The sequence below is a fragment of the Grampus griseus genome, assembly GCF_964374135.1.
Source record: "Grampus griseus genome assembly, chromosome: 13".
Classification (NCBI taxonomy): domain Eukaryota; kingdom Metazoa; phylum Chordata; class Mammalia; order Artiodactyla; family Delphinidae; genus Grampus; species Grampus griseus.
This window is the reverse complement of record NC_139007.1, coordinates 88,390,482-88,506,255: the sequence shown is the minus strand read 5'-3', so window position 1 is coordinate 88,506,255 and position 115,774 is coordinate 88,390,482. Positions and strand designations below refer to the sequence as shown.

Here is a 115,774-nt window from a genome sequence, read left to right as displayed (position 1 = left end):
GATCATTTGGCCAGATCCCCAGAGACCCTCATCTCAGGGGCCTCTGATGTGCGGCCTCCTCCCATCTTGTGGTTACAGCAGCTGGGTGGCAGCCCCTCTGTCTGACAAAGTCACGCAAACTTCGTGGATTAGACTGTGCGGCAACACTGCCAGCTTCTCATCATCGCCATTTGATGGGAGGGATTTGTAGTAGTTAACAGTTTTACATATTTAATAGCTATTTGTCTAAGAAGCTTAACACAATAAACACTGCCAGCCACACGGGCCCCGTGTGCTCGGCGTGAGCAGAGGCTGCCGTTCCCCTTGGATTTCCAAGTCCAGGCACCACCCGGGACCACCGTCCTCCTCTGGCCTCCGGGTGCCCTCAGGAAGGGGTCGGGAGCCTGGGTCGGGAGCAGCTGGGACTCCTCGGTGCTTCCATGCTAACTTGCTCATTTTTGCGAAAGCAGGAAGACAAAGAAACTAGCCTCAGCAGTAGACAGCACCAATTTGGATCCGGGCAAAGTGAACGCTTCTCTGGGGCCCTACATCCCGTACACAGCAGGGACTGTACAATGCGACCTTCCCGGGCTCCGGGCATGCCAAGTCCTTGCCACTCAGCTCAGGAAACAGGAGGGTCTGTGGGAGAGCTTCTCTGTCTGTCTCAGCCTCCAGAGAACCTCACACTCAGGGCTGCTCTCCCTGTCTTCCCCCATCCTACCGTGGGCCAGCAGCCTGGAAAGCCCACCGCTGACGTGGGGACGGCGCCCAGCGCTGAGGCTCCCCCACCCACCGTGGTCCCAAGCGCAGCAGAGGCTTGGCTCTGGTGGCCCCATGGCTCCCAGCACATGGCAGCCACGAGGGGCAGGCCCAGAAGAGGAGGGAAGGCACGGGACCCCCCCACTGACGGACAGCCCTCCTCAACACACTGGAAACATGGCACCGTGGCCAATCCCCAAGCCTCCAGGAAGGCGGCACGGAGCGGCGTCCTGAGCAGCCTACACAGGACCATCGTGTCTCACCTGGGTTTCCCAGACGCCTGTGGCACTGTCTCCCTTCTCTTTGGACCGCCGCTCACAGCAGCTGCTCTGTCCTGCAGGGTCTGTCTGAGAAAGCATGAGGCCCAGGCGCTAGCGACACCCATGGAGGGAGGCTGCCTCTGTCTCGCAGTGCTGCCCGGTGCACGGGCGTCACCAACCACAGGCAGCTCCACAGAGGGAGCGCCGTGTGCAGGGCACTGTCCCGAGTGCACAGCCCAAAGACCCCGCACTCAGAGGACCAGGGCGTGTTCCTGGCATTGGATGTGTTTCTGGGAGCCATTCTGGCCTCGCTGATCTTGACTGGGCTGGTGATACTCTACAGAGGACACGGGACGAGACGGGCTGGGCTCTGAGACAGCAGACGGCATGGCCGGACTGTCACTTAGGTGGTCTTCAGATTGGCCAGGAACAGGGAGTGGCCGGTCGGACAGGCCTCATGGAGTGACCCCCCCACTCCCCGTCTGGTTCTGAAGAGTTCAGCTACTCATGTGATGGGTCAAGGTCCATGTTCCACTTTTCTTACTTCAGGCAGAGTTCCGAAGTTCACCTCTTTCAGTCTCCGCTTTGCTGCCCGTGAAGCTGGCCTGGTGCGTCCGTCCCGCTGTTTCCTTCTCCTTGGATGGGTCCACATGCTTCTGCAGCTCTGCTGGTCACACACAGAGACTCTGGGTTCTCAGTGGCTGGGAAAAGCTGTCACTTTCCTGCCAAGATTCTTTCATGCTAACTCCCACTAGCTGGACGTTTTCTTTTTTCTTTCCTTTTGTTTTTAATAAAAGCGAAAAGTACGATTTTGCTGCCCCTGTTATGGGACACCTTGCACACATCATGTTATTTGTTTATTAATTAGGTGGACGTTTTCTCACCCACTCCTTTCCCTCTGGCTTTGTGTAAGCATATCACACTTACGGCTGTGCAGCCACGTTGTGGCCATGAGGAGGCGCTCACCCAGCGGCCTGGTATCAGTGAGCACTGAAATAGCCCTGAGCTCCCCACCTCAAGACTCCCTGTTCTGTGAGAAAAACAGCTTGTTTGCTGAAGACACTGTTATTCCAGGAGTCTGCTACTTGTAGCTGAAAGCATTCCTTTTGACGCGGGGAGGATTTGGACAGACCACTGGGTAGAAAGGGGGCTCCAGGGATGTGCTGGGGGGTTGGCCAGTTGCTGGCCTGCTTCTGAGGACACAGAGGGTGGGCTTTTCTAGAACACTGCTCAGCCAGCCCTCGCAGGGCCAGAGTCACCAGGCAGCGTCAGGGCAGCGGGCGTGGACGTGAGGCCGGGAGCCCTGGCACTCACGGCTAGCGTGGCCCGGCCCATCCGAGGCGCCACGAGTGTGTCCCAGAGGGGTCGGCCCAGGCACGTCAGCCCAGGCTTTCTGACGGTGTGGCCTGGCCTGAGCCTGCCCCAACGCCTGCTCCCTCTGGCTTTACCCCAGGCTGGATGGAGGCTCAGACATGCGGCCCCGTTTGCCTGTCCAGCAGAAGCCACCTCCCTCCCTCTTGTGCCCCTGCCGCTTTCCCCAGGATTTACTGTGTGTCTGCTCCACACCTGTCCCACCGGCTCTCCCCACCCTCATCGAGACAAGGTTTGCTGCCCTGATTGGGGGACCCCGTTTCCCAGAAGTCTGACCGAAGCCTTGGCGCAGGCCTGAGCGTGGCCCGAATCCCACCCACTGCAGCGCTGGCTGCCCCTGGCCCCTCGGGCCCCCGTGTGTCCTCACTTCCGCTTCCTTCGACATGCACGTCTGCTGTTCTCAGTAGGTCATCGGGTGTGCAGGCACCCAGGGGTTGTGGCCGCGCCTGTCTCCTGAGGAGTCGGAGCCCTGGGGGCCTGTGGCTAGGTGCTGGCACAGGGCTTTCCTGGCTCGGATGTGGCCTCCGTCGCCCCTGACAGGGAGGGGCTGCGGCGCCGTGGGACAGGAGCAGAGTGCTGGGCCCCCTGGGAGCCAGCAGAACCGGGTTGCGGTGACCTGGGTGGGTGACTTGTCTCCCAGAGCCTCGATTCCCTGATCTGTCAAGTGGGTTAGAGGCACGCAGCTCCCCGGCCAGCGCCGGGGCCCACCAACCTCCCTCCTGGGCCCCGTGCCGCTGCCTCCGGCCTCCAGGCCGCGGGCTCCGGGTCCTGGGCCCTCCACTGTGGGAACGGAGCGTTTGGGGCCCCGCCTCAGAATCTTCTCAAAAGCAATATTCTGAGCACCCCTGGCGGCGAGGCAGGCCTGAGTGGAAAGCTTCCCGAAGTGACTTTTCTTCCACACCCAGCCTCACCCTGCAGCCAGGACCCTGGAGGGCTGCCCAGGGCCCGGGGCCATGACGGGCAGCGGGAAGCCTGGGGGACGTCGGTCCCCCTGCCAGCAGGTTCGGGCTGCACCCCTCCCTCAGCCTTAACCCCGTCAAGTCCTCGGGGGCCACACGGCTTCATTGCCTTAACTGGCTCAGTAAGCCCGTTGGCTTGTGATCCAAGGGCAAAGGCCGACGTAATCCTGGCTTTGGGGGTTCAGACCCCTCTGTGGAGTTGGAGACCCCGGAACTTGCTCCCCACCAGCTTCCCAGCAGCGGAAGTGTCTTTGCAGCAATTCCCACAGAGAACAGCCCAAGCCCGCCCAGGTGGCACCTGGAACCCCAAGCCATTGCTGGGGTTAGGTCTGCGGCCTGGGGGGGCCCACCTTTCTCATCTGCCAGCTGCCCTGTGCTGCCACCCCGCCCCTCCTCTGGGTTATGCAGATCTGTGACTCCCTCGGAGGAGGCCCCGGGCAACCCTGCAACCGGCGGGAAGGTGTGATGCCCGCCAGGCTCCCACCCTCTGCTGGCCGAGGTGCAGGCGTGGCCACTTCAAAGCCCAGGGAGGGCGGTGTCCTGAGCGCCCCCTGCCGGCCCCTCGCAGGTGGGAAGTCCAAGTGTGAAGCGGTTCACGGCGGCACGTTCCTCTGCGGCCGAGGCCGCGGTCAGCGGCGTCGCAGCTTGCAGCCCCGACTTCCGATCGCTTCGCTCAGATGGAGGCCCAGGCACGCTCCCCCTGCGCCCATGCCGTCGGCTGGAGGGGCGGGCGTGGTCGTCCAGCTCGTCCTGGAGTCTCCTCAGCTCAGAAACGCTGTGATTTGTGACACTGGTGTGGGGCCAGCACGAGGGCAGGAGGACACCGTCCGCCGGAGAGAGGGGCCTGGCGTGTCCGTGGCGGGTCGGTCGGTGGAAGGGTCGCCTGCCCCATATCCCCAGATAAGAGCCGGAGGTCGGCTCATTTTTCTTTATCACGTGTCACGTCTGCATGGGGGGCTGGGAGGGAAAACTTCAGAGGAGGAAGCCTGGGCCGGGAGAGCAGCGCGGGGGCAGCAGAGGCAACTCTTCTGCCCGAGGCTCTGCGGCGTGAGGGGCGTCGCCCTCGGGCGATTCAGCGGCTGGTCCGGGGCCGGGTGTTGGGTCCCGGCACCCAGGTGGGTAAGCCTGGAGCCTGGGTGGGACACGACCCGCCGGCCCTCTAACCAGGTCCTCGTCAGCAGGTGAGAGCCAGCAGGACAGACAGAGATTTTAAGCCGTTTGGGGTTCCGGCCACCGGGTCGGGCAGGAGTTCCGAGTCCCCCGGAGCAGGCTCCCGTGGGTCAGGCAGAGGCCTCCGGTCGAGAAGGGGGACATATGGACCACAGAGCAGCCGCGGATGTCGGGGCCTGGTCCCCAGCACCGAGAAGCAAGGTGGCCCCTGCGATGTTCTGTGCTGTCAACACTGATCACAAGGGGGACCAGGCCTCCTGAACCAGGATCCCCAGGAAATTTACACACAAAGTCAGGTTTCAGCAGCATGATGTACCTCTTAACTGGGCCTTCCTGCCTCCTAGGGGCCCTGGGCGCCTCCCGCGAGCCCTGGAGTTGAAGCTGAATGTCAGCAGTGAGGCTGGGTCCCCAAGTCTGCTCCCCGGGCCAGGGGCACCAGCAGCTCCTCAGCAATGTTAGAAACGCAGGTTCCTGTGCCCGCCTGGTCCTGAACTCTGGGCGGTTCTGGCCACAAAGTCTGAGATCCACTCAGTCCGCTACAGGAGCCTGAGGAAATGTGGCCGAAGGGGCTGGGTCAGCGGTCGGCGAGCACCTGACCCAACGTCCGGGTCACACCTAACAGCCACTCCAAGCGCAGGTGCATGCCCGCTCTTGTTTAAAGAAAGCAGATTCCTGTGTCTGCGGGTCAGGGCCAGAGCCCCGCCCCCTCGGGGCTGAGGCAGACCTCCGTTCTGTTCCTCATTTACAAGAGAAGTGGAGGACCCACCCTGGTCCCCAGAGGACCCACGGATGGCCGTGCCGACACTGTCCCAGAGGACACCAGGGCTGGTGGGACGCGCCCCCGGTCGGAGGTGAGGAAGGTGTGCCTGGTCCTCCTCTGTCCTCTCGCACGAGCAGAGCTGGGTGGTGACGAACCAGCCCCACTGCCCTCTCTGCCTGACCCCCACCCAGGGTCGTACGGCTCCCTCTCAGAAGAGGGCAGGGACGCTGCCTCCCCCAAAGTCACGGGGACTCCTTCGGCGGGGGGGTCACAGTGGCCCAGAGAGCTCCAACTCCGCCTGAGTTGAGCCGGGGAGGGGCGAGATGGTGGCCAGCTGAGCAGTGACCCCCCCCCCCCCGCCTGGCAAGCTGCAAGTGGACACTCCACAAACCCCTGCTGCGTCAGGTAAGGCCCCTTCCCCTGGGGGGAAGAGGAGAAAGAAGAGCTGGCTGGCCTTGCGTGGGCGGCAGCTGCCGAGAGATGTAACTCACGCGCGCGCGCGCGCACACACACACACACACACACACGCACACACACACACACACACACACACACACACACACACACACACACTGTAGACCCAGGTGAGGCAACACGGCGCCATTCTCGCCAGGAGGGCGAGGCCACTGCGGATCTGCCGGGACAGAGGATTTAGAGGTGCCTGTTGTCAAGGCGATCACCCAAGTATCCCATCCACATACTGTCAGGTTCTGCGATGAAACATGGGCTTTGGACACAAACACAGCAACGGCACTGCCGCCTGGGTCCCAGGCAGATGGGGCTGCACGTCTGTGGCCCCCTGGCCCCACCTCCTCCTGCCCTGCCCCCATCCCCACTGCTGAGGATCCCACGGGGCGGGCGCGGCACATCCGCTGAGAAGCAAGAACCATGGCTCAAGGGTGACTCCCAGTGACATCGAGCTTTGGGCCCAGCCCTCGGGGGTCCCACCGGGGGGGTGGGGGGGAAGGGAGGAAAGCGGCGACTGTTCAGACCTCCCGTGTGCTGGGCACTGCATGCTGGTCCTTACGTGATACCCAGTGTTGTCCTGCTTTCCGAGCTGAGGGAACTGAGGCTCAGAGAGGGTAACTTGCTGAAAAGTCACACAGCCAGTCTCCCAACCACCTTGGCCACATGGCCCCGGCCCCTCATGCCGGCCACAGTTTCTTATGAAAGTCAGGGTCAGCTTGTGCCTTGCTGGGGCCCTGGGAGAAAACAGGACTGGCTCAGAGAACCATGTGTGGGGCCGGGGAGTGGGGTCCACCCCCCGTGAGCTGGACGTGCTGCAGGGAGTGTTTGTGATGGGAACCCCAGCCCCTCCCATCTTCTCCACCTCCTCTGCAGTCCACCCGACATGGGGCTGAGGGGGTCTCCTGGCCCCCGGCACAAAAAGCAGCCGACAGGATCACTGGGCGAGTGGCTAAGGCCACTTACAGTCACAGTGCAAGGTCTCTGTGTGCTCAGCAAAGGTGCTTACAGAGAAGCACCTGTCTCATTTAGCCCCGTCATCACTATCACACAGCCAAAACACAACAGCTACCTCTGTGGGCAAAACTAAAACTGAACTGGGCAATCAGACCTGGCTTTGCGGCCCGACTACATGTAGAGGCCGCGGCTGTAGCTTCTATAAGCCAGATGCTGTTCTCCCCACAAGAAACAGGGACAGAGGGGTGTCAACGAGGCTCATTTGGGAGATCGGTTTCCCACCTGTTACAGATACTCCAGAATGAAAAAGCCCCTTCGGCTGCTGTGCAAATTGTAGTTTCTTCTCAGATCCGTGGGAACAGCTGGAAGAAACTGGAGCTGGGCTCCGGGGGGAGATGGTCAGCTCGGCGAGGAGGACAGCATCTGGACAGTGGGCAGGTGCCGCAGAGCTACAGACCCCGGACAAGGGGACAGCCTCCTGCCAGCCCGGTCGAGCCCCCGCGGGGGGCCCACCTGGTGCCAGCCTGCATCTGGCACAGGACTCGCGTCCCCGGGAGGGGGGCAGGCTCACAGACTCGGAGACCCCAACCTTAAACCCAGGTCCCAGTTCCACGGCTCTTCAATTCTTGAGTTCATTCCACAACATACATGTGTCCAGCTTCCGCATCTCTTCCCGGTGAGTTCATGCCCTGCGATCACTGCTTCGTCCGTGTGACATGGGTTGTGTTGGCAGAAGGGGTCCGTCCTCGGGGTGGAAAGGCAGGGCTCCCGCCCTCCGTGGGGTCAAAGTCGCTTGGCTCCACTGGCCTCCAGGAGCAAGGATCCTGCTCAGACAGCCCTATGAATTTGAGTAAGTGGTCAGAAAAGGCAGTTCCAGCGTTCCTGTGCCTTTTCAATTTGTACATGTTTCTGAATTGCAGTATTTTCTCTGCAAATTAACCCACAGGGAGAAAAGCCTCGCCCAGACACATGCTGAGATGTACGTGAGGAGATTTGAACACACCTCGTGGTTTCAGTGAACACCCAGCTGGTGGCTCCTCGGCCCCTGTGGATGGGCCCCCCCAAGCCCAGGCTGCTCCGGGCCCTGGTGAGGTCTCCCACAACAGTGCGGGTACGGGCGTGAGGGGCAGGGTCTCTGGAGGGACGAGGGTCCTCAGGATGGCCTGTGACCTGCAGGGACTTGGGCCCCATGACTCGGGGCTCACAAAGCCACCGAGGGCTCTGGGGGTCACACCTGTCCCAAGCCAGCCCTTCACATCGGGGTCCTAACGGGGAACAACGGTGTCCACGGGTCCGAGTCTCAGGTGAGGATTTTGGTGGCCACAACGCTGGGCTCCGAGCTCCGCTCTGCAGGGCCAGCGCTCAGCGGGCAGGTGACACGCAACAGCATCTGTGGATGAGGGTGGACCCACGGGCAACACGGCCACGAATAACCACACACGTGTCACTGCACACACGTGTGACTGTACCTGTGGAACACATTCATGGAAATAGAGTTCTGATGGACATGCCAAACCTTCTTCGTCCCTTGAGAAGGGAGGGATTTCGTATTGCCTGCTCAGCCTGACCCAAGTGGAACACGGTCGCTCGGGGAGTTTTATGAGAAAAGCTGGGCATCTTTTCGTTTAAGGGCGACTTCTCCTTCCTTCTCGTGAGCTGTGTGTCACGTCCTTTGCCTCCTTTTCCTCATTGACCTATTGGTCTCTTTATTATTGACTTAAATAACAAAGAAACTCCTCTCGGTTTTTGTTACAAACATCTTTTACAGCTTATCTTCATCTTCTGACTGGCTTACGGTGACGGTTTAGTTCCACGCAGAGTATTTTTATTCTTATGTCATCTTTTTGTTCATATCATTATGGCTTCTGGGTTTTGTGCTATATTTAGGCCTTCCATACAACATAAAAACCCTCCTGTGGTTTCTTTCAGTCAGCACACGTCTGTTTCTCTTCTTTAGCATTCAGATCATTGATCTGTCTGGAATTAACTTTGATGAAGTACAGGGCCAGCTTTATAGTTTTCCAAGATGTTTGTCTATGTAGCACCACTACATTCCCCCAACGATTTAAACACTTTTATCATAAATGACTTGTATTTTGGGTCTGTTTCTGGACTCCCTAATTATCCATTTGCCAGTAAAAGAGAGTTTAAAATATAACTTCAAAACGTGTTTTAATATCTGATAGAGCTAATTCCTCTATGATTTTTCTCTTAGATTTGCCCTATTTTTATTTTTTCACACAAATTTAGGTTTAACCTGTCTAGTTAAAAAGAGTTAACATTTTAGTTGGGGTTGCACTATGTGTGCAGATTAACTGTGCAGAAACTGGCATCTTCAACCCAAGCGCATGCGTGCTGGTCCCTGTCCCGGTGTGCACGTTCCCCAGAGCTGCTATACAGTTTTCTTGCTGTAGGACTTTCATATTTCTTCCTAACCGCATTGTTATACAGCTTATCTTTCTTTTGTTGCTGTGATAAACGAAGCCTTTTCTTCTGTCATATCTCCTACTGGTTCTTGTTTCCAGACAGGAAGCCTGCTGATTACTTTGCCAAATTCTCTTATATTTTTGTACATATTTTTCAGCTTCTTCTCTAGGGTTTTCCAGATATACAATGAAATAACCTGTAAGTAATCATCACTTTATCTCATCCTTTCCCAGTTTTGTACTTTCTTTCTCCTGACTCAACTGCATGGGCCAGAACCACCAAAGCTGTGTGAAGGGGCTGTGGGATCGTGAGGGTCTGTCTTCTTCCCAGCGTCTCCAGGGTTCCCCAGGATGTGAGCTTTCAGGCTGAGACAGCACTGATAATATTAAAGACGTATTCATCAACTGCTGTTTTATTAGGAGCATTTTAAAAGCTGAGAGTGGATGTTGAATTTCATCCAATGTTTGTCAGCATCTATAGAGACATTTTAATCTTTTGCTCTACTAGATGGTGGTTTATATCAAAAGGCCTAGTATTGACCCATTCTTACTTCACTGGAAAAAAACTACTTAGTCCCTTATTAGTGTATAATCTTTTTAACACACTGCTGGATTCTGTTTGCTAATTACTTACTTAGGATTTTCACACTTGCTTATACATTAGATTAGTCGATAGCTTTCGTTTTTGCTGATCTCTTTGGTGTCAATGTTATGTTCGCTTTCTTTCTACATTTGCGATGGCTTAAATAATGTTGGAACAGGCAGGGTAAATGGCACAGAGGGAAATCAGCACTTGCCACCCTTTACCCAAGTAACCTGGAAATGGGCCTTTTATGTGCATCTGTTGGAAATTAAAAGATACTTGAGATATTATGAAGAAATTCCTATTTTAAAAAGCCATCGAGGTAAGAAGTCTAACGGGAGTTTTGCTTTCGGTAAAATTCCAAGTTTGACTTGCTCTTAAGGCCATTTGGTGCCCAGCAATGTGTGCTAATTTTATTGAAATATCACTATCTTATGCTCACAAGTGCAGTGGTGAAAGGCCAGGGAAGTGGAACTTAATGAGCAGCCAGGCACCTGCTTTCTCGTTTCCGGGAAGCGAGGACCTGCCTGCGGTCGAGCACCGGGCGGGTGACTGGAGATTGGAGGGAGCCTGGCAGGAGGTGGCCAGGGGCCCGGCTAGGGTGCGGACGCTTAACTAACTCCAGCGGGCAGTGCGGTGCGGAAGGCTGAGGGCCACTGCTGAGCTTGGGGGGCCGTGCTGATGAAGTGACCGCGGGGCACCAAGACCCTCGTGGCGACACCCAGCCCCTGGGTCTGAGGGAAGTCGCGTCCTAGAGCCACAAATGAACCTTTACAGCAGATTTTGTGAAATTCTGGGGGCGCTGCCACCACGGCAGCCGGGGGCTCTGTGCGGGGCGGGCATCTCAGGAGAGGCTTGGGTGGGTGAGTCTGGCCACGAGAGGCTGACTCCTCCCCAGAGGTGGCTTCCTATACCGCACGGAGTCGCTCGGGTCCCTGGCTTCCCACTGACTCCCTGGAGACCATAAGATGCCTCAGGTCTCGCCTGGGCATCCGCTCCTGCCCACGCCCAGGGTCTGGCTGAAAAAGCGCCGAGGGGGCCCCAGAAACCCTGGAGTAGGTCCCGTGCTGCCCTCCTGCCTGGTCCCAGCTCTGGGTGGTCCCATCAACTTGGAGAACACGGAGGGCGGCCTGGCGCCCTTGTTTCTGGGAGGAACTGCCATGCTCTGCCCTCTCCTGATAAACCTGGGCGTGGGCCCTGCATGTGCAGCTCAGCAGCCTGTGAGGCCTCCTCGTGCAGGTCTGTGTGGTGCCCGGTGGAAGTGCCCCGGACACACGCCGTCCTGATGGAGAGAAGCAGCCCAAGGTCACAGCCAGACCTGGGAGCTGGTCTCCCCAAGAACCAGCAGGAGAAACAGAATCTCTGTATCCCTAGGTTCTCAAAAAAGGAAGTAACTGTAAGCAAACAGGGTAGGGGGTCCCTGGAGAAAGAACCAGGCACGGCCTTCCTGACATAAGAAGCCATTTGGGGCCTAAGCCTTTTGTGATCTGAACGTGGACACAGCGCTTGCCCTTGAACAGGTCTCAGCAGTTAATGATCTTAATGGAGGCGGGAAACGCAGGAACAAAGGAAGACCAGTCAAGAAGCAACGGAACAGCGATGCAACAGAGTCCCAGCTCCTCCCCAAGGGGCGCACACCACAGTCTGAGTTACTCTGCAGGAACTAAGTCCTCCCCAGGAGGCGAAGAGGGATGCTGACCGTCCCAACTTCAGTCAGCTAAAGCCTGGGCTGTGTCCACCTCTGCCCAATTCTATGTTGAATTCTCTTCTGCTCAAGCCCCCTCATGAAGATGCAGGTACCCTTGGCTTAAAACATCCCCTATTTTGCTGCTCTGGGAAATATCCCCGGTGCTCTCCTTACTTGCTGCAAGTAATCAATCCTTCCTTCTCCCGCACTGGGCTTGGTTGTGTCTTCTGGCTCGACGCTCACCAAGAGGGGAACTCAGTTTGGGGGTAACGTAGCAAAGGTCTGGCTTTGCCCTAGACCCCTCCTAGCCTCCCGCTGAGGGGCTCCAGCCTCACCACCTGACACCTCGGTGGAGAGGAGGCTGCAACCGGCCTGCTCCCTTCAGCAGCTCTCAACCCCAGCTGAAAACACGGACTCTCCAGGAGGCTCCGCAGCTGCGCCCCCTGCAAGGAGCCCCCTGGTGCTGCCGGGAGGGACGTGGATCCCACAACAGGGCCCACGAAACGGTCCTGCTAACAGCTGACGAAAGCCCACCCATCTGTCCCATTAAACCAGCTCCCCAAACTGCGTGGGTGGACAGATGTTCCCTGGCCAAGGGGCCGTGTCCCAGCCAGTTGGAGCTCTCCCGTGCGGGCAGACTCAGCCCGCAGACACCAGCCTGCAATTTGGGGAAGGGTCCATTCCGGAGTCAGGCGCCAGGCGAACAGAAATACACGGCCACCCAGCTCTCAGACTGGCCAGCTCTCCTTCCAACGGTACGTGCTCCGAACTGGGGGGAGAGGGCCAGGCCAGAGGCGGACGGAGCGCTGAGGGAGGGGCAGCAGGGCCGGGAGGAAGGAAGACCGACCCCTCCCCAGCCCCATTCCAGAGCACAGATAAAAGCGAAACCTGACCGGGGAGTGTTTGTGTTGCCACGGTAACGGGGACACTTCAGCAACTCGGAGCAGATGGTCAGTGAGCAACAGGCAGCATATGCTCCCGTAAGCCCTGCCGTGGGCACAGATGGAGGGTGGGCAGGGCGCTCGCCCTGGCACCCTGACATTTCCTTCCCTGCCCTCCCCTTGGTGCTGCGTCACGGACATTAGCGCCTGTGTGTGCAGCTGGGCTTCAGTTAGCCGAGCGGGACGCTGACGACCAGGGGCCCAGAGCCCAGCGAGCAGCCCTGCCCGCCCTGGGCTGTGCCTGCGGCTTTCACAGAAGCAGCGCACTTCCCTGTGGGAAGGAGGAGGGTTAAACGTCTCCTTCGGCGTCTTCAGGGACAGGGTGGGGCAGAGACAGGTCCTCGTGGGGACTTCGGGGACTCAAGGGCGGGAAGCACGTGGTCACGCTGCCTGGCCACCAGCCCGGGTGTGACCCTGCGGTTCTGCGTCTTGTGCTGTTTGCAAGTCTTCGCCGCATCTGGTCTGACCCCCTTCGTGGGAGGTTTAAGTATCAGCCCCCAGCCCGGCCGGCGGGAGCAGACCCCTGCACACGCCACACCTTCCTCTGTCCCAGCTGCATCTGAACGTGTCCTGTGGCCCGTTAGGTCGGACACTCCCTCTTCCGCGGGCTGCCTGTCTCAGAATGAGCCTTGTATGGACAGGACGAGAGTAAATTCCTATCTGGACCCTGGGGACAGAGTCTCCCACACAAATGTCCCGTCAGTACGCCTGCCCACAGAACGGCTGCGTCAACCTACGTGGCTTCTCCGCTGTCCCCAGGCTCCCACACCTCCATCCACGCCTCCTCCAGGCTGTCCTGCGTTAGCTTTTGGCCATTTTGTTTCTGATGTTTTTTTAATGCATTAAATTCTAACCCGTATCTCTTCCCACTTTCCCTTTCCAGAGGTGCTGAAGTTGTCATTTCAGGGAAAACAACACAAAAAGTTTTGTTGCCAATGAGGAAATCTGAAATTTCAAGCAAAAATTAGAGTTGGGAGCCCTTGTGTGAGCCACAGCCGCTGGAGGGTGTCCTCAGGGAAGAGCTCTCAGACGGAGCTGCGGGCGACAGCAGCGAGTGTGACTCTCGTATAAGGAAACATGCCAGCGTTTGGAAGACTGCAGAACTCAGAGAGCCAGTATTTTCCACATGACCAAGCAGGGTACACAACTGTGCGCCCAGAGTGCAGGGCAGACCAGTGCCTGTCACACACGCTGGGCCGGAGTTACTGAAGCGGTTTCAGATTCCACTGCAGTTGCCTTCAGAGAACTCCTGCCTGTGGAGTGTGGGATGGTTTCCAGGAAGCCTGTCCATCTCTGAAAAGGCACCAGAGGCCTCCTGCTCTCGAGCCACAGGCCTGGGGCCGGTCCTCCTTTTCTCTCAGACGAATGGCGCACTGCTGCAGACGGTCTGCTGTCTTTCCTAAAACCGGACACTAAATGGATTTGCAAAAGTGCAAAAGAATGCTGCTCTTCTCACTCATTTTTTTGGAGGAAATATGTGATTTTTAAATGAATTAATAAATACACATTTAAGGTTTTTTACCCTTTTTAATTTTCAATGCAGTAACCTAGAGTCCTCAATAGTTTCTAGGTATAAAAGGGGTCTAAGACCAGTAAGAACGAGAACTGTTCCCAAGAGGATGAAAAGCACATTTTCTACGACTCTGTGTACTTGCTAGGGGCCACCAAAGCCTGGGAGTCTACTGTAGTGATCTGCTGCTCCTCCATGAAAGAGAAATCCTTCATATCCAACATAACAAGGCGATTTTCCTGACGTCTGTCCACACAAGCTCAGAAACATTCAGTTTGACAATCAGCTCATTATAATGTGCTGTGAACGTTTCTACGAGGGCCAGGGACTGAACCTCGCTGCATGCCATCCGGGATTAAAACGATTTTAATCCAGCTTTAAGACCTGGAAAGGTCCAACTGTTAGAAGGGAATATGCTGAAACCCAGAATATCAGCAAAGAGCAAAGGAAGAGGAGGATTTCTGGGGGCAGAAAAACAGCATGACTCTTTGGGAAAACCTTTTCAGAAAGAAAGTTCTGTAGCCTTAAACTGGCGACTCATGCTGAGTCATAGGATCCCTTCAGCCACTGCGGTACTGTCTTCTCAGAAGTGCATTGCTCCGAGACCAACGCCAAAGGGATTAGACAATTTCCTCCTTTCGAGCTGACTGCATCCCCCTCGCCCGGCACACGGTGACCTGTCACTGCCCTGCTGCCTGGGACAGGAAGGCTGGGGTGACACCAGATGTGTATCAGTGGCTCAGACTATTTCAGTATCTCTTCACACGTGACAGGCTTTTATCTTGGTCTGGATCCGAAGTTAAGGGCTGTGGCTTGAACATTTGATTCAATAGACAGGCTGGTGGCTTAATTTAATCGAATCATCTGCTTTTCCTGAATTTTAACAGCTACATGGATCAAGAAAAGGGAGAGTATATCTCACGCCATTTTACACAGACTTATGAGCTAGCTGCTAATGCAAAGGACTGACAGGCTGGAGAGGCCGAATCAAACCACAAGACAGATCTTGGAGTGCTTTACTCTTGGTGCCGGATCTGCCTCCAAGAAAATGGGGTTAGGAGACGACGAAACTGTAGAACAGCCGGCGAGAAACCTGCAGCCCGTGGAACCTTCCGGAAGAGGCTTCCCCCGGCTGCTCAGCTTTACTAACATTCAGTGGCCCTAGTGCAGACAAGTGTCCAGGCGCGAAGCCGTGACCAGTGGGCCTCGCTCCCTCCTGCCCTCAAGTCACTGCCTGCCGGACCCCCTGCCCTCCGGCTCTGACCTCCGGGCAGAGGTGGGCGCTGACCTGGGTGCCCGCGGGGACCTAGTCGTCGGCACCGGCACACGTTTCCCCCGCAACTCCCTGCGTGTCCTGTGGGCGCTGACCTGGCTCCCCAGGAGAGAGGCTTTCTGGGAAAACCACAGAGACGCGAAGACCAGTCTGGTTTGGAGAGGCTGCTGCTTCCCCTTCTTTTTAGTCCAGACAACTTGCCGAACAGAGAAGGTTGAAGTCAACTTCAGTTTTTACCCAACCTCTAATAAAGCCGGCGTTCGCCATCCACCTCCTCATTCAGAACTATAACCGCCCCGCAGACCCGCGCTGCTTCTGCAGAAGGCGGGTTCGGTTGGGCCGGGAACAGTGGGGGAGGCACGAGCCATGGCCTTGGGTGCCACCTGAGACCGTGAGGGAGCAGGTTTTCTAACCACACAGGACCTCGACGTGAGGGGACGTTTGCCAACTGTTGGTTGGCTCACCTCCGTGGATGGGCTCTCACGGTCAGCCTGCAGAGCCAGCTCCAGCCCTTCTTAACGCTTCACAAGGAGCTCCCAGAACATCTGGGAGACGGGAGCCACGGAAGAAGCCACGAGTCAGCTTCTGCTACACTAACAGGGAGGCAGCCGGCTCGGCCGTGGGTCACGTTGGCATCAAACAGGAGGAAGTTATGGGCATCAGGCCCTGCGGGGCCCCCCGAACGCAGCACCTGCAAGCAGCCCGGGTCCCCTCTCCCCACACGGAACTGCGGCTTCCCCAGAGCATGGCGTTCAGCGTCCCTCTTTCCACCAAGGGACGCAGTTCACGGTCCGACAACATCATGGTCCGCAAGCCTGCTCTTCCCCAAAGCCGGCAGGACAGTGGGGTGAGGAATTCACTGGGCACTAAGCCAGGCTGACACTGAAGACCGGTGAAGATGTCCAGTCACCTGTGTGTCACCAGCCGAAGCTTCAATACCACGTATAAAACACAGACCTGCCTCACACATGTGCTTCGTTTCCCTTTAGCAAATTTTTTTTTTCTTTTTTGTGAGTCAGGAAATAGTGGTGCCTGCTTATTTATTTTTCTTCCTAAATTGTGGCAGGTGCCTGAAAGAACTTGAAATTTTAAACAAGAAGCTCAAAGGATGGAAAAAAATGAACATAACCAAATTCTGGGTGTTGAAACCTGAAAAAAAATCAGATTTATAAAATCCAACTAATTAGTACTTTAAAAAAGGACACTTTATCTCAGACGAAAACAGCGTCCCTGCCGTGCTGTGTTCCTCCACGGGATCACACACACATTGCTGCTGCAGAAATTCCCACAGCACAGTTCAGGCAGGAGCCTTCCTGAAACCCAGTCCCCCAGAAGCTCTACCAGTTCAAGGGAGCAGCGAAGTGGGCGACTCCCGGCCTGGTACCAAGGGGCGCGAGGCACAAGAAGGACCCACCGCACCACAGCTGCAGGGGTGGGTGGGCGCCCGGGGCAGGGTGCCCCAAGCCTCGTTCCCCCCAAGGCTCTGCTCCCCCTTGTGCCGCCACCGCAGGCCCTGCAAGAGGCTCAGCCGCCACTGTCCCGGCACAGCCCTCCTCCAGCACAGGCTACGGCAGCCCACGGAGAGCTACTGGGGTTGTGATGCTGACACTATTTGCTTCATAATTTAGCTTCCTTTCATCTACATAATGTCTTAGATTGAAAGCTGTATCAAGGAAGAGCTGTGAGCATAAGGAATCTAAGGTGTGTCTGCACGAATTTAAATCACATTAGAAGAACAACAAATCAGCACAGAAATCACTTTTTTCCTTTTAGGGAGTACGTGTGACTCGCATTTGAAGATGAGGACACCGGGGCCACAAAGTAGGAGGAGGCCAGGCAGAGTCAGGACCAGACCCTGCTGTCGCCACGGTAACCTCGTGGGAGTCGTCTGCTACCTAAGAGGCCTGGGTTAGAGCCCCAAGGCCTTTCCAGCTCTAGAACTTTAACTACAGGTCCAAATGAAAAACAGAAGCAAAGAAGTCAGTCATGTTTTCTCATTAGTAACAGACTAATCATTTATATCTGGCATAAACCACACACGTGCATCACAGATCACCGTTACGACACGAAGAGAGATGGCAAACCCGACCAGACCATCTGTACAGCTGCAGGCTTCCCTGTGGACCTTGTGGAGAGTGCCGAGGAACAGAGCGCGTGGAATGCGGCCCCGGGGCCCGGCCCCTGGACGGGTCGTAGCTTTTCCCTGGCTCTTGCATGTGTCTCCTTTAACGACGAGGTCTGGCTAGCTCCTAGGAGCAAAATGCTCACCACAGGCCAGTCATTTCCACTCACCCGCAGAAACCTCTAACTCCTGACAAAATGGCCTTTCTGACAAATTTAAACAAGGAATCAAAACCTAAAAGCTGTACCATGGACACATCAATGCATTTTACAAAGATCCTTGTATGTCAGAGGCCTGGGCCCACCACTGTGAGAAAGTAACTTTCTGTGAAATCGTGTTTTTAACTCAAGGACAGCTGTATGAAGACACGAGTGTGCACTGGGCTGTGTGAAAATGAAGCAGGAGCTGTAACCACGCGCTCTGGACAGACAGCGAGGCCTCTGCTGTGCGGCCGACCAGAGGCCTCCTGCAGTGTGGCTGAGTTCTCCACTCCCTATTCTCTCCCACGAGCGTCTCTGCATTTACATTCACTGTTAGGACGATACTTGTATTCGGGGTGAAGCTGCAGTGATGCTTCTGGGCGACACGTCGCAGGTGGTTTTCCGTGAGTGTCTTCAGTTCTGCCTTGTCTTCCTGGCTCCCTTCTCTACCCGCTGCCTGTGAAATGCACAAGGGGAACGGAGTTTAAAACACACGCCACGTCCCATGTACGTCTTGGACTGGGTGCCAGTAACGTGTGAAACACAGTGTATTTTATGATGTGTCTTGACTGTAGGTAAGCCAGAGGCACTATGTTCAATGTCCAAGTTTTAAAACAATTCTCTCTCCAATGGTGACACGGTTCTGTCCCACCCAGCAGGCAGGCGTTGGCTGGACTGCCTGGAACACAAGTGGCTGCGTGAGTCTCCGTGGCAACCGCATCTTCTGAGCCAGCCCGCTCTTCCTGCCAGGACAGGACAGCTTCCTAAGCTGGAGGGCCTGGGGTGAGCAGGAAAGGAGGGGTGTGTCAGCTGCAGTTCCCTCCACAGGAAGCATCACACCTGAGGCCGTGTGTGTCTGCATGGGTGCTGTGCTGCCTGGATGTGGAGGAGGGTCTAGGAGAAGCTGAGGGACCCCCTGCCCCTGCGGTGCCCCCTCACTGAGTGTGGCCTTGGAGGCCCACAACGGGTCTCCTGATCTGACGCCACCAACCATGTGCTTCTTCCATGTGACCCCTGCTGTCCTCAGGGCTCAACATCATCCTTTCTTTGTGGGTCGCTCCTGCCTCGGAGATGCTGGAAGGTGCCAGCCCCTCTCCTCTGAGACGCTCCTCCCCGCGACCCAGGGCACCTGCACCCAACCCCTCCTGCACCCTCAGGCAGCTCTCCCTCAACCTCCCCTTTCTCCGTGGTCTGTGGGTGCTGGTGCCCCAGGGGCTATTCCTAGTTCTCTACAGATGTGCTCGCCGTGTGCGCCTGCATCCGTGTGCGTGTGCGGCGTCGGCGTCTCAAGGGCTACACACCCACAGGTTACTGCTGTTCTCCCCATGCTTCCAAGTCAACGCTACTGAGATCTGAACCCAACACAAGGCAGAAACCTGGAGGTTACTCCAAGGCCCCTCACCCTGTTTCCAAAGGTCACGCAGAGCTTCAGATGTTCTCAACTACGTCATCCCTTCTGTGCCTCCAGAAGAAACTAGAGGTCTCTGCTCTAAGGAAACTGACCAACCCGAGGTAACAGAGCGAAGGATTCCAGTGTCAGGGCTTCCACAGGGGTCCCATGACTGAGAAGATGGCGGGTAGAAGGCCCGCCAGGCACAGACTCCCAATCCCCTTTCTAATGTCTGACTCTTCAACAAGAGCGGACTCAAGAATCACCTGGCATCTGAGGGAAAAAAAACTAAAGTAAAAACAGAGACCAAAACAAACATACAGAAAAAGAAACTTGGAAGGACAGTCTATGAAGGAAGAGAAACAAAATAAAACGAACTTACAGGTGTAATTAATCTCAGATGTGAGAGAAAACGTGCAGTCTTGACACAAAGAAGAAAATGTGATAAAAATTAAGTATGTTGAGCTCTCAGAATTTAAAAACAGCACAATTAAAAAATTAACAGAAAGGATGGAAAATAAAGTTTAGGAAATTTCCCACAAAGTAGAGTAAAAAGACAAAAAGATATTAGGAGGAAAATGTAAGATAATTATAGGACTCAGAATACAGTGTCTAACCTCTGAGACAAATAATTGAGAGCAGAGAAAATGAAAGGAGGAAATCATCACAGAATTACTTGAGAAAAGTTTCCGAACCTGGAAGATGTGAATTGGCTTCATGTCACCGTCCATTCGGCAGGTGGGCCACGCTGGAGATGGACTGGCTTCCCCCACCGCCCTGAGCAGGGGCTCCTTGGAAGCTCTTGCTGGTGGTCAGGTGTGTGCCAAGAAGCTGGACTGGGTGCTGGACCTCCCTGACTTGGGGCCCATCAGGATGGCCAGGCCTAAGGCCTTTCCTTAGAAGCTCACCCACACCGACCTCCTTAGAGAGTGAAGGACACACCTTCCTCACCACAGGCCAGAGACAGACCCAGTGTGCAGAGGTTGTAAATTAAACAAAGAGGCCGTCAGACTGACTTGGCTCAAGGCCTTAGCAGCCTAAGTAAGCAAACCCTCAAATGCCTTGAAATCAAGGAACCCAAACCTAAGGACAACCCACCACAAGCAGCCAGAGAGGATACGAGCTTCAGCCGGCCAGCAGCCTCGGGCCTTGCTTCGCCTCCTCCCGGCTCTTACTGGTGACGCCTCCGAACAGATTCTGCTTTGGTGCGGCCCAATTTGAATTGACTTTTTTCCTCAAATAAACTCTTAAAAATTTAATATGCTTTAGTTTGTCTTTTAACAAAGTGAACGAGAGTTAAGTCAGCAAAAAAAAGACATGGAAAGTTGAAGCAAATGCGGCAAAATCTTGATAATGAAGAATCTGGAACGTCCATTCTGAAGCTGAAGCTTCCATTACTGCAGGACAATGGAAAGAACGGCACGCGCTAATCAGAGCATAAAGGTGGATTAGAAGAGGGAGGTGCAGAGGTGAGGGCAGGCTGCGGGCACGGAGGGAAAGGAGGAGGACGCAACCGAGTCACTCACGAAGCAGGCAAACGCCTTCAGACCCAGCTTCCTTCCTCTGCAAACCTCGGAGATGGAAACAAAACCTCAACGATGCGTGAGTGGTACTTTAGAAGCACTAGGTCAGCTAAAGGTCAGAGATGAACGGATGCCGTCACACTGCTGTCTGCTGAGGCCAGTTTTAGCTGCCAGACACGTCTCCCTATTTCTTTGTATGCCTTGTGATTTTCTGCTGAAAACTGGACATTTAAAGCGTATACTGTGGTAATCCTGGAGATCTGATCCTCCTCGTCTCCTGGCGTTTGCTGTTTGTTGTTGCCGCCTCTGTGCTGGGGACCAGCCTGAGGGGGACACGTGAGGCCTGCTCATGTCTTTTCTGAGCCTGCACCCTTCCCTGGCCATGTGTCGTGGCTTTCTAAATTCCCCTGTATATATGCTTGCTTTCGAATGTCCTAACCCTTTAATGTCTGGCTTCCAGAAGAGCACAAAGGGAAAAAAGGAAACAAAAGCTCCACAGGGGTTGCTCCTCTAAATACTGTGGGGTTGAGACAGTGGCGGCCAGCGCCTGTCCCTCAGCAATCAAGAAGCCTGATGTGTGGCCCAGGACCTCACTGCCCATCCTGGCTCCAGCAAGCTGCACTAGGAACGAGGACACGGCTGTCTGCCGAGGGCTGGAGGATGGGCAGCCAAAGGGGATGGATGGAAATGAATCACAACTAACCAGCCATGCCTTCCCCTGGAAGCTGCAGGCCTTCAGACTCCAGAGTTCCACAACAGCTCCTTCACACAGTTTCTGCCAGTACAACTGCTGTCCAGGCAGATGGGTCCTGGAGCCTCCTACTGCAGCATCGTCCCTGACATCACTCTCCCGCCATGAATTTTTGAATGTAGTATTTTTATTATTATTTCTAAAAGTAATTTTGATTTTGATTTCCTCAGTAAAAGTTCAGAATAGTAGATTAATTTCCAAGTGGGAAGATTTCTGCTTTTTGTCCTTCTGTTGTTGATTTCTTAAGTTATTTTCTTGTGGACAGAAAATATGTCTTATGTGATTTCTGCTTTTCACTAAATTGGTTGAGATTTACTTTGGAACCTGTAATACCCAGTTAGACTTTTTAACTGTCCATTTATTTTTGAAAATAATATAAATAAAGAGGGCATATACTGTTCTGTATATTTCTATTACAGTAAACTTGTTAATGAAGTTATTCAAATGTATATCATACTTTTGTCTACCTGATCTGTATCTCTGAGACAGAGATGTATTAAATATACTCTTATTGGGTCTGTTTCTCCTTGTATGTTGCTTATAATTTTGATTTATGTCAGGTGCATAAAGGGTATGACAGATTTTCCTCTATCATCTTTCTTCCCCCCTTTCTTTCTTTCCTCTAGAGTGTACCCCTACATTTTACAAACATACGCAAACTTACATTTTTCTAAAAACTGCTAGATTTATTCAAAACCTATTCTCTCTCTAAGCAAGATAAAAAATTTAGTCTGCCTTTACTTTTCACCTTTTTTGTAAAAAAATAGATAAATTTATTTACTTGTTTATTTATTTATTTTTGGCTGTGTTGGGTCTTCGTTGCTGGGCGTGGGCTTTCTCTAGCTGTGGCGAGCAGAGGCTACTCTTCATTGTGGAGCAGGGGCTACTCTTTGTTGCGGAGCGTGGGCTTCTCATCGTAGTGGCTTCTCTTGTTGCGGAGCACAGGCTCTAGGTGCATGGGCTTCAGTAGTTGTGACACACAGGCTCAGTAGTCGTGGCTCCCGGGCTCTAGCGTGTAGGCTCAGTAGTTGTGGCGCACGGGCTCAGCTGTTCCGCGGCATGTGGGAATCTTCCCAGACCAGGGCTTGAACCCATGTCCCCTGTGTTGGCAGGCTGATTCTTAACCACTGCACCACCAGGGAAGTCACTGCTTTTCATCTTATGCCCCAGAAGCACTCATAACTTTCCTTATAATACTCTGATATTTTAGTCTCCAATTGTTTTTGCTTATTCATTTTTTGCAGTTAATAATTATACAGCAATAACTATACATTTCACTGATTTCTTTGTTCAACACTTTCCTATATCCCACGCATTCCTGTTAGCTGAAGTGCTCATTTTGCTAGAGCATACCCACTTTCTTTTGGAAAAGATCCGTTGGTCAAAATTTTACAATTCCTAAAAGTGTATTAATGTTTTGCTCCGATGTTACAATGCTTATTTGGCTGACTATAGGAGTCTGGGCTCAAAATTATTTTTCTCCAAAGGAAAGCAAAGAAATGATGTGATTGCTGGAGAGAAAGCAGATTACAAAGGGTTTTTGCAAAATGGGAGGAATAACCAGGGGATGTAGCTGATGCCTCAGGAGCCGGGCGGTGGGGGGAGGCTGTGGTGGAGCAATGCCACTGACCAGGTGATGGGGACTTGAGAGCACAGCTGAAGAGACTCATGGGTAGTTCATCCACAGGAGGAGACGAAAAAGTAGATATTCCCTCTGTTATTCTGGATTTGTCTATTTCTCCTGGCATTTGCTTATACAATTTAGATTTGATAATGCGTTGATGCTTGAAAGAGGGCAAATGTGGCTGTAGGAATGTACAGAAAGCAGCGCTGTCAGCTGTGACTGAGGTTGGAGAGTGCTGGAAAACTAAGCGGGGAGGAGAGGTGAAACGTGTGGCCGGTGGGACAGAGTGGAGGCTGGCTTCCCTGAGGCCGGCGAGCTGAGTGTTAAGGTGGGGCTGGTAAGGGTGACTGGGGGTTGTTCTCTAGCCACAACACAAATGCAAAGGATTGGATTTAACCGAAGTTTGCAGCTTTACCACGAAACATAGTAAAATGAGAGAGGCAAAGCGGTCAAGAATAGATACAAGAAAGTCACTTTCATTACTGATCATGGAAGGTAAACAGGGAGGGGATACAGCAGCGAAGGAATGTGAGGACCAATGAAGGGGGCTGGACAAGTGGACTGGGGTCCTGATCTGACCAAAGGATCACCCAGATCTAGAGGCAGGAAGCTGTGTGGCTGGACAGTAGGTGTTTAAAACTGAAGTTATTTTTTTAGTGACCACAGAGGGGACCCAGAGCAGACTTCTCTCCTTCCCTTGAACTCTACGAGGCACTGGAACTTTGTACCACCAGAGGCCTCTTGTGCCTGTCTGCCTCCCCAGAGAGTCCAGATAAATTGGGGAGACTGGTTCAAGATGGCGGAATAGAAGGACGTGCCCTCACTCCCTCTTGCGAGAGCACCGAATCACAACTAACTGCTGAACAATCATCGACAGGAAGACACTGGAATTCACCAAAAAAGATACCCCACATCCAAAGACAAAGGAGAAGCCGCAATGAGACAATAGGAGGGGCGCAATCACAATAAAATCAAATCCCATAACTGCTGGGTGGGTGACAGACACTGGAGAACAATTATACCACAGAAGTCCACCCACTGGAGTGAAGGTTCTGAGCCCCACATCAGGCTCCCCAACCTGGGGGTCCGGCAACGGGAGGAGGAATTCCTAGAAAATCAGACTTTGAAGGCTAGTGGGATTTGACTGCAGGACTTCGACAGGAATGGGGGAAACAGAGACCCCACTCATGGAGGGCACACACAAAGTAGTGTGCACATCGGGACCCAGGGGAAGGAGCAGTGATCCTATAGGAGACTGAACCAGACCTACCTGCTGGTGTTGGAGGGTCTCCTGCAGAGGCGGGGGGTGGCTGTGGCTCACCACGGGAACAAGGACACTGGCAGCAGAAGTTCTGGGAAGTACTCCTTGGCGTGAGCCCTCCCAGAGTTGCCATTAGCCCCACCAAAGAGCCAGGTAGGCTCCAGTGTTGGGTCAGCTCAGGCCAAACAACCAACAGGGAGGGAACCCAGCCCCACCCATCAGCAGACAAGCGGATTAAAGTTTTACTGAGCTCTGCCCACCAGAGCTACACCAAGCTCTACCCACGACCGGTCCCTCCCATCAGGAAACATGGAAAAAAAGATCTATTTCCAAAGCTGGGAAATAAGGTTGTAGGTCCTACAAGACTGAATGAAAAGTGACTAGACATGCAGATGTCCTTAAGAAGGACCAGCAGGAAGTGGTGAGGATATTTCAAACGTAAGAGACATACATGTATTAAAATAGCGGGAGACTATATCCCTTTTTGGTAAATACCAGATGGGATTCAAACACAAGACAAAGTCAGGAGCTATGCACACAGAGCTGTCGGTCAGGGTGAAGCATCAGGTGCAAAGTTACAAACTGAACTGTGATTCGTTTAGGGTTTATTTTGTTTTTAATGACGTCAACTGAAGGACACGTCTCATGAGCGCTGGTGAGCATGTCTGAGAGTGCTGGGGTTCTCCCGAGTCGTGGTTGTGGCCCAGAAGGGGACTTGGGAGTCACAGCAGCTCCAGGCCAAAGGGAGACAGCTGCTAATGAAGGGCCTGTCTTCTAACCCCTAATCTAGATTTTCTTCTATTATCAAAACCTCAGGGGTTGAGTTCAGAACAATCTGGGGCTTACTATTTCAATTTTTGGATTATCTGAAAATTCCTCCATGAAAAGAATTTCTCTGAACTTGGATTCATTTAAGATATTTTTTAACAACAAGAGCCCTGCAGGGCTCACAGACAAAGAGCAACAAATGTACCACTCATTAGTGGCATCATAAATTAGGCTTCCTGTCTGATGCCTGATGTCTGCTGAGAACCCGGGTGTGTCTTCACATGCACAGGCTCTGGGCTTGAGCCTAACAAGTGCAAAATGAAAAGGATGACACAACAGAAGCAGAACCACGAGTCTCACGCTGTGTCAAGACTACGCAGTTACCTCTCCCACCAGGAAGGTGAGAAGGAAGCTGGTGCCTCTTTCGCTATACAAACACTTCTGAGGACCAACAGAAGATATGGTTGGAAACTTTACTTTAGGTTAGAATTTATAATTAGAAAACAATTCCTGGAAAATGACATAGCTAGTAGACATCATGTCTTCAAAGACAAGATCATTTGGGAAACATCCTCACTATCTAGTGTTAAAGTTAGAAAAAGTGGGATATAATGAGATTCCCACTCATTAAAAGAAACCAACCATACCCACATCACAGATGAAGACACTGGAATGAAAATGTTAACAATGACCGTTTGGGGCCATGGAATCAGGTACAATGTCTAAAAATAAGCCAACAAAGGTGTTTCTTATATGATACGAGGGAGAAGACTGACAAGGATGTTTGTCCTCTTTACGTGATGCTGGGTCTAGAAGCCACAGGTCAGCCCCTCCTCAGAGAAGACAGGCACTGTCTGATTACTTCACTCTGAAGGAGGGTGCTGGGTTTCATGGCCAGACTCTGCATCTTTTTCTGTGCACACTTTTTCTGAAGGAGGCAAACTCATCTTGAAACCAAGTTAACTTAGCTCCTTGTTGGGAGGTTTTAACATCTGAATTCTTTTAAAGTTTGGCACTTGACATGAAAGATGTATGTTATAAAGACAGATATTGTACTTCAACCTTTGATAAAACTGATTTGTTCTGAAGATATAAGTGGTGGACTTACCCAGAAGATGATTAATATCTTCTCCATTGGTCAGGGTCATACTGTCTACTTCCTGCACCAAATAAATATGAAACAAAAATTCAGAATCAAATTTCTCTAAAATTCAAACAGAAAAAATGGCACATTTCTAAGTATGTATAAAAACAACACCTGAGTTATACTTGGGGCCAGAACTTTATTCTCTTTTCCGTTTTGGCCACCATAATTATTCCATTAAAGTAGGAAGCAATTAATTAAGAGGCAGCCCTGTGAGTGCAAGGAAGCAGCGTCAAACCTGCTCCCCTCAACTCCAGTTCCAACCGTCTGCGCTGCGCCTGCGCAGCCGCTGCTGTCAGTGAAGTCTGGAAATGGCCCTTCACGTGGAGACAGCTCACGGCACACTCCGCTGATGCGGAAAAGCGCGAGTGTGGTTCCCTCCGCAGCAGAGCCCAGGGCTTCCTTGCCCCTGCCCATGGGGCTGCTGCCCACCTTCCGCCGTGCTCACGGATGATGGGCAGTCTCGTCACCCACACCCCCAGGAGGGTAGCAGGAGGTCACAGCAGTGGCCAGAATGAGGTTTCCAGGCCCCACCCTTGTTATCACAGATGATCGGAGGCAGCTTTACAACAGCCCAGGCCTCCTACAGAATTACCACAGAGAAGTGAAAATCTGAAGAAATCACAGGCAAATTTGTGGCTACTGACTGTGGAATTTAACACATCATTTCTCACCAACAGCATGCAAGAGGTTAAACCATTCTCACTTTAGCTGCCGGCTAGCATTTTAAAAGTTCCGAAAGCTTTGATGTTCACCCCCTTAGTGAGGGGAGGTTCACACCTCTGCTGGTCCAGGGTCCCCACCCCTAGTTCACTGGATCTCAGCCCAGAAAGGTCTCACAGGCTTGTGATTCTCACCTCTCTCGGCCGGCCAGGCCCAAATGGAACGGCTCGCCTCTCATCAGGCCAGGGGGCGGCCGTGGGAAATCTCCCAACTTCTGGGCAGTAACTGAATACTCTCATTTTGAGGCATTCTTAGTTTTTCACCAATAGGAAGAATTTTGCCTGTTAACTCTGCCCTGGAAATAGTGACAACCTTCTGCTTGGACTACCTTAGTATCTCCAAAAAATACTAAAACAGGAGTTCAAAAGTAGACAATACCCAGCAAAAAATGTGCTGGCCAAGTGAAGATGACATAATTCAATCATAGCATAAAACTGAAAAAGTGGATTACCTAACCTGAAAAAACATATTCCTGTCCCAATAAAAGACTTTATGTACACAAATGTGTGTGTTTGTGTGTGTGTGTACGAAACACATACTATATGAAAACATCTGCAACTAGGAAACATGCGTGCACTGCAGTAACATTTTCTGAGCACTCTCCACGTCAGGCAACACGCAAGTGCTCACACTCCGGCTGTTCATGTGTGTCCTGTCGGAACTTCCACCACCTACTCCTCAATTCCGAAGCCTGACACCAACTCAGCGCTCACCACCTCAACTTGCCTCTGATCTGCGGCCCCCCCAGAGGAAGTTTTTCAGCCCCAGCCCTCTGGCACTAGCACCCCTTGACTTTGGTGTGGCTACTGCGGCCCCGACAGAGCAGGGGTTTCCTTCAAAGACCCCTTATCAGACGTACGTGCTGGGTCTACAGGGAAAACACCCCGGAGGCACCGGCACCAGCTCGGGAACCACCGACACCTGAAAGAGGAGTCGCAGCTGCACCTCTGGCCTCATTCCCTGAGTCAACGGTTCCGTAAGTCCACGTACCGACCTGGGTCCTGTGACCTGCACTTGAGGTTTGGTAGTGAGACCTGTGGGGCCCAGAGCTCAGGTCTCTGGCAGAGGAGGAAGAAGGGAAGAGACAGCACATTTCCCCGGGGGCCTCTGCTCTGCCAACGTGCCCGAAGCCCGAGACCAGGTGGGAAGACTCAGCAGACACGCACAGGCCTTGCTGGCATGCGTCCTCGACCCCTCTCATCAGCCCAAGGTGGTGGCAACACCTGGCCTTGTGCTCCTGCAGGTGACAACCTTTCACCCTCCTTCCCCCAGACCCAACCACTTCCTTGAATCATTCCTCCCAGCACCTTAAAGCCCGCCAGACCAACGAGGAGCCCCTCGTTCTCCAGTCACCAGCTGCCTGCCAGTGCTCTGGTCCAGTCCCACTGGGACGCTGCCGCCCCCAGCCTCCCAGAGGCCCTCAGCGTCCGGGTGTCCCCGTCCTTCTGCACTGACCTGCTTACTCTCAGGCTTGCGTCCGTCCACTGCTCTCTTCACCAACACCACTCAGCCTGACCTCAACCTCCACAGGGCCCAGTCCACACATGTAGGATACGTGAACGCGGGCAGCACCTGGGCCTCTGCACGGCCAGCAGGGCTCCTGTCACTCCCCAGGGGGCCAGCTGTCAAGTCACGTGGGGTCTCAAGAGGAAGATTCCTCCCCAGCAGGGAACCAGGGCTGATGGTGAGCGTCTACGCTTCCGCCCTAAGGGAAGTCACTCTGTTTTTCTAATTTGCACGAGGAGAAATTGCCAGACACTACTCCTGTCTGCCAACAGAATTTGAAGAAACTTCTTTGTTTACTGTAGATCCAAGGAAAACTGTTTCTCCTTCAATGTTAACATGCTCCTGATGCCATCCCAAGGAAGTAAGGACGAAGCCAACATTCACGACCTTTTCTCCTTGGCCCTTGGCCGGCAACCAGAGGAAACTTTGACCAGGTTGAGGGCAATGTCCTGGAGAGGACTTGGTGTTTAAGCAATGGCTTCTGGTCCTGTGGTCAAGTGATGGCTGAATTCATACAGGCCAAGCCTGCACAGTCAAGCCTTGCTTTGTTTCCTTCCTTTATTTTATTTTTAAAAAACAGCTTTAACTGAGGTATAGTTGACTTTGTTTGCTTTTTAATAGAAAAACAACTCTAATAAACTAATAACTCTAATAAAACAGGTCAACGTGAAAATATTAAGGGAAACACTAGAGCTAACAGCAGGAGAGGAACAAGGTCTCAGAAAGGACAGCGTAGGGGCCACCAGAGGCCAGGTCCACGGGTGCCTTCCCTCCAGCCCTCAGCACAGCCTGCAGGAAGAGCCCGGCCCCAGGTCAGACGTCAGGAAACAGCCCCAGAGGATCTGTGATTTGCTCAGGCCAGGCCTCTGGCAGGTGGTGGACCCAGGTTTCGAGACAGCTTCTGCCTGTCTGGACCCAAGTGAAGTAAGAAAAGAAAGTCTGTAGCGTGTACTATTCTACAGGCTTCAAATTCAAGGGCGCACCAGGCCCAACGCCACCCGGCGTGGGGCAACACGAGGCCCGCACCCGATGGTGCGTCCCAAGGACACAGGTCTGCCTCTTACGCACTCTGCAGGGCCACTGTCCCAGCGTGAAAAAGCAGCAGCAAAGGACCTCGGGGCTCAGAGCCAGAAGGACACTAGGGGTACCTGGGCCGGACACCCAGTGATGAGGCCCAGGGGTGGTGCAGGAGCTGTTCGAGGTGACACGCCCTCTAGAGGATGGCCTGGTGCTGGCCAAGTGCTCCCCCGCAGGCGCCCGAGGTCACAGCCTCTCCCACCCGGTGCCCGTCTCAACCTGCAGCCTCCCACCCTGGCTCTCCTGACCCGAGGCCCAGCAGGAAGGAGAGGGCACAGGCCTGAGCCAAAGGGGCGAGGGAAGGTGGCCGTTCACAGAACATCAGGCCCCGATGGGGAGCGCAGGGTGGTGGGGGGAAGGGAGACGGCTGGAGAGACACTGGCAGGGGCCTGTCTCCTGGCTTTGGGAGCGGACTCTGGAGGGAGGGCTGACCCTGGCCATGCCGGGCCAGGCAGCTAAAGATGGCCCTCAGCTCCCCCGCCCTCCGCGCTCTGCTGCGGGCCTGACTCCAGGGGGACCAGCATCGCACTCGTATCTGGAGTGGGGGATCCGGGCCCCCACCCGGCTCCAAGCCCACCACACAAGGCCTCGAGGCCCCAGGGCCAGCACCGAGACCCAAACCCAGTCAGAACCGCACGACGTTTCCTCCCGGCTCCGCACTGAAGGCCGCGGGCTCTGGGCATGTGGATGACAGTCTGCTGCCTGACGGCCGCCCCTCCTGGCATCGCCCTGCTCAGGACACCAAGGGCGTCTTGTGTGGCCCTCGCGAGGGGAGAGCACGGCCGGGTAAGGGCCGCCCCTGCTCCTCCGCGGCTGTGGCCCCCTGTGCACGGCTTTGCCCCTCTCCTCGGACCCCTCGTGTAACCCAGTGGGGGCGGGGGGAGGGGAGCCCCGCCTTTTTCCCTCCAGGCCTCCGCATATCTGTCCAGGGTCCTCCTTCTCTCAGAAATACCTTCCCCCTGGTTCCCCTGAGGAAGGCCCATCGTTCTCAAGAGTCAGAAGCTGAAATTCTGCCTGTTTCCAAGCAGTCCCACTGCCCAGCTAGAGGGGGATGGGGCTGACGGATGAGTGCCATCGGCAGCATGTCCCTGTGCACGACGCAGGTGTGACGGATGGACAGCCCCCCAGCCCAGTGTCTGAGGGGCTGCGCCCTCGGCCATGAGTCCACAGCACTGCTATCACCTTCGGATTCCAGAGCGTACACAGACCTGCCTATGGTTTTCCGGGTGCCCTGTCTGCAACTGAGTCAACCTCAGCACCTTCTCGCTGTGAAGTCATGGAAAGGAGGTATTTTCCCTGCTCAGTGACACGGCACTACGTGATCGTTCAGATGACTTAGCTGGCACTGGGCGGAAGTAACCCCGTCCCAACAATGGACCAGGGACTCTAAGAAGGTGGAACTTTACTCACTTTGTTCAACCAGCCCACCTGGAAGCTTCAAGTGACAGAGGGTGGCGTCATTTGTGAGGGCAGAGACTGCAGGTGAAGTAAGCTCAAAGGAACAGCTGCAGCAACTGTGAGTCTAACTCTGGGAAGCTTTCCTCTCCCCACAGGGATGGGCATTTCCGGAACAGTCATAATAAACTCTGGCCTCACGGAACCGACCAACAGACTCCTAACATTAGGTAAGTGCAGATTCTACCAAGAACCAGTGGGAAGAACTCAGCCCCCCACAGGCCACCGCGGGACGAGCAGTCCACACACAGCCTGGCTCGGAGTCCACGTGGCCACAACGTACTAAATTCATCTTTATGCGTTCAAACCAGGTATCTGTATTACACACATAAGAAGCAAAGGATTCATCTTACTTCCCAGATCACACTGTTAAGGCTCTTACGTATAAAACCAAGTCATAGGGCTTCCCTGGTGGCGCAGTGGTTGAGAGTCCGCCTGCCGATGCAGGGGACGCAGGTTCGTGCCCCGGTCCGGGAAGATCCCACATGCCGCGGAGCAGCTGGGCCCGTGAGCCATGGCCGCTGAGCCTGTGCGTCCAGAGCCTGTGCTCCGCAACGGGAGAGGCCACAACAGTGAGAGGCCCGCAAAAAAAAAAAAAAAAAAAAAAAGTCATAGAACATAAGAAAATGTGTTTGTGTTCTTATTAGAAGGGTGTATGTATATGTAGCCTTTACAAGAGCCTTCCTTTGAGTAAATTACAAAAAACTGGGTCTTGAACAGATGAATAAATTGACAGAAAATGAATAAAGCGGTGAGCAGAGGCAGGCTAGCACCGAGCATGGCAATTACGTCTCCACTTCACTAGGCAAAGCAATCAGATCTATCAGTACATTTATCTGTTTATTTACCTGTAAACATACAACATATTTCCAAAACAGCTGCGAGGCAGTCTCCGGAACACTGCCGCCACCCCGCCTGCCTCTTACCTGGCCCCTGGTCCCTCCAGTGCTGTCCTTGGCCAGACCGGCTGTACCCAGAGCTCATCCTGTGGTCGCTGGATCCCTGTCGGCCCCTCTGCCCTGTGGGGACACGTGATCAGCACGTCAGCAGCTACCAGACGCAGAACTCCAAATGGCAGTCGTGTTTAAGAGTAGAGCAAGACGACCCTGGGCTGGCAGCTCCCAAACTTCTAACGTCCTTACCATCACAGGGAAAGCCCCTGAAAAATGCAGATGCTGGGGCCACGGCACCGCGGCCGGGTTGGCTCAGGGCTGCACTTAAACCTGTTCCCAGGAGAGTCTGTGGGGGGGACGAGCAGGCTATCCTGTCAGGTCCCTCAAAGCCGGGCAGTAAGTTCTCCTTTCTGCCTCCTCGGGCAGCTGCCCTGGGCAGCGGCCACAGGCCCAGGCCCACACTGCTGGCCACCAGCACGCGGGGCTCTGGGACATGGTGGGCCTGACCAGGCCACCCTCTCCTCCCAATTCCCCACAAACTTCATCGGCACGCAATCGGCTCACTCTAAATTCTTCTAAATTCCTAAACCCTGACGCTTTCTTCTGTCTGTCTCTACTAGAATTCAGTACTAGCAAGTCTAAGTACATATTTAAATGTGATTCTAAACACTACCTTGGTACCTCACACTATTCCATAAAGAAAGGAGGCCAAGCCTGCCCGGCACCAGCCACAGGGGCGAACCAGCGCTCTGAGGACACGGGCAGGCGGCTCCGCACTGGCTCAGCCCCAGGCCCCTGCCCTCCACGCACACTGTTGCCAGCTGAGGGCGGGGAGCGGCCTGAAAGGCACCGGCAAGTGTCAACGGCACCAGCTCGTCCCGGGAGGAGGAGACAGCGGCTGCGTGCAGGTGACCGAAGGACGCTGGGCTGGGGCCAAGGGGCTGGGCTCTGCCACCGAGAACCTGTGCGGTGTTGGCGAGCCACCGGGGCCCAGGGGAGTGAACCACAGAATATCAGGCTGTATTTGTGAAGAAAATGATGACATCGAGGAGAGAAAAAAGGAGCAGTTTCCAAATCACGTAAATTGACTCATGATTATCTGCTGAAACCGTTTCTTCCATAATCTGGAGTAACTCGACAGGATCACCCAGGTCTGCCATCTTACGGACACTTCACCAGAAAGAGATCACAGAGTTTCCTGTCTGTATTAGGAGTGACCGTACTGCAGCATTAACCTCTGTGAAACCACAGGCTGTCTTAGGGCTCTCAAGAAAACTTGTCACATGTACAGCCCTCTTAAGCCTGAGTGTCAGACTCTGAAATGCAGAAAGAGGTTCAGGCATCCAAATCCCAGTGACTGCTGCAGCTGACAAAGCCTGCACCCTGCCATCTGCACGTCTGCAGCCAGCCTGTCACTGCTCTGCTAACCATCTCACTAGTGACAGGAATCCTGGTGCGGTGCTCACAGGGCAGACGGCCTGAGTGACATGCTGCCAACAGATGTGGGGAACAGGGGCCACAGAGAGAACGCTGCCTCTTTCTTCTGCAAGGAATAAACTTTTGCTCTGGGGTCTCAAACGCCGCCTATCTCCAGGCAGCTGGAGAAAGGTAAAGGATGGAGAGGGGGCGAGGCCAGGAGGGACTCTGTCACCATTAGGAGTGGGGAGGGGCCGGAAGCCCCTTTACACAGCACTGACCGGCAGCAGCTGGACGCGACCTGAGGCCTCACCGACCTCATGGCACAAAGTCTCTCGGAGCGAAACGTGCAGGGCTGGTGTGAGCAGAAGTCAAGACGGTCTGGGGGAGTAGGAATTTGGGGTAATTCTCTATTCCATCAAGAAAAAATGGGGCTGCTACAGTTACAGGTATAGATCCTACCCAAACGAGGACATGAGAACGTGATTAAAAATGAACTCAACACAATGAGCTACTGAACAAGATGTCCGACTTCACTGATAAACAAAGCAGCACCCAATCAAGGAGACAGGCTTTTTCATCTATCAAATTAGTCAGAAAAACAAACTTTTAAGTGGTGTCAAGAATGCATGAAACAGGAACTCTTAACCCCTCTGGTGAAGGTGTGAAGTGACCGTGTGTTTTTAGAAAACAAGTTGGCAACACTTATCTAAAATCCAATTATGTTTGGATCTATAATTCTGTGAACAACGGAACTCTATCCTAAGGAAACAACACACAGAAAAGCATCAAGTATAACGAGAAAAAACGGAAGCTTGAGGCGGGGGGCTACGACGCAAAGGCAGTGCGTGTGGTGGTGGGGCTTCTGTTTAAGGGGAGCCTGACCACCGTGACCACGATCACGCTGGAAGTCAAGTGCCGAGGAGAACAGAGCACACAAGCATGCAGAGTATAATCATAATGAGACGAAAACACAGGAAAACATCTGTCATCATCTGTTACCTTCAGGAGACAGAATTAAAGGTTATTTGGGTTTCATTTTTAATTATTTTCTTTATATTCTAAGTGTTTTCTCATGTACTTTTATCATGAGAAAAAATAAGTCCAAACCTCTGTCAAATAAAGGCCCACCAGCCCAGCGGCGTGTGTACTTCAGGGCCTCCTGGAAAGGAGGCTGAGCCCCAGAGGAGGGTCCTTAACTCTCAGCACATGAACCCTTTGAAAACTCCCTCCTACGGGGACCAGAACTTAAACCGCTCAGCAGCACACTATCATCTTAATTTTGTTTCTTCTTCCAATTTTATCAGCCTCTCCTTGCAGCTGCACGTGGCAGTGGGGCCCCTCCCGGGACCGAGAGGCTGGGACCCACCTGAGTGGTGTGAACGCCAGTGCCGCCTGCTGACGATGGGTCTGTTCTCCTTCATGCAGGCCTTGCACACGACTGACTTCAGGGCATGGAATCTGGTGAGCCAGGACCTCTGCAAACACACCAGATGGGGCGGAGCAGTGTCAGACACAGGCAGGCACTCGGGAGACGCAACTACGTGAGTGAAACTACACAGTATACTGTGCCCAAGGACACTGCAGCGGTGTGGGCGAGCACGGCTGCAGCTTCCCTTCCACACTGCAACTCAGCAAGATGTTCTTAGAAACTGATCTTCTCCTGCATGCCCTGGAATGGCGACAGTGGCAGCTACACCTTCTCTGTCCCCTGTAGGTTATACAAGCATTTCCAAAAGGGCCTTCAAGTTCTACTGTGACATCTATGGCCCTAACACACAATCATACCTAAAACATCCATGCCGGTAGTGTGTTATCACCTCAGTTCCTCTTGGTTGTAAGACAGTAAGTGGAAAGAGCAAGGCCACAGACAACAAATTAACATGTGACCTTCCCTTCCAGCCTCATCTGTACTATTGAATATTCGATCCTATCTGCCCTAACTTGTTTTAAAGCAGTGAGTGTGAACCTGTAATCATTTTGTACTTGGTCAAGACATTAGGAAGGAAAGGAGGGAGGGGTCCGTGATGGGTGATGTGCAGGCCATGAGCCCGGCCTACTGTTACCTTTCACTGATTCGGTACTAAGGCCACACTTACAGGACATTTTTGTCAGTACTCTGCTTTTGTTGACTACATAACTGTGGCTGCTTCTAAATTCTGAACACTTACATTCCTATGACGCCCTGGACTGTGTCTGTGTGTGAAGCAGCACTACCGGCACATCAGTCAGTAATGTTTTCCATCTGATGTGAAGGCGTGGAGCGCTGACCTGTCATAGACAGTCAGCTCTCGCTGATCACAGGGTCCTGTGGGTATTAACACACGTTCCAAATGAGCTTGGCCGGGGCCCGGCTTGGAAATCTTCCAGGAACCGTGTAGCAGTTGTACTTACAAAGCCAGAACAGCAGCCAATGACCCCAACTAAACTGTCAGCCTTCAGGGAATATTTTCAAGTAACAAATCATCACCGCTCCTATTGAATTAGTCTGATGTCTGCAGAGGCAGCTCTGCAGGGAACGTGCATTCTTAACTCAAAAAGGGGAAAAGCAGCGAAAGCACTCGAAAATTCAAAATGTGTGAGACCGGGCAGGACGCTGCTCGCCCGCCTCCTCACAGGTTCTGGCAGAAGCTTCAGCAACGCTGACCCTGAGGCCTGAGGCACAACCACAGCGGAGGAGACCACCGGCACCAGCAGCCTCACGGACTTCTGGGTCAATTTCAAAGCCTGGGATCTGCGGCTCCTCAGAGCAGACTTCTGGGGTCTGTTCCGAAAGTAAAATGACCGTGAGGACAGAAAGTGCTGCGGACCCTTTTGACCTCCAGCCGAGGACTCTGAGTTTTCGTGATGCATTTGAGCAACTGATTTCAAACCTACTTTTTCTAAGCGTAAAGAAAACTGTGAACTCACGTGTTGTTCCACAAGCGCCTCTGCTGTGTACCCTTTCTCAGACTGCAGGTACTTCTGATGAAACAGCTTCCCGTCGAACAAATTCCAGGGCATGAAGTCCGACGTTTTCCAAGGGAAGCCGCAGGCACTGTTGACCAGCACCAGGGTGGTGAGGCCGCGGACCAGGAGGGTACCCAGCTGCACAGCCCTGGGGTCGACGTGGTCGAGCTGTGGAGACAAGACGCACAGAGAAGGTGAGGAGGCAGCCGCCACTCGGGCAGAGAACCAGAGGCGCTGCGCCCTCGGGGTGCGACGTGCTCCGCACACAGAGACACCCTTGGAGCTGCAAAGGCCAAAGCTCTGACCTGCCAGGAAAGTGACAGGATTGCAGCCTCGGGCCTACTGGGAAACTTTCTTTAAAAGCAAAGGCAAAGAAAGAGAAGCCAAGACAGGGTCATTTTAGACACTGATGAGTCATCGCATTTTTAAAGATCACACTGAGTTCTGTGAACATTACTAGATATGTTTTACACGAATGTCTATCATTTAAGAATAAAATGGCTTATTACTGCATAGGGTTGATAGTCTGTTACTTCTTACAAATTAAGGTCACACCCATACAAAATATTTATTCTGCTGTCAAACCTCCTTCCTGTTCTTGGACACAGCAGGGGCTCCGTTTGGTGAGAACCTGCAGAGACGCCCTTCGCCTTCAATCGCTCGTGTTTCTGGAATTTGTGGCCTGTGCTGACCACACACAGTGAACTGACAGGCAGCAACTGTCCACGGGGTTTTGTTAACAAGGCAAGTTCAACTCAGTCTGTCGGCATCGGGTGGATCTGTGTTGCTCAAAGTAAACAGCAGCGATTTTAAATGTCATTATGTATCTCACATAGTTTACAAAATTGAAGTAAACCAGGAAAAGGGACAGATGTTCATGCCCTTTTTAAGTCAGGTCTCACCTCCCTTATTGAGAGAAGCGTGGTCGTGACCCTCAGGTCTCTCTGCCCGCGCCCTCACCAGGCTATCTGCCCCTCGCTGTCATCAGCACCTTCCACCGTCTCCCTGATTTCAGTCGTCGAGCCCTCACCCTGTGCACCCACGCACACGGGGTACTGTCTGTCTAGAGCCGCACTGTCCACACCAGCAGCTGGGGCCCTGGGTGAGGTTTGAATTTAAGTGCAGTAAGATCAAATGCTCCATTTCTCAGAGGCACCACCCCACTCGGGGGCCTGAGTGGCAGTGTCAGTCAGCACCTTCCCGCCTGCCCACCGCTGGACCTTCTCCACCTCCCGCATTCCCCTTTGCAAAGTGCCCAGCCCCGAGGCTGCACTGCAGGCCGCACGGGTCGGGGCAGGTCTCAGCCCCAGGTCAGGGCACCCACCATGGCTGCTCAAGGTCAGGTGAACTGACGCAGAGGCTGCGTATTTTCTGAGTATTGGGGGCAGTTCTCTCATGAAGCACATTTTCCAGTAATGGAGTCAGTTTCTGCTCATCTCTTTGACACCTGTCTGTCTGTCTTAAAGTAAAGTTTAAATGAAGTATACCACTCTGCAAAGCACAGATCCTATGTGCGCCACTTGAATTCTCAAACAAACCAGGCAACCAACACCTGGGCCACAAAGCAAATGTCACCAGGACCACAGAAGCCCCCCTGCCCCTCCCTGTCACACCCACTGTCCCCAGAGGTAGCGCCAACCGACTCCTCAAAGCAGGAACGGGCTTGCTCGCCAGTGAGCTGACGGAACCGGCTCCGGAAGTGAAGTGCACACACGGGCTCCGGCTTCCCTGGGCTGACGTTGCTGGGTCTCCCCAGGCCATTCACCCCTCCGGGCTGTCACACGCCACTGCCTGCAGGGCTGACTGGGGATGCTGCGCCTATGAACCACGCTGCGGACAACGGGCATCTTTAAACAGTGAGCCTGTCTCCAGCCCCGGAGCGCATCCCGTCAGCAACGCTTTGTGGCTGCCGGCGTGGAGACCGGGCCCAGCCGTTGGCTTTTCCTAAGTACTTCACGTTTTGCCTTTGACGTTCGTGTAAACACAGAAAATGCGGGGGCTATTTTTACTCGTTACTGTTTCTGTAGAGTACACCTGGATTGTGTATGTTGGCTCTGCACCAGCCCCTGTTAAATTTGCTTAGTAATTCTAATGGTTGCCCTGTAGATCTGGATTTTCCATATACACAATCACGCCACCTGTCAATAATGACAGTTTTATTCTTTTCTTCCAGTGTAAGGGAAGTGGTGGAAGAAGGCACCCCTGACTCACTCCCACCAGAGTGGAAAAACGTCCACTGTTTTACCATCAGGTCTGATTTCTGTTGTAGATACTCTTTGTTGGATTAAGGGAATTCCCTTCCAGTCCTGGTCTGCCGAGACTTTTTACGACAAACAGGTACTGAATTCAACCGAATACTTTCTCTGCATCGTGCGTGGTACTAACGAAGTGAATCACACCGGTTTTCAAATGTTAAACCAAGTCTGTATTCCAAAAATAAACAGTTGGTTGTGTTGAAAGAGCAGAAGATTTTCACAGGTTGCAGAATCAAAATCTGCGGGTATCTTCCAGCAACAGAGAAAGTCACATAGCAACTCTTCTTCCTCCCCAAAGAACTGGAATTTAGGGAACAAGTCAGTGTGGCAGAAGGCTGACCCTGAATCCAGACTCGGAGTCGCTGGTGAGCACGGACTAATTCCATGTGGCTAAGGTATGGCCTTACCAATAAAAGTCATAAATAAAAGCGGCCGTATTTTGGAAACAGGATTCAAGGTGCTTTGGAATGAAGACAAGGAGGAGCCGAGCCCTGAGCACTTCCTGCTGAGGTGATGGAGCACCTAATGCGGACACAGAAACCAGAAAGACCAGTTCTAACGCTGCAAAGCCTCACCGTCAGTATTTTAACCGTAAACAGCTCAACTGTGTGGCGTTTATACGCTAAGGCATTAGCAGTTATGTATACACGGAGGCCAAACCCCAGTCAGCCGATGCTCCCTTTCAGGCATTGCTTCACCAGAGCGACTGTCCTAAAACCAGGTGGACGGGGAGAGACGCGAGCCAATAGGCAGGAGACAGGGAGTCAAGCACGTGACTCGTGATGACTGTGTCGGGGGAGAAGACGGGAACCACAGGAGCAGGGCTCTGCGTCTGTACGGAGGATGCCGACACTACCTGGTAGGCCCTGGAGAGCCACTCATCTGTAAGTGGAGGATAACACGAGTGCATCTGTCTGACACACAGATAAGCCTGTGAGAACACAGCAGGGGTAAGCGTGTCAGGTGGGTCACTGCAGGAGGGCTGTCCACACAGTGGGTACTTTCAAAACAGCTGCTGGATTTACATGTAAATAAGTGACGTGTGAAGGCTGTGTGGGGAAGCCTACCACCTTCTGATCCTACCTTAGAGGGAAAAAGAAATCAGAGGCAGGGCACCGTTTAACGAGGCACCAGCAGTAGTGCACCCAGAAAGCTCTTCTTTCTCGCGAACACAGGGTCACCACGAGACGACAGGTGCTGCCCCGAGGGTAACACTGAGGCCTGCGTGGGCAGTCGTTACACGGCTCCTGCCCTCAGCAAGCGAGATGAAAATTCCATTTCTCCTGTACACGTTCTTATCCAATGTCGTTTTTACGCCACATCTTTAATCCAGGCAAAAGTAAACTGTGTTGAGATGCACTCCTAGAATTTAAATGGACACTTGCAAGGAACAAAAGCGGAAGAGAGTAAAATGAAATAAGTGAGAAACTGTCAAGGGCCGCCTGTCATAGGATTGGGCCAGCTGCAGCACCCTGTAACATCACTAAAATACCCACAATACCCTGTGGAACAACTGCAGGTTTTCTGAACTCACCACACATAGAAACAAAATCTCCACCTGGCTAAAGTCAGTGGCTTTCTCGGGCGTGCTGGGTCCGGCAGGACTGACAGGCCTGCCAACCATAACCTTCTGATCTGCAGCCCCCGCACGTGCAGGGCATGAGGAGACAGCCTCTGAACACACTCCTAACTTCCAACTCCATCCTGACCTACACCTAAGGTTCAGAATGGATGACCACAGGTAACAAACAGGAAAAACAATTCCTACTAGAGTGCTTTGTGGCTCACAGAAAGGACCCAAGAACAGAGGAAAGAAGAGAACATGCAGCTTGGTCTGAAGTCAAGTTTTCCTTCACGAAAAACTATGTGACAGAGGAAATACCTATGGGAGCAGCACAGCCCACATACGGCTGGCAGGATGAAGCCTGCTATTCCCACAGTGTTACCACCCGCAATGTCCACTCCAGACCGCCTCCTTGGTCCTGACCCCTCTCCAGACTCAGAGCCACCTGAACACATGCAGACGTCCTATGGCTTCGAAGCTGCACTCATCTCCCCCGCCCCGTCACCTCATCTCAGGCAGCTCTTGCAGCCTCGAGTGATCCAGTCAGAAGGAAGGTGGCTCCAGGGTCCACGACCACCATGAGGTCTGCCATTATGTTTACAAGTACAAAACTGCAGAAAGGGACTGAAAGAATGGTAAAAGGCTAATCTTTACCAAAAAATATAGTAAGGTAATTGTAACCGTAACTCCACCCTTCTTCCCGTTCTTCCTTAAGGCCTTCAGTCACCTAAGCCTCTGTGCCATCAGTACATGGTGACAGGAAAGGGCAAAACTGCCAAGTTCCGACCTCTCACTTTCAAAAGCCTCACCCCCGGAGAACCTGAAAGACCTCCAATGTGCCCCACGTGTGGAGAGTGAGCAAGAGGAAGGGGCAGGCGTGGGGCAGGAAGGGGAGGCGCCTCGGGCGAGTGGAGCTCAGAGCCCGCAGGGGGACTGCCAGGCAGCCAGCGAGCTCCGCCTCTGGCAGGTGGGGTCTGGGGAAGAAACTCTGTGCAAGGTGTCAGAGCTTTGCTGCCCGGCTGATGTGGGAGGTGAGCAGGCACGGGGGCAGCGGGGCGGGGGAGCCCGGCCCCCACTGGTAGAGCGAGTTGGCACAGTGTCTCGGGGGGTGCCCACCCGCTCAACCCCGGCATATATACCGCAACCAATGGGATGGGGTTTGTAAAAGAAATCACATTGCTGTAGAAAAAGAAAGGTGAAACTGAAATTACGTCTGAGGTCCGTTTCTGCTGTAGAAAAACACATTTTATGTGAAAGGCTCTTATTCATGAAGATAAAAAGGACATCTACCAACATCACAGCGGTTTATACAAACATTAAGCAAACTGACAATTATTTGAGTACATACGACACACAAGGGGGCTCCATGGAAGTTATAAACACTCGGCCCGCCCCCTACTCTGCCCCAGGAAGGATGTATCTCAATTCATTTGAACAAATACTAGCTGAGTACCTGCTAAGTTACTCAGAAGCATAGGTACCAGAGAATACACAAAGATGAATAAAGCGGAGTCCCCACTCTTGAAGAAGCCACAAGCCAAGGAGTTTAAGAACAGTCTGAACGACATGAGAAAGGGGACACGTATCCAAGAGCAGCGTTACAGTAAGAGACCCACGCTGAGAAAAGGAAGAACATGGTTCTGAAGCAGATCCTGCAACACTGGAAGAGGGATCACACAGCACCTGTGTAATTGCCAAAAACAGGTAACCAGGAGTAACTACAGGTATTTATGTGTTATCAGCAAGTACAGGTAACCAGGAGTAACTACAGGTATTTGCAGAAGGAAAGAAGTCACCTTGGTGGTGAGCGCTGGGTCTTGGTGGGCATGGAAAGCTGGGGTCTGTGGAGGGCCTGCTTCACGGGGGCTGGACTGCAAGACAGACACCAGGGCAGACAGAATCAGAGGGCCTGGAAGGCCAGCCTACTTGGAAAAGTGCAGATTCTGAGCATCAAAATCTTTAATCTACCCTGGGGTGTGAGTGGCCTGGAAAGGGGAGAACAGAGGCTAGAGACAGTTTCAAAGCCAGAGTGCTGAAGTCTTAATACCTGAATGTTTGTAGTAAGAAGCAGTAAGAAGCTGTAACATCTGCTTATGATTCAAGACAAAAACAGGAGAGGGACGAAAACCCAAATGTGAATAGCTCAGATTCTAAAGCTGGGCCGCTGTGAACTATGCCAGGCATGTACACACGGACCCCTCCTCTGACCCTGAGCGTCCGTGCCCACCAACCAGCTCTCAGGTTCACGCCCAGGGCTGCTGGCCAGCTGTCTGGGAAGGGCAGAGAGCATCTATCGCAACCACCCGGTTTTGCGGCTGGGATGTGAACGCGTCCACAGACAATGTGTGAGCGACTGAGCGTGGCTGTGTCGGGGGCGGGTGCGGGCTGGGTTTGGCCCTCCCTCGCTCTCTCCTGTCCGAGCGCACACCCCGGGTGTCTGGTGGGGGAGAGATCGACCCTTCTGAACCGTTACGGGCCCGGGAGGGCGGGCCGAGATCTCTCCCGACTCTCAAGGAGGCGTCCCGCCAGCTCCGTCGCTGCCCTCACACCCACACGCCTTCACTTAACAAGGGCCCCCAGCCCCCTCCCAGGGGCACAGCCATTCTCCCCGGGCTCCTCTCGCCCGGAGAACCTGTCTGAGCACTGCAGATGGACTCAGGGAGGAGGCGTGACCAGCCCTCACGGCCAGTTCCCTCAAGGGCTCGTCAGCCGTGTTCCCCACTGTGCACCTTACGGTCTCTTCACAACGCTCGTGCTCACCCGGAGAGACCGCATCTTCTGGACCGAGTACCAGGACCTGTACTGTGATACAAACCACGCGAAACTGGGACTGCTGCCACCGCTGGGCACCAGGCCTTCTGGACTCTGGGCTCCAGGCACCCTGAGCCCTCTCACTACCTCTCTTCCCTCCCGAAGTCACTCAATGATATCCTGCCTGGGACAAGCATTTGAAAGTCGTAAGCATGCCAGAGAGAATAAAAATGAGGAAAATATGGAAACCAGGTTTCCTACCCATTCATCTCATTTAATCTGTCTGGAGCACTCATCTCCTATGTTTACAAAACAACTTTAAAAAGTCTACTAAAACTTTCAATAGATTCTATTTCTACTATTCACTCATTCATCCAATTTTGAGCTGCCTAATAATGAAAGCATTTTTCTAAATCTGAGTGTACTTTTACACAATCCTGTGTTTCTGTGGCTGTTCCAGTGAGTTAATCAGCAGAGCATACTATTTTGATGTGCTCTAAGAATGTGATCTCAATACGTCCTCAAAGCATTTTGATTTTTGCCTATGGGACTTAGAGTGATTTAGAAAGTGAGGATTTACCAGCCAAGGCAGTATTACGTAGAGATCTCTCGATGAAGACGTCTACACCTGCTTTTCACACACGCTGCGTTTGCTCCCCACCTGAGAGGTGCATGGCTGCTGGGGGGATGACACGACACTGGGGAACCCACGTGGAAAAGGAGCTGTGGCTTCTTAATGTGGCTCCAACACACTCTGGAGTCGAAGCCCAAGACACAGGGCTCTGCCTGAACTGCCTGCGGTCCCGTGCACTCAGCGCCAAGGCACAGCACTGCCTTCAATACGAAATGTGCTGAGCACTGGGCCTTCGACCGGCACCCAATAGGAGGCAGAGAGGGTCCAGCCGTGGAGCGGCCCCAATCGTCACGTGTCCAGTAAATCTTGAAACATCCTCACCGGGGCGATGAGATGCTATGCTCACAGCAGACCCCTTGCTAATGTGGTATAGCTCGAATTTCAGAGCAGAATTTTCCTTTCCATTAACTCCTATTTCTTTTCCTTTTAATTTCCCAATCAAAAATGACCAAGAGGGCTTCCCTGGTGGCGCAGTGGTTGGGAGTCCGCCTGCCGATGCAGGGGATGCGGGTTCGTGCCCCGGTCCGGGAGGATCCCATGTGCCGCGGGGCGGCTGGGCCCGTGAGCCGTGGTTGCTGGGCCTGCGCGTCCGGAGCCTGTGCTCCACAACGGAAGAGGCCACAACAGTGAGAGGCCCGCGTACCGCAAGGGAAAAAAAAAAAAAAAGACCAAGAACTTTCCAAGGAGCCCTGGTAGTGCCAGGAAAGATGCCAGCCACCTCCTGTAAGCTAGGCTTCGGGGTGGCTCAGATAGGTCTCCCCGAGCGCCGGGGGTGGGAGAAGTGAGCCTGGAATGTTCCAGCAGTTGGGGGCCTCCCCCTGAAAGCAGATGGTTTATCGTTTTGTTGGTTTCAGGGACCCAATGCAGCAGAGAGGAACTGACAGGCAAACAAAGCCCCAGTGTCTCTTTGGCTCATTCCAAAAGGAAAGAGTGAAAGCAAATTTAAACCACGGAGCACCCTGGGGCGGAGCAAAGAGGCTCTGAGAGCACGCAGTCTGGCTGGGACGCCAGGCCTGGGCTCCGCTAGGCTCAGTGACAGTAAGCTTCATAGAGGACTTTACACAACACTCTGGGCACGTGCCCAAGTCTGACGAAACCCTGGGGGTGAGCAAGGCAGCTACGTGCACCCCTTTTACATTCCTGGACAGGCACACAGGGCACCCAAGTTAGAGGTACTGCTCACAGGACACAGCAGGAGCCAGGGTTCCTGAGGCCCAGGGCTCCTCCCACCACCGCCCAATGGGCAGGAACCAGGAAAGGACAGGGGCAAGTGACCACAGGAACTCACACATCATGACATGTGATACCTTACCCGTGATTATTCTCTGGCTGAGGTATCCCTGTCTTAAATGATACAGATAGAAGAATCTAAGAATCCACCCTCCCCTTTCAAGTCGCTTAAGACGGGGGGCTTATTTGCTATACAATTCAGAATACTACTTAACTGACTTTCCCTGCTAGCCATGCACCTGCATCTCTATCTATATGCATGCACGTGTGTTCCTATGGGCTGTACAAACCAAGTATGAAAGGACCACGTGAGCAGACCCTGTCCTCTAGAGCTGTAGGCGGAACGCACACATGGACAGTTACGACGCTGACAGGAAAACTAGCAAGTACATACCCAGCATTCAGAGAGGACAGAGTAGCGACTGGAGACTGACTGACAGATGGACGGCCTGGCCCCACTGTGCTCTCAGCACCCAGGAGACCAGTGTCCTTGGTCACTGCCTTCCCTGCTTTATAAAAAAGCCTGTCTTTTTTTTTTTAGTGCCAAGTAATACTGTTTTTCTTCTTTCTTTTTTTATATTCCTGCAGATTAAGAGTTCCTGTATTCTTTGATTTCATATATAGCAGACTTCTACGTCTGTAAATGAATGTGTGTACAGTATATATATATAGAATGTGCTATAATCTTTACAAATATAATCTAATCACCTGGATTTTTTTTTTTTTTTGCGGTACGCGGGCCTCTCACTGTTGTGGCCTCTCCCGTTGCGGAGAACAGGCTCCGGACATGCAGGCTCAGCGGCCATGGCTCAAGGGCCCAGCCGCTCTGTGGTATGTGAGATCTTCCCGGACCGGGGCACGAACCCGTGGTCCCCTGCATCGGCAGGCGGACTCTCAACCACTGCGCCACCAGGGAAGCCCCATCACCTGGATTTTTAATAAACGTGTAAATACACATATCATTTAAAAGGACCTTTCCACAAATGGAAAGATATACCATGCTCATGGATTGGAAGAATGAATATTGTTAAAATGACCATACTACCCAAGGCAATCTACAGATTCCATGCAAGCCAATCAAAATACCAATGGCATTTTTCACAGAAATAGGACACTCCTAAAATTTGTATGGAACAAAAGACCCCAAATAGCCAAAGCCATCTTGAGAAAAAAGAACAAAGCTGGAGGCATAACACTCCCTGACTTCCGACTGTATCTCAAATCTACAGTAAACAAAACAGTTAGTACTGTCACAAAAACAGACACAAAGGTCAACAGAACAGAATAGACAGCCCAGAAAAAAATCCATGCATAAGTGGTCAACAAAGGAGCCAAGGATATACCATGGGGAAAGGACAGTCTCTACAAGTGATATTGGGAAAACTGGACAGTCATATACAAAACAATGAAACTGTATCTACACCATACACAAAGATCAACTCAAAATGGATTAAAGACTTGAACATAAGAGCAGAAAAAATAAAATTACTAGAAAAAACCACAGGCAGTAAGCTCCTTGACATCAGTCTTGGCAATGACTTTTTTGGATTTGACACCCAAAGCACAGGCAGCAAAGGCAAAAATAAACAAGTGAGAATACAGCAAACTAAAATGCTTCTGCAGATTAAAAGATATAAACTACTATGTATAAAAAAAATAAGCTACACAGATATATTGTACAACACAGGGAATAAAGCCAATATTTTATAACTATAAAAACTATAAATGGAATATAACCTTTAAAACTGTGAATCATTGTGCTGTATACCTGTAACATATACTATTGTACATCAACTATACCGAAAAAAAAGGAAAAAAATCTTCTGCACGGAAAAGGAAACCATCAACAAAATGAAAAGGTAACCTACTGAATGGGAGAAATCATTTGCAAATCATGTATCTGACAAGGGGTTAATATTCAAAATATATAAATAACTCATAAAACTCAATAGCAAAAAAACAAAACAATCTGCTTAAAAAATGGGCAGAAGATCTGAATAGACATTTTTCCAAAGAACACATACAGATGGCCAACAGGGACGTGAAAAGGTACTCAACATCACTAATCATCAGGGAAATGCAAATCAAAACCACAATGAGATATCACCTCATAACTGTTAGAATGGCCATCATCAAAAAGCAAGAAATAACAAATGTTGGAGAGGGTGTGGAGAAAAGGGAACCTTTATGCACCATTGGTGGGAACGTAAATTGGTGCAGCCACTCTGAAAAACAGCATGGAGGCTCTTAAAAGTTAAAAACAGAACTACTATATGATCCAGCAATTCCACTTCTGGGTATTTATCAGAAAAAAATAAAAATACTATCTCGAGGAGATCTGCACTCCTATGTTCACGGCAGCACTATTTACAACAGCCAAGACACGCAAACAACCTAAGTGTAAGTGTCCACCGATGAGTGCAATGGATAAAGAAACTGTTACACACACACACATACATACACACACACAATGGAATATTATTCAGCCGTAAAAAAAGAATGAAATCTCGTCATTTGTGACAACATGGATTGAGGGCATGACGCTAAGTGAAATAAATCAGAGGAAGACAAATGACATACGATTTCACTTCTATGTGGAATCTTAAAACAAAACAAAACAAAACAAAAACAAAAACAAACTGATAGACACAGAGAACAGATTAGTGGTTGCCAGAGGCGGGGTAGGAGGTGGGCCAAATGGGTCAAGGGGTTCAGAAGGTAAAAATTTCCAGTTACAAAATAAATAAGTCATGGGGAATGTTCCTGTAAAACAACCAAATGTAAAGAAGGCTGGCAAGTGTGCCACCCCTTTGGTCAGGCGGGCCATCCTTAGAGGTGTGACAGTCAGTACCTGCAAGTCTGCAAGCTCCATGGTGGTCTTTCCTTCGAGGCACAGAGCCTGTGCAATGAAGGCATGTAGATCCTCCAGACAGAGGGTGTCCACCTGCGTGGGAGAGAGAGCCAGCGTCAGCCCCAGGAAAACCAGCTCGGACCAAATATAGGCAGGAGACACATGCATGTGCACATACACACACACACACACACACACACACACACACAGAGGCAGCAGAAGAGACGCCAGTGGAGGTGAGCAGGGTCTTTTCTCCCACCACCCACAGTCCCTGGTGTGAAAATCTCCACGACACCTAGGGCCAAGCTGGACTGGGGAGCCTGTTACTCATTAGCAAGGCAGAACGCTCCAGAGCGCCTGGGGAAAGCCTGAGCTATGACCAAGTCTAAGTCTTGGAGCAACACAGGTCATCAAGTTTTGACACATATTTCCAGAACTGACAATTCAGGGGTTTGCAGACGGAGAGCACCCACAGCTGGCCTGAGCCAGAGTGATCAGAGCTGGGATAAACACCCACCCTTGCCAGCCCCAGACATCAACTGTGTCCTCAGATCCCAGTTTAAAGGAAACCAGGATTCCCCAGATATGAGTCCCCTCCCATCCTTTGTGGAATCAAAGAGTCTAACCAAAGTGTGAGTGAGAAACAAGGAGAGACAGAGATATGGAGAAAGAGATGGACCCTGGAAAGGAGGAGGGGATGGAGATCAAAGACGGCGCCAGGCCCGGCCATCGGCAACACCTCTGCACCCTCCTCACAGGGTCACAAGGCTCAGCCACCAAATGCCACCCTGGTCCCGTCACTGTCCATTTCCATGTTTACTCCAAAATAGTTGCTGCCTTTGTATAAATGACAGCTGTAATTATTTCAGGGAAAAACCAAGAAATCTACAAACGTGCAGCACTCGTGACCAAGAAAAAAGATCCCCATCCACAGAAGCAAGGCCAAGCAGGAAGTATTTTTTTTAAACCCATAAACCCTCACCTCTCTCTGCTTAGACAGGTTTGTCAGCAGTTAGTTCTACTTCTTGCCATTAGCAACTTCTGCAGAAGGCTGATTTTAAAAGACACTACCTATGAGAAAGGAATAACTCTTTCATGTCCTATTTTTTTCAGTTAACCTATTTCATACTCTGCCACCACCTTTGTAATTAACAAATCTATAACATATCAGAGGAGGCAAGTCTTAGTAATACCAATTTTTTAGAATTTTGTATAATGGATATTATTATTATAAAGTATTTGCTCCAGTATAGATTATAAAAAATATGTAAACTTTCTATGATGCAAACTTACACTCCCAGGAAAGCTTCTCAGATAAGCCTCTGATAAAAAATGCTGCTGACTTGGAGGTACGAATCCAAGTGAACAAAAGAGAGGGTTTTGTTTCTCTACAGGTTCTGTGCACTGAACAGTATGTAGTTAACCCGTATAGCACATCAAAACATCTAATATAAGCTTAACTATATAAAAGTACAGTATTTTTAAAAAATTACCTTTTTAGTCTTATTAATCCTGAGAGAAGTTATCCCCGTGAATAATAGCACAGTACAGTACCTCTTGATCTGAGGGACAACGCTGATGTGTCGATTTGTTTTCTAGTTTTAAAAAGTTCCAATTTGAATGTGTCCCTGCAAGTCAAGCCAACACTGAGTCTATCTCATGCTGACTTACTTACACTAAAGAGATGTTCACTGAAAAGGCAGTTACTAGTGTAAAGAAGGTAAAAGTAGAAGTTTTCCTGATGCTTGTCTTGCTTCAGGGTTATATAAATATGAGATGTAAAGTGACTGTTCTGTGATTTGGCATTTTTTTCCTGTTGGAAGTGGATTTTCATAACTAACGATCACTTGCACAGCTGACAAGAAAGCAGAGCTGTATCGGGTGACTGTGAATGGGTTCAAGGACCATCTCTACTGCTGGAAAAAAATAATGCAAAACGTAGTCCTAGGAGCGCTAACACATGGCATCACTATCCGTATGTTCACAAGGAGTGCTGAGAAGAAAACCACTGATCCTTCTGGAGGAGAAAACTCAGCTATTGGTCATCTACCACTTCCCAATTCCCTCTATGGGTCCACCTCAGCCACCTGTAGATTCATAAACAATTGACAGAAAATATTAACTGACAATACATGCATGTACATTTAGTAAAAATATAAAAAGAAATATATTTTTACATTTAAATACTAAATAACCCTGCCATCATTTATTGATTTACACTTTGCTGAGTCTGGTGCAAATAAAGGAAAATTCTACTCAAAACTAAAGTTGATACAGGTGCATGTGAAACCAATAAAGAAGCAATAAAATCTCTAAGGGTGATTTAACTATATATACCACGTTTGTACAAAATGCAAAATACAGGACTAGCTATAAAATGACAGAGGACTTTTAGAAAGGAAAAATCAGTATATGATTCCCCTGAAATGTAATTCTACCATAAGTTTCTTAAAGACAATGAATTCAGGTTTGAAAAACAGAAACATAATCTTCTATTCCAGACAAATGAAAACTTGGTAGTTACGGCAAAGCAGACGCAGACCTATCACCTACGGAGACCAGAGGAGGGGACAGCTACTGGGGATCAGGAAAGCTGGTGAGAAGGTCTACATGGCTAAAGAAACAGACACTTGATGGCAAAGGACTTGTACAAACAGTTCAGCTGGGGAAGGGAAGCAGGAGATGGAAGGTATTTAAGCCCTTCTTTTGTTGAGGCGTCCCAACGTTATCATGCACGTGGAAGCTAATAAGAGGCGAATGTTTTCAGTGACCCTTGTAAGCTCCCTGCATAAACTAACAAACAGCACGAACGAGGAGCTGGCGGCACCTCCCCACGCGTGGCTGTGGCCTTCTCCACCCCGTGCGTGGCCCAGCTCCGCGCGTGGGGGTGGCTGACAGCGGCAACCACCCTGGTGGGCTTTTCTCTGGGCACCTGTGCAGGACACTTCTCGCCTTCTACAGAATGCCTGGCCAGTAGCCTCAGAAGAAGGTGTGATCCCGTTCGCAGGTGGAAAAGCGAACGTTTGTTAGATGACTTAGGAAAGTTGAAGTAGTCTCCCTTGGTAGCTCTGTGCTTCTGAGAAGAGCTGTGACTCTAGCCAGGTCAGCCGGACTGCAGCGCTGGACCTTCTCACCATTACATGAAACCCCACCAACAGGAACCACCACCCACATAGGGACACAGGAACAGTCCAGAGCCCAAAAAGCTCAGCAAGCGCGAGCAAAGTGCAACAGGGCTCCTGCACGGGTCAGACGCCTCAAGTCTCCATCACACTTAGGTGCAGCGCCCACCTCTAAGTCCGGCAGCAGACGGGGCTTCTCAAATGTACGCGCACACGGAACCCTCACTTGAGTCCGAGCATTTCGAAGGACTGGAGTTTATAGAACAGACACTGGGCAGAGATGGTGCAGGGGACCAACCCACGGCTACATCCCAGAGCACCACACCCCACCAAAGGCGAGGGCCAGGAGTGAGGGGTGACAGCAGCAGCTTCGACAGGAAAGGAGGTTACCTGCACAAAGAGGTAGATCAGGAGGCAGCACAACGCTTGAAAGGGGCTCTCGACCACCTGCAGCTCTTCTCGCGAGGAGGAAAGGTCAAAACAGGCCAGGAGTGTGTCCAAGCGCTGGGCCTGTAGTCCTGCCTCTTGGCTCAGCCACAGCAGCTTCAAACTAGGCGTTCCCCCTAGTTAGAGGAAAGTCCATTTACCGTTATTCTTTGCACTAGCAGGTTATAACACGCGTCTGCAGAAATACAGTAAAGGAATAAAGGGTACTAACCTCTTCCCTTCCCGATATCCGTGGGCTTTAAAGTGTAAAGCAACTGGAAATAAACATGAACAGAACTTCCTGGTTTAAACAAGCAGAAACCCTAAAAGGTCAGCATATATGTATTTCACTGAAACCAGTCTTCGTTTTTTAAATGGCTACATTGTGGGGGAAGAGGGCTTTTTCCTACCCGTGTTGCTCGCTGTACTGTCTTAGGGCGTGAGACACAGCACAGCTGCGATGGGGTGCTTGGTGGAAACACCACCTATTTGCTGTTAGTTTGCTGTTATTTCCCCAGACTAGTGGTTTTCAAACTTCATTGTGCAGAAGAACCAGCTGCCAAAATTGTAAAAAATACATTTCGTGGGGTCTGTATGCAGAAATTCTGCTTTGCTAGGTAAAGTACCTAGGAGTCTGCACTGAACAAACTAGAGACTGGGATAAGCAGGGCACCTGTGAGCCCCATGCTTTGGAAAGCACATCCCTAGAACTATTAAACAGAAATTCCTAAAATATTAAAATTCTACTAAATTTGTGTTTTATTCCTACATTTCATATATATGTTTAAATTATTAAAATCAAAGAAAAGAAAAACTTCTCACTCATTTACCCAAGTCACCATCAATGGCAGCACGAGTCTGGAGGAAGACACAGCAGCCCTGCTCCTTCTGCCCAGAGGGGCCAGGCCTGGGCTGGGCCAGGTCCTGCCAAGAGCAGCAGCTGTGACTTTCTGTAGGTCCTGTGGCTGTAAGGCATCCTCAAGTGCAAGGACGTCTGGACCTAACCATCCCACAGCTTCACTAAGAAAACAAAACTCACTAACCAAATGGTATCAGAATTAAGTGACTCAAAAAAGGAAGTTCTTCCCCTTTTCTGTTTATGCTTCTCACAATGTCATTCAATATTCTCAGGTGTGTATTTCCCACCATCAGAAGTGAAACAGCCCAGCAAGTCACTTGCATTTCTGATATGGCTGAAGTGTTCCTTCCTCCCCAAAATACTTTTTCATTATTTATTAAATCATCTTTTCCCTTGGAAGAAAGAAAATGAAGGTAATTTTGTTTTGGCAAAAACAAAAAAAACCAACGGCACTAGTCTTTAAGATAGAAATATTATTCCAAGAGAATCACAGGGTCAGCTATTCCTTCTTAGAAACACGCTTTTCCGGAAAACAATCATCTTGCAGGGGTCTGCAAATAGCAGCCTGTGGGCAAAATCCAGCTCATTGTCTGTTTTTGTACAGCCCATAAACTATTAATGACTTTCACATTTTTTAAATAGTTGAAAATAGCAAAGTAAAAAGATTTCACAATATGAGAAAATTGTGTAACTCTGCCAGAAAAGATCAAGGGTAGCCCTTACACTTTACCCAGAGTTCCATGGGCAGCTGGGATGTTCCAAAGAACAGTCCAGAGATCTCAGCAGGTGACCTGGTCTGTAGGTCACCAACTACGATACACTGCCTCTGAAACACATCAGCTTCAAAAACCAAATTCTGTCACTTGGCAAAGGTTTTTGCCTGAATCCGTGGACAGACAGGAAAGTCTCAAGGCTTTTCGGAGCAACCGAGCCCTGGAGGGGCACGCAGACGGACAAGGGAAGTGGTCATTTCTGTGAATGACAACTTGGAAGACCATCTGAGATGCCTGGGAGGACCCACCCCAGGGTGGAGGCTGCTGGATGCCTCACTAGTAACAAAGCGATGGTCCGGAGTGTGCTTTTACAGCTATAAGTGCACGAGTGAATGAACACACTCCTCCACTCTAAGCCACGGCATTTCTGTGTGCTTTCTATACGGAAATAATGTAATCGCTGGGTTTTAGAGTTATCCTATGATTATTTTCCTTGCATGTTCCTAGGGTAAGAAACCATAAAACTGGTCTGTGTGCACTCTGAGAACGAGAGAGGTGACACTTCCAGAAATTAACCTGCATACACTGTGTGTCTCAAGTTTACTTATGAAGGTTTTAATTCGTAAGTCTGATTTAAATGAATATTTATTTAGCATTCTGTTTGAAAGAGCACCGCTGGCCAAAAAGAGACAAAATGAACAACGCTGACTACTCACATGCAAACTGAGTCTTTATTCTGGTTGGATAAACTACAGTAGCTTATTTACAATAAGTAAACAAATTCATTCAGATATAAACGGACTAGAATGAGTTGACATCTCAATATATTAAACTCTAAACTTCCATGGATGAGCTAATTTCATGCTTGCAAAATGACAGTTATACTGCTTCTACCTAATACATTCAAAATATAGTGAATTAGGTATAAAAAGCAGTCAGTGCAAAATTCAACCACTGGCTTGTGACTCATACGTGTATTTGTAACATTTAGTTGACAAAGCTTCCAATTATCTTTACAAATGGAAGAAAAACACGACTGAGGTTTTAAATCCATTTATTCTAATCCACAACATCAGGGAGGTGACTTCAGAGGCTGGGGCCCTGACAGCATCTCCTCACGAGGAGCACATGCTCTCACCCACAGAGCAGGTTGGTGACCTCCAGTTACCACCCACAGAAACCTCCAAGATGTGACAACACTTTTTTCACCTGTATTAACAAGTGTCAAGATGGAAATCTTCAACAGTACATGTTAAGAGGAGCTGAAACAAGAAAACTTCACTATAGTTCTTTACCAAATGATGGAAGGAGTCAAATATAGCCCCTTCTTGTCATAAAATATACCACTCCACCTCATTTCATTTTATAAAATAGTCTTCTAAGATGATCTGCAAGATGCTAGCGAGTCAAACATCTTTACATAGCCAAGAAATACTAAGTTTACTCACTGATTCTTGAACAACACTTTAAAAAAATCATTCTATTGGGTTGGCCAAAAAGTGCCCTCAGTTTTTAAGTAAAAATGAAAGACACATTATTCATTTTCACCAAGAACTTTATTGAACAATGTATTCACCCTTTTGTTCCACTACCTTCTGCCATCTTTCAGGCAACTTCATAATTCCATCTTCCCCAAACTTTTTATCTTTTTGAGCAAAGAACTGTTCCAGGTGACTTTTACAGTCTTCCAGGGAATGGAAATTTTTTCCATTAAGAGAATTTTGTAAAGACCAAAATAAATGGAAATCCAAAGGTGCCATGTCTGGTGAATACAGAGGATGAATCAGAACTTCGCAGCCAGGCGGTAACAGTCTTTGCCTGGTCATCAAAGAAACACGCGGCCTTGCGTTATCCTGATGAAAGATTATGCATTTTCTGTTGACTAATTCTGGATGCTTTTCGTCGAGTGCTGCTTTCAGTTGGTTTAATTGGGAACAGTACCGGTTGGAATTAATCGTTTGGTTTTCCAGAAGGAGCTCATAATAAAGGACTTCCTTCCAATCCCACCATATACACAACATCACCTTCTTTGGCTGAAGACTGGCATTTGGTATGGTTGGTGGTGGTTCATTTTGCTTGCCCCACGATCTCTTCCGTTCCACATTATTGTACAGTAACCACTTTTCATCACCTGTCACAATTTGTTCTAAAAACGAATGTTTTCATTACATTTCAGTAGAGAATTACATGTGGAAATACGGTCAAGAAGGTTTTTTTCGCTTAACTTATGTGGAACCCAAACATCCACATAACCAGCTGGTGCAAATCATTTTCAGCTCTTGACTTGGATATTTTGAGCATGTCGGCTGTCTCCTGCATGGAATAACGTTGATTGTTCTCAGTTAATGTCTCGATTTTATCGCTACCAACTTCAACTGGTTTACCCGACCGTGGAGCATCATCCAGTGAGAAATCTCCAGCATGGAACTTCGCAAACCACTTTTGACACATTCGATCAGTCACAGCACCTTTTCCATACACTGCACAAATCTTTTTTTGCATTTCGGTTACATTTTTACCTATCTTGAAATAATAAAGCAAAATATGCCAAAAATGTTGCTTTTTTTCTTCCATCTTCAATGTTAAAATGGCTACACAAAAATTCACCAATTTTGGTAAGTCTTTTATTAAACGCATGCTGATATGACAGCTGTCACATACAATCTAACAGAACTGTTTTGAATGAAGTTAAAGATAACTAAGTGCTACTAGAGCCACCTTACGGAAAAAACGAATGAACTTTTGGCCACCCCAACAGACACACAAATTACCAATTAGATACGTGCAATCAGCTTTCCTAGGTTTGTAAAAGAAGGACATGCTTATTATGACTAAAAAATGGCTCTGTGAAGAAAAAAGAAATCATCTACACTTTGTCTAAAGAAGAATCTCCAGTTCTGAGCTAGAAAGCTATTTCAAATGCTTCCCTGTTATGTGGTCCAAGACACCACAAAATGCAGAACATCCGTAAGCGAAGTGTGATGAATGAACAAACACACATGGACGCAAGGATCCTGTAAGGGTCGTCTGGGGAAAGGAAGCGAAATTTCAAGGTACACCCTTCTTGTGTTACCAGGAACATCATCTTTCATGACATGTTGTAATATCTATACAATTATAAACGTAATATAGCTAGTACATCTGGATGTGTGTATATGTACACACACATTAAGATGGGGATGTGGATGGAATACATGCATGTAAATGAGCTCCATGAATAAAATATACTAGTAATGAAATTAATTTTTCTGCTCCCTGGCTGGTCATTTATAATTCTTTCCCCCTTTTAACTCTTACCTAATTTTTAGGTAATCTTTATAATTTTTCTGCTCCCCTTCTGTCTCCTTTCCACTTTGTTAAAAAACATCTGATTTATTTTTTATTTCCACCATTTAAGAAAGCAAGTGTTAAATCACGTGTGCTGTTAGAGGAAAAAGTCTTTTTTTCTACATTGGCCACTACATGGGGAGACTCACTGAAAATGTAACATCCATGATACCAACCTAATGGCACCATCTCAGGAGAACAGGAAGGATCAGACGCGGTCTCCCCTAGAGCAACAGCTCTAGCAGCGCCGCTGGCCTGGCTGGAAAGGATGGCTTTAATCAGGCAGCAAGGACACCTTGCACCTGTGCACAAGGGGCCTGCCAAGGTGAGGATCAAGCAGCAGGAGTCCACTGGTTTTACTCCCACATGTCAGGGTGAGGTTGGAAAACACCTGAGACAGGAATTAGCTAGTCCATTTTCCAATTTAGTCTAAAACCACTTGGCATTTTTCCTCATGGATATAGAAAGCTATTTACATAAAAATCTTGTCATCTTGTATCACTACTAACATAAGCATGAACAGAGTAATTCATCTAAACCACCTGCAGCAAAAGTTCAAGATCCCATTTCCAGTTTCCTAGTGATGGCAGACGTGCCGTCCCCAGCTCCTTCTGGAAGCAGAGTTCCAACTGCAGTCTGGGTGTGCCACACGCACAAACCTGTGGTTCACAAGACCCAGAAGCAGCCTCTCTGATAAATGAATGACTTCTAGAGCTTATTAAAGCCTTATATGGAGTGGTTTCTAAAATTAACTCATAATAATGAATAACCAAATATTCTCCATAATTCAAATGAGGAAAAGAACTATCACAATCACTTTCCACATTATTTTTGGAAAGATCCTATAAAATGAAAATTACATATATAGCAGAACATTTCTGGGAAACGGTTTTGGCTATCCTTTAAAAATACTTCTTGCTGTAAAACCAAATGTCAATTCATCTTAATTTGTTTTTGTGATAAGCACCTTTTTAGGTCTGAGTATATCACTCACCAACTGAGAGAGTAAGGAAATATTCCTTCAACTTCTCTCCCTATACAATTCCACTTATAAGAAAAATGTTTTGCAGTGTTCAATCCTTATTTGGTAAATTATAGGCTTGAGTGATAGAAAATAATAGTGACTTAAGAGAATTTAATACATACAAAAACGGAATATAAAAGTTTTGAAAAGTATTTGTTTTCCAAAACAATAACGAGGGCCACTAAAATAAACCCTAAAGCCCTCTTCTTCAGTTGTCTGTATGTAAAACACTATCTGCTACAAGCATGCTTGACCTTTTTCAGATACTAAGAACTCACAGGAAGGAAGGATTTACTTCAACTAATTTTTAGGAGAACTTTGTTTTTTCCTCCCCTCCCATTATGTGTTTTAAGATACCTCCCTTGAAAAAACTTTTTTTCCAGTTAAAATAACTTTTCTTCGCCTCCCCTCCACAGTTCCTCAAGCCCACTTTCAGTGGTGGGAACAAGACGAGAACTGACTCAAACAGAGTAGCAAGAACCCAGCCTTGTTAGTTGGGTGGGTTTCACTGAGTGACGGCCAGGCGTCAGGTCCTGGGGCCCCACCCATGACGACCTTTCTTCCCCCCCCACCCCCCGCCCCGCATGCACCTTGAGCAGTGGGAGGGGAACGAGGCAGGACGATTCGGCAGACTGGCCCCGGGGAAATCGGTATAACGCCCTTTCCTCAGGTGTTTTAGAACTTTATTAGATACATTGCTCTGGGACCCAAGGTAGAAATGAAAATTAGTATGTGTACAGTTCTGGAAAAGTATGTTTCCACAGAGATCAGTACTGGACTTGCATCACATCAACAAATCAATGATTTATTTCAATCAGGGCTGTCTGTACCTGGAATGCTCATCTGCAGAGGCCTGACGAGGTCCGGCTGCCTCAGTGGGTTCCCAGAGTACACAAACCACTCCTTGACAGTGGGGCAGGTGCTGGTACCACCTGAGTAAAGACAGCTGCATCAGTGGACATGCGTGAGTGCCAATTCATCACCAGGCTAACACTGCACCAGACCCACATTGGCCAGGACCAACTCCACGCTGGTGAGCACAGTGAGTTCTCACATCCAAGGTCACTGAGAGGCCTTGGGCTTCCAGCAGTGGGCCCCCTACCCTCTGATCTGACGGCCATCCGTTCATTCCAACAGGAATGATAACCTTGTCGGGGAGGATGGCAGGATCACCCGGGTAAGTGATTACCAGGCAGAGAGGCAGCCACGGAGATGACTCCTGCAGCATTCTGCCTTCCTTCCTTCCCACCCTCCCACCATTCCAGAAAACATTTACAGAGAACTGGAGAAATAGGACAGTCCTTTCTGTTCTTAAATTCACTACTTTACACAACTATCAAGACTACTGTTATGTCAGACAATTCAGAAAGCTGATAGAAATAATCTAGAATTAAAGGCCTTTCTGTCTGTTGCTGGATTATTAATTGCTACAGAAGTTCAGCTGGCTTCCATTCTTGTACCAGCCTCAGCAAAGCGGAGGTGGCGGAAGCCTGTCCTACTCAGCGTTCTCACTCAGCCTCTCCAAGCCATCAGCGTCTGGCTCCCCTGCGGCCTCCAGACCCTGTCCCCCCCAGGGCCCTCACCACACCAGCCCTGGCCTGGGGCCCACAAGGGGAACTCTTAGCCTTCCCCCTTCACGCTGGCACTGCCCTGGTGAAAGCAGGCTCCTCTTCAGTCTCATCCCCTTTCAAGCCATTCTCCATGTCAATGGGGCTTTTGGGGTTTTGCTTTTTTAAAAATGAAAATCTGACCAGGTCGGTCACTCTTTCTAATTAAGATTCCCCAACAGCTGCCCAGGGACCAGAAGCAAGTGCGGATCTCGGAGCCCAGCAACTGCCCAGGGCCCCTGAGTTGCTCTGGGGGTGGTGACCGGTTCCCGGGCGGCTGACACTGCTGGTCTGGGGACCCTGGAGAACCACAGCTCCGGCTCACGTGCCGTGCTCCACTCAGAGGCAGCCCCCCAGATCCCCAGGCTCACCTTGTCTTTTCTTACCTCTGCATTTGGTCTGCACTCTCTTCTCTGCCCGCCCCCCCACTCCCCGCAGAGGCCCACTTCCCTTGATGGGCACTTGGTGAACTCCCCCTTTCCCTTTCCCTCACTCTCAGTTAGGCATCAGTTCCTCTAGTGTGGGGCCAGCACCTCCCCCTGCACCCCCCAGCACCCCATGCCTCCCTCCCCTAGTTCTCTGGCCAGAGTCCCGCATATGCCTGCAATTTTCCCGCGGCTGCCCACCCTAACTGTGAGTTCCCCAGAGCAAGAACTGTGTCTTCTTCATATAAAACAAAGCCCGGAGCAAATATTCATTAACTGTTAAGTTTAATGAGCAAATTCATCTCAGTCTAAATTTCACGCATACCAAAAAATTTTTAAAAAGAAAGAAAATATGAGAAGTATTCTTGATGTTGTTAAAAACAAAACAATCCACTTTCTATATAATCCTCTTGGCCTAGGTTTCCATTACATTAAAAAACAGCCGGGGGCTTCCCTGGTGGCGCAGTGGTTGAGAGTCCGCCTGCTGATGCAGGCGACACGGGTTCGTACCCCGGTCCGGGAGGATCCCACATGCCGCGGAGCGGCTGGGCCCGTGAGCCATGGCCGCTGAGCCTGCGCGTCCGGAGCCTGCGCTCCGCAACGGGAGAGGCCACAACAGTGAGGGGCCTGCGTACCGGAAAAAAAAAAAAACAGCCAGGGCTTCCCTGGTGGTGTAGTGGTTGAGAGCCCGCCCGCCGATGCAGGGGACACGAGTTTGTGCCCCGGTCTGGGAGGATCCCACATGCCGCAGAGCGGCTGGGCCCGTGAGCCATGGCCGCTGAGCCTGCGCGTCCGGAGCCTGTGCTCCGCAACGGGAGAGGCCACAGCAGTGAGAGGCCCGCGTACCGCAAAAAAAAAAACAAAAAACAGCCAACTGAGTGAATACTGTCCTACTCATGCCAAGAGACAAACTTTAGGAGGTTTGGTAACTCACACTCAACCGCTGCCATTGATGAACCTAGCCTGCCAATTGACTCCTTGGGAATCACTAAAACATTCACAAAACCGCACTTCACACCGCGTGCAAGTGACCATCTTTCATCTAAAACTGTTCACAGCACAGAGGTTCAGAGTTGACACCTCAAAGTTTTAATTCTAAATAACACACAAAGAAAGTAAAGATAGGTTCACATTGGGCACTGGTATCCTTTATTTAAAAACACCTGATAGGGGCTTCCCTGTGGTGCAGTGGTTAAGACTCCGCCTGCCAATGCTAGGGGACACGGGTTGGAGCCCTGGTCCAGGAAGATCCCACATGTCGCGGAGCAACTAAGCCCGTGCGCCACAACTACTGAGCCCGCGTGCCACAACTACTGAAGCCCGTGCGCCTAGAGCCCATGTTCTGCAACAAGAGAAGCCACCACAATGAGAAGCCTGCGCACTGCAATGAAGAGCAGGCCCCCGCTCGCCGCAACTAGAGAAAGCCCGTGCGCAGCAACGAAGGCCCAATGCAGCCAAAAAATAAATAAATGAATAAAAATTAAAGAAATAAAAAAAAATAAAAACACCTGACAGACCTTCTGTTATTTCCTTTCTTGTTAAGACCCAGGGAAGTCATCTTTTGGACAAATATTCCAAGAGAAATGCCACACAGCATCAGTCGTTCAGCTGCAATCCAGGAGGAAACAGCTGCCCATCGAGAGAGCCCAATAGGAGCTGTGAGCTCACCTCTGCGTCAGGCCTGGCAGAGAAACAGGCCCAAGGCCAGCACCAACAGCAAGATCTCTCTTCCCTCAAAATTTAGACCACCACTGATGCCCAATCCCCTCTTTCCTCATTATTTAGACCAGCACTGACACCAAATTCCCTCTTTTCTCCATAATTTAGACCATTGAGGGTTAAGTGAATATTAATTACAAAGTATTTCTTAATTAACAAAAGAAGGGAAGCTTTTGCTTTTACAATAAAATGGTTAACTGACATCTGATGAGTTTAACTGACTAGGTCTCAGCACAACAAACTATGTTGCTTAAAATGCAGTACTTACAGCTATCTACTTACAGAGCCTTGAATAGGAAACTCTTAATTTTCAAATAAAATTAACTAGCCAGAGGATAAAAGTTCAATCAGAACTGCTGATCTGAAGTTTCATTCCCTAAACAACATTTTATAAATTGTGGGGAAGGATACAGGAAAAGAGGGATAAAAACAAGCATCTTCTCTGAAGTGGAGGGCAGGTGTCTGCAGGTTCTTCTGCGTCCTGCCCTCACCTGGTGAGCCGCCCGGTGACAGAGACCCTCGATATGCCTTTGTTTCCTCCTTCTGCCAGAAGAGGGTGAAAAGGCAGTGCAGAGCAGCTAGAAAATGCTATCAACATGGCAGAGTAAGTCTGTAGTCTGGATAAGGTCTCTGTCCAGACCTAAACATTCATTTGGAAGCATTTTCACTGTTAATTCAGACTATGCCTACCACAGACACAGTTACAGCTCCCCACTCCTAAAAGCCACAGCCGGATGCAAAGTGTTACCTGAAATCTTCTTAAAATAAAAATAAATGCATTTTGCTTGAAAATGCTATAGTTTAGCACATTCTCTGGGGTACCACATAATTTCAGAGGTTTTAATCTGGTATGCACTTTGAAACAACAGCAGAAATGTTTGCAATAATTTGGTTTGTCTGAATTAAAATAATCTTCTTAAATACCTACACATCAAGAAAAAGAGAAGAGAAAATTGAGTTTGGTAATTCCTAAAAGAAAAGGTTGATTTTCTCATTTGAACTTTCAATTTGCTAGGCTCTGAGTTCAAACGAGCAAAGTAAAAACTCAAGTAAAATTTCTTTGCTAGTTTTACTCTCTATTCACGCTAGAACATTTTATACGGAAAACAGAAAAGTAGCATAATCAAACTTGTTCTTCTGCTATTCCCAAAGGACAGACACATTATACTGCTTTATAAAAGCTTCTAGTATAACTAAGACATTTTCCCCTGGGAGCAAAACTGTGGAACTGTCTACATGCCCAACCGCTCTCCCATAAAAACTCTTGATTATGCCAACACACACTCCCAGCAGTGCCCACTCCTCTCACACAACCTGGAGGGTCTGTGAGCACTGGGAGGGGAAAGAGAACGAGCAGAAGCAACGTCAACTTTAACCGCTCAAGTACTGTACTTTCAAGTTTGATAACAATCCTCCAGGCTTTAAAAAGTATACATATGTCCTTATGATCCTGTAATATTTTTTATATTGCTGGTTTAATCTGTAATTATGTGTGGCTTTAGTCCTTAAAAATACAGAAAAACTCCCCATTCTTTTTTGTATACATTTGAAAAAAAAAGTCACCTTTTAGGTCAACCTCTAGGACTTGGATGAGCTGATGGCCTGTAGGCGCTTTGTAAAGGTGCCACACGGATGACATGACTCCCTAACCGCCCATCACAAGACTATCATTCTCCTGCAACTCCCATGGATTCCCAGAATGTCTGCTAAGTGAAAACGAGGAGAGAATGACAAGGAAAAAGGACAGTTAACCTTAATTGTTAAAGACTGCCACAGGCGTGGGCTCTTCTCCAGAGCTGCAAACCAGTGAGACAAGAGGAGGAGGGCAGAACAGAATCTGCCTTCTTGCATCTTTCTGAGTTCCTTCTATTTCCTAAAATATATCAAGTTTTATGGTGATTTAACCTAATCTTATCATTAGGGAGACTAAAAAACGGAGACAGAGTTAAAATCAGCGGTAAGAATGGGTATGAAGCCAAGGATGGGCTGAGGTCTGAGTTGATTTCAGGGTTTCTCCCTACTTTTGGCCATGATGCCATTGAGCTGTCTAAATACCATATATTCAACTATATAAAATACATGTAAGAGTGACAGCGACCAACCACTCCCTGAAGAGGCACCCTGCAACATTCCAGATGAACTGGAGTATCCAACAGATCCATTACCCAAATCTTGCCCATAATTAGGAGCTCTGAAGTATGAAGCCATCAATTCGGTGCTGTGCTTTGGCTCAGACCTCCAGCGTCCACAGCTGTGCACCTGCAGGAGCCCTAGTGCTGAGAGTCGATGACCGTGGAGTTAAAGGCAACTTTGATTCTAAACTCCAAACGAGTAGGCTCCTGCCTGCCAGTCAGACAGGGCTTAGAGACAGCTGCTTACCTAGTGGGATTTGAGAGACCATCGCTCTCCCTCCCATGTCTGAAATTCAACCATTAGGGTAATCCTTTTCTAAGGAATGCCTTGCTAAATGCAAGTACTCCTGAAAAGGTAACTTTTTTTTTTTTTTTTTTTTGCGGTACGCGGGCCTCTCACTGCTGTGGCCTCTCCCATTGCGGAGCACAGGCTCCGGACGCGCAGGTTCAGCGGCCATAGCTCACGGGCCCAGCCGCTCCACGGCATGTGGGATCCTCCCGGACTGGGGCACAAACCCGCGTCCCCTGCATCAGCCAGCGGACTCTCAACCACTGCACCACCAGGGAAGCCCAAAGGTAACATTTTAAACACACACTCAACACACATAATATCGGTCACCTAACTCACCTGAGAAATCTGCCAGGTGTGGCAAAATGCCCCCTGAACAGTCCCTGCTCCCTCAGCCTAGTGGGGAGGAGGGCCACCAGACAATACCCATGTGAACAGGGTGCAAGTACGAACTGTAATAAGCTTAAGAATGAAAAGCACAAAGCTTCTTCAGAGGAAATCAATTTTGATGATGGCATAAGGGAGGAATCTGGGGGAGTTGGTTTTCAAGGGCATGAGGGACAAAGAGAACTGGTCAGAAGGATGGGTCATTTGTAAACATGTGGATGGACCTAGATTCTGTCATACAGAGTGAGGTAAGTCAGAAAGAGAAAAATACCGTAGATTAACGCATATATGTGGAATCTAGAAAAATGGTACAGATGAACGTATTTCCAGGGCAGGAATAGAGACGGAGACGTAGAGAATGGACATGTGCACACAGGGGTGGAAGGGGAGGGTGGGACGAATTGGGAGATTAGGACTGACATATATGCACTACCATGTGTAAAAGAGACAGCTAGTGGGAACCTGCTGTATAGCACAGGGAGCTCAGCTCAGTGTTCTGTGATGACCTAGATGGGTGGGATGGGGGGTGGGAGGGAGGTCCAAGAGGGAGGGGATACATGTATATGTATAGCTCATTCACTTCGTTGTACAGCAGAAACCAACACAACACTGTAAAGCAATTACACTCCAATAAAAAATTAAAAAAAAAGGATGGTCTGAGCCAGAAAAATAAATTTTGTATTTTTCAACATGGATTTGGTTTTTAAAGCAATGCAAGTGAATGAAATCACCTGTGGATAAAGGGGGCAAACCCAGCTTTGATGGCCTCCCACCAACAGAGCCACTGAGAACAGGAGCCAGGCCAGCAACCTGAGGCTTCCAGCAGGAATTCGACGGTCCAGGAGGAGCTTCAGGACGGAGAAGAGAAAGGCCCTGATGGAGAGAGGAAGGAGAGAGGGACACTTCTCCAAAAAAGCTGAGGTTGGAGTGGTGAAATGTTACCCAAATGCAGCAAAAACAAACCAGGAAGTAGAAGATGAAGAAACAGAACATCAGACCAGGAAGTGCAACATCTCTTAGCAGTTCCAATAAAGGAAAACGGACATATGGATGGGAGAAAAATGTATAAACATGCAGGATAAAACTCTCCAAGGGGAAAACAGTCACAAAAAAGGAACAAGAACCACACTAGCACTCAACGCCGTCAGCACCCGGAACACTAGAGGAGGGTGGGGTTGGCTGAGACGGGGCGGTCGTGCTGACGACTCTTCCCTCTCCAACAACTCTAGAAGCCACCGCCTTCTCGAGTGGACACTTTTTACCCTGAGGCACCGTGCAGACAGCAACCTAGGGCGGAAGAGCCTGGCAGAACAAGCCACTCTCTGAGAGGACGAGGCTGTCGTGACAGCAGGGGCTGCAGGCAGAACCAGGAGCTGGTGCCGTGCAGAGACGGCTCCAGAAGTCTGCAGAGGAGCGTGCTCGAGGTCCTGGTGGGTCCAGGGCAAAGCTCAGTGAGGCCAGATAAGACAACCATGGGGAACCCTGCTGACCGACCCGGGGGCCCCTGCGGCCAGTGTGCAGAGACGTTGTCAAACACCGGCACTAGGGTGACAGCCCAGGAAGGCCCAGCCTCAGGAGCAGGGCCACTCTACCTCCTGAAATTCCCTATAAGGCAAGCCCTGAAAGGATTAGGTAAATGAACTGCCCGACAGGACAGAAATCAAGACCCTTCACAGATCCAAAATCTTCTAGAATACAATAAAAAATACTGGACATCAGAATAAGCAGAAATATGTGGACCCATTATAAGGAGGAAAAGTCAATAAACAGACACGGGCCCAGCAATGACAGGGATGACGGAATTAGTAGACAAGGACTTGAAAACAGCTACTGTGAACAAGTTTAAGGATTTAAAGGAAAACATGAAGACAGGGAAGAAAGAAATGGAAGATTGTTTTAAAAAACTGAAAAACACAATATCTGAAATGACAATTTCACCGGATGGGTTACCAGCAGATTAGACACTGCAGAGGAAAGACACTAGAAATGTGAAAATGACAACAAGAGTGACCCGAATTGAATCACAGAGAGAAGAGGCATAAAAACAAGCCTCGGTGCCTGAGGGACACTGTGAGGTGTGAACCAGGCACGTAACTGAAGGCCCAGAGTGATAGGTGAGAGAGATAGAAAAAGTTGAGCACCGTTTCATGAAATGTTGTTTTCTAAGTCAATAGGGAATAGAAATGGACCCAAAGAGCTCAAGAGTTGCAAGCAGAATAAACAGAGAGGAAACGACTCCAAAGCTCAGCTTGAACAGTGGCTGAAAACCAGCAATCAAGAAGAAACCCTAAGGACAGCCAGAGAAACACACACTTGCAATCCGTGGACACAACAGTCAGAAGGACAATCGTCAACTCATGAGAAACACAAGCCAGAGACAACAGAATGACACTCTGAAAGTGCCCAACAAAAACACCTAAAATTCTACATCCAGCAGAATTATATTTCTGAAATAAAGAGCAGCAGAGGGCTTCCCTGGTGGCGCAGTGGTTGAGAGTCCGCCTGCCGATGCAGGGGACACGGGTTCGTGCCCCGGTCCGGGAGGATCCCACATGCCGCCGAGCAGCTGGGCCCGTGAGCCATGGCCGCTGAGCCTGCGCGTCCAGAGCCTGTGCTCCGCAACGGGAGAGGCCACAACAGTGAGAAGCCTGCGTACCAAAAAAAAAAAAGAGCAGCAGAAATGGTGCACACAGAAGACCTCATCTCACCTATTAACTCCTTTAAAAGACAAATGACTGGGACTTCCCTGGTGGCACAGCGGATAAGAATCTGCCTGCCAATGCAGGGGACACAGGTTCAATCCCTGGTCTGGGAAGATCCCACATGCCGAGGAGCAACTAAGCCTGTGCACCACGACTACTGAGCCTGAGCTCTAGAGCCTGCGAGCCACAACTACTGAGCTTGTAAGCCACAACTACTGAGCCCATGTGCCACAACTGCTGAAACCCGCAAGGCCTAGAGCCCGTGCTCCACAACAAAAGAAGCCACCGCGATGCAAGAAGAAGCCCGCACACTGCAACAAAGAGTAGCCCCAGCTCGCCACAACTACAGAAAGCCTGCATGCAGCAACAAAGACGAACGCAGCCAAAAAAATAAATTATTCTTAAAAAAAAAAAACAAAAAAACAACTGACTGTTCAAAGGAAGGGTTGGAAAACTTGGCTCATAGGCCAAATCTGGCTTGCTTGCTTTTATACAGTCTGAAAGCTAATAATGCTTTTCATATTGTTTTAAATGCCTGGAAAATTATCAAAAGAAGAATTTTCTGTGACACAAACCGATGACATAAAATTCAAATTTTGTGACATGGGAAAACTAGACAAAGCTTCACTGGCACAGCCACACCCTTCTGGATGTAGGTCCATGGCACTTGGCTCAGCAGGGCTCAGCAGTTGTTACAGACTGTGGGGCCCTCAAAGCCTAAAATATTTATTATCATCTGGTCCTTCACAAAAAAGTTTGCCAACCCATGGTTTAAAATAAAAATAAGAATTGTGTGTTATGGGATTTAAAACATATACATAATCTCAAAAGGTTACCTACTATGTTTCCACTTATGTGACATTCTCAAAATGACCAAAATGTTGAGTTGGAGGACAGACTAGTGGTCACCAGGGGACAGGGACAGAGGGCAGGGTACAAAGGGGCAGCATGAGAGAGTTCCCCTGTGGTGATGGACCATTCCTGTACCTTGACATGGGATAAAACTGCATAGAACTATACACATACCAAATGAATGGGTGGACAAAATGCTGAAAAGTGAATAATGTCTATGATCTAGTTAATAGTACTGTACCAATGTCAAATTCCTGGCTTTGATATTGTACTTTATTTTATAAGATGTCATCTTTGGGGAAGCTGGGTGAAGGGTACATGAAACCCTATGAGCTATTTTTTGCAACTCCCTTGAGTATATAATCATTTTAGAAGTTTTAAAAATATACAGAATAGCAGGGAGAATGCAAGTACACTGTTGTAAGGTTTTTACAATACACATTACGTGATATGATACGGAAGTCAAATTGTGACACGTTAAAGACATATATTATAAACCTTATAAAAACTGCTAAAAAAACAAGCAAACAAAAACAGGTAAATCTAATAATCCAAGCCCAATAATAAGCCAATACAAAACAAAATACTAAAAATTACTCAATTGATCCAAAAGAAGTCAGAAAAGGAGAAAATAAGGGAAAAAAGAACAGAGCAAAGAGCAAAATGAAGACTTAAACCCATGAAGACATTACATGTACTGTCAATAAGTACATTAAGTGTAAATGGCCTAAACAGTCCAATTAAAAGACAGAGATTGAAAGACTGTATATGCTGCTTAAAAGAGACATACTTTCAATATAAAGAAATAGTTTAAAAGTAAAAGGACAGAAAGAAGATACAACATAATCATAAGAAAAGTGGGGTGTGTATACTAGTATCAGACAAAGCCAGCTTCAACATAGGGAATATGATCAGATTTTCTAAAAAAGGGAAATCTCATAATGTTAAAGGAGCCAATTCATTAAGAAACATACAATCCTCTATGTACATTCACTAATAACAGAACCTCAAAAACATCTGAAGTAAAAACTAACAGAATGAAGGGAATAAATAAAAACATCCACAACAGTATCTGGAGATTTCAACACTCTTTTCTTAAAAACTATGAACAAGCTGACAGAAAGTCGGTGGAAGACTCTCATAGCCCTCTTCGCAATACTGGCATTTTATAGAACACCACGCTCCACTGCAGAAAAGACATCTCTTTTAGGTGCATGTGCAATAGTAAGCCAAGCCAAGCAAACAGCATAGAATACGCTTTATTATATTCATCATAAATAAACCTGCAACAGCAGCTTTTTATGTTACATCCTAACAATGTAGACTTCATGTAGAAAGCCAAAAAGTTGAGAAAGAAAAAAGGAGCGTGAAGGTCAGTTGTGAAGATAAGTTCAATCTGAGTAATTTTCCTGTTATTGTGGTTATCTAATAAAGTGATCTCTATGGCTGTCAATAAATTGCATTAACAAAGTAGGAAATTTAAGTTATGAAGTTTATATATTTTAACCTCATTTAACAAAATACTCTAAAAATAATTCTAGGCAAATATTATTCTATAACATGAAATTTTTTCATGATGAAGATATCTTTTCTTTAATCATTGGAGTCAATGTGCCATCATTCATGTTAAGAAAGAGTATATGGGCAGAGAACCACATAAGAAAAATAGAAAAATTATTTCAATAATATTTGGTTTCAAAGTTTACATAGGTTCTTCTGTTTCTGTCTTCAAATCAGCTTAAACATCTTTCTCATGTCCTCCTTAGGCCACATCAGTGTCTGAACTCTCACAGCACCTATGGGAGAAGGCAGCACATGATGGGTGGTGCTGGGAATCTAATAAAATCTGGGTACAAAGGACCTGCCACTCCCTCTGCCCAAAAGAAGAATAATCACAACACTTCAATCTGATGATTCTATCACCACCGTTAGATTATGTAAATGTTTCCTTTCTGGAATAATATTAATAGTAATGTTGGTAGGTTTGGAGATAATGGAGTTTAGGCAAATGGGCCACAGACATCCTTTCACCAGGACTTTTCTGCTTCAGTCCTTGCCCTGACAGTAGTGTGCCAGACTCTGTTTCTCATCCCAGCACCATCCGATCAGACCATGATGTTCCAGCAGCCTGCCTCAGGTCAGCAAGGCCTTGCACGGAGGTAACTGCATGCATTAAGCATCACTAGTCTGTGCTACAGAGCGCTCTCCGACACTCCCAATTTCCCCAGACTGTTCCTAACAGAGGGTTACAGGGTCTGATTAATTTTATTCCTGGTGTTAAAGGTCCTCTCAATTTTACTGGCCTAGCCAGGGACAGTCCTCTCCTTATCCTCTTGTTCCTACTGTGAAATTGAAATACAGATGGAAAAACATAAACTTAATTACAAAAACTCCAAAGGAAAATTTTGTTTATATTTTAAAATATGATGATTATATACAATCATTTTACGAAACTCACATTTTGAGGGAGAGTAACTAGACGCTGTCTTCTAATAATAAACACACCCTACACTCCTACAGGAGGAAAGGGTTTTCACATTTTTTAAAAAGGACGAATCCTTTTAAGGCATAAAAATACAACATTTTAGAGACTTCCCTGGTGGTCCAGTGGCTAAGACTCTGTACTTCCAATGCAGGGGGCGTGGGTTCGATCGCTGGTTGGGGAAATAAGATCCCATATGCTGTGCGGCGGAAAAAAAAAAAAAACCTCGACATTTTACAGAAACAATGCACTTCTCTTTTAATGAATACTGGTCAAATGTTTGCTAATTAGATACAGACGTCCCAAGGCACTTACCCTTTATTCTGCACAGATGCGAGTGGCATTCTACATTACAGATTTCACAGAGAAATAAACCCCAAGTCCTGAAAGAATGCACTCTACTTTGTCTGGCCAGTTCTCAGAATTCAGGTTCACGAGCACAGTCACTGCGAGACCATGACTCACCTTCGCCATCCCCCAGCAAGAGGGAGTACACCCGCTGCCGCACTGGGCGGTAGACGAAGGCCTGGCTGGGCAGAGCTTGGTCCATCGCATCCTCCAGACTGTTGCTGCATTCGACCTCCCCGCTGCTCATGACGTTGTACACCAGGTAGCTCTCTGCCTGGACGTGATGTGCTCTGGCGACCTGCCGGAAATTTAAATGCAACTGGTTTCTCGCTGAAAACAAAACAGTGACCTTTAATAGGAAATCCAACGTCTCTGAGGGCTCAGAAATAGAGTAACTGTCACTCGAACTCATGACGTCAAGCTGGCCTCTGTGCCTCCTTTCCTTTGGGCTTCTGGCTCAAAGCTTTCTATTACTCCTCTTGCTCCTCCTCCAATTTCCAATCACCTACCAGACTTGTCGTACTTCCTCCTGCCGTCATTCATCATCCTGTCCACCTGACGGAGAGATGCTACCCAGGGCTCCAGCCGCCCCCACCAGTCTCTCCTCTCTCCAAGCCACCCTTCATCCCAGCGATACTCTGCCTTCCTGGAAACAGAGGCCCAGTCAATGCCTCCTCAAAGCATCTGGCCGGCTACCACAGATTCTTCAGCCTGAGACTCAAGGGAGGCCCCGCGGAGGCCTCCATCTCCTTTCCCACGTACACCATTGCCCTTCGTGGACTCTTTGGGGCCCAAGCTCCAAAGTTCTGCAAGAACCCTCCCTGTGCTCTGGAAAACTGACCTCTTTCAGCCCTTCCCAACCAGCCACTTCCCAGTCTCTGCTCCTTTAAGGGTCCCCTACAGCGTCATCTCTCCATAACCCTGTCATCCTCTTTGAGCAGGAACTCACCTACCCCTGGCCTGACGGGCTCAAACTCACGTTTACCCTACACTGGTTACCTGGCCTTACCTCTCCTATTAAACCATAAACTCCCTGGGATTAGAAACTGCATCACGTTCATTCAACTGTTCAGGGATTTTTTATTGAGCAGAAACTATGCACTGGGCACTCATTTCTTTCTACTTCGAATGCAGCACAGTGGCAGCACATGGTAGGTGATGAGATGGATGATTTAAATGGATACCACTTTCTCATTCAATGAGTAGTTAAGATCAGACGGCCTATAATATCCTCCATACAGGTTTCATGTTCCTGCAAAAACATTCTTATTACTGCAGGAATAAATTCATCTAGATTACTCTTCAGAATTTAAATCCAGCCTACCACTAATGGCCCTTAAAATGTGTTGCCAATAACCTGGAACATCAAAACCTCTGTGTGTCAGTGTCCCGTTGTTACTCATACACGTGAAGCAGCTCAGTCACGCCCATTCATTATTGTAGACTTGAGTCCTAATCGCTTTAACTCCTCACTTCCTTCATATGTAAAACAGGTTTAACAAAGGTGCTGACCTCACAGAACTATCGTGAGGATTAAATGTGTTAATATACGAGGCTGGCACATAGTGCATGGCCAGTAGGTGGTAAGTACTGGTCTCAGGCTGGACATACTCGAGTGTCTATCTCATGGCTAAAATTTCTTTAAATCAGGATGGCAGACAAGCTAGCAACTTTAAGGTCAGCAAGGATTCCAAAAGAGTTATTACTTGATGCTCTAACCAATCAAAGATCATTAGAAGTAACCTATTTCTCTATAACACCCCCTTTGATACAGAATCTATCAGAAACAATATGGTTAGATATTTCATGATCCTTTTAAGGCAGAATACCTTCTAATTTATTCTCCTATTCCCTCTTCCATTTCTCACTCTTTTTTTATTTCAGAAGAGTTAGTATTTTGACAAATTTATGTATATAGCTATAATAAATTATATTCACTCTACTAAGAAATCTTCAATTTCGGCAACTCTACAGAATTTGAGATGTAACATTCTTTTCTGGGTATACACAGGGTTTTCAGAGAAGTTCTCTACAAGCATAATATTAATTCATTAATTAGCTCATCACCTCAGTATCTTTTTATCTCTGCCCTTAACTGTAGATATTATATAGCATTCCACACTTGGAAAAACTTTAACGTATGCACCTAACCTGAATATTCTAAAGCAAGAATTCAGTTTATCCAACAGTGTGTAACTCTGGAGGAAACAGCAGTGGTTGTGGGTATGTACTCAGGTAATTGCTGCATTCAGCAACTTTGCACCTAAGGATTTCCAGGGTGACTATGTGTGGTCAAAATGCACACATTTGAATTCTGGTTACCTATTGACAGGGCTGGAAGACTCCATTGCAAAAAAATTTTTAAGAAAAAATTAAGGGAAACTTAAGAAACTTCAAAATTGTTTTCAAAGGTATCACTAAGCTCAGTAAATGCGAGTGTCACGGGAACAGCACACTATCTGCCCTTACCCTCCCCCCCCCCCCCCCCCCCCGCCCCGCAACCAGCAGACAGGCCTACCAGATTCTGCCGGCCTCTTCCCATCCCAGGCTCTTTCTGCCAAACTTCCTGAAAGAGCAACCCCATCCCCAGCTCCTGCCTTTTTTGCCTCCAAATTGCTCCCCAAATCCCTGTAATCTGAACTCCCCCAGGCCCCTGGGAGACCGCAGCTCTCTGAGGCCACCCAACCCTCCTATGTGCCAATAGCCATTCTCTGCAGTATACCCAATGTTTCAAAAAACAAAGATCTGATCTCACCACACCTCTGCTTGATAGCCAATGCCTCCTTAAAGAGTGTAAGAACTAAGTCCTGAACTCTTTCAGCACACACGTGCTACCCTTGGCAGTCAGACCCAACCTGTCCGCACTCCCCTTGCAGGAGACTGGGTGAGACGGCCAGGACGCCCATGAGCACAGCGGAAGCCCAGGTGGGTATGGGGTGGGTGTGGCGGATGAGCCAGGGGGCGTGACAAGGAGCCCAGACGGGAGACCAGAGCGGAAGTCGGGGACTGGCAGGGGCCAGAGCAAAGGAGAGTGAGCAGAGAGGGCCTGGAATGGCACTGTGGATGTGGCAGGTGATCGCTCAGTCAGAGTCCTGGGCTGGCTGAGACGCAGACACCGCCGCCTCTCGAATGAAGACTCAGAGCAGGGGGGTTCCCTTACACACTCCTCCACTCTCCTGCTTCTACACTACCGACCACGACTGTGTCACCTCTCTAAGCGCCAATGAACTTCTAGACCAGCAGGGAAGGCAGCGGTGATCTTGGAAAGCGTCAAAGGCTTGGGTTCAACGCCAGGGTCTGCCAAGCGCTAGTCGTGTGACTACTGCAGACCATGTCACTTTCACACCTATGTCCTCACCCACGCGTCTAGCGACAGAGCTGTGCGATGACCGAAGGAGACTCAGTGAGGAACGCCTTCTGGGAACCATGAACAACTACAAAGAGATGTGTCATTGGAGAGCCACCTGCGCGACCAAACTGAACACATGCAAGTCGAGCCCAGGTTTAGTTCTCTGTCCTTCCTCCATGCTCTTCTCCTTCTTCCTCATCAGACCACTCCTCATTCTCTGCTGAGGCCCACCTGTCCCCGTGCTGTCATGTTCTACTCATGTCCCACTGCCTGGCAGCACCTCCACGTGGAGGTCCACTTCTAACCTTCCTCCAACGTCCACCCCACATTCTTTTTCCTCTAAAAAGCAGTTAAGAGTGCTTCCCAGTAGAATAAATTTCTTAACTTCTTAATACTTTTTCACCTGCAACTCTCTTAAAACATGTATCATCTTCTACCTCTTAGCTCCTCTGCTACAATATATGTAAGAGAAAGAGGGGAAAGACCTTTCGGACAGGAGAACCCCTGCAGTTGTACAGGAGGGAGGGAAGAAGTCACCAGAGAAAACCTAAAGATACAAGAGACAGAGAACATCCCCTCTGAGACTGAACTAGCAGCCCCTACCAGACAGACAGCAGGACAGGACAAGGGGCTTGGCAATGACAAGAACAAACAAGGTCCTGCCCTCACAGAACCGCCCCATCTAGCAGGAAAGACAGGAACCAAACACGACATTCCAGGGGCATGCGCTGCAAACGTCAGGCACACACACACAGGGTGGGCAGCCAGGGGGCTTCTCTGCGTGTGTGGTGGAAAAGCCGAGCAGGCATCGACTAGCAGAAGGGGGCAGGAGAGCCGTCCCGGAGGGCGAAGAGCACATGAGAGGCTGCAAGCAGCCGAGGGGCAGACAAAGGTGGAGCTGCAGGCAGCGCCTGGGTCATGGCTGCCAGCCTTGTTCCGGTTACTGTTTCCCTCCTAAGAGCTACGGAATGCAAATAAGGGTTTTATTTCTGTGTGCAGCATGACAAATGGACTGGAAGGGGCAGAAGTCTGTTTAGGAAGAGCGCTCAGAGATGACTGCAGTCATTCACACAAGCGATATTTTGGCCTAGGGTGGTAGGATCCACCGAGCAGATCAAAGTACCAAGACTTGGGAGAGACTGGTTACGAAAAATGGGAGAGATGGTTCCCAGGTTTTTAACTTGTGCAAGATGGTGACAGTCAATGCCAGAACAATGAAAGGTTGTGGTCATGTTTGGTTCTGCACTTGCTGAGATGCCTCAGGGCATTCATGTGGACATGCACCTTCTCTGTAACCCAAGGAGAACGAGAGGATTCAATGAGCTAAAATACACGCGCTGCACGTAGACAGATCCTCCATGCAGCAAGCAGTTAAAAAACAGTGGCTCTCCTTCAAAAACCATCAAGGCTCTATATTACCTTCAGGACTACGTCCAAATTCCCAGCATGGCATGTACCAAAATCCACAATCTGGCCGCAGTCTATCTTTTGCAACTGTTTTCTCCTTACTTAGCCCTTCAAACCGCATGCCTCTGCTACCTGTCCCAGAACTGTGCCTGAGGGGAGAGTCTACAGGCCACCCCTCCAGCGCTCCCGCAGACCCCATCTTCACCTGTTCACAACAAATCTCAGCCCCATGAAGGCCTGGCTTCAGTTATCCCTCCTCTGGGAGCTTCTCTCTGTACTTAACCCACAGTGATTACTCTCTTTCAAATTTCGAGCACTCTCTCTGTAACAGTGATGTAACAACGTGAGACAGAGTTTATAATGTGGGTTTTCACATGTATTGTATCTTACTTCCTAGCTAAACTCCAAGGGTTCTGTCCTGTGCCTGCCACCCCCACCCCCCGCCCCAGTGTCTTAACCACTGCAGGCAGTCAATAAATACTCACTGTCAAATCTATCAATGGGTACACTTTCCATCATGACGTTAGATCTGGGTGGACACATCTACATACCTTCAAGATCTCAGGATCCGAAACCATAGTTATTTGTGGCTTGACTTCAGGCCCCATATTTACAAGATCTTCTTGTTTAATTTCAGGGTTTGTACACAGGGGTGCTTCTAGGTTAAATTCAGGGTCCGTATCTACAGGTAATTTCCGCTTGGATTCAGGATGTGTGCATAAGAGAACTTCTTGCCTGGATTCAGGGTGTGTACATAAGGGAAATTCTTGCTTGGGTTCAGGGTCTGTACACATGGGGACTTCTTGTTTGGATTCAGGGTCTGTGTACACGGGAACCTCTTGTTTGGATTCAGGGTGTGTATACAAAAGGACTTCTTGCTTGGATTCAGGGTCTGTACACACGGGAACTTCTTGCTTGGATTCAGGATCTGAACTCATGGACAGTACCTGCTTGTCCAAAGTTACTACGCCTTTAGGTTTTTGGAAAAACCATGGAGACTTCTGTCCTGGCAAAAGATATGATGCCACTCCTTTATAAAAAAGAGCTTTGTTTGGCCCCAAAGGTAACATCTCTTCCAGCTTCTTCTCACCTTGATGCAACCGAAGAACTTTAGATATGTGGTCCGCTACAGCTAAGATAATGTTACCTTTTTTGTCAAAGTTCTCTTTCACAGAGGTATAAGAAGACAAGCACTTGTAACGAAAGCTTTCGAACATGCCTTCTGGGATGATGTCGTTGCCAAGCAGGCAGGCCAGAAGAGGAAGGTCAAACAGGCTGAGACCCAGGCTCTGACAGAGCTTCTCTCGGCACAGCATGATGGTGTCCAGACTGTCCAGGGAGAGCTCACTGATGGAAAAGTAGGGACAGGTGTCATAAATTAAATAGTCAGTGTCTTCTCCAAGAATCCCAAGACAGTTGTTCTGGAGGCCATAGGAAGCCACCTCATAGTCGGCCTCCTGTAACGAACACAGAGTTTCCTGACCCAGGGCCTTCAAAGCAAACTGAGTAAATATGGCCAGCCCTGAGGGGATGAAGAACATGTTTCTGCCAGGCTGCTCCCTGTGGGACTTGATATAATGGAAGATCTTGGCTATCTCCCTGTTGTTCTTGAGTCTTCGTTTCACCCACTCGTCTCTCTTGGACTGCTCCACCATGCCATCAAAGAAGAATACCAACTTGATGCCAACAGCTGTAAAAGTTTTCACAAATTCTCGCAAAGAAGAAAAGTATTCCCGCCACTGGCCACCACAGATCCAAGAGTCCGGCGTGTACCAGTATCTGAGGCAACACATGGCATCGACCACAATGGTAGGAGTCCCTCCAGGATGCCTGCTTCGGTGGTGCTCTGCCAGCTCTTTGAAATTTACTACCATACATATATGTGGGCAGCTACTTCTCACAAATCCCTGTAAGCCTCTCACACCCATAACTGACCTCCTGGAAAGGATCTGGAAAGGAAAAGAAATGAGTACTTATGGCGTTATCACCAGACATATGGCGCCTTTCAGAGCAAACACAGACGATATTTAACATTCACTCTCTGTCTCCAGCACGACACAGAGCACGTCACGCTGGTCAGGAGCCTGAAGAGGCTTCCCCGGACACACCCGTGGGGCTGCGCCTGCGAGTAAGGTGCTGAGTCGGACTTCCACCAGGACAGCACAGGGCAGCACTCTTTTAAGATTGTCACTAAGACTATTACTCAAGAGATTTCTCAACAAAGTTCGAAAACAGGTTAACAATTTCAAAGAAGTAATACTGCCCATCTAGGAGCTCAAACAGAAGTTAATTTTGAAAACATAAAATGTAAAATTGATACGTGCAACACTGATGTTTCTCAAAGTAATTCTGCTGAGTGAAAGCTGGACCAAGGAGCGCACACTGCACGGTCCCACTTATGTAAAAGCCCAGCCCACTGAGAGCTGAGCTGCCCGCAGTGGCAAGAGCCCTGTGGTCGTCTGCAGTGGGGCAGGAGACAGGGTGATGGACACATTCACCACCTTGGCTGTGGGGATGGTGTCACGGGTGAACGCATGCTCAACCTCTCGAATCATACGCTGTACATATGTGCAGTTTCCTGTGCATCAAGTGCATCTCAATAAAGGTGTTAAAAAGGAAACTACATGAATATTCACTAGGCCAAATGCAGCAACATTTGAGGTGGTGACTGACTGACTTTGGATGGAAAACTGCCCATTCTAAAATGTAAAAACACACAAAATAATTCAAAGGATCAGAATTCACAATCTGGAAAAAATCTAAGCAGAGTCCTTTATGTAATAAGTATGATGTCCTTACGCATAACAAAAGATGTAATATAGCCAGTAACATACATCAGTGGTCAGACATCTTTTATCTTAACGGCCTATTCTTTTCATCAGGGCTTCCGGTCCTCTGATAAAACAAAACAAAAATATCCTTACTATGCAAACAGCAGCACAAGAGCGAATGGTGCCTCTCCCAGGCTGGGGACTGAGGGCAGCAGCCCCAAGCTGCCCACGCACGGCAGTAACAGCTCCTGTCTGTGCCCACTTCCTGCCAGACAGCGCTGGGCACTCAAAGCACACGTCTCCACTCTTCAAAACAACCCTGGCGGGTAAAAATCTGTAAGCCCTATTTCAGTAAATAAATTACTAGGCTGGGAAAAGGCCCCCTCGTGGATTATCTTTTAAGAATTTGCTGCCTGTTAATGGACCCTTGCCCCTAAGAGAATTTGGAGTTATCTGTTTAATAGCCATTAATAATAAAGAATATCTAAAAACTGAGTGGACACAAATAGCACACATTTAAGTTGAAATTGAGTGAGGCCTTGCTCATTAAGTTGTTACACATAATGGATCCATATACCCCAAACCACTGGAGACCTATTACTAGCAGTGGGTTCATCTTGGAAGGTGTGTTTCTGAAGCAGGAGATGGACTTCATAACATGATTATCTCAGCCATAATGCAGTTCTCCAGTCGGGCCCTCCGGGCCTGGTGTGGAAAGGGGATATGTTTCAGAACACAATGTCGGACTGTACAAAATACCGAAATGGATTTAAAAAAAAAAAAGGCAAGGTCTGTGGACGACGAGTGGATCCAAGGTAGATCTTACCCAGCGGGAGGCGGACTCTTTCTATACTGCGAGAGGAGACCTGCTTCTTTCCCCGAGCTCTCGTGCGGGTGCTGAGGACCCTCCCACCAAGCCCACGTGGAGATGGAGCCAGGAGGGCAAAGCACCGGCACCGCCTTCACTCCCACCCCTCACAGACGTGGGCCCATTTGTGCAGCAGCTCTGCCACATTTGCGTTGGCTGCCTTCCCTCACCGATAAAAAGACATTTTTGTTTCAAGCATTTTTCTACTAAAACTGCAAGTGACAACACTGAGTTTCTTGAAACACTCTCCTCTTTATTTTGCAAGAAGTCGGGCTCAGCCTCTGCTTTGATTTTATTCAAATGTTTTTCCTCCTTGCTTACCCCAGTAGTGAAAAGCTCACTATTTTTTAAACATGTACTGGTTTTTCCTGTCTTTCACACTGCCAATTTCTCACAGTTTGAATCACAAATTACCTCAGGAATGTTATGTTACAATGTGCTCTTCTATGGCATTCACAAAGACAATTTTGGATAGGCAAAGGTTTGGGGACTTGGGCATTAGAGGATGCCTTCCGGCACTTCGGCTCTTCAAAGCATTAATGCAGTGTTAGCCCACCATCAATGCAGTCAGTGTGGTGTGAAAGGAGATGCTTAAAAAGAGAAATCTGGATATTACCTTTTTAAACAACTTTCTTCTGTTTTTTTACGCCTTTTATTGCTAACAACATATACTCTAAAGGTAGTTTTTAAGATGACTGCAAATACATATAATATGATTATACAATATATATATTGTAAAATTATACGTATATATACACACACGTATATAAAATTTCATTTATTCTACCTGCAAATTATACAGGAAATTGTCATTATCTAGATAACTGTTGCCTGGAAAACAAAAGTTATGTCTCACTAGGTAGGAGTCCCACTGCTCAAAATACAGTCTGGGAGTCACGTGCATTAACGTGGGCCTCAGGGCAGAAGATGTCACCCTGTCAGATCCCTAACACCCAGCACAGTATCAGGCACATGAGGGCCTGGCAAGCACTTGTGAACGAATAAATAGATAAAGGCATCAAAGGGCAAGTGTATAAAGAGAAATCAGGAATCAACAAGTTTATAGACTCCAACTGTGGGCAAAGAGTACAGAGTAGAGTCTGCCCTTGAGTAGCTGACAAACTGGTCTGGGAAACAAAGCATCAGTGCAGGAGATTTTAGGAAAGAGCACAGGTGCACAAGTACAGCTAGAGTGTGTGACACGGGAGGAGGCCTCGCTCCTAGCAATGGCTCTGTTCTCCTTACATCCAGACCAATCCCAATGTACTGGGTTACCAGTAAATGAGGCCTGCAGAGAAGAGGAAGGAGAAGCCCAGAAGCTCCTTTATTCACAGTCTTTCAACTGACAAACACTTGGAGAAATGAAGAGAGAGGCAGCAAAACACATATGCACCCTATCTGCCACTGAGAGAACGGGGTCAAAAGCTACACATGGAGAGTCACTCTGGACACAGCAACAGTGGACCCATGGACAGCCCAGGGCACACACCCTGCCCCCCATGGAGCAGTGTTTGTAGGCAACCAGTACCAGCAGTTGTGGCCACCTTGAGCCACATCCAGCATCCCAAAGGTGTCAAGGCATAATGTTCAAAGGTGAAAAGACATAACCCATGCAAATATAAATTAACGAAAGAAACCGTAAGACAGGAAGCCAGTTCCGAGCGCATCTGAAGAGCTGGCCGACCAAAGTGAGCTTTTTAAAGTTGGAGAGGAATTGGGTTAATGTCCTCCAGAAATAGAACCATAACCTTTGGATAGATCTTTATCAGACAGAAATAATGTCTCTACAAGACAAAAATCTACAAGTTAACGTGTAACATCACAGTGTTTGAGCTCTCATGAAGAGTAAACAGCAAAGTAAAACGGAGAGGGACCTTCTGTTAGAAAACTGAATATTGGAAGAATCTCTTGGACAATGTCCCAGGATTCAGTGAAGAACATACAGTCCTCTTTTTCCATGCTCCGTGTCTGACTCTTGGACCATTGTTCTCCCAGTGGTAACCTGCTGCCCAGGGCCTGGGCCCTCTCATGAGGCCCCTCACACCTTTAAGTGGAGGATCTGAAGTCTGCTCTCTCCTCTCCTCCCCATTAGCCTCAGCTAAAAAGAGGAATTTACAGGGACCCTTTCAACACAGCAGGGTAAGAACAGGGACTGAAAATTCAGGGATGAACATGTGTCCCAGGCCAGCACACGAGACACGGCAACTGCCCAGCGCTCACTGGAATTCACAGCCAGGGCTGCGGTTCACCGCAGGTGGTCCGGGCGGCTGCACCAGGCCGCTCTCCCTGCTGTCAGAGGCCTCCACACGGGACAAGCGGAACTACTGGCCGACACGCTCTCCCTGACCAAACTCAGGCTCCTGGGCCCTCTTCTCGACAGGCCTCCACCTTGAGCTGCAAGTTCATCCTTACCAAGTTTAGCCAGATTCCTGCTGAGTCAGCTTGAGTAACCCCACCCTTGACACGTGACCCGCCTCAAGATCTGATCTAACTGCTCCCCCGCCCTCCAGTCGCAGCGACCCTCCCTCTGCTGCAGGCTCTCAATCCCCCGGTGTCTGTGCTGTGTTCGAACTTGAGCCCACCTCTCTCACCACTCAAGTCTTGAAGAGAGTCCTTCTCACTGTCTTAACAAGTGTCAGAGGGATATTTTAACACTAACTTCAACCTCAATAAAGTTTATTCAAAGTGGAAATGGAAAGCCTACAGCCGTCACGACTCCAGACTCAGGGTGCCCTCCCTGGAGGACCCTCCGGACCACAGTCTGGCCATGACCACTGACGCCAACATTCAGAAAACCGTGCGTGGCAGATGCACCGAGTTGGGAGCTCGACCCCTCTTGGCTGCGTCCTAGGGAAAAAGACAGAACGCTGGGCAGCACAGCACTGCTGACAGAAGGGAAGGCTCTACAACAAAACTGAGCTGAGTTGAAATTCTAACCTCCACTTACTAGCAGTGAATCTTGGAGCAAGTTACTTCATTCTTCTTATATGCAAAATGAGGTTTATAAGACTCAATTGCTGTGATGCAATTTTATTTATATTATAAATTTGGTCATCATTTTTCATTAGTTGCTACAGTTCAGTGAAATAAGCCCAGCACAAGTCAAAATTATTAAATTATCTCAAAATTTAAAACAAAGCCATATAAATTTTAGTCAGGCTTTACTGTATTTATGATTTTTACAATCTATATTACTTTTTAATATCAGGAACGTACTTATTTATAAAAATTTTTTTCTGATTAAAAAAGTAGCCATGTTCTTTGCAGAAAATTCAGGGCAGCACAAAAAGAAAAAAACTACTCATAATCTCACCTTCCAAGGGTGACTACAACAAACATCTGAGTACATATTTCTAGTTTTTTTAGTTATTCATTGTTACTAAAAATTGGGATCATGCTTTTCTATAATCTACTTCTGTGTCTTAGTTTATTATGAATATGTTCCCAAGTCGTAATGTTAACCTCCTGCAGTGTCACTTTTAATGGCTGCACCATGTAGACATAATAGGAGTTATCTAACCCTACTGCTGAACATTCATTTCCAATGCCGTATGCCATAAATAAAGAATGTCAGTCACATCCGTGAATACACATCTCTGAACACACCATCTCTGATCATTTCCTTGGGATTAATCTTAGGTGTGAAACTGCTGAGTCAACGCAAAAGCACATATTGGTCATTTGTGCCTAACTGTAGTTGTAACTCATTCACACTTACTTCTCCTCAATGACACCAGGTAACTTTATTTAGACATAAGTCAGGTTTAGTCATTCAGCAGCTACCTGTGTCATCGCTACAGCAGCCGTGGAGCCATGACTAAGACAGACAGGGTCCCTGCCTTCTGGCAGCTTATGCTCCAGCAGGAAAGCCTCCAACAAGCAATGATCACTTGGGCATTACTGTAGGGCAGAGAAAAGCGGAGAGCGTGCAGAATATTCAGCAGGAAGACCCAACCCAGACCTGGGATCCACGACGGCCATCCTGAGGAAGGGCATTCCAAGCGGCCCTGACATGAGGCAGAAGAGCCGGCAGGCACAGCCAGAGGGAGAGGGGAGAGTAGGCGGATGGGGGGGCGTAAGCAAGAGGAATACGGGATGAATCTTTTTTAAGTCCATAAGGTGTCTTTTTAATTATTAAATCAGTGTTTCTAAGGTGCTTAAAATATCTGTTCTATTAGGTAGTTTAACCTGTACTTTATTTACTGTATTATAAATGTGTTCTTCAACGTGGAAAATGGGGGAAAAAAACAAAAACAAAACCCCTCAGTCTGGCCAGAACCTCTGTAGTAAGGGAAGAAGAGTCTAGAGAGACGAAGAGGCGCAGCGACCAGAGTTTGCACAGCCACACACACGTGCACACTTCATCCTAAGGGAAAGCAGGTGCTGCTCAGGGCTCTTAAGCAAGCGCATTTTAGAAGCACTGCCCTGCCTGTGCTGTGGAGGAGGGAGAGAGGCAGGCCCGACTGGGGAAAACCAGCTACCCCCCCGCAAAGCCCAGCACCCTCCCTCATGTGGATGTGGAAGAACCCCAACGCTGCAGGGAGGCAGAGCCCTGTTTCCTGCTGCAAAAGACAAAGGAGGGTACAGAGAGGCTCTTCTGCTCCCCCACCCTCCCCGATATACCAGAGATCTAGCAGCTGTAGGCACAGCAACCAGCAAGACAAAGTCCCTAAGACATGCACCTTGAAAGAAGGAGCAAAGGCTCAGGGTCCGTCAGGAAAGAAGCCTGCGGGTGTGCAAACACATGTCAAAACGCACCAAGCCGTACACTTTAAATATGTGCAGCTTATTCTACGAGCCCCACGGCAGACACCCCTCTCGTCCCACTGGCACGCTATCAAGTTTTGCTCGGACTCCACTGTGGCGCACGCCTGCCAGCGACGAAGGCAGGAACGAACGGCTGCTGGGCGGCAGCCAGCAGTGTGAGCTGCTCAGTCACCTGCCTGAGGTCACAGACGGCAACGGCAAAGCCGGGATTTGAATCCACCTGCCTCCGAAAGCGGTTCCTCTCACTAGGGGAGCCCCCACCCCAACACTGCACTTGCTGCCGGCACGCGCGGAACACCAACTCGCGTGGCAGAGTCAGCCTGCGGGGCACGCGCTTAGCCCAGAGCGCTCCTTTCTGAAGGTCCTCCCAGTCCCAGGGGCCCAACAGAAAGGCTGGACTGAAGGAGCAACCCAGAAGGCTGGACCTTGGGCCTTTCCGCACCCGACTGCAGCGCTACAAAACCCCTTCAACTCAATGAACATAGAAAAGGAAAATGTCTGCCACCTACAAAAACTTATGCCTCATGTATCCAGAATTCAGGATAAGACTCCAACATAAATTTTAAAATTCACAAGTAAAACTGAAACAATTTATTCATAAACAACTTCTCAGGCTCTGATTTATCATCTATAAATTCTTCTTCTATGTATTTCTAACAATTAGCTCCTACGTCCACAGTGAAGAAAGGTATGGAAAGAGCATTTGAGGTAGGCACGCACACACTGACAAGGGTCAGACCTCTAACAGCTGACCTGGGGAAAGCAAAGGGATGAAAACACTGAAAGAGGCCGAAAGACACAAAAACTCCAAACAAATAACAGGGAAAACAGTTGTATGTGCCTCAACGAGCCCTAACACTGTTTGCATCACAAATTTTATGTTTAAAATGTTTACTTGAGATCATATCACAGGGATTAGGGAAAGTTCATATCACATTTAGCACACTCTATTAAGAAAGTAGGGAATGGCTCCAGTGGTTAGGACCCCGCGCTTCCACTGCATGGGGCCTGGGGTAAGATCCCGCAAGCTATTGTGGTGTGGCCAAAAAATAAAAAAAATATATTTTTTTTCATTTAAAAGTAATTTTTTTTTTTAATTTAAAAAATGTTTTTAGGGCTTCCCTGGTGGCGCAGTGGTTGAGAGTCCGCCTGCCGATGCAGGGGACACGGGTTCATGCCCCGGTCCGGGAGGATCCCACATGCCGCGGAGTGGCTGGGCCCCTGAGCCATGGCTGCTGAGCCTGCGCGTCCGGAGCCTGTGCTCCGCAACGGGAGAGGCCACAACAGTGAGAGGCCCGTGTACTGCAAAAAAAAAAAAAAAAAAAAAAAAAAAAGTTTTTAAAATTAAAAAAAAAAATTTAAAAAGAAAGCAGGGAAATACTCTATTTTAGAAAGATTTCCATCCTAAATGTGAAATTTTGATGCTTAATGGGCAAAAATCCAAAACTCAACTATCCAGCAAACTCTGCTGTTCGAAGTGTTACTGTCCCCTTGTCCTGGTTGCAGACCGTTTTATTATAAATGACTTACAGTAACTTACACGAATCTGTACTGAGTTAATTCTTCGGGCTCAAGGACTGATGGGGAAAGCATCCATCTCTGCTGTGTACTTTCTACAGCCTAGCATGCACACGGGCGTGCAGCTGGACAGGTATGTGGAAGTATAAACTCGGTGCATGCTATAGTAAGCACTCGACAACAAGAGCTGACTTAAATGGACTCCTCCTTCTCTGAACCACACTTGTTTATAAGGAAACGGGTGCTTAGGACCTGGCTTTTTTAGCTAGCAATGGTCCTGATTTACTGGCTGACTGAAGACAAATCACTGACTCTCTTTGTACATCACTGATTTCCTTATTTGTAAAAATAAGATAATGATTTACCTCTCAATTTGGCAAATTTTAAACTACTACTATAAAATCCTTTAGAAATACCTTATTATATTTATATAAATAATTTAAACCTTAAATAACATGTTTTAACTCTGAAGACTTTTCCAACAGAACACCTTATAAAGAAACAGAAATTTCCTTCTAAAAGCAAATGAAAATGTAAAAGTTATTCACACTTATTATAAAGCTCTATAAAAGTAACTGATAGCATAAGGGTTGCCTCAGTTTCAAACTAATAAAATAAGGATGCAATTAATTCCTCTGAATGAATTTCCAGTGTATGATTCTAGTTTCCATAGAGATAAGAGCTGCTTCTATGATCTCAATTAAGTGAACTTCCCTTCTTACTTTCAACCTTTTCTTGAAGGACATGGCAACCCAGCAGACAAGCAAATCAAATACATGCACTGCTGTAAAGATTCTGCCCACTGTGCTAAGTTGCCAATCTCTGACACCTCTCTTCCTGACCCAAGAGCAAACCAAAGCCAGGTTACAGCAGGAGTTTGACCAGCTCCATTCATTCATATTTTCTCTCTAAGCCTCAATAAGAGGCACACACAAGGAGGAGTAGGAGGTGGGGAGGGGAAAGTCTGAAGGACAAGAACACAAAAACCAAGACAGCAGGATATGACTAATGGCCAGTTTAGTAGGGATCCAAGTACTGTAGGGCCTGAAACTTATATAATTTGAGGTCCCTCTTCTAAAAAAGAATACACTATTATGGGACTTCCCTGGTGGCGCAGTGGTTAAGAATTTGCCTGCCAATGCAGGGGACACGGGTTTGATCCCTGGTCCCGGAAGATCCCACATGCTGCAGAGCAACAAAGCCCATGAGCCACAACTATTGAGCCTGCTCTGTAGAGCCCGCGAGCCACAACTACTGAAGCCCGCGCGCCTAGAGCCCATGCTCTGCAACAAGAGAAGCCACTGCAGTGAGAAACCCGCGCACCGCAACGAAGAGTAGCCCCCGCTCACTGCAACTAGAGAAAGCCCGCGTGCAGCAACGAAGACCCAACGCGCCCAAAAATAAATAAATTTTTTAAAATAAATAAATAAAAATAAAAGACACACAATTATAAACACAAGACCACTGAGGTCCTTCCCAGTGCCTTGAAAGGGGCCCGTGAAAGCGAGGCCCCTGAAGCCTGAACTTCATTAGCTTTACAGTAAACCTGCCCCATAAATGACACTGATTCAGGCTCAGGGAGCAGGGAGAACCTCAGAATAGTAAAAACTGTAAGTGACCTCAACCAACACCTACTGCGGTCTTCTCAGTTCACAGACGAGAAAACAGAGGGCCAGAAGTGATTAGAGATTTCCATGTCTGGAAAACAGACATGTCTGTTCGAAATTACACAAAGACAACTGGGAGGTAAGGTGGTCAGGAAACGGTACGCATGGAGATGAGTAGTGTGCGACCTGACACAGCCAAGGTGTTCTCACTGCTTTCCTTGAACACAACCTATAAGGAATGCACCACTGCAGTCCTGTGACAGAGGAATGGCAAGGTTGGGGGAAAACCCCTACGGCAGAGCTTAGAGATGGCAGAGATGGGGTGATGGGGAAATCGACACATAGAGAATGTGTGAAGGCTGTGGTGGTGCAGGAGTGGTAGCTCCTCACAGAAAGGTCCAAACGTGGGCAGGCCAAAGAGCACATGAAGATGCGAGGCCACGATTCAGAAATGACAGAGATGGAGGACAAAACAGGAGGAGGACACCAGACATGGAGGAACCAGAGCGTAATACATTTGGGAGGCGACAGGTGAGGAACCGGATGCTGCAGACCCGTCCCCATTCTGTGGTTCTCATTCTCTGCATTACCTACTCAAGCGCTCAAGCCAAAAATGTGGAAGTCACTGGAAATACCACGAGCTCACTTTTTCCCCATCAAACTCACCTCCAAGTTCTCCCCACTATCATTTCCAGATTTTCAGTCCTAAAACTTCTTCCCTAAACGGCTGCAAAAGCCCTCTTATCACATGCAGTCACCCAGCACCACCATCCCTACGCCTGCCAGGTGACTCTTAACACTCCGATCCGATCACATCACTTCCCTGTTCCCAATTCCCCCGAGTTTCCTGCCATCCCCAGCTCTAGCGCTCTGTCTCTCCCAGAATATGTCAGGCAGTCTCAAACCTGCAGGTCTTGAACATTCTGTTCCCTCTGAAGGAATGAATGGCCTCTTGCCCCTCGGCACCTCCCAACTCCCACTTATTCGAAACTCAGCTGGAATCCTCCCCTTCTGTATAGAAACTTCTGGCCCCTCCTTGGCCGACATGGACAAATCATCTTCTCAGCCACCTAGGCGTCATCCCGCCGGCCTTTATTCCCCAGAGGGCATGGTGCTTGCTGGGTGCTGGGGCCCCGGCTCAGGACAGCCGGGTCAATGCGGAAGGCGCCCAAGTTCGGAGACGACAAGTGCAAAGGTCAGAGGACGCCTCCCTGGGGTACGGCCGACAGGGACCACACGGCGACCCGGAACTGCACACCTCTTTCCGGGGAGGGGTCGGGCCAAGGCGGCACCTGGAGAAGCAGGCAGGGCGCACGGCTGTGGGGACATGCGGTGAGGGAGACGCGGCCCAGGGACCGCGACGGCGCAGAACCACGAGCGCAGCCGCCGCGCCGAGGCGACGACCGAGAGCGGCCCAGACGCGCTGGCCCCACAGGCCCAGCCCTACCTAGAAATGCGCCAGCACAGCCGGAGACGCGCCCACGCAGCCCTCGGCCCGCCGCAGCCGCCGAGCACTTCCGCTTCCGCTCGGGCGTTTCCGCTCGAGAAACCGCCCCGCCCACTCGGTGGGCGGGGTCTGCGCGGCCGGGCCCCAGAGGCGCCGGGAAGCGCGATGCGCCGGCGCAGCGCCCGTTGCCTCGGAAATCGCGCGGTGCGTGGAGGTCGGGGTCACGCCTCGCTCGGCTCCCGCTGGCTCACCCGCTGGCGCTATGGGCCACTGGTGGTGCGGACGCGCGAGCCCGGGCCCTGACGCCGCAGTTTGGCGGAAGAGCGCAGGGAGGGCGGTGTGGGCTGTTAGGAGACGGCAGGCTGGCCCTGAGCCCGGGCCCCGCAGGAGGCAGGCGGCGGGGGGGTCCAGAGCGGGTGGATTTTCCAGCCAAGGGACCTTGGCGCGCTGTCCACCTCGACCATGGGCCTCGGTGTCTGTCCTGTCTGGAGGAGGGCGGTGCTTTCCAGCCTGGGCTGACCAAGGACACAGCAGAGCACAGCAAGCGCTAGGTAGAGAGGAGCCTTGCTAGCATTGCTGTGACGGCGGCGGCCACCCTAACTATTCTGGAGCCCACAGTTTTAGTGGGCAGGCTTGCGGTCTGGAACGGGGCATGAGAGCTCCGGGGCGGGCAGCCACGGCAGCGGAGGAGGGGAGGAAGCGAGGACGCGCTTGCCTGGTCGTGCGGTGTCTGCGTCTCACGTTAAGGAGTTTGGACTCTAGTAGCCACCGCTTCGACTTTGTTTCTGCAGCTGCTTTAAGGCCAGCAAGGTTCCCATTAAGGACATGCTCCCCTGGGCTGGGAGATAGGCAGGCTTCAGATTATACACAATTCCCATTCCTCTGGTCACAACACCACCCTTTTCTCTACAACCAAGAGAACATTTTGGTAGCCAAGTGTTATGACAGAAGAATAACTTTGAAACCAATCTAACTTATTTTTTAAGTAAATACTTGACAAACTTCAATTAATAATATCAAGTTATTTAAGATGCATCTCAAAACCTATCTTTACATATGACCTATCTCAGGAGGGCTGCTGCAAGCCCCAGGGAGCTGGAGGCTTCCATCAGGGAAATAAGATGGTCAAATATTGTTCCTGCAGGGTCTCTTGAAGATCAAGCACTCAAAAAGTATTACCACATTGATGGGAATTCCCTGGTGGTCCAGTGGTTAGGACTCACCTTCCACTTCAGGGGGCATGGGTTCGATCCCTGGTCAGGGAACTAAGAATCTACCCGCCCCCCCACCAAAAAAAAAAAAAAGCATTACCAAATTGAAGTGACACCATATGTATGTATTAAATAATTTGGGAAGCAATCTCTTCATTCGGCCTACAAGGCTTTCATTTCCTGTTGATATTTTTTCTAAAATCAGTAAAGAGTGCTCAGCACCTAATACTTGTTGGGTGCCATAGGGTCGCACCAACAGTGTGTGAAATGGTCTGAAGCCTTGAGTGCACGGGTGGTCGGGGAGACAAACGCACACTTCAGGTATCAGGGAACGAGTGACACATAAAGTCTTAGAACACGTGGATGAAGAAGGCAGCAAGGAGACAATGTGCGAGCTGAGCCTGGAAGGGCGGGTTGGGCCTGAGGCGGGATTAGAAGAAGAAGGACTGGTAGGCAGAAGGGGCAAACGGAGGAAAGCGATGGAGGTAGGGATTCCGGCGGTGTGAGGGAGAAGCCACGCATCCCGGACGGTAGGAGCAGGAGCCTCACACTGACAGACAGTGCAGACCCCCGGAGCCAGACGGTGGAGGCAGAGGAGGCAGGCCGACCACAGCCCCATTCACCACCCTGTGTGAGCCCTGCCACTCGGCGGCACTCGGCTCTGCCCCTCCTGAATGTGCACAGATGACCAAGGCCAACAGACGTTTGAGGAAGACAGCAAAAAAGGGAACAAACAGAAACTAGGGAGAGAGAAAATATTATAAAAAACTTCATGGTCTGCAGTCTCTGGATCATATACCAGGGAAAGGAAAAGAAGTATATAAAAGAACATTCAGAAAATGTGCTCTTGAAAATTTAAGAAGCAGTAATTTAAACTTAAAAACTGATAGAAGATAAATTTGATATCTCTCAGATAACAGAACAAAGAGAAAAAGATGGAGAAAGAGAAAGACATAAGAAAATTAGAAAATTAAGAAGTTTGACATCTGAAAAATAGGAGTTACATGAAAGAGGACAGAAAAATGAAGTAGAGGACATTATTCAAGCAATAATTCAAGAACAGTTCCCGGATCTAAAAGACATGCTCTCCTGTGGAAAGGACCCACCAAACGCCCAGCACAAGAAGCCTATGAAGACCCACGTGAAAGCACATCATCACAAAATGTCAGGACACCAGGGGCAGCGGAAGGACCTTAAAGATCTTCCATAAGGAAAAACAGAAAGGTCGCATTTAGGGAGTGGAAACCAGCATGGCATGGAAAGTCTCAGTAGAGTTACAGGAAACTGAAATTCGGTGGAGCGCTAAATTTCAAAATTCTGAAGAAAATAACTCTAACGTGGAATTCTACTCAAAATCAAAATATTAGTTATAATTGTGAGGGTGGAATCTTTCAGATATGCAGCTCAAAAATATTTTCTACCAAATACCTTATCTCAGATACCTGCTGGAGGATATTCTCCAAAACTAAGAGGCCAAGAAAAAGGAATATTTAGGACCCGGACAGTAGGGAATCCAAGTGAAGAGAGAGGTGGGAAATCCCAGGAGAAAGCTAGAGACACATCTCCAGGAAAAAGCCAGTCTATGGAATGCCTGAGATGTTTGAGTGTTATTTCGTTTGTTTGTTTGAATTTATTTTATTTATTTATTTATTTTTGGCTGCATTGGGTCTTCGTTGCTGCGCGCGGGCTTTCTCTAGTTGTGGCGAGCGGGGGCTACTCTTCATTGCGGTGCGCGGGCTTCTCATTGTGGTGGCTTCTCTTGTTGCGGAGCATGGGCTCTAGGCGCATGGGCTTCAGTAGTTGTGGCTCACAGGCTCAGTAGTTGTGGCTCGCGGGCTCTAGAGCGCAGGCTCAGTAGTTGTGGTGCACGGGCTTAGTTGCTCCGCGGCATGTGGGATCTTCCCGGACCAGGGCTCGAACCCATGTCTCCTGCATTGGCAGGTGGATTCTTAACCACTGCGCCACCAGGGAAGCCCTGCTTGAGTGTTTTAAAAGGAGATATTCAGAGTTTGGTGACAGTATGTAATAGGTACATAGAAAGGTCAATAAGCAAATAAATTTGGCAATTGTTGAATCCAGTAAAGACAAAATTGTACAAAAAAGAAAACGTAATGGTGGCATATGCCTCAGCTGTGAATAATGATTCCATAATTTTAATGAGGTAAATGCTGAATGGTAATTTAATCAAAAGGATGCTATAATTAGTTTTGAAAAAATGGGAGGTGACCTTCTGTGCGTTCATAAATATGTGTGTGTCTAGGGATCAGGTGGAAGTGTTAGACCTTCATCTTCTAGAGTTAGAGTCTGTAGACAACGCACACAACTGAAAAAGACACAGCATTAGAGAGTTTTTTAAAAATACGAGTAAATTTCAAAAGAAGTAGCTACGAGTTAGAAAGGAAAGAATTGGGAGTGGGAATGCATGGTGTAGGAAATTGCTATTTTTTTGTAAATCTAGAAGTACTATTTGAATTTTAAAATCTGTAAGTATATTACTTTGATAAAAGGAAACTATTATAAGTTTTAAGAAGTGATTAAGTAACTAGTACAATGGTAGTAAGTGGCACAATTATTACTCAAACTCGAATCTTTCTAAATTCTAATGGCTTCTTAACATTTTTTACGACTACATACACTACGGTGAAGGAAAGGAAGAGCCAGCGATTACTCCCAGGTCTCTTTCCTAGGATCTAAAAGGAAAGTTGTACATAGAAATCAGTGTAAAAGGAGCACAAAGACTTACATGAGACTCTTCACATCCTTTTCCCCACCTTCTGCTTCATACCACCTGTAGACACTTTCCTGTGCCCTACTGTACACGTCAGATTTATCAGTTTGGGGATGAAGGATTTACATAAGAGAGAAAAACAGGGACAAAAAGAAAGGAAGAGAAAAAGAAAACTGTAGGTTGAAAGTAGGGAGAAGTTGGGAATTAAGAGACAGTAAAATGTTTCCCAAAAACTGGGAAAGAAGAAAAGCTACAACTGTTAAAACATACTGACTTCTACATGGCTGATCCACAGTAAATATTACAGAATTGTTTTGTCACTGAACAAAGAGCATCATACAGAAAGAAATTGTCCTCTTCCTCTACTGGCCGTCCTTGTGTCTATTTGTGACTTCTTGGGTCCCTGCAGGCTTCATGCAATCACAGGAGACAGCTAACCCATGTTGGAAGCCAGCAAGGCAGGAAAGGTGGGGCAGAAAGATGGAGGGCACATTGTGCCTTGACGACATGGTTGAGCCAGAAGTTAACTAAAACCACTCTACCTCCTCATTCTATGAGACGGTGTCTTTTTCTTAAAGTTAAGAATATTAAATTAGGGTTTTCTGCTATTTGCACCCAGAAGTGTCGTAACTGTTTCAGCTTCTGCCCATGAAGGAATAATTCCTACAGAACTTGTCCTTCCACTGTAAACAACTAGATAAAATTTATGAAATTACTAGTTTTAGACATTAGGCAACAGGAAGTGAAGGATGGAGGTTCTGAAAGAAGACTCTTCTTTGATAAGATCAATTAAGCTGATAAACCCATAGCTGTATTGATCACGATAGAAGGATAGGAGGCACAGATTACCCGTAATAAGCATGAAGGATGGTATCACAGATTTTACTAACACCAAAGGGTAAAAAGGAGACTATCTGAGCATCTTTAGATGAGATGAAGAAATTCCTTGAACCATATGAATTACCAAACCTGACCAAAGAAAAAATAGAAAATCTGAGTAACCCTATATTTCTTAAACCCCATATTAAGTTGAATTTGTAAGTAAAAATCTTCCAAAAAGGAAAATTCCAGACCCAGGTGGTCTCACTGGTGAGTTCTATTCAAACATTGAAGGAAGACTTATTAATCCTACAAAAACTCTCTCCAAAAACAAAAGACCAAGCGACACTTCTCTACTTCTACCACTCATCTAGTGGCAGGAAGCAGGTCTGATTTCACTCTGGACCTCCAGCCCCTTGAGCAGTGAGTGGATGAGTGAATAAACGACTAAACGAATTGGCCTTCTCATTGCCATGTGCTCTGGGCCTGACAGTAGCCCCAGCTGTGAACTGTGATTGACATAAGCCAGTCGTGGTTCTCCCATTTCCCTCGACTGTGTTTGGATCGGTGGTGGCCTGTGACTTCGTTCTAGCCCCTGAGAAACGCAGGTGGTGGTGGTGGGTCATTCCCTAATGTACTCAAGCTGGACCCTTGACCTGAAAACAGCTATGTGTCTTGCTTCAGTTAACCTACGTATGTTAATCAGAACAGTTCCAACTACCACGAAAACAATTCATAGTTCATGATTGTTCCTTAAATGTCCAGACTCACCAACCCTGCCCCTACTTACCTAGCAACACATCCAGGCATCCATTTTGAGAGCAGTTTGCAATCTTTAGTTATTAGCAATGATGACTGATAAACAGCCCCGTGCCCCATTCTACTTTCCGGAGACAAAGCAGCATTTGGAAACAGATCTCAATGGTGAGCCAGTGCTGTCCCCACTCTGCGTCTCCTAGGAGGTGTGGGGGGTCAGGGGGGAGTAAGAATTACAGTGACAAGAAGGAGGGAAACTGCTGGAAAGTATGTCTTAGTTTTGAGATTAGGAAAGGTGTTGATGCGAAGGTGGAAAAACATTTGCCTAAACTTGTCCCCCTTTTTTCTCCAATACTTAGGCTGTTTATTGGGGTCCCTTTCTCTCCAGCCCATTTACTGGAGTAGGGCTTTGCAAAGCCGTCTCCTAGCAGCCGAATGCAGAAGGCCCATTCATAGTACAATGGACGGAAAGGAAAGAAAGAGCTCGGTTTGTTTAAACTGCCTCTGTCTTCATTCACAGCCCGATGTCCGTCTGCATTGTGACACCCACAATGGCACTAAGGGACTCATTGTGACCGAAAACAAACCAAAACAGAATACGGGATGCTAAGATAAAAGAGTCACGCAACAAAATCGCTTAAAAAAATCTAAGTCGCACATCTGAGATTTATGTTACCTTTTGGCTGTGTGGCCTATTGACCAGTGTTTATAATGACCATCAGAGTTTAATAAACAAAAAGATAAATGGGAACTTGTACATTTTCAAGGCGCTTCCACGGAGAGGATGGGTATGCTGGGCTGCTTTGGAAGCTGTTTAATAATCATCGTTCTTTGTTTGCACAGCATTCGGGAGCCACCCTCGGACGTTGCGCTTATTTTCCTTCTGGTACACAAGCCCTGGCGGTGCCCGTGTGGCCAGGCAGCATCCCCCGCACAGCCGCCCCCGCCCGCCCCCAATCCCACCTCCACCCCCTGCCCCGACCGACATCAGATGCTGCAGGAACCCACGCCCAGTTCAGCAGGCAACAGGTGGAAGGTTGAATAGCTTCACACGTTTTTCGGGAGGGGGTGGGGAGAAAGAGGAAAAAAAGGAGGGCGGGAGGGCAGGCTTTTGGGAGCCGATTTAAGGATTAGATCAGATGTTATTGCTAGTGAAAAATTAAACAGCCCGGTGCTCTGGGGAGTGCAGATTAATATATTTAGTGACTGTGCGCACAAAGGCCGCTCATTGTAGCCACGTCTGAATGCCTGTGAATAGGATGGAACATATGCGGCCTGTCACCGCAGGTGCCCACATCTGTTCCTCTGCGGGCAGATGCTCGCAGAAAGGAGGTGGGAGGCGGGGAAGGACGGCGCAGTCGCGCAGGGCAGCTCGGGTCCGGCTGGGACAAGCGGGCGGGGCGGCCTCCTCGCGGTTCCGGCCCGGCCCGCGCCCCGCCCCGCGGGCCGGGTGATTGACGGGCGCCGGGACCGGCGACAGGTGCCCGCGACCTCCGGATGGGGCGCGTCCCGGAGCGAGGCCTCGGGAGGGCCCGGGTCGCTCGCGCCGCCCTTTCTTTCCCATCCTCATTGTCTGACACGGTCACGGGCCGGCGACCCCCAGGTGGGGCCGCGCCTCGGTGCAGGTGACCGGGTGGGCCCCCCCACACACCGCCGCACGCCCGGCGGCCGGGGGTGACCCGCTGACCTGGCCCTCCCAACCCGGCGCTCATGCCCCTGCGGCGAGTGCCCGGCCCGCCGCCGCCACCCCCTCCAGGCAGCCCTCCGGAGCGCCCACTGGCGCCGCACCCCCTCCAGGCAGCCCTCCAGAGCGCCCGGCCCGGCGCGTTCAGTCGGGGGCCGCTCGGGCGGGTGAGCGGAGCAGCTGCGCGGTCATCCGATCGGGACAAAGGCGCCCGGAGCCGCGCCAGGTAAACAGCGCTTTGTCATGGAGATGAGCGCGGACCGCCGGGCAGATGATCCCGGGGTCGGAGGAGCGGACTCCGCGCCGCCAGCTGAGCCACGCGACCGCCTTTCTCATGCAAACCAGCGCATGCCTCCGCAACCCCGGCCCGCGCTGCGCCCCAGGGCGCGGGGTCCCCGCTCCGGACCACGTGGCCGGGCCGTCCTTCCTCCCTACCGCGGGTGTCTGCGCTTGGCGGGTGGAAGGGAGGGCGGAGGGGAGGCGTCAAGCCCACTGGGTCTTCCCTGGGCTCTGTCCTCCGGTACCGGCGCCCTCCGCCTCGCGCCAACCTGCCGCCCACCAGGAGTGGTCCTGGGCGTCTGCAGGCCGCCCCTCCCCCGAGGGAAACGTCCCAGGGAGGGCAGGGGAGGCCGAGCTGTGGGGCCTTCCTTGGTGTGCCGCGTAGCGTTTATCCTTAGCGAGAGGGAAGCCCCGGAGCCTGAATATAAAAGCTAGATCTGCCCCTCTTTCCCGCCGTGGACAAACGGATGGCTTGGGTTAGGATGTATCTTCAACAGAGTGATCCGGAAGGAACTTGATCAGGTGCAAACACACCGTGTATACATTCGGGTCAGTGCGTCCTGTAAATGTTCACGTGTCTCTGGGGTTCTGTCCTTAAGAAGAAGTAAGGGACCATCCATCACAGCCACCCCGCGCGGGTGAGGTTGTACCCACAGATGTCTGTGGAGCTTCCTGTGTGCGAAGCAAGCAGGCCAGTTCCTCTGCTCTTTCACCCGCTGAAGGATTCCAGACCTGTGACTGATGGGGAATGGGCAGAAGGGTGTGCTGGTGGGAGATGTGATGCTAATGCCAATGAATAAACTTGCTTTAGGTTCCCTTCATCATCTTCTTCTTTTTCAAGTAAGCTGGCATGTTTGATCAACACCAGATTTGCTGCCTGGAAGTTTTTCATTTTCTTGTTCTGAACAAGGACCCTAATTCTTCTTAGGAATAAGAGAACCTCTCTGTTGGGTATACAGTATTCAGTTGGTCTAAGAAAACACAAACCCCACTCAAGTCTCCAGACTTGTTTACACAGAAAACTGAACCTGGGGCCGGCCTGGAGTCTGGGTCCTGTTCTGGGCATTGTTTACTACAATCTGCCCAAGCCCTCCTCCCCCGCCACACACATACCTCAGGGACAGAACCTTTCTTTGGGCAAACGGGGATGGAAACAGGATGGGGCTGACCACAGTGTGAGTCACACTCACTGCTGAGGACGGGCATATTTAATCTGGTAAAATGATGGTCGTGAGCTTTTATTCCCAAGTGGCCTAATAAAATGATGGGGAAAATGATCAGGGTCGCCAACAAGCAGAGAACTCAGCTGTAGTTGGTGCGGCTGTGGTTCTGATTACAGCTGAGCCTACCCTGGTCATTGGGGTCACTCGGGCTATAAGCTCTGAATGCCCGGCAAAAATAAAACACCAACACCAGGTGGTAAATCCCTCTCCCCACTCCTGTGTCTGATGTATTGGGTGCCTTCGAAGCCCTAATGAGCCTCACTTTGTACAGTAAATTTGCTGAGACATCAAAAAGTATTTAAAAGAAAGTTTCCTGCTTTTTCCTAATGAGCAAGGTGAGGATTTATGGTGTGTGTGGGAGGACGGAATCTGGCTGCTAAAGCCAGCACGGGGGCAACTCTGTTTAACATAGTCGAGCTTAAGCTCCCTCCTGCATTTAGGGGGTTCAGAGCGATTAGTCGCAGGAGTATACAGACATGCAGTTAGGGAGTGAAAAAACGCCATTTGGTTTGGAGCAGATGGCTGGCTAGGGGGCTGATGGCGTCTAAAGGCGTGTCATCCCCCTTCAGCCTGAATCCCTAAGGGCTCCCCTTGTCTTCCCAATCAATGAAAATTAAAGTGCAAAGAAAGGATGAATAGTTGGACCTCGAGTCTCTCCTTTGTTCATCTCAGCTACTGGTGTGCAGGAGTTAAACTACAACAGACTCCTATAGAAACACTGAAGTTAAACAGTCTCCCGTTAGCTCAGCTTTGAAAGGGAGAGGGGGAGAGGGCCCAACGTGGGGTGGGGGGAAAGAGAGAGAGAGAGAAGGAGAAGAAGATGGAGAGAGAAGAGGAGGAAGAAAGTAGAGGAAAGAAGAGCCGGAGGAGGAGGAAGGGCAAGAAAAGGGCTTTCTGCTTGATTTCCCCAATACAGAATTGCGTGGCATAAATTAAGTTGGAAAAGAATGAACGCTTTGGGCAGGATTCTGATGGATTTTACGATGCCTTTCAGTTCCGCTTTGCCGCTGTAATCGAGAAATCTGTGCCATGTCAATTTAACAAATACTTGATACTGAGGCGGGTTTGTTAAAGATTTGGGGCAAGTCGTTCCCCCCCCCCAAGGTTTAAGCCCTTGGGCGTGGAACTTTTTATTTCCAGTTTTCTAAACAGGCATTCAGATGAGCCTGTTTCCCACTTCCATTTTCTAATTAAAAGGTTCCCTATATTTCATTTCTTCCCGAAATCTACTCTCAGTCTGGAAGCACAGAGGATTTAGAGTTCACATTCCTTTCTTCTTTTGGCCTCTCCTGCTCCTGGAACCCTCTTACCTCTCTCCCCACCACTGTCTCTCTCTCTCTCTCTCTCTCTCTCTCTCACACACACACACACACACACACACACACACACACACACACACACCAGCTTCCATGCAGTAGGGAGCAGAGTTCTCAGAAATTAGCTTTCAGAGGAAACATGGATGTAGTGAAAAAAGGATGCTGACACTAGGTGGCAAGATTAAATTAGGATTCGCACTGGCCCGGCCCTGTGGTGATGCAGCGAGTGCTCGAAAAGTCCACAGAGGGCGGCCACGCTGGGACTGCCACCGTCCTGGGGGCACAGGAGGTTTTGAAGTCTCCATTTGTTGTGAACCAAACCGTAGGGGGTTCTGGGGGGGTCCAAGCCTGCCTTTCTCACCTCAGCCTTAAACATTACGTGCACATTACTTTCGATTAATTCTTTGCTTCTCTGGCATCAGTGGAAAACCTACAATCTGTCCTGAAGGTATTTGGAAGCCTGTTGCCTAACAGCTGGAGGGATGGCCATGAATGACTTCAACTGATTACTTTGGTATTTGAGAATTTTCCCTCTTCCCGTGCATTACATGGTACACTGTGATCTCAACATCTGCCTCAATGAAAGTCACACTTTGCCAGGACAGTGCACGTTCCCACTAACAAGGCAGCCGTAGCACACCTAGAGCAAGGCCCTTGTGGCCAGGCGCCCTGGGGCTGTGCTGCCATCCAAGTGACATGTACTCCAACGCTCACACTGCTCGTCCTGGATGAAGCTACCCTAGGTGTTGGGGGGAGGGGGGAATAAAGGAGGAGCAGAAGGGGGTGGGAGAGAGACCTCGAAGTGCGCCCAGCAAGAAGTTGGCTGCCGGAGTAGGAGTCCAGGCCCCACCTTAACTCTGCATTGCGCCCGCAACCATGAGAGCAATTTAGATAGCTCATTGTGCGATAACGTGTGTTCTCGGCCCTCCCAATAAACTCATTTCCCTTAAAAAAAAATGAAAACAAAAGTTCTAGTGTCTGATGGACGTGTAAACCCTAATAAGGTGATGGTTGTGCGAAGGTTGCGGGTTGAGTCGGCCAGGCTAGAGGGTCTTTAGAACATGTGCCGGACATTGTTGCAGAGGCCGCGGCGCGCGCGGAGGGGAGCTCTTTCTCTCCGCATTGTGCGGGGAGCAGGTGCGGTCTGCATTACCATACAGCTGAGCGCACAAAGAGCCACTGATTCAGCCTCGCACAATAACAGACTGCCTTAATGACAGCCACGCGAACGACACACACCAAACTCACTTTTTACCAAGCAGAGGGAGGCCGAGGGGGGAAGACACAGGAGAAAGAGGCCGGAGACCCAGGAAAAGTGTCGGAGGCCGAGAATAGCGCCCGGAAGGGTGCGTGTGTGTTTTTGGGGCGGAGGGGGGGCGGTGGTTTAAGGCGTCAGGATCCCGGGCGCTAGCCGGACCCCGCCCCCCAGCGGCCGCCGACCAGCGCGGGGACACCCCGAGCTCGCGGCAATAGGGTCCCCGGGGGCGCCGCGCTCGCCCCTGTGTTCCCAGACGCAGAGTCGCCGTCCTTGCCCGGAGACGTCTGGGTGTCAGACCTTCCCAAACTTCCCGAAACTGCCGCTGCCCTCTCGCCACCCTCTGCCCGCCGCTCAAGCCTGCCCCCTCCCTCTCGTGCCCGGTCCCCCGCCCCGGAGACTCCTCCTTAGGAAGAGGCTGCCCGGGAGAAGGGGCGGCCCACCGGGAACTGGGCCTCCGACTTCGCCCCCGCCGCCAGACCCCGGCCGCGGCGCGCAACAGGGACGAAGGCGGGCGCCGCGGCGACCGGAGAGTTCCCGAGGCCGGACGCGGCCTCACCCGCCGGGTGGCTCACGGCAGGGCAGGGGCGCAGCGCCACCCCCGCGGGTCCCGGGGCCTCTGCGAGCCTGTGGCCGGGAGGGCAGCGCCGAGGAGCCCGGGCGGCGGCACCAGCCTCGGGCGCAGAGGGGATTCTTGCGGTGAACGTTTTACAGGAATGTAAATGAGTGCGTTTCGTGCGGTGGGGGGCTGGGGGCGGGGGCAGGGGAGGGCCGGGGGCGGGGAGGGTGGGGGCGGGGAGGAGGGTTGCACATTTTACAGCTCACTGACCATTTGGCGATCCATTGAGGGGAGGGTTTGGAAAAGTGGCTCCTTTGTGACAGCTCTCGCCAGATTGGGGGGCTGCTCATTTGCATCTCATTAGCCATGCGGGCGGCCGGCGAGATATAAGGCGGCGGCGCGGGGCGAGCCCGAGCCCTTGCGCGCCCGCGGAGCCCCGGCCGGCGCCGCACCAGACGCACAGCCTGGCGCGCAGCCTCCGCCGGGACCCGGTCCGGGACCCCGGGTGTTGACCTGGATGGCACTGGCTGGGTCCCTGGGAAAAACTCGGGTCCAGGGCGCTCCCCGGACCGCGGCCGCCGAGTGAGCTGGCCGGGCCGCACCCGCGGGCGCTCCGCCGGCGCCGGATTACCGCCTCGCGCGTGGGATTTCCAGACCCCGGCTCGCTAATCGGACTCGCGGGGAGCCCTGCAGCTCGTCGGGAATTGGGCTGAATATCTGGACGCTTTCTCTCCTCTCTTTTTTTTCTTTCTTTCTTTCTTCCTTTTTTTTTTTTTTTTTCTGCGAAGAATCTTGAGACAAAACCAGGAAGCAGACGACCCCTACCTACTCGTGGATTGGAAGAAAGAGGGGAAAACCGAAAGTTGCCGCGCCAGAAGCAATCTCTCCGGGGAGCCTTTTTTTTTTTCCCCCTCGTGCATCCCCGGAGCCGCAGTCGCCTCCGCAGGGAGGATCTAAGGAAACTCGGCCTCCGAAAGAGCCGGAGACGGACCCTTGAGGAAAGAAGTCCGGATAATCCCAGCCCGAGGCAAAGCGGCGGCGCTTTCCTGCCCGCGCTCCTGGAGACACCTTCCTCCCCGAGCATTCCCTGGCGATTTCAGAAGAGAAGGGGGACGCGAGGAGAGCGAGCGCGGCCGGCGGTGCACCATGGGCCGGCGGTGCGCCCTGGCCCTCGCCGTGCTCTCGGCCCTGCTGTGCCAGGTAAGTTGCCAGGCGGGGTCCTAAGGGCCGCGCCGTCAGGTAGGCTGTCAGCGGGGCTCTCCGGCTCCCTGTGGCGTCAGGTGGGGGGGGACCCGGGGCGCGGGCCGCGCGGGGGGCAGGGCCCGGGGCAGGACGCGGCCGGACGGGCTCCCCGCGCCTGGAGCCCCACGCCCTAGCCTCGCCCGCAGGTCTGGAGCTCCGGGGTGTTCGAGCTGAAGCTGCAGGAGTTCGTCAACAAGAAGGGGCTGCTGGGGAACCGCAACTGCTGCCGCGGGGGCGCGGGGCCGCCGCCGTGCGCCTGCAGGACTTTCTTCCGCGTGTGCCTCAAGCACTACCAGGCCAGCGTGTCCCCCGAGCCTCCCTGCACCTACGGCAGCACCGTCACGCCGGTGCTGGGCGTCGACTCCTTCAGCCTCCCGGACGGCGCGGGCGCGGACACCGCCTTCAGCAACCCCATCCGCTTCCCCTTTGGCTTCACCTGGCCGGTGAGCGCCGCACCTGCGGGCGCGGGGCGGGCGGGGCGGGCGGCAGGTGGGCAGGGAGGCGGCCGCCAGCCCTGCTCCGGGGCGCGGCGGGGGCGCGCGGCTGGGCCTGGGCAGGTGGGCGCCGCGGTCCGCGGGGGCCTGGGGCATTGACTCCACGCCCGGGTGATCTGCAGGCGGCGGCGGCGGCGGCGGCGGCGGCGGCGGAGGGGAGTGTGGGAGGTGACAGCCGGGATAGAGTGAGGCAGAGAGGCTGAGGACCCGGGACATTTCCGTATCCGGTCTCTGCGCCTAGCCCCCAAGTTGAACGGGCCCCTTCACTTGGGAAAGTTCTAGTTCCCCAGCTCGTGGACTGGCTAGTTGTTCAGTCGCCCTCGCAGCCTGACAGCCCCCAGGCCCTCTGCTTGGCGCCTTCCCCAGGAGACTGCAGACAAGCCCCTCCAGCCCCGCCTGCTGCGCGCAATCGTTTTTCCTTTTCTTTTTCTTCTTCTTTTTTTTTTTTTTTTACTGCGATATCCTGTATTAACAGGCTGAAAAAACACGTCAGGAAACCACTCTTTAAAAAGTTCTTCCATTTCCTTAAGGAAAGTGAAATCAGACAAGAGATGTACAGAGACCCCCCCCCCCCACCCCCACGACACACTGCACACAGACCTGCGACGACTTGGTCGTCCCGAAAGCTTTGATTCTTTTTTAAACATTTCTGGTTTATCTTCTGTCTCCTCCCCCTTCCTCCAGGGAACCTTCTCTCTGATCATTGAAGCTCTCCACTCTGATTCTCCTGATGACCTCGCAACAGGTAAAAACAAACCAAAACGCTCCCAAACTGTGCAAACTGCGTCTCCAGTTATTATGTATTTGAGTTCAGATCTCCCCAGAAACAAACGTCTGCATCTTTCATTCTGCAAGTTACTCCGGAAGGTTGAGGAGAAGAGCCTTCAGCCTCCTTGCCCAGCATCCTTTCCACCTCCCTCACTCCCCGAGCCTCTGGGTTCCCAGTCAGAACCAACAGAGCATCCTCTTCCTGCAGAGAACCCGGAAAGGCTCATCAGCCGCCTGGCCACGCAGAGGCACCTGACGGTGGGCGAGGAGTGGTCCCAGGACCTGCACAGCAGCGGTCGCACAGACCTCAAGTACTCCTACCGATTCGTGTGTGACGAACACTACTACGGGGAAGGCTGCTCCGTCTTCTGCCGCCCCCGCGACGACGCCTTCGGCCACTTCACCTGCGGGGAGCGAGGGGAAAAAGTCTGCAACCCTGGCTGGAAAGGCCAGTACTGCACTGAGCGTGAGTCCCTGCGGGGGCCGCCGCTCCCTCAGTTTACCCTCCGCAGGCCTGCTCCCCACCCCACCCCCGGCAGTGGGGGCATATTCTCTGAGCTGCTGGCATCTTGGGGTTTTAGCCCCGGAGGGATGTTCTGGTGGGGAAACCGGGGCCAGGGAGCCAGAGAGATTTGCTGAGACCCCACAGTTAGCCAGTGGCAGGTTGGGGTCAACTTAGACGTTTCAACTTCCGCTATGGGAAGCTGCCTTTCTTAATCAGGGAGGATTTTGGACACAGGGCCAGGGGTCAGGAAGTAAGCCTGAGGGAAGGGAGGGAGGAAGGAAGGGAGGAACAGAGAGGAGGCTGTGTGCAGGGCGTGCTTTTACCAAAGGAGTTCTCTTTGCCCAGACAGCTTCTCATTGAAAAGTGCTTCATTTTCTCTCCGGAGCTGGTGTGCTTGGCCCGTTTAAAAACACTCCACTGTTCACGACACTTTCACTCGCGGGGTCTATGGACGTGGGTGGGTGTGTTTCGAGGCCTGGGCCTGCCAGCCCTGCTTGTCCTGCTTGCGGGATGCTCACGTAGTACCCTGCCTGGGAGGGGGGACATACCTTTACAGAAGTGACTTAGGCCCTGCCTGCCGTAGTTCTGTATTCTCCAGGCAGGCAGGGTAGCTGCACAGGTGCAGGGGGCATAGGAGGGTTGTGAGGACCGGCTGGCTCCTGGGCCTGGTTCAGCTGGACCCCACTTGCCTCACTGCCACCTCGCACTCTAGGTGTCAGGTGGGGTGGGTCCTAGGGCTTCCCCAGAAACCCCAGGGAACCTTGCTTCCGCCCCCGAGCCTGGGAACCTTCTCTGGCAGGACAGAACCTCTCGCCGGGAGGCGCAGCTTCTCAGTTTGGATTTGCGCGTACCTGCAGTGTCATTGTCGCTCAGCCTGCACAGCTTTCCACAGCTCCTCTGAGCTCGCCTTGGCCTGAGCTGGCTCTGTTGTCTTAAAAACTTGTGGAGCGGCTTGTTAATGAGTTTCATAACCAGGAGAAGGGAGCCAGCTGAAACCTCAGCCTCCAGCCTCCCCACCCCCTCCGGGACCTCTGGCCGGCCTGCCGCCTCCCTCCTGGCTACCCTCCCTCTCCCTCACCGTGGGGTTGCCATAAACTTAAACTTTTTTTCTTCTTATTCAAACACTGGAGTCTGTCCCCGCCCCCAGCTCGCGCGTGCCATCGATTAGATCTCTCCGGGGATAGGCGGCTGGGACGCACGCCTGTTCCCATTGGTGGAAAGGGTGCACGTGTGTGTGTGTGTGTGTGTGTGTGTGTGTGTGTGTGTGTGTGTGTGTGGTGTACACGCTGGGGTGTGTGTGAGGGGTGGGGGCATGGGGGGCGAGGGGGAGGCCGGTATTGTTGCACTGGGGCAGCTGCTGGGAGAGAACAGACAATAGAGCAGCTGTCTTGCCCTGGTACTCTGCATACCAGCTGTCCACCCTTATCTACACACACACTTTCTGGGTATTAAGAGGTGGAGCTTTGTGCATAGAATTGGGAAGTGGGGGAGGAGGAGGGGGAAGGACTTCTGACCCTCTCTTAGAAGAAAAGGGGCCGGGTGTGGGGGGGGGGGCTTCCGCGCTCTTTTGTCCTGGAGCCGCTGTGTTAAGAAGAATGCTCCTCCTGGGCTGAGTAAAGTCCGCGGTGGTTACCGGGCAGGACGGTCGATGCCCGGGGCTCGGCGAGGCTCTGTGGCGGAGCTGGGCACGGTCTGTAGCCCTGTTGTGCTGGGGGCCACTCTGGTGGGCTTGACGCTGTGCCTTTTCTTCTCGCAGCCATCTGCTTGCCGGGGTGCGATGAGCAACATGGGTTTTGCGACAAGCCAGGGGAATGCAAGTAAGTTTGCAAGAGCTGCTTTTTTCTTTTTCTTGTTGTCCTTTTACACCTAGTGTATTAGTAAAGCATCTCTAGATGTGCTTTTGAAAACCGCAGGTAAGATTAGCTGGTTGGAGGGAGCTGTTTTTCTGTGTTTCTACTAAATAAATACATGGACGGGCATAGGGTCAAGGGCTGTCATCCATCTAAGCTCCTCAGTGGTGTGGAACTTACAGATGGAGATTTAAAAAGAATTGGCACAGAAGAAGAGAGAGTCTAGTTGGTTCTCAAACTTCGCAGCACATTAGAATTACCTAGAGATGCTGCCCCGGTTGGCCCTTGGACCCAGAGTCAGACCCTCTGACGTGGGACGAAGGCATCCACGTGGTTTAAAGCTCCTGAGGACGGTCCAGTGTCCTGCCTCATTTGAGAACCAGCGGTGTTGATGCTGTTGGAAGACAGTCTCTTGTGATTGGGAAAGGTGTCGCTAGGAAGCCGGTAGCGTCAGCACCCACTGACTCTGTCCTCTCCTCCAAGGTGCAGAGTGGGCTGGCAGGGCCGGTACTGTGACCAGTGCATTCGGTACCCCGGCTGTCTCCACGGCACCTGCCAGCAGCCCTGGCAATGCAACTGCCAGGAAGGCTGGGGGGGCCTTTTCTGCAACCAGGGTAAGCCTCCTGTCCCCCGCCAGGCAGCCTGGCTTCCCGGGCTCTGTCTCAGGGAAGTACGGTCTCCCGAATTTAACCCTGGGCCTCCCTTCTCCTCCTCTTCCCGTCTCCACCCTCACAGACCTGAACTACTGCACACACCACAAGCCCTGCAAGAATGGGGCCACCTGCACCAACACGGGCCAGGGAAGCTACACTTGCTCTTGCCGGCCTGGGTACACGGGGGCCAACTGCGAGACGGAGGTGGACGAGTGCAGTGCCAGCCCCTGCAGGAATGGAGGGAGCTGCACGGTGAGTCTGGCCACCGTGGGCTCTCCTGCCGAACCGGGAACCCTGGTTTGAGACAGACCATGTGGGTCCCTCGGAACGACGTAGGAAAGCTTTCTTCATCTTCTCCATTACTCAGGACCTCGAGAACAGCTACTCCTGCACCTGCCCGCCTGGCTTCTACGGCAGGATCTGCGAGCTGAGTGCCATGGTGTGTGCCGACGGCCCCTGCTTCAACGGGGGACGGTGCTCGGACAACCCCAAGGGAGGGTACACCTGCCGCTGCCCTGGGGGCTTCTCTGGCTTTAACTGTGAGAAGAAAATGGATTCCTGCAGTTCCTCACCCTGTTCCAATGGTAAGGGGGCCGCCTGACCCATCCGAGACGTTGTCCAGTGGTCCACACTGGTGAGAACGCGTCAGAAGCGCAGAGTTTAGTTTCAGGCTGAGTTCATCACTTTGTGAGTTGCCTTGCGTTTCAGAAGCCCTTCCGTCTGAACAGTGAGAAACTGTTCATAGAAATCTCATCCCCGAGTCTGGAAGCACCCAGGGAGCTAGGAAGGCAGGCAGGGGTGTTCCTTGTCCACAGGGCCCGGCGCAGGTGGAGACGCAATGACCTGCGCGCCGTCCTGCGGCGCCTCGGGTGCCCGAGACCCCGAACATCAGCGGGTCAGCCCCAGCGCCAGCCCAGCCACTGCGCTTTTGGAGGGAAGCCCAGCTCTGCTCTGTCACCAAGCAGAGCCGTCTGCTGCGAGGATGTATGGTCTCCACGAGTGAGGGGGGCGCCCTAAGCAAACTCACAGAGGGGGAAGCTGGGCCCCAGGCAGGCGGGACCATTCTGGAAGCGTCTGGAGCTTCTGCGTGGGGTGTGATAATCGATGGAGAGGAATCAGCTCGCTCTGCTCTCCATGTTCTGTACAGAAGGTGTGGCGTCCTGGGGTCAGGCTCTCTCTCCTGTTGGTTTCCAGCCGCTGAACCAATAGAGCAGTGGGTGCTTCATGTCTAGAGAGGAAGAATAGGGAGGTTTAGCAGGCTTGGCTCTGGAAAGACAAAGACCAAACCCCAGCCTCCTCCCTCCCTTCCTTTCTTCATTTCTCTTTCTTTCTGTTTCAAGTCTTACTTGTCACTAACTGTGTAACTGTGGGCAAGCACGTCATCCTCTTTAAGCCTTGGTTTCCTCATCTGTAAACTGGGTCCTTTGTTGGCTTGCTGTGAAGGCGAATGCAGCACTGTAGGCAAAGCGTTTTGCACGGTGCATGTCAGGAGGTATTAGCCTGTATTTTTTAGGTGGTTTATGGAGCTTGACCAGAAACCCCACCCCGGCCCTCGCCGTGGGCCTGTGTTTGATGTATGTTGTCTTAAGCGGTGGCCTCTGTCCGGTCTGCCCCTGTGTCTCTGCTTTGGTGTGTGACGCAGCGGCCGGGGCAGCACGTGCTTCAGGGCATTTTCTGGGTGACAAGCCGCTGCCCTTGTCCGTGTCCCAGGTGCACAGTGCGTAGACCTTGGCGATGCTTACGTGTGCCGCTGCCAAGCCGGCTTCTCTGGGAGGCACTGTGATGACAGCGTGGACGACTGTGCCTCTTCCCCGTGTGCCAACGGCGGCACGTGCCGGGACGGCGTGAATGAGTATTCCTGCACCTGCCCCCCCGGGTACACGGGCACAAACTGCAGTGCCCCCGTCAGCAGGTGTGAGCACGCACCCTGCCACAACGGGGCCACCTGCCACGAGCGGGCCCTCCGCTACCTGTGCGAGTGCGCCCGGGGCTACGGGGGCCCCAACTGCCAGTTCCTGCTTCCCGAGCTGCCCCCGGGCCCCGTGGTGGTGGACCTCACCGAGAAGTACGTGGAGGGCCAAGCCGGCGCGTTCCCCTGGGTGGCCGTCGGCGCGGGCGCGGTCCTCGTCCTCACGCTGCTGCTGGGCTGCGCTGCCGCCGTGGTCTGCGTTCGGCTGAGGCTGCAGAAGCGCCGGCCCCCCGCCGACCCCTGCCCGGGGGAGGCGGAGACCATGAATAACCTGGCCAACCGCCGGCGGGAGAAGGACATCTCTGTCAGCGTCATCGGGGCCACGCAGATCAAGAACACCAACAAGAAGGTGGACCTGCACACGGAGCCCGGCACCGAGAAGAACAGCCTCAAGGCTTGCGACCCCGCCGTGGGCTATAACCTGCTGCAGGACCTCAAGGGTGCCGCTGCCAGCGGGGAGCCCCACAGCAAGCGTGATGCCAAGAGCCAGCCCCAGGGCTCTGCGGGGGAGGAGAAGAGTGCCCCGACCCTCAGGGGGTGCGTGCTACGGGCCAGAGGGGACAGGCGGGAAGGCCAGCAGCGGGGAGGGTGCCCGACCCTCGCGGGGTGCCTCGGGCCAGGCCGGGCAGGGGGACCAGCTGGCTGTGTTCCTCCAAGCTCTGGTCATTGTACTGTTCAAAAATGTTTTCACGTGTTGACTATGGATGTCTTTCATTTCCCTTCTAGTGGAGAAGCAGCTGAAAGAAAAAGGCCGGACTCTGTGTACTCCACTTCGAAAGACACAAAGTACCAGTCGGTGTACGTCATATCCGAGGAGAAGGACGAGTGCGTCATCGCAACTGAGGTCAGCGCACGGCTGCCCGACCCACCCTCGGCCCGGCCGGGTCGGAACCGGGCCTATGACTTGCGCTAACCTCCCCTCTGTCTCTTGGCCCCCCTAGGTGTAAAGTGGAGGTGATGTGGCGAATTCCCGTTTCTCTTAGAATAAGTGAACTTCCAAGGATATCTGCCCCGACGATGCTGCTGAGAGGAGCGGAGGTGCTCGTGACTGCTGCTGGGAAGCCAGGTCCTCTTCCTGCCGAGGGGGCGGCCGGCAGGCGTTCCAGGCGCCTGTCGCACTGCCTTTTAGGACGTTTCCATTGCACTATGGACAGTTGCTTTTAAAGAGTATATATTTAAATGAATGGACTTGATCACTACGTGAGAAGCTCGCACTGCTTGGAGTGTATATGTTGGATTCTTATGAGCCAGTCTTTTCTTGAATTAGAATCACAAACACTGCCTTTATTGTCCTTTTTGATACTAAAATGTGTTTTTTCTAGGTGGAAAAAAATGTGCGTTATTTTTTGGATTTGTAAAAATATTTTTCATGATATCTGTAAAGCTTGAGTATTTTGTGATGTTCATTTTTATAATTTAAATTTTTGGTAAATATGTACAAAGGCACTTCGGGTCTATGTGATTATATTTTTTTGTATATAAATGTATTTATGGAATATTGTGCAAATGTTATTTGAGGTTTTTTTTTTTTTTACTGTTTTGTTAATGAAGAAATTCCTTTTTAAAATATTTTTCCAAAATAAATATTATGAACGACATCCAGAGGTGTACTTACTCACCCCGCGTCAGAGCAGACTTTCACTCATACTCGTCCGAAGCCGTGAGGACAGAAACGGCCTCTGCTTTTCTGTTTCCCAGGTCTTTGCATAGTTTCATTGGATTGATGAAAAGCAACTTTCCTCGCTCCTCTGCCCACCTCAGAGAACCCTCCAAGGTCACTGTCAGGAGAAGGAAGGGGCGGGCGCGGTGCTGCTGGTCGCTTGATTCCCTGAGCATCCCCTGAACTGCACGGAAACCTGAGGGCTCTTCTCGTCCGGTCAGTGCTGAGAAGCCTCGGAGCTGGTCACCTTCCATCGGAGCCTTATTTTTATCGGGACTGGAACAAAGCCTCATTTTGGATTAAATACCCACAGAGCACTTTAATGTCGTCATGACAAAGGCTTTCGGTCCTCGAGTAATACTTATTCATTGATTTGTGGGTTTATCTCTAGCTAATTGAAAAGAGTTAGTTGCCTCCTAATTCAACCACGGTTGCCATGGGACAGACAACAGCAATGATAAAAACACTCTTCTTGGGTGGTTACTACCTCCATGTGAATTATCTCATTAATCCTCCGAGATAGTAGCTTCCTTACTCCCATTTTATAGCTGAGGAGACTGAGGCTTGGGGAGGTGAAGGTACTTGCTCGGGGTTGGTAAGTGGCAAAGTCAGCATTCAAGTCTGGGCAGTCTGGCTCCAGACCCTGGTTTGATCATTATCTGTCAGAACTCAGCTTCTTATTGAGAACGACAGGGATTTAACAGACCGCATCACTGGTGCCATTCAGTGGTCAGCTCTCGAGGACAAGTTAGTGTTGGGGAAAAGTGCTTTACTCCCGGGGTCAGAGGGGAACAGGCAGAGGGCTTAACTAATGAGAGGGAAGAGGTTGCCTTTGTCTCAGTGACTGTGATGAATTTATTCCATCGGTCGTTATTGTACAGTCAGAAATTCTGGACTCTTCCTGCGGAGGAAACACAAAGCGTGTTGTGTGTTAACCAGTCCTGATGCCCATCCTCGTGTGTGTAAAGGATGGAGAAGCACGTGCAGTGGACTGGAGACCAAGATAACAACATTGGGGCCAGACGGCACCCAGGAGCCACCCGGCTGGGGCTTCTGCCTCTGAAACACAACCCCATCCATTCCCCACCCCTCTGGCTTGTTATTTTGGAATAACTGCTCACGGGCAGAAACTCCAGTGGAGAGATTGCATCCACGGAAAGAAGTCAGCGTCAGGGCCAAGTGCGGCTGAGGGAGATTTAGGCTTCTGTCCCCTGCTGACTTTAAGGGTTAGCAGCATATTCTAGAATAACTGAGGGGGTCACCAGGTTTCTTTCAAGAGGCTACAGGATCTGGTGAAAGAGTGGGGTGAACTCAATCCCGTTTACGCTTGTTAACCTGGAGTCATCCATAGCTCCCTCTCACTTTCAGCAGTGACCTGACTCGGATAACAAATGGCTTATCTAGTTTCAAGATTATGGAATATTCTGGGATTCTCGCAAAGCCCATTCTATGAAAGGACCTCAATGCACTTAAAGATAATGTCACTTTCATCTTTGCCAGCCTTCTAGTAAAATCAGGGAAGAAATTCATCTTTCATCTAGGTAAGCAAGTAACACGGCAAACTGAGACCCAAAGGTACAGCTTTGGAATTGCCAGCCAGTTGAAAATTGGTGCACGTGGTTCCCTGGGTCCCTCCTGAGGCTTATGTTTTAATTGGACATTGAACCAGATGGTCCCTCAGCTTTCAGGGTTTACGTCATTTGCAGGGGGAAGTTCAGGTACATTGACCAAAACATCCACATGAACACGTGGGTATTTACAGACAAGTGTCCACGATTCACTGCCCAAGCGACGCCGGCATGACTAGCCTTGCTAGGAACCAGGCAGGAAGGAGCATCTGTGACAAGAACAAGGAGGTGAAAAGGCAGGTCCCTTCAGCAGGGGTGAAGCTGGCGCTGGACCTGTGCTCCCAAGTTCTGAGGAGCACGGAGCGTGGGTGACGCCTGCCCGAGGGCCCGGCCTGCAGCCTCAGGCCTGCAGCCCACGCTCCAGGCACCGCCTTCCGGGACTTTGGTGAGACAGAAAGGAAGGTGGGGCGCACATACTTTTCCTTAGGCCTTTTTCCTTTAACTTTTCATAGGGACGTAATTTTGGACTTCCAGAAATTCTGCAAAGAGTTCTCGTTATGACGAGGGCTGTCACGCCCGTGCTCCTTCCATCCTGACTGGTTGGCCCTCTGCAGTCAGGACGAGCGGTCCTTTCTTGTCCACAGCAGTGTAGATGTTCCTCAGTGGCTCACAGTCTGCTGCTGCCCCAGGGTGGGCGGTCCCCACCCTCCCGGGTGTGTCTTACCTTCAGGCTCACAAGCCCTCCTGGCCCAGCTCTGGAACTGGCCCCTCTCAGTAACCCTGCTTCCATCAGTGGAGGAGGGAGACAACCGTGTTTCTCATCTTGTGCCTTTGTGAGCCTGACAGCAGCCGGCAGTTACCGAGACGTAAATTGTGAGACCCGGGTGCCAGCCCCAAGCAGGCCCTTGAGCGAGCGTGACTCGGGTGCACACTCTGCGTCGTTGAGTAGACGGCCAGCAACACAGTGGAGGAAGTATTTTTGCCAAGAAAACTGAACTTGAATCTGGTCAGACGCCTTGATCCCGTTGCAGGAGTCCAGGGCGCTGAGGACACAGTCTGGACACCAGTAGGATCTGCTTGGCCGAGTCCAGGGCAGAAGGAGAGGGATGAGGGGACCCGCAGATTAGAAGCGACTTAGTCAGAAAACAGTTTAAAAATTCATGAGCTGACTGGAGAGGCATAAAGCCCGACTGGATGTTTAATGGTGTTAAGCAGTACTTGTACATTTTTTAGATGTGAGAGGTTATTACTGTTAAGTCGAACACAAAAAGAGTACTTAGGTTTTAGAGAAAAATTCTGAAATATTATGGATGAAACAATATTATGTCTGGGATTTGCTTAAAGGTAACGAGACGGGGTGCTGGCAGCGGGCGGGGTGCAGGTGAAACGCGAGGGCTGCTGGAGGCCAGTCGCGGGGCTGGCTGTGGGTGGGGCTGGCTGCACCCTTCTCGCCCCTTGTGTGTGTGTTGGAAACTTGCCATAACTAAAGGCATTAAGATGACTTACACAGTGAGTGCACGCACCCAGGTGACACAGTCACTGGTGCGCGTGTAACGCTGTGTCTCGTAGATGTGCGAGCACAGTGGGTTTTAGGGAGGTTCCCGGTCTTTGCACGTTCAGATGAGGAATCTTGCGAGACCAAACCAAGGCCATCCTACGGCTCGAGACGCAGCGGGGTTTGCTCAGGGCTGTGGTGCCAGGTCCTGGCCCTGCCCCCTGGCTGGGCTCAGTGACTGTCAACTCCGCTGAAACATGATGGTCTTTCCTGAGCAGCTTTGCAAGGACCCCGTTCTCCACGTGACTCCAGAGGCTCCCAGAGCACAAACCCGAGAGTGTCGTTCCTGAAAACCAGCTAACATCTGCTTTTAGCATAAAGTTCAAAATCCTCACCTTGGTCTGTCAGGCCTTGGTGTAATCCGGCTCCTGACCGTCTTTCTGCCTCAGTCTGTGTCACTCTCCCCACTGTCCCTTCAGCGCTCAGCTCCAGCCACACTGGCCATCGGCATGCGGCTCTGTACCCCTCCCCGGTTCCGAAACTTGGCTGTCACCTCCCACCTGCTGGGCCGTGCTGCGCGGCTCCTCCCTGAGCACCTGCCGACAGGGAAGACCCCTCTGGGCCTCCAGCTGGGGTACCTGGCCTGTCGCAGCACTGTCCTCTGGCCGGTCGGTGGCTGAGTGTGTGCAGCGACGGTGGAAGGCCTGTGTGTCCCGGGGGCGGGCAGGGCTCTCACCACCTCCAGGCCCAGCTTGGAGCTTGAGCGAGAGCTGTCGTCTGTGCACGCTCACCACCCAGGAGGGAAATGCGTACGAGTGTGTGAGGATTTGGCCACGACGGAAGTTTTATTCCTCCCAATGTGACTGGTGCTTTGGGATCATAGCATGAAGCCAAACATAGATATGATCTGAGTGGGAGACCACATGACTTTGTTTTTATTCTAATAAGTAAAAGGTCACCTAGACACAGAGTGTGCTGTGAGGATGCTTGCTTGGTACCCAGCCAACGGGGCCATATGCAGTTAGTAATTTCTTAGGCTGTGAATTTTGTAGAAAAACTGTAGGGAAGTTAAACGACTTTCCTAAAGGGCAGCTGCTGGATGTCTGTAGAAACACTGAAAAGAAGAGCGGGACTTGGAACTTGGGCTGAGCTGGGCCCCGAACGTGTGGGTGTGCGTCTGTGGGACGTCAAGCCTCACGCGACAGGCGTGCGCACCACGGTACGCTCGACCGTGCCAGGCAGTTGTCATCTGGAAGTAATTTGGAGACAAACTTTTTAAAGATGATGCGTGTCCATGCAGAATATCAGCATTTCCCCCCAGAACAACCTTGAATTACATTCATTTGCTCAAATAAACCAATATTTCCATTTTGGAGAAACCTCTCACCTGCGTCACCCTGGGAGGTGGGGCGGTGTCGTCCTTGCCTTTTCTTGCTGGCAAGACTTGGAAAACAACCACACTCTCTTTCTCACCTTTCTTGTTTCTTGAGAAAACATCCACTGCTCCACATCTGGCATTTGCTGACTCCGCATTATGGAGATTATAATCTTAAAAGAAATGGGGGTGGTGTCCCTGAAGGTGCCAGCATGAAGCAGCATTTTAAAAGGTACGACGCAGCCTCGGGATCGCTTCCTTTTCTGAAGCTCACGGATGAACACGATGATGCCACGAGCGGCACTCCTAAAGGGCACCGGCTTCAGGGTAAGAGCAGAGAGTCCAAAACAGCAGGGACAGGATGCACGGGGACCAAGGCGCCGCCCGCAGCCTCGGAAGGCTGGCCGGGCTGGTGGGGGGCTGCCGTGGTGGCTGAGTGTCCTTGTGATGTGACCTCTGAAGACCACGTGAACGTGCAGCGGGAACAAGCGTGGAGACCTAGAAAGCTGCGGGCCTGCTCAGGTTCGAATTCTCCGCCACCAATTTCTGCTGTCTACGTCTGTGCTACACACGCACTGGCTTCTACCTCTCATGTGCTCAAATCAATATTAACAAAAAGTTAATAAATCTTTAAGTTAACTTGAACTTTAAAATGACTGGACCAGAAGGGAGAGTGTCAGTCCTGGGCACTTGACCAGAACCTTCGTGGCTTGTGAGCTCGCATCTTCGGAGACAGAATTGGAAGCTGAGACTTTCTGCCATTTTCGGGGCCCAGCGGTGCCACGCAGGGCTTTTACGGGAGTGACCTGCGATGCGCTTCCGTAGCACCAGTGATGTTTCCACGGGGCCCTCGGGCTGCGCTCGCTGCTGCTCTGGAGGCAGGGACGGCGCCCACGACCTCCTCCAGAGTTAGAGTGGCTTCCCGGGACTTTGTGAATTTCAGCCCTTTCTGAGAAGCTTGGAAACCACTTGGGAATAAAAAGTCAAGTTAAATGCAGCATTAAAAAGGGCGTGTTCATAAGGGGAAAACGTCCTAAATTTAGGAGGAGTTTAAGATGGAAGAGCCAGGCGTGCTCCCTTTCTGCTCCTTTTGACCCAGGAGAGGGAAGGAGGCTGGTCACCGCCAGCAGAGCAAAAGGCCCCGCATGCGTGGTCCTGACCCAGCAGGACCGCGGGCGCTGGGCTGCTGGCGATGGTCTGACCAGCACGCACGAGGGAGAGGGGCAGGGTCACCGAGGCTCCAGAGGCAGGCGCGAGTCCATCTTGGCCAGCGCCCCCTTCCAGGAGGAGGCGCTGCCCTTGGTCCCCGTTCTCAGGCCTCTCTGCTGACCCCACCCTATTCCAATGGCATAAACTCGCCTCTTGTTCCCAAGAGGGCCCTACAGAAAGTAGGACTCTTCCACGCCACTGAGGAAGGGAGGTGGCCTCGGTCCCCCACGGCTCGCGGTGGGGACTACCTTGTGAGGCCGTCCTGGTGGCCAGGTGTTCCCCTGGATGCATTTGGCGTGTCCCCCAGCAGACACACTGATGTTAACAAACTGGCCCAAACAGAACTTGGAGGGTGACCGCTTTGCAGTTCCCCTTCCTCCCTTCCTGCAGCGCAGCTCATTCCAAAGCCAAGGATGCTAGTTTTATTTATCTGCTATTTTGAGTGATCTTCGGGTGGATCGCTTTGACAGCCCAGGAGGTGCCCCTTCGGCTGTGAGGCAGCCCGGACCCTCCTGGGCTCCGAGGGCCCCCGCCGTCCTCAGCGTGGGGTGAGCCTGGCCTGAGGCAGCAGAATTCTCAGTTGGAGGAGGAATGCTCTACCCTGCAGCTGTGCCCTAATATATTTGATCTTCTCTGTTTGTAGACATTTGGATGGTTGTCAGTCTAAGTAATGTTTCATTGAACAACTTTGTACATAAATCATTGTGATTATGTCTCATTTTTTCATTATGATAAATTTCTAGTAGTGGAATTAGTTTGTCAAAGGGAATAAACATTATAAAGGCGCTTACGATCTTTAAATTCCCACTAGAAGATTTGTACCAATTTGTAATCCTGCCCGTTGTTCACCAACAAAATGAATCATGACTAAGAAGTTCATTTTCCAATTTGGTTAGTGAAAATAGTGATCAGAATTATTCAATTTTAACCTGTTAGGTGGAGGCTTGAGTCCTGGAGGCCTTACTCTTCCCACGGCACCTGCTGTCCACCAGTGCGGACCTACTGTGTGTTGGGCATTTCATAGACATTTTTAAGGTAAGTTCATAACACACCTGGGTGGAGATGATTATTTCCTTTTCCTGCAGCACAGAAAGGTCACAGGTTCAGTGAAGGGCCCAGCAGGCCAGCCTCTGACTGGTGAGGGCTGGCATCCCTGGGAGAACATCACAGACCCCCCAAGTGTGTTTGCAGCCAGCACTCTGCATGCCTTGGGTTTTCTTCATGGGTGGGTGTGCTTTTTGTGTTAATTTTTCTCAACAACTATATTTGCAGTATAATTCACACATGGTAAGATGCACATATATTAAACCCACAGTGGGATGAATGTTGAGAAACATGTACACTCATGAGATCAGCTCCACAATCAAGATGGAGGACTCCCACCCCCATCGCTCCAAAAGCCCTATGCACAATCCCTGCCACGGGTCAGATGACTCCGGTAATGGAGGTGCTGGGAGCTCGCGCACGTGGACCCTTCTCACCCCGCCGGCCCTGTCTCTGCTCACATGTATCACACGTCTCTTTTCATTGCTTCGGAATTTTGTAAGAACTGTTCCACCCAAGCCCCCTGCCTGAGGGAGGTAAAGGGACCCCCACCTTACCTCTGCCCATGGGGAAATTGGCCGCTGCACAGTCTGTCCTCTGCTGACCTCGTCACTGATTCAGTCTTGGCTCAGAGAACCCACCCCCAGCATGGAAGCTGGTCCCCGACATGGAAGCTGATCCCCGACATGGAAGCTGATCCCCGATATGGAGGCTGATCCCCGGCATGGAAGCTGATCCCCGACATGGATGCTGATCCCCGGCATGGAGGCTGATCCC

At 50.5% G+C, this 115,774-nt stretch overlaps 2 protein-coding genes across 3 annotated transcripts; one reads left to right on the top strand and one right to left on the bottom strand.

Moving 5' to 3' along the window:
• Positions 1-17,079: 17,079 nt before the first annotated feature.
• FAM120B (family with sequence similarity 120 member B) lies at positions 17,080-87,407 on the bottom strand. 2 transcript variants are annotated; one of them, XM_082668860.1, is made up of 11 exons: positions 87,336-87,407; positions 74,909-76,306; positions 69,719-69,899; positions 57,489-57,590; positions 50,700-50,872; positions 47,188-47,280; positions 35,864-36,070; positions 34,323-34,431; positions 31,571-31,663; positions 25,848-25,899; positions 17,080-17,879 (listed from the first exon to the last, which is right to left on the bottom strand). In XM_082668860.1, exons 2-10 carry the CDS (start codon positions 76,283-76,285, stop codon positions 25,859-25,861), a joined length of 2,376 nt encoding a protein of 791 aa, XP_082524986.1. In that variant the 5' UTR covers positions 76,286-76,306; positions 87,336-87,407; the 3' UTR covers positions 17,080-17,879; positions 25,848-25,858. The 2 variants fall into 2 exon arrangements, with proteins under 2 accessions (XP_082524986.1, XP_082524987.1); XM_082668861.1 differs by lacking the exon at positions 74,909-76,306 and having other exon boundaries at positions 87,336-87,384.
• Positions 87,408-100,311: 12,904 nt separating this feature from the next.
• DLL1 (delta like canonical Notch ligand 1) lies at positions 100,312-108,357 on the top strand (the record flags this gene model as incomplete). The annotated part of the gene is made up of 11 exons (XM_082668907.1): positions 100,312-100,365; positions 100,554-100,850; positions 101,586-101,646; positions 101,878-102,135; positions 103,931-103,991; positions 104,508-104,638; positions 104,760-104,929; positions 105,045-105,261; positions 106,388-107,183; positions 107,373-107,490; positions 107,588-108,357. 11 exons carry the CDS (start codon positions 100,312-100,314, stop codon positions 107,591-107,593), a joined length of 2,169 nt encoding a protein of 722 aa, XP_082525033.1. The 3' UTR covers positions 107,594-108,357.
• Between the last annotated feature and the right edge of the window lie 7,417 nt (positions 108,358-115,774).

Excerpts from the sequence above, each read along its gene's own strand:
- FAM120B (XM_082668860.1), bottom strand. The coding sequence starts at position 76,285 with ATGGGTGTGAGAGGCTTACAGGGATTTGTGAGAAGTAGCTGCCCACAT. Across the intron at positions 69,900-74,908 it reads CGGATCCTGAGATCTTGAAG|GTCGCCAGAGCACATCACGT; the intron begins GTATGTAGATGT and ends AATTTCCGGCAG. Across the intron at positions 50,873-57,488 it reads TCTGCAGATGAGCATTCCAG|GGGGAACGCCTAGTTTGAAG; the intron begins GTACAGACAGCC and ends TCCTCTAACTAG.